At 43.8% G+C, this 144,179-nt stretch overlaps 1 long non-coding RNA gene across 1 annotated transcript; it reads left to right on the top strand.

Annotated features, from left to right (window-relative positions):
* Positions 1–55,672: 55,672 nt before the first annotated feature.
* On the top strand, positions 55,673–134,142 carry LOC128328427 (uncharacterized). Its single transcript, XR_008309204.1, has 3 exons — positions 55,673–55,861; positions 70,391–70,464; positions 133,587–134,142. It is a non-coding gene; the product is annotated as an uncharacterized LOC128328427 (long non-coding RNA).
* Positions 134,143–144,179: the final 10,037 nt, after the last annotated feature.

The raw sequence follows: 144,179 nt of genomic DNA, 5'->3' as shown, positions 1-144,179 counted from the left end.
ATATCATTTGTGACATTTTATATGTGATGTGGTGATGGGAAAGAAACATGGCCAATTTACCTCATAAATTTGCATCCCAAACATGTCACTGGAATTTGAGGGTGGCATTATGGTGAAGAACATAAGGCTAACAGTAAATTTAGTTCAGCATTCTGTTTCCACAGTTACCTCCAATGTGCTTCTAGAAATCTGCAAGCAAGGCATGGTGGGTAGCAGCTCCTTCCCGTTGTTCATCCTCAGCATCTGCTGATCAGGAATATACTGTCTCTGAACAAGAAGGTTCAATTTACACCGCCTAGAGATGCACATATCAGGCGGTATAGAAATATGATAGATAGATAGATAGATAGATAGATAGATAGATAGATAGATAGATAGATAGATAGATTTCTCAAAGCTGCTGATGGGCACATCCAGAAGAGAGTTACTTTGATTTATTAGATCCTCCTCCAAAGAGTCAAGGTGGGATATATGGTGATGTGTCCCCTGCTTTTAGGTTTACAACAAACCCGTGAAATAGCTGGGGCTGAGAGATAGTGACCAGTGCTCTAACTATTACACTACTCAGGTTTCCCACGAATGCATGAGACACATTCTACAATCTGGTCTGGTGAGTAGGCCTGTGCAAGTTGGTAAAGTGGGGAGAGGATGTCAAAAATCCTGACCCCCACCACGAGGAGGAGGCAGAACATGCTAGTGCAGTAGTGATGAGGGCTCTTTAATCATGGGTGCAGCTGGTCAGCTGAAGAGAATCTCATGGGAAGAGGTTCTGAGCAGTACAGTACCCAGCCATCCCTTGCTTCCTCCCAGCTTCCTGGGCTTCCATGCATCACTCCTTGCCTACCCTGGATGCTCCTGAAATTCTCTTCTGCCACCCAGCTGCCCCCGCACCAGTGCTGGGTCAGCAGAGTCCCCACCACCACTGCACTATCAGGGGCAATTGCCCCACATTCTGCTGCCACCTCATGGTGGGGTGGGGTGCTGGTCAGGATTTTCAACGTTCTCTCCCAACTTTACTGACTTGCACAGGCCCTCGGCTGCCCACTGTGGCCAATTTGCAAAACATTTTGCAGATAAAATCTCTGCCATCTGTGCTGTCTTGGACTCCATAGTTGTTACAGGGCCAACGATAGATCTACCTATTGCACCATATGATCATATTCTTTTCATGGATTTGTTTCAGATGTTGGGTCTGAGGATATGGACAGAGAGGTGAGGTCTATCATGGGTCCTTGCTCGGCTCGGCTATTAAAATTCGCCTGTGCTAGATTAAGGTGTGAGTCCTGCAATAGTCGGGGGTTACAGCCAACAAGCTCCCCATTGGGGTTAGTGAGGGACCTGAAAGAGAGTGGGCCCAGGAGACAACCAGGGCTAACAGGGAATCCAGGGGCTCATCTGCCAGGAAGCAGGGGTAGGCTACAATTGGGAGGCAAGGCTTGGTGTTCCTATATAGGCAGGTGCGCAGGGAACTTGCAGTGCTGAAGGGTCCCATGGAGGAACTGCTAAAAGAGATCACCTGCCACCTCCAGGAGTTTTTGAGAAGGGATCATACAACGATGAATACAAATACAAATACGACATATATTTATATACCATTTTCCAACAAAAGGTTCCCAAAGCGGTTTACATAGATATGAATATATATATAAATAAAATGGCTCCCTGTCCCTCAGAGGTGTATCTAGGGAAAATAGCGCCCAGGGCAAACACTGAAATTGCGCCCCCTGTCCAAACATCTGACACCCATCTTTCAGATAACTTCACCATAATATCAGCTCAAAAATACAAGTCAAGCTTGTTAATCTTTTAATATTTAAAAAACTATTTAGCAGTGGACTTAGCCAGACCAAAAAATGCTGGAAAACTACAAATTTCAGTATTCTGGGGCTCATGAAATACCCAAATACTATGTGGAGGTGTACTTGGAAAACTAAACAGAAGTGCCTGTCTAATTCTCTACTATGCATTGTAGCATCACCATTACATAAGTTTTAAAAATCAATGGAGAATTTGACTTTTCCCAGATTCTCTGAAAATAATTAAAGGATATGCAGAGTAAACTGTGTCACTGCTTGGAATATATTCTAGTATTTCAGAAAGACAGTTAAAATGAGAGAAAGAGAGCAAGAAACTCCCAGTGGGCCTTAATAATACGGATTTCACACTGATTCAGAGACAAACTCACCATTAATAACCATATTATTAAGACATTGCATTTAACTCACTTATCACAAGAAGCAAAGTAAGAGCAAATGAACACAATCCTAGCTCATAAACTTCAGCTCATTATTCACAAGCCCTGTACATAGTGCCAATCTGAATATGTGTACAGTGTCTTATATTATATTAATTTTTTTTAAAAAAAAAATTTAACCTGTAGCCCCTTCAAGGGGCTTCCTAAAGGCCATGGGGGGACTGCCTTCCCCTCACTGGCCTCTAGGGTCTTGCAGGGACCAATTGAGCATCTGTGGTAGCCATTTTTTAAAATAATCTTTTTTTAAAAAAAATGGCTGCTGAAAACAAAATGGCCACTGTGCATGCTCAAATGACCTCTGCAAGGCCTGGCATGGCCTAGGGCCTCACAGAGGCCATCTGAGCATGCGCAGTGGCCATTTTGTTTTTGGCAGCCTTTTTTAAAAAAAATTAATTCTACAAAATGGCACCCCCTTCAAGTGGCACCCGGCGCACGTGCCCTGCCTGCCCCACCCTAGATACGCCCCTGCTGTCCCTACAGGGCTCACAATCTTAAAAAGAAAGATAAGATAGACACCAGCAAAAAGCCACTGGAGGGATGCTGTGTTGGGAATGCATAGGGCCAGTTCCTCTTCCCCTGCTAAATAAAGAGAATCACCACTTTTAAAAGATGCCTCTTTGTTCAGTTAACCGGGGATCATGCCTGTAATGTGGGACTGTAGGCATCGTTGTGAGCTTTAAAAGATTCAGAGAGGGAAACTGCAGTAGTGACAGAATGTGCCATGCTCCTAACCTCCTTCATCTGGGGGTTTCTGTTGTAGGGCCAGAGGCAAGGTGGCTTTACAAACTTGCTGCAGCCCCAATAAAGTGCTGGACTGGTTGTTCATGTAGTCCTTGAGTATGCCTATCTACAGTTCCTATGATGCTGAGTTGTCACCCTGAGGGATGGATTTAAATTTTGGTGGATACAGAAGTCTCCTTTAGGGGTGCTGTGTTAGACATAGATGAGAATATTCTCCAACCACTGCCCCCCCCCCCCCCCGCAAATAATCTTCACCTGGAAGGGAGGAGAATGCTTAAGAGAATTTAAATATACATAGAGGTCTCCTTGGGGGCATGTCTAACATAGGAAGCTCAGCTTCAGGAAGCCTTAAAAAGCATACTCAAGGTGTGGGGGTGGGGCGTGATGAACTGGGGTTTCTGCTTTTTTAAAAAAAATAATAAGGTGCACAAGTGGCTGATAAAATTTAGGGATGAGCCCAAAGATTTCTGGTGCCTCTTTGGAGAGGTGCCGAAATGGTTTGGCTCCCTGGCGCCAAAATGTTTCAGCATGGTGTGCAGGGTTCTCTTAAGAGGAGGTGGGCAGGTTCTACTTGCCCATCCACCAAACCCCTGACAGCCTGCCACAGTGCTATTGTTACTGAAAGACTTCCATGCAAGTTGCAGTTTGTGCCACTTGCTGCTCTAAAATGCCACGCTGCTATGATCGGATGCATCCCTGGCATCCCTCATGCAGCGATGGCACATAAATGGCATCGGTGCATGTGTTGAGAACATTTGCAGGGCCAGCAACAGTATGCTGGCCCTGAAAATGCCATTTACATGCTGACTTTTGCTTGAAGGATGCTGAGGATGTATCCCATTGCTGCGGTGCGGCATTTTAGATTGCTCACACGGAAGTCTTTTGGTAACAATAGCGCCGTGGTGAGCCGGCAGGGGCTTGGAGGACAGGCAGGTAGGACCTGCCTGCCTCCTCTTAAGGGGACCCTGCGCTGCCCTTGCGTGCACTGAAGCAATTCGGTGCACATCCCTAGATAAAATCTATTTAGTTTTAAAGCCACGTTTATGAACAAAACCATATTTTTATCAAGATTGGAGAAAGAAAGTCCCTTTTCTTGACAAAACATTCTTCTGTGGGCTTGCAATTCTAAAGGCACCTGAACAGTTGAAAGTTATTTTGCAAATCAAAGGGAAGAGTCATTAACTCCTCTTGTGCCTCTCCCTCATTCAGTGAGACCTGTTACTGAATTATGCATACTGTTCACTCTGAGCCATGTGCTGAGTGTAAGAGCCCAATCAGCTTTGTATGAACCTAGAGGGCAGTTCACACAACCAAGATTAGGGTAGGACAAGTCGCCTACACTAAATCAGAAGCTGAACAAACTTCCATTTGCCAATCATCTGCAACTTAACATCAAAGTCAGGGAGGGGGAAAAAGGTGATTGGCCACATTAACAAGTAACATGAATTTTTATGTAACATGAGGTGATTGGTCGCATTCTCATGCAACGTTCCCCAAGGGAACTGGCTTCCTGGGCTTCCTTCTTGACTGGACAGTCCCAGCAGCTAATCGTAGCTGGAGGGAGGGAGGAGCTTTCTCCCTCAACTCCAGTTGCTGATGAGTGAGACTGTGGTGCCACATTTGGATGTAATGTTGGCACCACAGAACAGGAGTTGAAGGCAGTGAAACCCACTACAAACTGAAGGTACATGTCAGAGTCTGGGGAGAGAAACCACAGGTCCATTTTCATCCGAACTGTGGTTGCATGCATTTGGACATACAAAAATTTCAACTGGAGGCCCCTTTACTTCTGGTTTCTTATGTCAAAATGCAGCCATTGAGTGGGAAGCAGCAGTTTTCATCCTACCTCAATCAGCAGCTGGGTAGGATGAAATTGTTTTGGAATAGATGAATGCAATACAGTAAATCCCTCCCACCTGAAATTAAGCACCTGGATGGAGATGATAGACTGTTTTTTTGGGGTTTTTTTGGATGTTGTTGCACTTCTCCTGAAGGAGCAACTGTATAGTTTGTGAGTTTCCTGGATGTCCAGGTGACTACTGTAGCTAAGAGTGCATTTCACCAGCTTTGGCTGGTATGCCACTAGTGGACTTATTTGAAGAGTGCAGATCTGGCCTCAGTTATCCATGCATTGGTTTTTATGTATGCAACCACGGTGGCTACAATAGTATATGCACAGAAATGGAAAGATAATAAAATGACCTCAAAAGAAGATTGGTTGATAAAAATTTTGGAATACGCTGAGATGGCAAAACTTACAGCACTCATAAGGGATAAAAACTTGGAATGTTTCAAAGAAGATTGGGAGCCATTCCTATTTTACTTAAAGAACTATTTTACCAATATGGACCTTTCAGTAGAGTATGAAATTTAGTAACAACAGCAGGTTGGGTAGGGTAAAATCAAGTTTGCAATGTGGAGTATATGTGTTTTTGAATTATTATAGCAATGGTAGATTTGTATAGCCAATATGAACCATGCAGATTGGTAAGCGGGAAGTCAACATTTACTTAATTAAATGTAATTAGATTGTTAATATATTGTAAAAACCAATAAAATTTTAAAAAGCAGTTATCCATGCATTGGTTATATCCAGACAGTACTTCTGTAGTTTTCTACTTGGGTCTGCTCTTGAAGACAGTTTGGAAGTTTCAGTTGGAACAAAATGGTGGCACCAGAGTGAATGGTGGCACCAGAGTGCTTATAGTGATGACCCCGCACCCCACCAGTAGTTTAGAATCTAACCCTGAAGGGATGGGAACAGTCAGTCAGGATGAACTAGCCCCAGTCCCAAGTTCCCACACCAGGCATAGGCAGGAGCCTGGGCCTGCCAGCCAGGAGACCCAGATCTAGAAACCCCAGAACCGGAGAGTCAATAAGCTGGAGCCCATGCTCCTCAATGAACCAGCCCTTTCCATATTAAACCCTTGTGAAACCCGAAGTCTGCACTCTGGGCTGTTGGCAACCAGTGTTGCCAATGTGCCAGAAGGGATATGATGGGGCAAAGGAGGAGTGAAAGATTCCATGCCAAAAGAGTGCCCCTCATCTCCACTCTTGAGGCAGGGAAGCAGAGCCTGGGATGGGTAGCTGAGCTGAAGGAATTTGCACTCATTCCTCCTCTGGCTCTTGTCAGAGCAAGTTGTTCACTCAGACCCCTCCAGGATTTGGCAGCCTTGCCACACTGTGCTGTACACCAAACCTTGTGGGTTCTTGTATAATGGGCTAATTTGTGGACTGCCTAACCCATTTGAACCAAAATGGGTACAGTTGCAGTGAGTGACACACAGGGACACTTCAATGGCATAGTTTGTGATGATGTAATCCACACTGATTCAAGATGGCAGATAGTGATGTGCCCGGACCAGTCCGGAGGCCATTCTACAGGCCTCCAGACTGGTCTGGACATGGGCGGTCCGGATTCGAGTGGTTCGGGGTGGGGGGGTCCCCTTAAGGGCATGGGAGGGTTTACTTACCCCTCCCGCCGCTTTCCCCCCTCCGGTGCTGTATTTCTTTGAGTAATTTAGCTTACTATTTCTTTGAGCGCCCCTTCTCCAGTGCTGTGCTGCAGCAGTTCTTTTAGTAATGGGGCGGCAGGATACCTCCCTGCCGCCCCTTCCCCCGCTTGGTGTGCAGTCAGTGCAAAAAGGCTTTAAGAAGCCTTTTGTGCGCGCGTGCGCGCATGTACTTTCTTGAGTAAACAAAGCGGCAGGATATCTCCCTGCCACCCCTTCTTCTGCTTTGCTGCACTTTGCACTTTGCAGCAAAGCGGAACGGAAGAAGGGGCCACTGAGTGAAATTCAGTTAATGAATTCAAGGGACAGTGCCTTTTTGGTAGTGGTTCCTTCAAAATTGGCTGGCTTCCTCATTATTAGTATTTAGGAAACTGGTTAAGACCTTTTTCTTCCAAGTGGCCTTTGGCTCTAGCGGGGGTGAACTTTGCTTTTACTGCTGTTGTGTTAATTCTCCATTTTAAATGTATTTATATGTTATTTTTTTTTTATGTTGTGCATGGTTGTAAACTGCTTTATTGGCTGGTGGTTAAAAGCAGGGTATACATAATTTAAAGATATAAGCACTCAAAATCTGAGGAACCTACATCCAGTGTTTTCATGTGTGATGGATATATTGGGCTCACAGGAGCTTTTACAGTAGTAATTCATTCTTAGCCATTCTTTCACAGCACCCCAGTGGGTCGCAGCACACAATCTGGAAAGTGTTGCTCTATGCTGAGGGGATTTTTTTTTAATGCGGCAAATGGCATTTTCTAAACACTGATCTTCGGGAAATTCTGCTATCCATCCAATAGCCTAGGCAGATTTTGGGGAGATAAAGGAATAAGCCACAAAGTAAATTACCCATCAGCTTGTGTATCCACAATCCCAAGCAATAATGCCAGCTTTTTCACAAGCTGTTATTTAAAAAGAGAAGCACATGGACTATAAAAAGAAGGAAATAATATATATGCATTTCCACTGAACACAGATGCATCACTGTCATATCGACATTCTATCCTACAAAAACATTTACGATACTCTTTGGTTTGCTCCCAATTTCAGTTGGTCAAAACGGAACAGGAAGGACTGCAGTGACTGAAGAAAAGGGAGACGTGATTGAGCTAAGATATATATTTTGGTGTATGTTGAACATCATTTTTCATCTCTACATCCTACACCAGGGCTACTTGGCCCTGGGTCTCCTGCAGATGTTAGCCTACAACTCCCATCATCTCTGACTATTGGCCACTGTGACTGGGGATGCTGGGAGCTGTAGTCCAAAAACAGTTGGGTGGCTGGGTGGTTGAGTAGCCCTGTCCTACACTATACATAGATCACACAGAAGAAAAATTAAGAACTAGGCTTAGCAACAATGTGTCAAAAAAAGTGAAAATTGAAGCAAAAATCAGTTTCCTAAGGAGAAACATCTGAGAATTTTCAGAGGAACCTAAAAGCTGTGAGATAAGTGACCTTTCTCATCTTTGTTTCTTTAAGAAATAAAACAAAAGGCCTCATTGGATCACACACAAAGGGCCCATCTAGTCCAGCCTCCTGTTTCTAACAGCAGCCAATCAAAGTTCACAAGCAGGGCAAAAATGTGAGGGCAGGGGCAGCCCAAGGCACTATGGCACCTGAGGTGAGGTGCTACATGTTGCCTTGCCTCATGCCCCTGGGCATGCCTTGACTACCCCTTTTCAAAACTGACCCTTGCAAGTTTTGAAAGTGGTGCAGGGGAGGGAATGTGCTAGCAGCCTTCTCTGCCCTCCTCATGCTTTTTGCAAGGTTTGCAAGGAGTGTTGAGAGAGAGATGCCTTACTAAGCTTGGATGGGTCAAATCAGTCCTCAAGAGCTTCTCTGACAGCAGAGGTTGTGGGGGGTGGGCATCTTGCCGCACTGCTATCTGAGGTGACTGCCTCATCTTGCCTCATGGGCAAGGCTGTGAGTGAGGATCATTCCTTCTTCTTCTTCGACTCCAGCATGTGGCGTTCAGTGCTCTCTCTCTCTCTCTCTCTCTCACTTTCACCAATGTAATGCCACAAGTCAGGCTCAGTTGACAAGATCACTTTCGAAAACGTAATTCCCCTCTATCTTTTCAAGCAAAAGCCAGTTTTGTTTTCTCAGGCATATTTTTTTTCTTCACAAGACAGCAGATTTGTGGAGCCAACTAGAAATCAGTGTGAGCTTTGCCTTGTTTTAAAGGCAGCATTTAAAAACCGTTACCTTGTGTGCACTGGTCCGACATCTGTTTCCATGGAAGCGGAACTAGTAATGGAAGCAGCCCACTAGAAGATGAGTCAATTTCTCCTGCTGGGTTTTTTGTTTGTTTGTTTTGTTTTTGGTTCTCACTTCTGTTTCCATAGAAACGGATGTTGGATGAGTGAAGAAAAAGGTAAGTTTTTTTAAAAAAACCAACACATACACACCCACCCACCATGATAGTACTTTACTAAAACATCTTTCTTTTCCCGTATTTCCACCACCTTGCAACCCATTTTCACAGACAGACAGGTGCCAAGATAGTGACAATAATGACACACTTTTAATAGAGGGCAGCAGCTGTTGACTGAAAAGGGTATAATTCACAACCACTGATATTTCAACAACAGTTTGTTTCATAATGTCTGCAGCATGTAAATTGACTTTCAAATAAGGGAAGTGTTGTTTTTTAAGCCCCTCATTATTTATTTAATAGTCTTTGGTATATTAATTATATTTATATATGTTTTCTCCATCCAAAATTGGAACTTAGAACTCAACAAGTGTGTGTGTGTGTATGTGTGTGTGTGCTGGATCCCAAGGAATATGAGTGGAGGGAACCTCACTGAAGTGAACTTTCTCATTATTTATTTAATAGTCTTTTGTATAGTGATTATAAATATATATGTCTTTCCATCTAAAATTGGAATACAGCGCTGGACAAATGTGTGTGCATATCTCTATATGTTGGATGTTAAGGAATATGAGCAGAAGGCTCCTCTTTAAAATGAAGTTTTTCTACTCTCACGGCACAGAAGCCCCTTGCACAAAACATACTTTTGTGAGGGCTGGGTGACCCTCCAGTATGCGGTGCAGAGGACTACAGGGGAAAGGGGGGATTGGTGGAAATCTCCCCCTTTTGTGTGCACACAAGTTCTTTCAATTCACACAAAAGCCATGTTTATATGTGTATTTATAAGTATATTATGTATACGTACAAAATTTTTTAGATGTTACAGTTATGAGACAGGCTACTCCAGCCACTGGTTACATCCAGTTGAAATTACTCATAAACAGTCATATTGAAATTAATGAGACAATCAGTGGGGTAAGATTACTTGTCCTATTAATTTCAGTAAGAGCACTCATGAGTGACTTCATCTGGATGTAAGCCAGAGACTGGAGTGGCCTGTCTCATAACTGTAACATTTAAGTTTGGGTATGCATTCTCATTCTCTCTCCCTTCCTCCCCCCTCCCCTCACACACACACCTCTATTGAGTACCTGAGCTGAAGGTTTGTGAGAGAAGGGGTACACTTGTTTTTAAAAGTTGGGAACCACAAAATAAACTATTATTTGCTCTTTGTTACATCCATTACCAATTTTAACATTTTATCAAGGATAGTCTTTTTTGTTCATCAAAACACATAAAGTGCTCCTATTTGGAAGAACAATGAAAAGAGGTTACTCATTTGCATGAGCCACAAACATTCTTAAAGGCCTTGGTCTACATGTTGGAAGTCTTTTAAAATTTATTTTCCCCTTAAATCATGATAACACTAGGAGTATATAGTATTAAAAATGGAGTTTACAAAACACAAATAAATCAAAAGAAACAAAAACCCAAAGTAAAGAAGAAGGGATGGTAAGTTTGTCTTTATTGTCCTTAGTTTCAAGAGAAGGATTATACTTCCCTTCTTATATCTACCACCCAATTTTTAAAAGGGATGTACATCCTCCATTTTCTTTCTTCACTGCTATTCCATCACACGATTTTCTAAAGTTTGCAGGGACCTGCATCAGACCCACAATTGTTGTTCTCATTTTAATTTATCTTTTTTAAAATGGGAGAATAATTATAGCAAACTCCTTCTCAGAAGACACATGGCTGAGGGCAATAGTCAGGCTTTATCCCCTTTCCTGGCAAAGGTCAGCCAGCCCCGCTAGTAGCAGCCTCTTTCTATGAAGGAAGGGAGCTTCAGAAGAAGAACAGTAGCCAACCATTTTTAACGGCCGCACAAAACATTTATTCTTTCTATTCAAGCAGTGCTGATCTCCCAGCTTGAATAGAGAAATGAGTCAAGTGTAAATTGGCAGGTTACAAACGGGAACCCTATTTAGACCTTACACTGTACATGCATTCAGGTGTCTGTGTACACAGCTACATGTTTTTGTGTGAATGACTGCACATGCATTCATTTTAAAAGTGAACCTGGTTAAAGGTTTTTCAAATGCATGGTACAAATAGGAAGCGTACTGCTGTATGTGCATTCAACATAATGTATGAATAACTGTACATGTGTGCAGATCTCTGTGTGCACACTGTGCATAGATTGTATGTGCAGCAATTATAACATAGGAGTAGGGCTACAACATGAGCACAAGCTAGGCTTTTGTGATATTCTAGTATGGATAACTTCCAGTTGCTCATTTATGAAATAAACAACAAATTTTTATTTAACTATTTAGAGAGCCTTCCCCCAGTCGTCAGCAAAAGGCTTCAGAAAGTCTTTTGCACATGTACGTGTGATGCAAAGACGTGACGCGCACGATGTGCGCGCATGCAAAAGGCTTTCTGAAGTCTTTTGTTGATTACCAGGGGAAGGGGCGGCAGGGAGGTACCCTGCTGCCCCAAATGCTTACTAAAATACACATGCCGGAAGGGGGAAAGTGGCAGGAGGGGTAAGTACACCCTCCCCCCGCCCTTAAAGGAACCCCCACCCCAGTGCCGGACCGCAGCTCCGCGGTTCTGTGCACATGCCTACTAGGGATGTGCAAATTGATTCGGGTACAAATTGATTTGTACACAACTCTAGCTGATTTGGGTGATTTGGAGACAAAACAAATCACCCCTGTGGTCCATTGGCTAGATTTGGGTCCAAATTGAATTGCACCTGATTCGAATCGAATTGATTCGAGATCCAGATCCTTCCTGTTAATTCCCTCAGATTTCCAGCTTTCATTTAAAAAAAAAAGCTAAGCCCTAGCCCTTGTAGAAGTGGAGTTATGGAGCAAAATGTGTGGTCACTCTTTTTCAAGTATTTGCATTCTTTGGTGTATAATAACTTTCCCTCAATGAATCCCTATGAGGATTCATTACACACCTTTATTTCTTATATTCATTTCGACTGTCTTTTCGACAGTGCCAACTGTCAACTGCCATGTGCCCATTACATCACACTGCCACCCTCAAGCAGTAGGCTACTACTCAGTTTATGTTCTAGGACTCTTTTCAAGTGTTCAGGCTCTTTGGTGTCTAATAACTTTTCCTCATAATGAATCCCTATGCGTATTCATTACACACCAAAAAGTCTAAACACATCAAAAATTACTAAAATATAAACTGTGTACCCAGTGGCTTGTGGGCTGGGGGATAGTTGGAACATGGGATGCCACTAATTCCCCATCCCCACCTGCAAAGCAATGGGGTCAAAATGAGCAAGAGAAATGAAGATGTGTAATGAAGACACCAAAGACTCTAAACACTTCAAAAATACCTAAAGAATAAACTGAGTACTCCAGTGTGTGTGTGTGTGTGTGTGTGTGTGTGTGTGTAGTTGACACATGGCAGTTGACAGTTGGCACTGTCCAATGATATTCAAAATGAACAAAAGAAATGAAGGCGTATAATGAATCCTCATAGGGATTCATTATGAGGAAAATTTATTAGACACCAAAGAATCTAAACATTTCAATATTCCAAAAAATTAAAATGAGTACCCCTCTGCCTTGCAGGTGAGGTGGGTAAGGTATAGTTGGCACATGGCAGTTGACAGTTGGCACTGTCCAGTGACAGTCAAGAACAGAAGAAATGAAGGTGTGCAATGAATCCTCATAGGGATTTATTATGAGGAAAAGTGTTTGGATTCACCAAAGAATCCAAACTCCTCAAAAATGATGACCACACATTTTGCTCCATAACTCCACTTCTACAAGGGTTAAAGCTTAGCTCTTTTTTTTTTTTAATGAAAGCTGGGGATCCATGTTAGGGTTAGGATATGGGAACTTCAAATCCCCATTGTTCCCTATGGTGGAAATATTCAAAATAAGTAAGAAATAAATAAATTCATTAAAAATCAACCAAGTGTCCCACTGTCTTGAAATTTGGGTGGTAAGTGGCACCCATGGGGACCTACCCACCACCCAAATTTGGTGCCCCTAGGACCTTGTTAAGTGGTCCAAATCAGTCCAGATCCAAATTGAATCAAAGCAAATACAAATTGAATCTAGGGTGATGTGGGGTTAGATTTGGACACAAAAGAAATTGGAGTGATTTGTTTTGGGCACAAATTGAATTTTTAAAAAATCGATTTGTGCACATCGCTACCAGTTTCTGCCACATTTGATCTTCCATATATGAACACATGAAATTTCTTTCACATGTACTCTATTGCCGAAGCCTGTTTTTCAATTTGTGCATATGGTTGGTCTGTTTTGGTTAAGGCTCTGGATGCATAAGCAACAGGTTTCCAGTGATCACCATATTTCTGTACAGGGGCGTAGCAAGGTTGGAGTGGGCCCAGAGACAAGATTTTAAAATGGGCCCCTCGCTGATATATACACACAAACACACTTCACAATATATAGTGCACTCACACTCACATCCCCATTATGAATACGGTGAATATCTAGTTCACATTGAATCTAGTTTTTTTACTCTCTGCTCCTGCCGATCTCCAAGAGACTCACACAATTCATAGAGGGTGCAACATGGGCTGGTGGGGGGTCATGTGATGTTCCTCTGGGGGGCCCTTCGAGGCAGTGGGGCCCCAAGACGACTGCCTCCCCTTGCCTAATGGTAGTTATGCCCCTGTTTCTGTAGCAACACTGCTCCAAGGTCATGCTTAGAAGCATCTGCTGACAACTTGGTGTGCCATTTGCTGTCATAAAACTGCAGAACTGGTGATGCCTTTAGTATATGTTAAAGTTTCTCAAACTCAGTGTTGTGATTGGCATCCCAAGTCCACTGAGCATTTTGACACAATAGGTTCCTGAGACAAATTATATGGTCAGATAAATTAGGAACAAATTTTCCAACAAAGTTCACCATGCCCATACATTTTTGTAAACCCTCTTTATATGTGGGTGCTGGCATGTCTGTAATTGCTTGAATCCTGCTGGGATCAATATGGTGATCCCTTGCTCAGTTAACTGCTCTCCAAGATAGGCAATTTCTTTAACTCTAAATCTGCATTTTTGCCTGTTGAATTTTAAACCAGCTTCACAAATCTCTCCAGAACCTTCTGTAATCTCAGATTATGTTATCCTGATATATGTCCCAGATCACAATATCATCTATATAGACTCTAACACCTTCTATCCCTTCAAATATCTGTTGTATTTTTCTGTAAAATACTCCAGGGGCAGAACACAGCCCAAATGGCAATCTAGTAAAGCAATAACTTCCAAACAGTGTATTGAAGTTGCACAATCATTTGCTGCTTTTTTCCCCAGGGACACCTGCCAGAATCCAGCAGATGCATCTAAAGAAAAAAAAATATGTTGCATCTGACAATTGACAAAAATCTCCTCTCTTGTGGGTATTAGAAAATTTTTCCCTTTTAACATACTTATTAAGTTCTTTAGGATCAATCCAGACATAATCTTAAAGACTCATCCTTTTTTTCCTACAATGACTAGAGAATTATCCCATTCTGTGGGTTCCACAGCTTCTTGTATTTTTTCTAGTTCTATCAGTCTATCCAATTCCTGCTTTAATTTGTCTTTCAGAGTCAAAGGAACATTTCTGGGTGCATGAATGACAGGAAAATAAGGTTTATTCAGCTCAGTTTTATATTCTGTTGAGGGCATTCCTATGCTTATAAAGACATCTTGAAAGTGGTCCTCAGTGTTCATGAAGTCTTGGTCTTCCACACTAAATACATTTTTAATTAGACCTAGTGTCTCACAAGTTTTAAGTCCCAAGACAGGAATCCCATGTCATAAACACACTACAGAGCACAGCTTCACTATGTTTCTCTTTACCATGACATCTAGTTCACAGACTCCCAAAGTGGGAACAAGTTCCCCACTGTAAGTCTTGAGTTATATTTGCTTGTATTCCATATGACTTGGCTTTCTCTCTAGGCCTCTCACAGTAACTTCAGATATCACATTCACTTGAGCACCTGTATCCATGTAACAAAAGTCCTATTAGTGTTTAGAGAAATTATCCAAACACGAGAAACTGTTGTGTCTTGCAAACTTTGCACATAAAAGGTCTCCACTGACATCTTCCCTGTGCAAAAGAGCATTGCTGCTTTCTCCACCTTGCAGAACACTGATACGTAGCTTGTGCTTGTCTGCAGACCTTTGCAAAGTGATTATGCTTTTTGAAAATATGACAAGTCTGTCCAAAGGCAAGGCATTGCCTGAACTGGTGTTTGCCTCCACAGCATTAACAGATATTTACATAGTTTTTGCAGATTCATTCTGACAAGTTCTAGTACAGTTTAAACCCAAAGCTTCCATTCTGTTGTGTTCTTTTTGCTGTGGGTTTGTCTGAGAAAATCTACTGTTGCATTGTTTTGGTTTTCCTCCAAAACTTGCAGTCTGATCTGTGTTAGCTCTGCAGCCTGGCAAGTGCTGATTGCTTTTTCCAAGTTTTAAACCAGAGTCTTGAAGCATTTTCCCCCTCAGGCTTGGATCCTGAATACCAATGACAATTTGATCTCAAATTAGTGAATCTGCAAGTTCTCCAAAGTTACATGTGCAGCTTAGAAGTCTAAGGTCTGTATTAAAATATTCAAATGTCTCCCCTTCCTCCTGTACTCTCATATGAAACTGATATCTCTCAAATGTCTCATTTGGTTAGGGGTGTAATACTCCTGACATTTTTGTAACACAGTCTTATAACTAGCTTCCTCTTCTTCACTCAGGTGGACACAACTGTTGAATAAATCTAAGGCTTCAGTCCCAGCAATATTCAAAATGATAGCTACCTTTTGCTCATCTCCCTTCTGAGCAGCTCCATTTGCTTTCAGAAAGAGGTCAGATTCTTGTTTGGATATTTTCCAGTTGTCTGCTGCATTCCTGGAAAGAGTGAGGATGTTGAAGTCCTTGTATCTGATGTGCAGATATTTCAGCTGTCAAGCAACCAGCCACACCTGGTACCATGTGATATTCTAGTATGAATAACTTCCAGGATGCATTCACATGTAATGCAGAACTGTGGGTCCATTGGACCCGCAGTTCTGCACCCCTTCTCCCGCTCTCCCATCTGAATTCAGACATTCAGAAGAGCTGTCTCTCTGCAGTCAGCAAAACTGCAGAGAGACAGGGGATCTGACTGTGCGGGCTTCATTCTTGACAGAAGGACAGCCTGCACAGCCAATCTTGCTGGAGTTGAGGGAGGAGTATCCTCCCTCAACTCTAGTTCCAGGACCAGCAGTCTGTGGCTCCAAATTCAGATGTACTGCAGGCTGCTGGGAACCTTTGGTAGCAGCAACTGAACTTTATTCAACCTGAGAGTCAAGTTAGAGTCCCAATCCTGAACCCTCAGTTTCATCACTGCGCCTGACTACAGTTCCCCACATTCGTACATAATGTCTGCAGAACTGCAGGCCTATTCAACTGCGGTTCTGCATTATGTGCAAATGCAGTCCCAATTTCTCAGTTAAGAAATAGACAAAAAAACTTTGCTTAACTATTTACATAGGCCAGATTCAGACATAACATGAAATCAGAGTTAAATGGGGCAGAGGTTGGAACTCCATTATGTACAAATTCTAAAACTGTGGTTTTGAGCCAAAAGCAACCTACAGTTTGCCTCATAACTCACCAGTCTGAAATGGTGGTTTGCACAAAGGTTCATGGCTGAGACCTCTGGTTTGGCCACCGAAGCATTACGTCCAATCCTGGACACTGCCACAACTATGGTTTTGTGCTGATTTTCAAACCACAGTGATAGAGATGGCAGTGCAGACTAGGGTTGTGCATTTTGTTTTGTTTTTCTGTTTTGTTTTTGGCCAAAATCCAAAACACTCCCATTTTGTTCTTTGTTTGAAACCAGCCAATCGGAAACACCCCAATTTTGTTCGTTGTTTGAAATTGCAAAAATCGAATCCAAAATGTTTTGGATTTTTAAAAAACCAGGCTGGCATGCAGTAGCCATAGCAGGCTGGCAGGCTGGCAACAAGGCAGGCATAGGCAATGGCTGCATGGCATCATGGCAACTTGAGGCATGCAATGCTGCAAACTAGTTCTCATTCTCTCTCTCTTCAATGAGGCAGAAAGGCAGAATGGCATCTACTAACTTGCTGAAGTGAAAACCCCTAATTGAACTCCCCCCCTTGCCCCTTCTTCAACCCTTCCCCTAACCAATGTGGGTTCAGTAAAGGGTGGCAAGAGGCAAAAGAGCCAATGGGGAACAAGGAGGGAATCATCAGCAGGTCAGCCCATGCTATAGGTCACCGATCGGAAGGCTGGAAGGGCGGGAGATTCAACGAGATGTCAAACACAAAATGGAGACTGACTCAGGGATTGCCACGGGCTGTTTTGGGTACAAAATATTTTTTATCTGAAATGTTTCACACATCCCTAGTGCAGACCTGCCCAGGGAATGTGGTAGCTCCATGGCTGTGACTCTTCTCACTGGCTGCCTATCCAAGCAGCAGCCCTGCCCCTCCTGACACCTATTCATCTATGGAGTTGCCCAGCAACAGGAATACCACCACGTCCTATGCCAAGCTTACCAGCCTGTTGAGCAGCGCAGTCACACAGGGGCATTCCCGCTTCCCACTCTGTCCCTTCCTCCCCTCACCTGGCAAGCAGGAAGGAAAGGGGATGGGATGACAGGATGGGCACTAAGTACTTTGCTGCCTAAGAATGAAATGACAATGATTAGCGCAGCTGTTCCTTTGGCAATTTATTGCACTAATTCCAGCCTGCTGGTGGTTCGAGTCCCGCGGGCGCTTTCTGACCTTTAAAAGAGAGCCAGCATGGTGTAGTGGTGAGAGTACTGGACTAGGACCTGGGAGACCTGAGTTCAAATCCCCATCCAACCATGATACTTCCTGGGTGACTCTGGGACAGTCACTTCTCTCTCAGCCACTTCTCTCTCTATTTCACAGAGTTGTTGTGTGGAGAAACTTAAGTATGTAGTACACCGCTCTGAGCTCCTTGGAGGAAGAGCAGGATATAAAAATGTTTTTTTAAAAAGTATGTTCACAAGCATAAACATTCCAGGTGGCAACATAAGCAGGACACCCCATCACAGTGCTGAGAGGGGAACAAATGACTGGGGATGTGCCCAGGGCTGGATTTAAAAGGCACTCCCAACCAGGAATTCTTAAGTAGCTAGGCTTTTTCCCCCCACAGAAAAGTTGGGGAAGGGGGGTATCCCCTCCCCCTTGGGGGGTTGTGGTCCCTAGGCTTACTTATGAGCAGAGATGATCACCAGGGTCAGCATTGTTCCAGTCCAAGGAGCGATTTGACATATGTGATGATTTTGGATGAGGACCCAGGGCAGACCACACTCGATCAAGAGTGCCAGGCCATGGGGATACCCCCTCACAACTCATGAGAAGAATCATCAAAGGAGAGGGGAGGGAATTGCAGAGCAAAATCTCTAATCATATGTGATGACAAACACCCCCTTCTCCCACAGATCACTCTATCACGAGAGTGTCAGATCTGTATACAGTGCAATGCCAGACCAAACCTGGGAATTTTGAATGGGGCTAAAGATCCATCCCCAAACCTGGTGTTCCCTTTACCTGCGCATACAGCCAGTAGGGATGTGTGAACCAGTTCGAATTTGAACTGGTTTGAATTTGAACCAGGGTGGTTCGAAGGTTTGAATTCGAACCGAACCAGCCATCAGGTTCGAGCTGCAGGTTCGAATTCGAACCGAACCAGGGGGTGGTTCGATTCAAACCGGTTAGAACCAGTTCGAACTGGTTCAGACATCCAAAAATTGGTAGGATGGTAGCTGGCACCCAGGGGTATCTGCCACCCAAACCCCAAAGCAATCGGACACTCGTACGATTATATATGAATTTTTGGAAATTATTTTTTTCATAGGGTATAATGGGACTCAAACCATCCCATTATTCCCTATTGTGGAGCACCTATGGGTGCCAACAACCATGCAAACCCCAAAGCAATTGGACACCCCTATGATTTTTTATGAATATTTGAAATATTTTTAATTATTTTTCTAATAGGGTATAATGGGGCCTGAACCAGCCCATATCCCCTATTGTGGAGCACCTGGGGGCATAAAAGTGGGGTGGGTGGTAGACAACCAGGGGTGCCTACTATCCACAAAGTTCCAAGGCAATCAGACACTCCTCTGATTATTGGTGAATTTTAAAATTATTTTGGAATTCCTCATAGAGAATAATGAGGATTGCAGCAAATGTATAGCTTCATGTCAAGGAGAAAGGGGTGTCCTAGAGTGGAGTGTGGTGGGTGGTAGTTCCCAAGGTGGGCAAGGAAACTATCAGAATTATTTGAAAGGAATTGGGCAAAAGGCTGATTTTTAAGTGATTTTTGAAGTTTATGCGTCTTTAGGGTTTTTCTCCATAAAGAAGCATGGAGGTGTCAGCAAATGTATAGCTTCACGTCGGGGGCAAAGGGGTGGCCTAGAGCAGAGTGTGTCTCTTCAATCTGCTGCATTGGTTGAAAAGCCTGGGTAGAATGGCTATGAGATGGATAGGTCAAGAAAACATGATTTTCTTTCTCTCTCTTTTGGTTGTTAAGCATATTCTTATGGTTGGGCATCTTCTTCTCTTCTTCCCCCTGTTTAACTGGCTGCCATAGGTGGTTCTAAACAAAGTGAACTAGATGTCCATGGAGAAAATATCGTCAATTGCTTCCTATTCCTAGAAGTGAGTTTCTTTAGATGTGCGAGCTGGCCTAGTTTCTAGTCTGATTTCCTATCTTGTTAGCAGCCCAGCTCTAACACATCATGGTATTTTAGTTTTTATGCATTTATTCCACACTGTTCTATCCTACCTTCATAGAAAAAGCTTAAGGCAGCTATCATCCATGCAGAAAGATATCATACATATTAAAATGCTAGCATGTATGAAAGCAAATGAGTGACCGGGGGGAGGGAGATTAATGAAGTTTTACAGGTGGGATTCTAAAATCCGAAAAGTCAAACTAGTGAAAGAAATGGTCTCTGTGTTTATAGGGTCTGCTGTGAGTTCCTGGCAACTGGATTGCCAAGGAAATGTGCATTATTGCAATGCTGCAACATGGCTTTTAGAAGTCCTACTCCAATCTTCTACCTTGTCAAAGTAATTGTGATGCTATCATGTTGAAAGGCTTACTTTAATGTTAGTCTTCCACAGAAAGCTTTAAGCCACTTTGCAATAATGAAATGACTACACAGCTAAAAGCTGCCTCACGCAGTTTTCCAAATGGCAATTTACTCTTGCTTCACTATGATTAGGTTTGGGAGGCGTTTAGACGAGGGAGTGATTTACAGTGACTTCACTACAGTAGCAGCAAGGTGCTGTTCATACAGCCAGCGGCAGTATTCGGCTTTTTTCATGACTATTATTCCTCAATGTGCAATATATGTGTTTTTTAAAGTTGTGCTTTGGGGGAAATGGTTTGGGTTGAAAATGAGATACTCTGCAATTTTTGTGAAGTCACATGGAGGGACCCCCCAAGATAAAACATGAAATGGAGGTGTGGCTTCCTATCTGGGAATGACACTGGGGAGTGTCGGCTCTGCCTGCCACCCCTCACAATTTCACTCCTGGGCAGACTTACTTCCTGTACCTTGCAGTCCACTTCCTGCCCAGAGCTCCATCTAATATTGATTCTTCCTCCCCACCCACCGCCTGCCAGCCCATGTTCTAGTGCTCTAACAGCAGGGCAGTAGAACAATGGAAAGGTCCAGCTACTACAAAATCCATAGTAGGTTTCAAGCTCTGTAGTGGGGGGATGTGTGGGATTATATACTTTGTACACAGAAAAAAGCAGAGTTTGGGGGGAGTCATGTGGGGCTCGGGAAGCCTGTGTTACCTTCCACATGGTTATCCACATATATATACCTCCATACTGTTATTGTTCAAGGACACTAATACACCATAGCAGCCCAGAAATGTTTCCTTTCATAGAGAAAGACGTAATAACAGGTCGGTAGTGTCTGGGAAGTGGGGAAGGGTCCTGTGTTTTGCCCTGCTGTCCCATGAGTTAGCCTTTTCAATGAGGTAGTGATGTGGTAGATCCCCCAGTTGCTTTGGTGTTCTGGTATTTTTCCACAAGAATACAATCGTGAAAAATTTTAATTAAATTTTTTTTAGATTGTTTTTTTTAACAAATTATTTTTAAAAACATCTTGAGGCAACAGTAAAATCGAAGTGCTTCAGTTCCAGAGGGAAGCTTCCCACCCCAAGTGAGACCACAAAATGTGGTTTGGAGTTAGTGCTCCATTATAGTAGCTGGAACTTTCCATTGATCCAGTGTGTAGTTATAGCACAAGAACACTCAAGGAATTTTCTGTCTTTTTAAAGACAGAAAATTACATGAGGGAGGATCCACAGGCACCAGACATGCACACACACACATGTATTCCCCACATTTTCTTCACTTTCTGGGCACAGGTGACTGTCCCAATTGGAAACAGGAGGCAAGGCCTCCTCTACAACCCGATTGGCCAGAAATGGGCAGGATGGATCAGGGAGCCAGCTATGTAAAGAAACCAATGTTTGAAAAGCTCTAATGGAATGTATGTATGTATGTATGTATGTATGTATTCATTCGGTTTCTATACGACCCTTCCAAAAATGGCTCAGGGCAGTTTACACAGAGAATAACAAATAACAAATAAATCAGATGGATCCCTGTCTCCAAAGGGCTCACAATCTAAAAAGAAACATAAGATAGGCACCAGCAACAGTCAGTGAAGATACTGTGCTGGGGGTGGATAGGGCCAGTTACTCTCCTCCTGCTAAATAAAGAGAATCACCATGTTAAAAGGTGCCTCTTTGCCAAGTTAGCAGGGATAATGAAAAATGTAAAAGTTACCCCAAGTTAGCAAGGGTTATCAAAAATGTAATCAACCATTTTTCAAAATAGCAATGTGAACAGCCCTGATTTATTTGCATTTATGCTTATCTACCTTAAGTGGTGCAGCTGGGAAATGCTTGACTAACAAGCAGAAGGCTGCCTGTTTGAATCCCCGCTGGTACTATATCGGGCAGCAGCAATATAGGAAGATGCTGAAAGTCATCATCTCATACTGTGCAGGAGATGGCAATGGTAAACCCCTCCTGTATTCTTCCAAAGAAATCCACAGCGCTCTGTGGGCACCAGGAGTCAAAATCAACTTGACGGCACACTTTACCTTTACTTATATGCACTTTATCTACTTTCATCCTAACTTATAGCCCACAATAACTTCCTCCCTAGGTAAAGCCCACAGTCTGGGCAACCTCCATCTATATCCATTTCATTTCTTTGAACAGGAAGTACCTCATGTATCTTTGGAAATCATGAAGGTGATGATTTGTACTCCTAAAGAGAAGATGCTTTACTATTTTTTGACTGCTTGACAAGAAAATGATCCTACTGTTTCAATGCAATTGCAGTACCTTTTCCCACTTGCAACAATGTTAGGAGATTCAGATACAAAGCAGATCAGAAATGTAACAAAACAGAAATCAGATTTGATCCAGCAAATTTAATTACTTGGCACATAGATTTAAGAATATATATTTAATCTAATTTGTATCTCACCTTTCTTCTAATGTGCTCAGTGTAGTACATATGAGGATTATCCAATTTCATCATGTTGTTTCTGTCAGAAGGGAAGCTGCCATTGCAACCAACGGCAATTTCCTTTCTAATACAAACAGCTAGAGAAATGACTTTTGTTGGTGTAAAAGAGTTTTTAAAATACTTAGATTGCTTCACCATCCTAATCCTGATCAGGCCACTCTGTGCTATTTAAAGTAAAAAGGAGGGAAAGGGGGCCAAATTATGTATTTAATTTTAAGTTCATTTTGGTCATTAATTGATAATGGGCTATTTTGTCTGGAAAACAGCCTTTGCTGACCATGAATGACTAATGTAGTAGAGGTTGCTGTATAGGAAATGAAAATCCTCAAAAAATAGCAAGTGGAGGGGAAAAAAATGGTTACCATGTCAGCAGGCACAAATCAGCTAAGGACAATCATTGTCGTACATTGGTGCTTTCAAGTTTGTTATCCATGTGGACAACATGCACAATGTTTTCTTCATCCAAACAGGCCTGTTTGAAAGACACATGCTCAAATCAAACATAGAGCTGTTTCATTAAGAACAGACTGACAGTAGTGAGATATGCAAAATTAGGACATAGTTGGTTAAACAACTACAATCATTGATAACAAATCAAAGGCTGAATTTGGAAGGCACAAATCTCCAAATATTAATTGATGGAGAAAACACGCAGCAAATGCCACATGGAAGATTTTGAATGGTTAGCAATAGGTTACACACACATGTGTAACTAGGTCCTGACACCACTTTTTTGTCATGAAAGGCCACTTTAGGAGAGGAGGTTTAGATTGGAGAGATGGTGGAGGGGGCACATTTTACTTCTCCTCAAGTAGCCTCCCAATCTTCCCATGAGGTTGCAAAAATGTGTTTTCTCTATGCTTGTTTATTTACAAGGAAGCTCATGGCTTACTTGTAAATAAACATGCACAGAATGAAGCCAGATAGCATTAAAATTTATCAGTTTTTGAATTCTGATTCACAATTTGTATTCCAAAATTTAAATTATTATGGGATTTCTGAATATTCCAAATGTTCATTTCAGTCCTACTTTATGATGAGCTATATTTCTTCAATTTATAATAGTTGAAAAGTTGAACTTCCATTCTTGCAAACTTTGTTTGAGGAATAAAAATGTATAAGAAGAGCATATATTTTGATCTAGGGATTATAACAGGAAAATAATGTAATTAAAAATGGATGAAAACATAGGCAGGTTCTTTTTGGTCAATCTAGCTCAGTATTATTTACACTTATTGGCAGCAGCTCTCCAGGGTTTCAGGCAGCTTTCCCACCTACCTAAGAACATAAGAACAGCCCTGCTGGATCAGGCCCCCAAGGCCTAACTAGTCCACCATCCTGTTTCACACAGTGGCCCACCAGATGCCTCTGGGGAGCCCACAGGCAAAAGGTGCATGTTCTCTCTCCTGCTGTTACTCCCCTGCAACTGATATTGAAAGGCATTGTGCCTCAAAGGCTGGATGTGGCCCACAGCCACCAGACTAGTAGCCATTGATAGACCTATCCTCCATGAATCTGTCTAAGCCCCTTTTAAAGCCATCCAAGCTGGTGGCCATCACCACATCCCATGACAATGAATTCCATAGATTAATTATACAGTGTGTAAAAAAGTACTTCCTCTTGTCGGTCCTAAATTTCCCAGCCTTCAGTTTCATGGGGTTATGGTTAGCTCAACTTCTTACCCCAACTTCTAGATAATTTATGAACAAATTAAAGAGTACTGCCCAGTCCCGATCCCTGGGGGACCCCACTTCCTACTTTCCTCCATTGTGAAAACTGTCAATTTATTCCTACCCTCTGTTTCCTGTCCTTCAACCAGTTGACGATCCACACATAAATCTGTCCCCTTATCTCATGACTGCTAAGTTTATTCAAGAGCCTTTGGTGGGGAACTTTGTACCAAAAGTTTTTTGGAAGTCCAAGAATACTATGTCAACTGGATTATCTTTACACTCTCATATAATTCCAAAGAATTAGTAAGGCAAGATTTGCCCTTGCAGAAGCCATGCTGGTTCTCCTTCAACAAGGCCTTTTCTTCTATATTTTTTAACAATTTTGACCTTAAGAATGCTTTCCATCAATTTACCCAGTTAAGCTGACCAGCCTCTAATTTCCTAGATCACTCCTGGATCCCTTTTTGAAAATTGGAGTTACATTGGCTACTTTCCAGTCCTCTGGTACAGAGCCTGATTGTGGGGACAAGTTAAATATTTTTGCTGGGAGATCAGCAATTTCACATTTGAGTTCCTTCAGAACTCTTGGGTGGATGCCATCTGGCCTTGGCGATTTGTTAATTTTTAGTTTTTCAAGACAGTTTAGAACATCTTCCCTTGTCACCTCAAATTGGCCCAGTTCTTCAGCCACTAAACTTGAAAAGCTCAATTTCAGAGAGGTTATATGGTTGGTATCCTCTGCCATGAATACAGATCCAAAGAACTCATTCAGCTTCTTTGCAATCTCCTTATACTCCTTAAGAATCCCTTTCATGCCCTCATCATCTAAGGGACCAACTGCCTCCCTGGCAGTTTTTCTACTTTGGATATATTTAAAGAAGTTTTTGTTATCCCCCTTGACACTTCCAGCTATATGCTCCTCAAACTCCCTTTTTGCATTCCTTATTGTCTCCTTGCATTTCTTTTGCCAGAGTTCCTGCCTGTTCTCTTCATTTGGGCAGGACTTCCATTTTCTGAAGGAAGTCTTCTTCCCTTTTATAGCTTCACTGACTCTACTTGTTAGCCATGCTGGCATTCTCCTGGACTTGGTAGTACCTTTCCTCCTTCTTGGTATACATTCCAACTGAGCTTTGAATATTGTGGTTTTAAATACGTTCCATGTTTTCTGGAGTGATTTGATCCTCCTGACTTTCCCTTTCAACTTCCGTTCCCTCATTTTTTAGAAGCTTCCTCTTCTGAAGTCCGATACATCTGTGTTGGACTTCCTTGACAATTCTCTACTTGCATATATGCTGAATTGCATCACACTATGATCACTGCTACCCAATGGTTCTGCAACTCTGACATCTCGCACCAGGTCCTGGGCACCACTCAGGATTAAGTCCAAGGTTGCCAACTCTTTGGTTGGTTCCGCGACTGTTCTATGGCACAGTTATTTAGTATGAGAATTTGGCCTCTCTTTCATTACCTGAATGTGAATTTACCCAGTCTATGTGTGGGTAAATTCACAAATTCAGTTCCCCTGAGAAGTCTATAATGCTGGGGAAAGTTGAAGGGAAGAGAAAAAGAGGACGACCGGCAGCAGAGTGGATGGACTTGATTATGACAGCAATGAATGTATCACTGAGAGACCTTAAAGGCCAAGTTGAAGACAGGTCGTCCTGGAGAGAATCCACCTATGTGGTCACTAAGCATTGACACCAACTTGACGGCATTTAATCAACCAACCAACCAACCAACCAACCAATCACCGTGCGGGTAGTTGAAGTAATCCACTATTACTGCCCTGACTCTCTTTGATGCTTCTCCTATTTGCTTCTCCATCTCCAGGTCACTCTCAGCATTGTAATCCGGAGGGCGATAGCCTATCCTAGTAACACATTTCTTTTCATTCCTCATAATATTACCCATAATTATTCTGTGGAGGACTCTGGTACACCTAGATTTTCTAGCTTGTTGGAATCTATTCCTTCTTTGATATACAGTGCTACTCCTCCCACGATCCAGCCCTACCTTCAGCCCTGGAGATACCAGGATTGAACCTTGGACCTTCTGTATGAAAGCATATGTTTTAACCTAATATCTTGCAGCAGACTCTGCTCACATGTAGTCACCCAAGCAAATGCAAACCAAGATGAATGCTGCTTAGCAAAGGGGGCAATTCATGCTCTCTACCAGAAGACGAGTTCTCCACCCACTACAATAATGAGGGGGGAAGAAAATATTGTATGGCATTTTGTTTAAAAAAATTGTTGCGGTCAATGGACAAAAAGCTACTTATATCCAACAACAAGAAAATTGATAAAGCATACATGTGTATGTGCACCATACTACAGACTGTATTATCATAATAGTGGTAGGCATCCTGACTAATACTGTGTCTGTGCAAGGCCTTTCTGCTTGCTCAAGGCTGTTGCACTAGCTGGTTGAGACAAAATTGGAGCTTGCATTCCAGACTAATGAAGTACTAGTGCAAACATGTTTGAGCTTGTGCAGCAAGGTGTGCAATCTTTGGCACACCTGATATGTTTTGCAGGGAACTTCTGCACAAGAGTGTAACAGTGCAACTCCAAAAAATCCCCATGATTTAGTGCAGCTACATGATCTGTTAGGATATCAGCCAGTTATTGTTGAATTATGCCCCCTGGTAATGCAATACATATGCACAAATATTTATAATTTTAGCAATTGCTAATACAACTCTGTGATGGGGTGTGCATGAGCCATTCGATGTAGAACTGGTTCTCATTGAACTGGGCTGGTTTGGCAGCTCGATTGTGAACCAAACTGGGGCCAGATCAGTCCGCTATTGAACTGGACCAAGCCCGGTTCAATGTGAACCAGTTCCACATCAAAGGCGAGTGAGCTGGCACCAGGGGAGCAGTGAGAAATGTTGTTGAAGTTTCTTACCTGGCTTGCTGCCACTTGCCACCCTCCAGTACAGCAGAATTACCAGTCAGGTCGCTCTTTAAACAGGCCACCTGCACAGCGGTGGCCTCTTTAAATAGCAATCTAGCCAGCTGTATTCCATGGCAGCAAGTGGTGGCGAGCGGTGGTGAGCCAGGTAAGAACCTTAAACAAGTTTTCTTGCTGCTCCCCCACCATTTTCCTTGTGAAGGGGGCTCCTCACCAGGTTCCTCTGTTCAAGTATTGCCACTCGAACTGCTGAACTGGTTCAATTGAAAAGATCAAACCAACTGGTCAGTTCGACTGAAGCAGTTCAGTGGAATGCAGTTTGGTTCAAATTTGAATCAAACTGTATTTGGGGGTTCGTGAACACCCCTACCTTGTGAGTGACTGAAAATTCCCCATGTTCAATTTTTAATAGTCAAAGGGTGTTTTTAGTAAAATAGGTTCCTGTTTGGGATTCAAAAAATAGGGCAGGGCAGTACTGATTCCCTTCAAATTGTAAACAGTGATATTAATATAAAAACTGAACATGGGACAAGCAGGCATTCTGCTATACTCTTCAAAGTTGCTCATGCGGGTTCATTCTTATTTTGTGAATTATGTCAGAATAAAGGGTCTGGATCAATAGGAACAGACATCTATTAATATTAGTTCAAAAGAGCTTGTATTAAAGCTGGTTTTTTTCTTGATAAGGTCAAAGGATGAAGAGAGATTGACAAAGGCAGTATACAAGAGCAGCATACTGTTGGTGGCATATTTGTCCCAGTGAGACAGAATAAAACAATTATTGACTGCAGATCAACGTCCCCTGAACTCTTGTTCTTCTTCAAGAAAGTTATTTGATAAAGCCTCCAAATTGCTTTACCAAAGTCATGTACACATTTCAGCAGCAGCCTCAATCAAGGGTTATGGTGGTTCCTGTGAACAGGGTTAATCACAATGAGTTACCAAAACCCAGTGCTTCCGTTGGTCCCCATGAATGCTCTGGCAGCACATGATGCTGTTGCACAAACTAAGCATGTGTGGACTTGATCAGTGTTTCACTGGGACTCATTGGAAGCCACACATAAGTACCTCTGAACTTTCTTACAGAAAGTTCACTCTTACAGAATAGTGAACTTACAGAAGAGTGAAATATATATAAGACAAGCCGACCCCGCACAGAGCATCTGTGCTCTCTTTGGGGCCGGCTACCTCTCTCTCTCCACCCCCCGTCTCCGGTGGGGCCGAGTGCGGCCACCGCCGCCAGCGGGCCGAGTGCCCCCGCCGCCGCCGCTGCCACCAGCAGGCCGAGTGCCCCCGCCGCGGGCCCTCTCCACCGGCCTCCCCGGCCGGGCCAGGGCCCCTGCCACTGCCAGCCTCCCCAGCCGGGCCAGGCCCACCACCTCCGGCCTCCCTGGCTAGGCCAGGCCCGGCGCCCCCTGGCCTCCATGGCCCGGCAAGGCCCGGCGCCGCCTCTGTCCTCCACCAGAGACGCGCCTCAGCCAATCAGGTGCGTCTCTCTGCTCCGCTGCCCAGCCAATCAGCTTGGTTGCCGGGACGCATCCCTACAGAGGCTGAGGCACGTCTAGGAGAATTAAATATATAGATAATATTTTCTGTAAATACAACTCTTGTTCCTTCTAATTACTAGTTATTTAACAAAAGTTAAAAGTTCATTTCTTTGGGATACATCAGTCTTAGGTATAGCATCAGCTAAGAAGGATAGAGATAGATTTGGAACAGGTCCCAAAGAGTTGTAAGCAGCATCATGCTCAATAAAAACGTTCATTTATTGCAATCAAAAGTAGCCAGAAGTCTTTCATCCCACATTCCTGGTGTAGCATGGGATACTGTCACACTTGCAACATACAGTGGTCTAGAATGATTGGTAGTTCAGATCAACATGGCTTTACATTTTTATTAAATGCTGTGGACTGGCTAACTACAGTACCCAAGACTTGTAGATCAGGATGAACTAATAAAGGGGATGTGATCTGAGCTTTGCACAATAACTAAGGAATAATGATAACAATGGAAGCAACATGAAGAACCTGGAAGAGAAAGAACATTACAAATACTTGGGAATTCTCCAGGCTGATAACATTGCACACACTGAAGTTAAAAGAAAAATTGGAAGTGAATACATCAGGAGAGTTTTAAAAAATCCTAAAGTCCAAACTCAATGGCAGGAACATCATACAAGCCATAAACACCTGGGCTATACCTATTATCAGATACACTGCAGGAATAATAGACTGGACCCAGGCAGAGCTAGAGACACTAGACTGTAAGACCAGGAAAATAATGACCATCAATCATGCTCTGCACCCCCACAGTGATGTAGATAGGCTATACCTCCCTCGTAGCTCAGGTGGAAGAGGAATCGTGCAAGTCCATCAAACAGTAGAGGAGAAAATAGGCCTTGAAGAATATATAAAGGACAGCAGAGGCGTAACTAGGGAAAACGGCGCCCGGGGCAAGCACTGAAATTGCGCCCCCCCCCAACATACTACATTATACTTAGGTTTTTCCTCACAAGCGTCCGCCGCTGCCAAGCCAGGCCACTGACTGGCCGCCAGGCACCAGCAAAGCAATGGGGGGTGGGTGGGCGCAGGTGGCGCGGAAGGGACTGCTCATGGGGAAGGGGGCACCGACGCTGTCCCTTGACTGCTGCAGCGCTGCTGCACTGAGCAGGAAACATTTGTATTAACAAAAATTTAAAATTTTTTTTAAAAAAATTGGTCATGGCGGCGCCCCCCATGTGACCAGAAAAGATGGCGCCTGGGGCACGTGCCCCCCCTGCCCCCCCTATAGTTACGCCTCTGAAGGACAGTGAAGAAGATGCACTTAAAATGGTCAATAACAAGAAACTATCCAACACCAATGAAACAAAGCAGGCCTACAAGAAAGAACAAGTCAAGAACCGAGCAGAAAAATGGAAAAATAAGCCTCTGCATGGTCAATATTTGCACAATGTAAGTGGAAAATCAAACATCACCAAGACCTGGCAATGGCTTAAGAATGGCAACTTGAAGAAAGAAACAGAGGGTTTAATATTGGCTGCACAAGAACAGGCACTAAGAACAAATGCAATAAGAGCAAAAGTAGAAAAATCAACAACAAACAGCAAGTGCCGCCTTTGTAAAGAAGCAGATGAAACCATGGACCACCTAATCAGCTATTGTAAAAAGATCGCACAGACTGACTACAAACAAAGGCATGACAAGGTAGCAAGGATGATACACTGGAACATCTGCAAAAAATACAAGCTACCTGTAGCCAGAAATTGGTGGGACCATAAAATGGAAAAAAATTGTACAAAATGAAGATGTAAAAATATTATGGGACTTCTGACTACAAACAGATAAACATCTGCCACACAATACACCAGATATAACAGTAGTCGAGAAGAAAGGAAAACAAGTTAAAATAATCGACATAGCAATACCAGGGGATAGCAGAATAGAAGAAAAAGGAATAGAAAAAATCACCAAATACAAAGATCTACAAATTGAAATTGAAAGGCTGTGGCAGAAGAAGACCAAAATAATCCCAGTAGTAATTGGCGCTCTAGGTGCAATTCCAAAACACCTTGAAGAGCACCTCAACACTATAGGGGCCACAGAAATCACCATCAGCCAACTACAGCTTTACTGGGCACAGCCTATATTCTGCAATGATATCTATAATAATAACTGCAACAATATAGATAATAAAATTCAGCCATCCCGTGTCCTTGGGAAGGACTCAATGTCCTTGGGAAGGACTCGATGAAACCAGTCAATAACACCTGCCTGACTGTGTTAATAATAATAATAATAATAATAATAATAATAATAATAATAATACTTTATTCGTTGGCTGCCCATTATTCTCTGGGCAGCTCACAATTCAGCATTAAAATATAAAATAAAAACGCATAACACATTAAATCATAACAGTCCATTTTAGTACACATGAAAAGTATTAGATTGCTGTTAGAGGATTAGTTATTTCGTTCTATCTATCTATCTAGCCAGCCATCTATCATGGTTATATACTGCCTGACATGTGCATCTCTAGGCATGTTAAAATACAACAAATATAAAATAGGATAAAATGATTAAAACAGGTATATCTTAAGGATTTTTTTAAAAAAACAGCAGGAGATGAAGAATTATTTATTTATTTTTTATTTTTTTACAGGGAGCGCATTACAGAGCCCCTGGGCAGCCACAGAGAAGGCCTGGTCATGAGTAACCACCAAACTAGCTGGTGGTAGCCGTAACTGGACCTCCCCAGATTATCTTAATACGTGGGAGGGTTCATGACAAAGAGGGCACTCTCTTAAATACCCTGGACCCAAGCCATTAAGGGCTTTATAGGTAATAATCAACACTTTGTATTTCATTCAGAAACATACTGAGGCTATTCACACGAGTGTGCAAAACAGGGCTAAGGGAGCCCAGCTCAATTTTGCACGCTTGTGAGAACCACTGGGATTGGACTCAATCCAGGTGGCTACACGGCGGAAAACCCACCAATTGAGCCACCTAGTTAAACGAGGTTAAGGGAGGGAGCGAGCTGCCTCATTTTTTAAAATCGTGTGTCAGCCACAGCTGCTTGCAGCCATGGCTGGCACACTCTTGGGGGTAGGGGGGATCCCTGTAATGTAGCGTGAAATTGTGTGGTGCATTATTGGGGCTCCAGGGGGAGTGGGGCAAGGTGCAGTGGCACATCCCAGCATCCCAACCCTGGGAGCTGAAGCAGAAGCTGCTGCACGTCTGGGCAGGCAATCTGCCCACCCAGGGACTATATGCCTACTGTCTGTGTGGAAGGTACATTTAGCTTTCCTTCCCCGCAGACTGCCCGCAAGCTCTTCTCACAGATTGTGAGAAGAGCTCTACTGGCAGACAGTGCATATCTTTTAAGACCTATGTTATATAGTCTCTTCAGGTTATCCAAAGACCAATCTGGTTGTCGTGTTCTGCACCAACTGTAGTTTGCAGACTATGTACAAAGGCAGCCCCACATAGAATGAATTACAGTAGTCAAGCCTGGAGGTTACCAGCATATGTGCCACTGTTTTAAGGTCATTTACTTCCAGAAATGGGGAAAGCTGACATATCAGCCGAAGCTGATAAAAAACACCCTTGGATGCTGCCTCAACCTGAGAAACCAGAGAGAGTTTGGGATCCAGGAGCAATCCCAAGCTACATACTTTTTCTTTCTGGGGGAGTGTAACCCTATCCAGAACAGGTACATATAAACATTACTGTTTTGAAATATAATAAATGTAATGTTGTGACATCAACAATGAAATGTATGTGATTATTTTCATATGCATCAATAATTAATGTTGATATGGTGTGAGCAGAGAACCACTCTGGGCGGTTCAGTTCAAGTCCTAACTGGACTTGAACCTAGCCACCCAGTCCACATACCAGTTCTACCGAACTGGCAAGTGATTCAGTTTATGCCTAAAACTGAGGTCGACCCAGGTTGGCCCTGGTTCTAGTGCTTTTAAATGGGAATCCAGAAAGGATCCCCCTTTACAAGCACCAGGGGAACCCTACAGGGTTTTAAAAGGGAGGGCAGGCAGGAGGTTACCTTAACCATGGTGGTGGGTTGGTGGCAGGCCAGTGGTGGCATCCCCTAGGCCCCACCAGCGCTCCTCTCCCATCATTTTGTGCTAGTGGGGGCCACAGTAGGGGCCCAGTGGGAGCCCATGGTGATGCCAATGGCCTCCGCACATATGCAGAGGTCTCTCTAATGGCCTGAACCAGGGCCCCACCTGCCAAAGTTGATGGGGGGAGTGCTGGCAGGGCCTAGGGGAGCTACTGTCAGTCCGCTGCCACCCTGAGGAGCCGTGCCGCCACTGCTGTGGGCAAGGTAATCTCCCACCCATCCACTCTGCCAGCCCTTTTAGAACCCCATAGGGTTCCCCCGGAGCTAGTAAAGGGGAATCCTTTCCAAATTCTCCTGTACAACCACTAGAACCAGTTGAACTGGGCCTGGTTTGGCTTGTGCTCAGGCTGGCCCTCTTTTTTGAAGGGCCAGTCAAGTTTGAGTCTGAACCAGTTTGCACACTCCTAGTTGCATGTTGCCCAAAATGTGAGCAATTTTTGTTGTAAAAATATGTTTTTCATCAACTGTATAATATATATTTAGTAACAATAATATCCTGAGAGTGCTGAAAATAATGTAGTAATTTCCTCATTTCAGTCATGGTTGCAAACGACACCCATAGTGATAACAATAGTTATGTTAAAGCCCAAATGTCTCATGTCCAATATTTTTCATTTTTATGAGAACACCATTGTGTATGAAGAGTTTTATGTAAGCCCAGGATCTCAAACATCAAGAAATAATTATGTACAGAATAAATACATAAACTACAGGAAATAATGATGGCACTTGACAAAACAATTTCAATATATTGCAAGAATTGTGGGCTGAATGTATATAAATTACAAATAGCTGATTTGCAACAATTCTGTTTTTTACAAATGACTTTTGCTTTTGTTTGAGGAACCAGGGAACATTAGTTTTATCCAAAAGAGAGCAAGAGCGAGAGCGAGAGACAGGAGGTGGGGAGGGCTACTGCAGTTTTCAAAAAGAAGGGGTCAGTTGTGTGTTTGAAATAGTCTGGATAAAAATGGCAACATATTCTGCTGTGTTCAAATATACAGAGGGCCCTTGTTATAAGTGTGGAACATAGAAACATAGGAGGCTGCCATATACTGAGTCAGACCATTGGTCTATCTAGCTCAGTATTGTGTACACAGACTGGCAGTGGCTTCTCCAAGGTTTCAGGCAGGAATCTCTCTCAGCCTTCTCTTGGAGAAGCCAGGGAGGGAACTTGAAACCTTCTGCTCTTCCCAGAGCGGCTCCACCCCTGAGGGGAATATGTGCTCACATGTGGCCTCCCATTCAAATACAACCAGGGCGGACCCTGTTTAGCTAAGGAGACAAATCATTCTTGCTACCACAAGAGCAGTTCTCCTCTCCAAATGGGGTTTGGTTCTGTTCCAGCCTACAGATAACTAAACCATGGATAACGAGACTGTAACCCTATGGGAATTGGGGGTGTGGTTAGGTTCCTGGAGGTTTAAAAAAGCTCTAAAAAGCAGGGAGGAGACATAAATGATAGAAATAAAGCACCATGCCATGCTGTCCAGCTGTCTAGCAGTACCCCCACCAACCCAATTCCACCAATTTCCCATGAAATATTGTGGGGGCAGGGTTGTGACAAAAGAGTCTACATCCAGCAAATGGGTGGTTGGAAATGCTACCATAGGCCACCCAGGAAATGCCATCATAAGCAAAATTTTATTATTTTTTCAACTGCATATAATGAGGTCAGTTCTACATTGGTCAACTGCATATAAAGGAGAGTGTGGGTGCTGGGACCGCAGATAACAAGGGCCATCTAAACTAAATTGGCTAGAAATGCTTGTGATACACATTTGAATATGGCTATTGCTGTCTACAAACATCTTTCAGTGTTGGTTCCATCCCTATGCTGTAAAGCTTGCCCATAGTTCACTTCAATAAAATTAGCCTCTAGATACCCATTTGTGGTGATGGTGGTCTGGAGAAGTAAGAGAGGCCATTACAATGTGGAAATTGTACAATAGTTTAGTCTTCTTTATAAGTTTCCCATTCTATAATTGTTAATAGCCTAAAAGGGGCAACTTATGCCCTCCACACTAATTACACTTTCATGCTGTCTTTTGGTTTGAGTGCAGTGCTAAAAGCTTTGAAGCTATAAAGACGGAACAATGCATTATTTTTATGTTATATTTGTATCAGAGATTCATTTTGTCCTTTAACTGCTGAATGTATAAATGAACTATATATACTTTAATGGATGTCTTGGGTCCCCCCTCTCCCCCCGTGCCTTAAATTTTCAGTCTTGGTTTGTTGGTGCATATGATGGATTGCCAACCAGAAGAGGAGTATGCATCTGGTTTTCTACATCCCTGTACTGAGAATATGTGCATGTGCAAAAGGCTGTGGTAGCCCAAGCTTGTACAAGATGTCTATGCAGTAATAGGATAGAAGATATTGCATATGTGCAGGATAATGTTAGACTGCAGGAAAGGAGACAGACAAGCAGGGATGGGCAACTGAAGTACAATTCAGGCTCTACCTGGTGACAGGTTCCTCAGAATGAGGTGCCAGGCCAGACAGTAGCTTTATAGGATTAGATAAAACCCTATTGTCCTCTTCTGTCACTTGATCCCCACTGAACTGACAGCTTCAGTACTACCCTCTGGACATTTGAAGTATGGCTGCACAGCACAGAAGCATGGTCCATGGTCTTCATATGAAATGGATGCCCCTGCAAGGGCTCCAAGATTCACAGGTATCAGTGTGAGGTGCACTTCATGGAGTGTTTGGTGACCCTGTCCAAGAGCCACCAAACAACAGTCAATAATGATTTGGGACCGCCTGCTCCCAAAGGTTTCTGCCCACCCCACAAGGTCATTGGGTGCTTTGCTCTATGTGCCAACGCTGATGGGGACTTGGTTGTTGTTGCAGGACAGGGCCTTCTCTATTATGGCTTTGGAATGCTCTCCTGGTGGATATCTATTTTCTGATTTCCTTAGCTGCCTTTAAAAAGCAATGAAAGAGCACAGTGTTTATTCAGGCCTTTGTCCCTTAGGGCCTGCTTATCTCTGCATTTTATGATTGCTGCTCCGTATGTATTTTTAATGGGTTTTATTGTTTTTAATTGATTTACTGTCATTTTAATGTGACTTTTATGGATTATAGTTTTGTATTTTAACTTTTGTAAACCACTTTGGGATACGTTGTATGAAAAGCAGTATAGAAACTGAACTATAAACAAACACACAAGAAAGAAAGCAAATACAACCTCCAACAAACTGCTGTGGTGGTGCAGAATGCCTGCTGCTAGAATCTCTGATCTGAGACCATGAGTACCTTACAAATTGGAGGAGACTTCTGCTGTTAGTTTCTTCTGCCACTATTAGTTGCTGTTTCTCTGTATTAATTCAAGCTTTAGATACCTTTGTATATAACTAGTTTTATACTTTTATATCACAAAGTGCAGAAATCTTATTGTGGTTTGGCCACTAAAAGTTGGTTGGTACAAAATCTGGAAGCACATACTTTTTAAAAAAAGGAACTTATAGAATATCAAAACTTTAGTCTTTTTCAAACAGTGGCAGTAGCTGTTGGTACAGTACAGGAGACAGCTTAGGGTTACTTCTTGAAGTACAGATTAGAACTTGTGTATTCCAGAAATTACCTCCATTTGTACGACCCAGCATGAGGGCAAGGTCATTATGTTTCTGAAGGTTCCATTTTTGGTAGTTGTGGAAATCGCTGCTCCTAATTTGCTATTATTTCAGAAAAGCTGTAAGGCTCTTTTTGGCCTGTGAAATTTTTTCTTAAAATCCATTTACTCTTCCCTCTCAAAGTTGCTTTTTTAAAAAAAAATCTCTTGCTGTGATTTCAGGTTACATAAAGTAGGTTGGTTTAGTCAGCTATACATGTTGGTTGGAGTTGTTGGTTTTTTGAAAAAAAAAGATGGATTTTTGGGTAGCACTGTAAAGTCACGTGTGTATGTGCGTATAAGTGAAACTCATTTAAACCTTTTGTACAAACAATTAGCCACAAGTCCATTTAGGGTTTTTTTTCATTTTTAAGTTTGGTTCTACTGTCATGCATATTTTCAAGACATTGGTAGTCTAGTTAGCATTTGAACTTCTATTTTTATGGAAATTATGGCTATCCAGGCTTGCCTTAAATAATTTGTAGGCACCTATTAGGTTAGCATCAGTACTCCCCGCCAACCATAACTTTTCAATACACTTGACAACTTCACTTTCCCCCTTGACTCTGGATTTAAAATCATGGGAGAATATACCTAGATTTTTCAAAAACAATTTCTTCCAATCATCTCCACTCTGCTGGTAGCACATGATTCCCAATAAAGAGGCCTCTGCAGAAAGATTATTACAAGGACAGAAAAAAAAATACTTAAGATGTTATCTAAATGCAGAGGAATATTGGAATCCTTGGAATGTCCTTGGAAAGGATATTTCGATGCCATGATGTATCTATACCTACAAAGATTGGAATTGTTCAGACAATGGTTCTTCCCATGACACTCTATAGATGCGAAAGCTGGGCTTTGAAGAAGCAAGGCAGAAAAAGTATTGATGCTTTTGAACTTTGATGCTGGAGAAGACTTTTGAGGATACCATGGACAGCCATGAAAACAAACAAATGGATCATAGTACAAATCAATCCAGAATTGTCACTTGAGGCACTAATGACCAGGCTTAGACTATCATACTTTGGACACATTATGTGAAAACCCAGCTCCCTTGAGAAGTCCATAATGCTGGGAAAAGTTGAAGGAAAAAGAAGAAGAGGACGACCAGCAGCAAGGTGGATGGACTCGATTATGACAACAATGAATGCACCACTGAGAGACCTTAAAGACCAAGTTGAAGACAGATCATCCTAGAGAATATCTGGATGCTAAGGGTCGACACCAACTTAATGGCACTTAATAAATCAATCAAAAATGCAGAGGTAAACAGTGCTCCTAACCATGCCACATGGACTGACCGCCCCCACCCCCAGGTAAATGTGGGCACAGGACTAAGTGCAAATGGCTCCCCCTCTAACTCCATACAATACATGAAGTCTTCTTCTTCACATGATTGTGGAAGTCACAAGTTCAATAATGGGCCCATATAAGCACAAGATACTCATACTGAGACCCATATTGTTGCTTCTTAGTTTCAGGTCTTCAACAAGGACACTGAGTTTTCTTCATTTTCAGACAACACAAATATATCAATATAAAATAAAATTACCATAAAAGCAGCAACTAGATCAGTGCAGAACAGTAAACATTCGTCTTTCATTATCTGGAGTGGTTGTATTGATGGCAGTGAAGAGTGCTGCTTTTAATCCTTTTCCACCCACCTGTAGATTTTTGTTTCTCATATTGAGACGGAATTGAAAAATCAAAAGACATATGCTGCAAATTGAAATAGTTCAGCTAGATCATTGAAGTGCTTTTAAACAGAAAATAAGATAATAGTGTGACTGTTCCTATAATACTAGCAAATGCTTGGTGTTATGGGCAGAAGATGTGTGTGCGTAGGCAGCTTATACATTTCAAAGATCCTGAGGCGGTGCAGAGACCTGTGCACTTTGCATACACAGACATGCTGCATCCTTCTGTAGCATCTCTGCCAGTGAAGGAGGGGCCACCTGATGTAAGGAGTGGAAAACAAGCTGTGCAATGGTCCCCCCAACCCGCATTTAGCTTTTCCCATAGCAGTGAGTGGCAACCATTCAATTAGACTAGAGAAAGAAAAGAGGAAACCCTTGGAGACACCAATGAGGTGGGGCTGAATCTTTTCTCTATCCCAGTACCCAACCCATTAAGAATCAAACCTGCTCCTCCTATCTGCATAGTCTCCTCTTGGATTTCTATTCATCAGTCAAGATAGAATACAGTAGAATGATGAGCAATGGCTTCCAGGGGAGGTTCCTTGATTATAGGCAATGGCTATTAGAATAGCTGTGGACCCCATCAGCAAAGAAAAAACACAATTAAAATGTCTTCATCTTTCCATTAATAACAGTCACAACATTAATGAGTTTGTGTTGGTTTTTCTATTGCTGGGCCACTGTCTTTCTCTCAAAATCCTGCAGGGATTGGGGAAATCAGAGACGCTCTTACCCCTGGACTTTGGGGCCGAAGTCAAGGTCCTCCACGGCCCTTTAGTCTGTCCCGGGTAGTGTGGTTGCCCGGCTGAGCATGATGATGCTTAATTTGCAGGGGAGTGGGGCCTCCAAAGGCCTTTAGGTTTAGACTCCAAAACTACCTAGGTGCATCTCTGGGGAAATTAAAGAGTACAGCCATGCCACTAATCAGGCATGCTGTTTTTCTTGTTGCCATCCTTCTCTCAGGCCCCATTCAGATATAGTATGAAACTTCAGGTAGACATTGCTATGGTTAATCTCCCTCTTCTTAGTCCAGCCAGGCTGCATCCCAGCAAGCTCCATTCCTCTCACTTTGTGACTGCTGCAGCTGCCAGCGGGAGTAATTACTTCAATTTTACTGACTAATATATCATTTAGGGAAGCCCCCCACACCCCCTTTAACTGGGCCTGAACTGGCCGAAGCAGTTCGGCCCTAACTTAGACCGAACCAGACCCAGTTGGTACTGAGGTTGGGCCTTAGAACCAAACCAGTTTGAGTCTGAGCACAGTATGGCACGTTATTTCAATTATTTCTGGTGTATTTTGCCATTTTCCTGGCCTTTTTGCCTTCAGGAACCTAACCCCCACAATTGCTGTAGACTCAATGCCTCATTATCCATGGTTTCATTACCCACAGAAATTGGCAAGAATGGGTCTCCCACAGATAACAAGGTCCACCTGTAGTTCACCCTCTGCCCCCTAATATATGCCCTAAATCCTTGCCTTGGCAGCTAATTTTTAATGTGATCATATTTTAAATAGAGCAAGAACAGAAGAGCTCCCTAACTGACTACCTCCCTCATGGTCTGGGACACAGGCAAAAGGTTCGCAAACACCAACCTCCCTAGTAAGCCCCTGAGGCTTAGGCAACAGAGTCTTCACCTAGTAATGCACCTCAGCCCTTTGCCTGCAAGTGAGTAGTGAAGGGGACTCTGGAGAGCAGAGAAAAGGAGCCTCTATTCATTCTGAGGAGGAGACAGAGCTAACTGGAAAAGAGGCACTCTCTAGTAGCGGTTTTCTTATATTTAGTGGGGGCAGAGCAATTGTCTCTATTCAGTGTCCCTCCCGGTGATTGTTTTTGGTGTCTCCTTTCTGTTTTCTTTTTATACTGTGATGCCTTTTGGGACAGGGAACCATTTTCTCATCCTTTTTGTTATGTAAACTCCTTTAAGAACTTTTCCTTGAAAAACAGTTGTCACAATGTAGAATAGGCACTAGAGGTATTGTTCCATAGAATGTTTGTTTATTAATTTTGTCCTTTTGGGGCTTCTGTGGTTAATAAGAAGAGGACTACCTTACCCTGAGTCAAGCCTGTTTGTCCTTTGTGTTGTGGGGAATAAAGCAAGTTCTGAGGAAATTCACATGCAGTCTTCTTCGCTAAGATATTACAGAAATAATAATAAACTAGCTTAACCTGTGCAGAGCACCTGCATGCTAGTACTTGATTGCTCCCCTAATCCCCTGCCACAGCCCATTCACCTCAGAGATTTCTTCACCCTCACCTGAGCTGCACTCCTGCTCCTCCTCCTCCATACCTTTACTCCACCCCGCTCACCCCTCTTGATTGCGGCTGCAGTGCTGCTGGCACCTGTTGGCCAAGCTGCAGCCTCCTCCCCACCTGAGTCCTGCTCCTGCTTCTCCACACAGGAGCAGCAGCAGTGGCTGACCAGGCCATTCCTTGCTGCCGCCACCACCATGGCTGCTCATACCCCTCAGGACGCTGACAGGCCCGGGCCCGTCCCTTGCCTGTCTGCCTCCCTCTGACAATGGCCTCGGTAGCCCCAAGCAGCAACAGTGGTTGACTGGGCCCTTCCTTGCTGCCAGTGCTGCCATGGCTGCTCATTCCCCTCATGCTGCTGACAGGCTCAGGCTCAGGCCCGTCCCCTGCCCTTCCTTCTGTCTCTCTTCCCCCTCCCTTCTTTTTCTATTTCTCTCTTCTCCTCTCGCTCTTCCCCACTCTTTCTTTCCCCTCCCTTCATGTTTTTTCTCTCCCTCCCCCCCCCATCTGAGAAAAGCTGAGGTGGGTGGGGGGAATGGCTCTGGGAGGAGAGTGTGAGGGCAGATACACTGGAGCTAATCTCTGAGGAAGGCTAAGGGGGGAGCAGGTCATGTGGCTCCATTCAAGAAGCCTCAAGAAGGCCTGTCAGGCCCAGACCCCTAATCTAGTTCTCAACAACTGAAAACCTGCCACACAATCTTCAGTGCTCAACTGTCAACCACCAAGTGAAAACCAACAGCTGACTGGTAGAAGGGAAAAAAACCAAGGTCACTTTATTCTGAGATTTGAGTTACAGTGGCTTCAGGGAAGAAAGGGAATCTGGTGTGTGGTTTTAACAGGGAATAGGACTAAGACCTGCCACTTAACCAATCCCTTCAACCTCTTCAGTATATTATTTTTCTTTTTTCCCTCCATTCTTTTAAAACCTGCCTGCAAAACTGAATTTACTGAATAAACGTTTTTAAAATATATATTTATAACTAAAGTTCTATATTTCAGCAGTGATTGGAACCACATCCATGCTATATTACCATCTACTATAGGAGATAATTTTCTATTAAGAATAATAATTTTCTATTAAGAATAATAAGATATTGGAGGCAGCGGAGCTGTATTAAGTGAGCAGAGCAGGCTTTAAAGACGAAGAAGGATTGTACACTGTCCATTCCAGATTTTTAAATTTTGTTTTCTATTGTAGATATGAATAGTGGGCACGTGGGCAGAATGTGATCGTATAAGCAATAGGATCTGGGTTCATACAAGATGTTTTGCATGCATTTTGTGGGGTGGGGATGATGTGCAAGCTACAAACGAACCCCTATGTCCCCTTCACTGCCTCTATATGGATGCTACATGCTACATCCCCTTCACTGCCTCTATATGGATGCAGTATGACCCAAGACTTAATCTATAGTGAATGTTTACCAGTAAGTATTGCATGATCACAAATAATTATGCACAAAATATTCTAGCGGAAAAATAACCAACATTTTAAGATGCAACTTATGGTGCATTTCTTTTTTATTTCCCTTTATCACCTCTCTTTTGCCCAAAACCTTTTGTTGTATACTCTTCCCCCACCCCCCGGGAGTATATTCTTAACTGCTTCTTAATAAGCAATGCAATTTATGCCTCAAACTTAGCACCATGTCAAGGAAGAAGGCTTTCCCCCCTCAACAAAGCTTTCCATTTTTAGCTTGTATGTTTTACTTTAAGCTAAGTTCAAGTCCAAAATCAGCTGAAGGTTTTACTACAAGAAAAAATGGCTAGGCTAACAATAATGCAACATGAAGGCATGATGAAAATCAATAAAACTCTGAAGAAACTAAGAGCAAAAATAGCCCATGTGTTCAACCATCTCTGCACAAGTTCCTAACAATCTGACACAGCGTAGTCAGAACACCCATATAGCAGAACACCCATTTTCCATTGATTAGCAGTCTCAGTTGATTATCTGCATGCTCTGTCTGTCCCCCTGTAGGTCTGTGTAATTTTAACCTTTTGTAAACAATGTCTTCATTTTTCTGAGCTTTTGCTTGGAATATTGTTTGTTTTAGGCAGAGCATAGAGACCCAGAGTCTTAGGCAGAGCATAGAGACCCACAGGTCTGCATGATCAATGGAGCTTAAGTGATACCTAATATTTGCAAGACCCTAAAAATGCTTGCCTGAATGTGGCATTGTGGTTTACTGTGCACTTTACCAACTATGGTAGGCTCTGCCACTTCCTTAAAGATGCAGAAGAGCCCTTCTAAATCATACAGAGAGGCTGTTCACATGAGCAGCCAGACATGGGCAGCCCTACCTGGATAGGATGCTCGTGTGAAGCACTGGGATTGAGGCTCATCCTGGTGCTGCCCTCCCGGTTAGGCCGGGAATTTTACCTGACCATTTACTTGGGTGGAAGGGGGCAAGTGCACCCTTTTACCCAGGTACAGGTTTGTGTGAATGCTCAGGCTGCACGTAGCCCAAGCAGACACAGAGCCAGGCACCTAGATCTGGCGACTTATGAAGGGATCCCTCAATGCACCACACACATCACATGATGTGCATTGTGGAATATCTGGAGCCTGGGACATGTCTTCCAGGCATCCAGAATGTTGAGCACCTCACAAAAGTGCCGGTTATGTGAGCTCACAAGCCATGTGGCCTGGGACCACACCGGATTGTCTGGGGGGAAGGTGGGTGCAATCCTGCCTTCCTCACCAGCACTGTCAAAACACATGTGAATGACCTCAGTGTATGTTAATTAATTTAATAATAATAATAATAATAATAATAATAATAATAAGCTGTTGCAAAAAGATCACACAGAATGACTACAAGCAAAGGCATGACAAAGTAGCAGGGATGATACACTGGAACATCTGCAAAAAAATACAAGCTACCTGTGGCCAAAAATTGGTGGGACCATAAAACTGAAAAAGTTGAAGAAAATGAAGATGTAAAAATATTATGGGACTTCCGACTACAAACAGACAAACATCTGCCACACAATACACCAGATATAACTGTAGTCGAGAAGAAAGAAAAACAAGTCAAAATAATCAACATAGCAGTACCAGGGGAGAGCAGAATAGAAGAAAAAGAAATAGAAAAAATCACCAAATACAAAGATCTACAAATTGAAATTGAAAGGCTGTGGCAGAAAAAGACCAAAATAATCCCAGTGGTAATTGGCACCCTGGGTGCAGTTCCAAAAGACCTTGAAGAGCACCTCAACACCACAGGGGCCACAGAAATCACCATCAGCCAATTACAAAAAGCAGCTTTACTGGGAACAGCCTATATTTTGTGACGATATCTATAATAACCAACAGTATTGATGATAAAATTCAGCCATCCCAGGTCCTTGGGAAGGACTCGATGTCTGGATAAAACAAACCAGTCAATAACACCTGTCTGACTGTGTAAACAAGAAATAATAATAATTTGATTTCTATACCACCCTTCCAAAAATGGCCCAGGGCAGTTTAGAGAAAGCCAAAGATAAGGGAAAGCAAGACTGGCAGGGATGATCTGTGGTTACTTAACAGGAAGAGGAGGGGTAAGCAGCAGCAATAAATGACCTGTCCAAATGACAGGCCGGGTTGCAGTGAGGCTCCAAAACAAAAGCACATGGCCCTCCCCACACACTCAAGGGAGGAGAAGTATGAGGGCTTAAGGAGAGCAGTCAGTGGGCTTCTCCGTAGTTTATGGAGAAGGGGAGAAGGTGGAGCTGGGCAAGAAATCAGGAAGAGACTGGCTGGTGGCAACAACAAGGAGTGGAACAAGGAGTGGAAGCACACACAGACACACACAGACACTCAAGCCACACTCAAAGGAGTGAGGGGGCACAGGTGATAAGTGGAGGTATGAATCTGTGCTGACTCTCTCTCAGACTGAACAGTGGCAGCTGTGAGGCCCCCAAACAAAAGTACATAGCCCTTCCCTCACACTCAAGGGAGGGGGGATTACTGAGCCTTGAGGAGAGCAGTGGAGTGCGTGAATGCCACCACGCCAATTGCCTTCTGCATCTCTCTCTCTCTCTCTCTCTCTCTCTGCACTTATACCAACAAGTCCCTGTGCACTCAGAGGGGGCCACACGGCACTCTTCCTAGAGGACTAAGGAGAATAGCCAGCCCCTGTGTGCAGGGGCTTGCTAGACAATCCACAAGGGAGGGGAAGAGGGAGGGGAGCAGGGGAGTAACTGTAATAGGGCAAGGGGAGACAGTTGTCTGGGGGCCCCCTGCCTTGGGGGGCCCCACAGAGGCAAGCCACATGACTGACTCCCCCAGCCACGCACCCGCCTGGGCTTGCTTCAGTTGTATTCATCCTCCGAAATTGATGTGCGGGTTAAGACCTGGAGCTACCAGACAGAATGTCTTTCTCTAGTACCATTAAATGGCATGCATCATCCCCACCCTCATCGTCCAGGTGAGGGCGGGGAAGTCTCTGGGGTGAGGGGGCTGTGGCAGCAGCTGAGGGGAACAATCAAGTACTAGCACGCAGAAGCTGTGCAAGAGTTCAGCTAGTTTATTCTTAATGGCCCAATTTGCATGTAAAAAGAGACTGGAATTGAAGGGGCCTGAGGTTCAATTTTTAGTATGTCTTAACGTGTGCAACCACGGTTTGAACACAAAGGCGACCCAAGGTTTCCCTCCCAAAACTCCAGTCCGAACCTTTGGCTTATAGTGACTTTTGCCACTCCTACCTGAGGTCTGAAGGTTCCTGCATTACATTTGAACACTGAACTGCAGCTCCACTGAACTATAACCAGAGTTGAGGGAGGAAGCTCCACCCCTGATCTGCCTGTGATTGGCTGCTGGGGCTGTCCATTCCAGAAGGAAGCCCACACAGACAACTCCCCCTCCTCTCTGCAGAGTAGGGATGGGCCCGGACCATTCCGGAGGCCATTCTAAAGGCCTCCGGACCGGTCCGGACCTGGCCGGTTTGGTTCGGGTGGGGGGGTTCCTTTAAGGGTGGGGGAGGGTTTTCTTATCCCTCCCGCCAGTTTCCCCCCTCCAGCACACGTATTCTATGTAGTAATTGGGGCGGCAGGATACCTCCCTGCCGCCCTTTCTCCCGCTTGAGTGCAAAAGGCTGCACGGAGCCTTTTGCGCACGTCGCGCGCGCGCTTCACGTCTCTGCGACATGCGTGCGTGCGTGTGGCCATGCGCGTGCACGTCGCAGAGACATGAAGTGCGCGTGCGATGTGCGCGCGCGCAAAAGGCTCCATGCAGCCTTTTGCACTCAAGCAGGAGAAGGGGCGGCAGGGAGGTATCCTGCTGCCCCAATTACTACATAGAATACGCGTGCTGGAGGGGGGAAACTGGCGGGAGGGATAAGTAAACCCTCCCCCGCCCTTAAAGGAACCCCCCCTACAGTGCCAGACTGCAGCTCTGCGGTTCCGTGCAAACCCCTACTGCAGAGGGGAATGGTTCTGTGTTGTGTGCAAATGTGGCCAGTATGAAGTTCAGGGTGAGGAACACAAGCCTTGTTTTCAAAAGTCAGCAAGTGTTCCTCAGGCAGTTTCATTATAACATTTGATTTGCTGCCTTTTGTATTATTAGGCATGGTTCTCTATTAACAACTGGCAGTATTGTTTCTTGATAATTAAATATGGAATTATCTGGGGACACTAGACAGTCAGCTCTCCATTTGGTGTTGTGAAATTCTTCATTGGTTTTTTTTCTTTTCGCGGTCAAGATATGTGATTTTCACAGTATTTGTCTGATTCTCTTTTGTCTTATATTAGACTGAATCAACAATAAAGGTTTAGAAGTTTAGAAAAGTTTAGAAGTAATCAGAAGTTGCACCAAAGTAAACTAATCCAAGCAGAAAATCAGGCCCCTAGAATGACATCCAAGTGCTACTAAAACTAGGGCTGAGCCTAAATCACTGACTTTTTAATTTCCTTTCACATGGAGAAATGTCAGAACTCCTTTCGAACATTTCAACCATGTTTTGAAATCCGGCTGCTCCTTGGAAAGTCCACACAGTGGAAGCTGCCATCATGGATTACCTAAGTCTATATTGAGTATATTAATATTACTTAGGTAATATTATATGTTACCTAAGTCTATATTGGGTAATCTGTTAACAAGATGGTGGCATCCATAGTGTGCTTGCTGGGGGGGGAGGTCACATGCATCCTTTTCTAAGCATTTTTACTCCATGCAAGTTGCAGCTGATGTCTGACACACTGTTTTGTCTGCAAAAAGCTGCTCATATCAACAGCTGCAGAGGGAGTGCCCTTGGAGTGTGGAAGCCCAGGAGAGCATTCAAGTTGTTCCCTAGGGAATCTGCACTATATGTGCTACCATTTAGGGGATTGTGCATTTGATTAGGTGTATAGATCCATGTACTCTCATTTGAAGAACTCACTGCCAAGGACTGCAGCAGAAAGGTATTGGAAAAATGGCACAACAACAACAAACCACCAATATTTTGAGTTACTTGAGTTTAGGGATGTGCGAAACGTTTCAGGTACAGAATGTTCTGTACCCGAAACAGCCTGTTTTGGGTGTTTTGTAGACAAAATGAAACAACCATTTTCCAAATCCGAAAGTTTTTTATACAGAACGAAACGTCCCTGTTTTGACTACAAAATGTTTTGTTGTTTTGGACCTCCATTTTGTGGTGATCTCTGAGTCAGTCTCCATTTTGTGTTTGACGTCTCTGAATTTCCTTCCCTTCCAGCCTTCCTATTGGTGACCTAAAGCATGGGCTGACCTGCTGACAATTTGCTTCTTGTTCCCCATTGGCTCTTTTGCGTCTTGCCACTCTTTACTGACCCCAAATTGGCCAGGGGAAGGGTCGAAGAAGGGGCAAGGGTGGGGGGAGTTCAAGGAGGTGTTTTCAATTCATTCAACAAGTTAGTGAGTCACCATTCTGCCTTTCTACCTCATTGGAGAGAGAGAGAGAGAACTAGTTTGCATTGCATGCCTCAAGTTGCCATGATGCCATGCAGCCATTGCCTATGCCTGCCTTGTTGCCAGCCTGAGCCAAGCCTGCCAGCCTGCTATGGCTACTACTGTGCATGCCAGCCTGGGAATGGATTTATCTGCTGCTTTGCTTTTTTATTCCAGAATAATTTTTTCCACCCCCTTGAGAGAATTGCTGCCTCCTATGCCTGCTGCATCTGTCTGTGCCAGCCACCAGTGCCACCAGCCCTAGACTGAGTGAGTGTACCCCCATTTTCTCTCTCTCTCTCTCTCTCTCTCTCTCTCTCTCTCTCTCTCTCACACACACACACACACACACACACACACACACACACACACACACACCCCTCTGGAATTCTGTATTCTTGGGGTTTTCCCCCATTTGGAGGGAAGTTTGGGGTTGCAATTGAATTTAAAAAGTTGTGTGTTGTTTAATTTAGAAGAAGTTTAAGCAGAGGTTCTGTGTGGGAGGGATCCCCATTAGCTAGTACTAACTAGTTAGCTAGTACACTAGGTAGTAGTGTAGCCTCATGGTTAAAACAACAACACACAATTCTGTCTTTTTTTCCCATTCCAAAGATTTTGTAGGGGGCACTTTTAAAAAACAGAAGCCTGCCCTCTGCCCCATAACCCCTCTGCCCCATATGAGATTTTCAATGACAAACCATGAATCCACTCTCATCTGCTACCAGAGCATCTATACTCAGAACACCTCAGAAACAACAAAATCCAGTACCCCATGGGTTAGCAACCCATTGGGGTGGTTGGGACCCTATGTGCACTACACCACCACTTGCTCTGGGCAATCCTAGTGCCCCCCCAGTGGAGTTATGGGGCTACAGAACCTCCATTATTCCCTATGGGGGAAAAAATCTTAAAGATGTGTAAACTTCATTAATTCTTTAAAAATCAGCCCTTTGCCCATTTCCTTTGAAATAATCGTGGTAGCTTCCTTGCCCCCATTGGGCACTACCACCCACCACACTCTGCTCTGCGCCACCCTTCCCCCCCCCAACGTGAAGCGATACATTTGCTGTAATCTCCATCATTCCCTATGGGAAAAATCTTAAAGATGTGTAAACTTCAAAAATTCACAAAAAAAAAACAGCCCTTTGCCAAATTCCTTTGAAATAATTTGGGTGGTAGATTCCACCCATTGGGCACTACCACCCCCACCCCCTATTTGCCCCAGGACCCTTTTAAAAAATCCGAATCGATTCAGATTTGGTTTCTGAAAAATTCGGGTACAAAACAAAACAGGGGTGTTTCGGGGGTTGGGTCAGATTTGAACCCGAAACAAAACACTGGTGTTTTGATCTGACTACAAATAGAAACACAAAAATCATTTTGTGCACACCCCTACTTGAGTTCAGTTTGGTAAACAATTATGTTCTCCTAAAATATTATAGCAATAGCAATAGCACTTACATTTATATACCGCTTTATAGCCGGAGCTCTCTAAGCGGTTTACAATGATTTAGCATATTGCCCCCAACATTCTGGGTACTCATTTTACCGACCTCGGAAGGATGGCAGGCTGAGTCAACCTTGAGCCCCTGGTCAGGATCGAACTTGTAACTTTCTGGTTACAGGGCGGCAGTTTTACCACTGCGCCACCAGGGGCTTATAGTATGTCTTAACACTTTCAAATCCTTCTTAAAAAGAACTTACTTAAGTACATGTGATTATTCATTATAAAGAAATACCATGTGCATAATGCTATGGAATTTATAGGAATGGTGACCTGTAAATTATTGAAAATAAAAATAAATGATTGTGCTTCTTTATAAAGTAAAGTAAAGTTGTGCTGTCGAGTTGTTGTCAACTCCTGGCGCCCACAGAGCCCTATGGTTATATCTTTGTGTAAACCGCCCTGAGCCATTTTTTGAAGGGCGGTATAGAAATCGAATGAATGAATGAATGAATGGTAGAATACAGGAGGGGTTTACCATTGCCATCTCCCATGCAGTATGAGCTGATGCCATTCAGCATCTTCATATATAACTGCTGCCCAATATAGGTGTAGCAGGGATTCGAACCAGCAAGCTCTGTCATCAAGTCATTTTCCCACTGTGCCATTAGTTAGCTCTATGCTTCTTTATACCTATAATAAACTAAAACGCATATGTTTTATCGATGTGTATTTGTAATTGGTTGATACTCAGCACTAATAATAATATGTAATGATAGTTAAGTAGCTGTTTTCCTTAATGCTGGAAGTACTTCGTATATGTTACCCAAGTGCTGCTTCATAGACTGGTTATGCATGCAACACGAGTATAACCTGGCAGGGTGATGATTGAGTGGGAAGGACCCATGTGATCGACCTCAACCATACAGTTTTGGTATTCAAACTTTTTCCAAAATTGTATGGAGTCTTGCCCTGAGAAGATGCTCCCATACTGATATGGTTTAATGTGAATGGGACATCATACATTACAACAGACTCAGAATGCCTTTGAATTTGAGTCCCATGTCCAGGACAAATTAAAGATTACACACCCAATCTCTAAGAACATAAGAAAAGCCCTGCTGGATCAGGCCAAAGGCCCATCTGGTCTAGCATCCTGCTTCATGCAGTGGCCAACCAGGTGCATCTGGGAAGCCCATAAGCAGGGAAATATGGTGATTGCCCCTTTCATTGGTTTCCCCCAACACGTGGTGTTCAGGGACATGCTGCCTCTGATCCTGATGGAAGGCTACCTGTATATATGGTCACTAATAGCCCTATCATCCATTAATTTGTCTAATCCTTAAAAAAAACTGTCTAGATCCGTGGCCATCACCAAATTTGGCACCAGCTAATTCCACAGCAACTACTCATTGTGTAAAGAAGTACTTCCTTTTATTTGTCCTGTAGCTCCTAGCATCCACCTTCAATGGATGACCCAATGGATGACCTTCAATTGCTCTGTTATGAGAGAGGAGGGGAAATTTAATACGCACAGTTTAATCATGCTTTCTATCAACTTATCTGGAACAGACGTTAAACAAACTGACCTGTAGTTACCTGGAATCCCTCTGGTTCTCATTTTAAGAATTGGAGTTACGTTGGCCTCTTTCCAGTCCTTGGGTGCAGAGGCCGATTTTAGGGACAAGTTACATATTTCATGTTTCCAAACTTTTCATGACCCTTTTTGATTATAAACATTTTTATTTATAGTTTTTTTTCTTGTTAAAGCTAGTTTCATATCAATTTTAAATCATTTTAAGGCTTCCAAATGGATGCATAGTAAAATGCACTGGCTGACATGATGAGAAAAATTACTCAGAGTAGTCCCATTGAAATCAAAAGAAATCCAATGCTCACCTGTTCTTTTCATTTCAATGGGATTACTCTGGATAATTTTCCTCATCTTGTCAGCAACTGAAGATAGTCAGGAGAGCTCTAAATGTATTGGGTTTTGTCCAAAAAGAAAATGGCAAATCTCAAATTTTGGGCTGCCACGTTCTTGAAGTAAAATCATATCAGGATGTTTAATGGCTCTTCTTTGATTTAGTTAACAGCTAAGAATGTGAAGTCTTCCAGCACTGTCAGCAGTCATTGCATATAATCATGAGAATAGAAGGGAAGATCCCAGAGTCCTCTCGCTTTGAATGGACTTACATGTCATCCATTATCTCAAGCTCAAAAGCACTGTTCATTAATAGACTGTCATTGAAATGTGACTCCATAATACAGGCCCTACAAGACGTCATGCTATTTAACGCTGCTCATCAGTGTGCCATGATGGAGAAATGTGCTCTACGTCTAGGCAGTGCTCAGTTTTCTAACGCTGTCAAATTAGATATGGTTTGTTTTGTTTATGTCTCTCTCATTTAATTTTAGCTGGCCATAGATGTGCATAGAAGTCTTCTGATGATGTATATTTGACTTGTAAAATGGGGGGAAATAGCAACAGCCCAAGGGGGTCATATTATATAATCTTGGTCTTCTCTTTCTCTTGATCTTCTTGTGCAACTTGTGTCAAATCTTATTTATGCACAACAGGAAGAGGAAGTTAGAAAAAAGAAAGCGAGAGCACAGTTCAGAAAATAGAAAGGAGATGCTGAATGTATCTGACAAACACTCAAGCGAGCATCTTCATGCACACTTCTAAAGACCTAAACAATCTACATGGCAAGAATGTGATGTCAAAAGGTGTTCAGAGAATCTCACTGGCAGAAGTGATCTTTCTTCTTGCTAAGGCCAGGTCTGTGCTGCTAGCATTACCAGCATGTAATATTTATATAATACTAATAGTGTACAGACTGCTCCTCCCTTCTCTAATGTGAATAGAAATAGGAGGATAAATCACAAGGTAACTGCCATCCACAACTTTTTGCTCTCACGAATTCTGCACCTCAAGTTTAATGTTTTTGAGCATGTACAGATATCCTTCCTCTAAGAGAATCAGTGTGTGTTCTTTTGGTGCACCTCTTGTGTGGCAGCACAGTATTCATAGATTACACTAGGAACGAAGCCATCATGCTCACGTACGTAATGTAAGCATTAGAGTGCAAGTGTATGCCATCAGAGTTCATGCAGTTACATCACAGCAAGAATGGTTTGGCTGGATTTTTCCTTTGGCTTTGCATCCTCCAATTCTGGCAATAGGCTAAGAAGATAAACTTGTGGTCATGCCTGTAAAATTCTGGCCTGTTATCAAAGTGCTATTGGGTGAGTTTGGAACCTACTTTAGATATAAAAGAAGTTGTTTTAAAAAAATACTAGCTGACCCCACACAGAGCATCCGTACAGTTGTGAGCTTGAGCCTGTGGCATCCCCCCACAGCGCTCTCTCTCGCTCCCCCTGCAGCGCTCTCGCTCCCCCCACAGTGCTCTCGCTCGCTCCCCCCACTGCAATCTCGCTCGCTCCCCCCGCAGCACTCTCGCTCGCTCGCTCGCTCCCCCCCCGCAGCGCTCTCCCCTCCCGCAGCGCTCTCGCTCGCTCCCCCCCCTTCTTGGTCATGGCTGCAGCACTGCTGCCACCTATTGGCGAAGCTACAGCCCCCTATCCCCAGAGACCTCCCCACCCTCACCCGAGCCCCACTCCTGCTCCTCCCCCCCAGGAGCAGCAGCAGTGGTTGACCGGGCCATTCCTTGCTGCTGCCACCACCATGGCTGCTCACATTCCAACTGACCTTAACCATCACAGGCTCCTCCTCCCTATGTGCATATGGAATCCCCACTGCCCAATCACCATGGTGCTTCTGCTTTCACAGGCTCCTTCTCCCTATCTGCATATGGAATACACACTGCCCAATCAGGTTCTTCTGCTTGCAAACTCTGTCAGCCAATCACCTCCTTTCTACCACGTCCCCACGCATGGCCCGTCTTGGAGAATTAATAAAATAGATTTTAATCTTCAGGTAAAAGTAATCTTCTCTAGGATTTGCATTGTAGATTATATTCTGAGACATAAGAATGCCTCTGGGATATTGAGAATTAGGGTGAGTGGATATTTTCTCCTTCTTCCTTCGAATAGCAATCATTATTTGAAAAGTCATATGATAATAGGAAATATTTGAAGTCCTGAGTGTTGGAAGAAATCACTCCAAGTTGTGTTACTAGAGTATTGTTAAAGTCTAAATGATGATAAATTGCTTATTGGCCCTCCACATACTCTTATACTCTTCAATAGAGGCTTAAATCCTTACTGATCTAAGACTTGAAGAGTGAAGGAGATTCCATTTTAAGCTGTTTAACTCAATTAGTGAAAGTGAACAACAATAATAGAAATTTAGTCTTGGATCTTTAAGTCCTTCAAACTCTGAAACTGATAATTTTTCTAAACATGAAAATATGTGTGCGGTGGAGGCAGAGGTGCACCTAGGTAATTTTGGAGCCTGGACCTAAAGGCCTTTGGAGGGCCCTCTTCCCCTGCAAATTAAGCATCATCATGCTCAGCCAGGTGGCCGCACCACACAGGACAGACTAAGGAGAATTTGTGGGGCCCCAGGGGCTGTGGAGGCCCTGGACTTTGGCCCCAGAGTCCAGACATAAGAGTGCCTCTGGGTGGAGGGCTTATCCCAGAGATATCAGACAGAGAAGGAAGAGCATAGCCTTGAGCATTTTAAGGTTTAATGTTTTAGGTTCTGTAATATCTGAGGAGGAAGCATTAATTGCTTCATTCCATACATTACCTCCTGGGGAACAATCTATTATCAATAGGCTACAAGTTTTATTTATGAGGTAAATTAGTTAGAAATAGTTTTAATATACAATTTTTATTAACCTCCCCTGACAATTTGATTATAAAACCAGACAAATATTGTTTTAATGAAATGCATGATCCTTCTAATTTTCCCCCTAGTGGTGCTAGTTTAATGAATAAGCAACCAATAACTTTGCTCCCTTCTGTGTTGGTGTCTGCTGAGCAAACTCCCGCTTTACAATGTATATGGGCTACAAAACCTGATATTGTAAAAGATCTTAATTTAGTCAATTTGGTCTCTTTTCAGAATAAAGTACAAAATGTTGCTGTAGTTTATTATTTATTGTAGTTAATTTCCTCGCTCATCCCCTTCTGCTTTGGGCCTGGGGAATAACGCCATGGATTTTTCTAAGGCCAGGACAAAATCTTTTGTAATACAAAACTGTGTAGCAACTGATTAGGACCTATTAGGAATGGGATTAGTTGTTGTATATGAGCAGACGTTGATTCAGCTTGACCAAAGGTTTACTGAAGATAGGCCCTGCAAAATTAAGAGTGAAGGAGGTAAGCTGAACCTGGAGCAATAGACCCTTCTATGTATTCTTATTTGGTAGTGAGTCAGAGTCCAAAGCTCTGAACTCAGGGGTGCAGACCCCCCCTAAGCATTTGGAGAGTTCTCCCTTTATTTTACTGAACTCCCCCTGCCAAAACAAGCTTCTCCCCTGAAAAAATGTATTTTCTCCCCCCTACTCCCAGAATTAAGTGAGGTGTTGCTCTTCAAGCTTTCCCTCTTTCTGCACCCCTGTCTAAACTAATTTGACTAGTTTTGCCTCTGAATTCTCACTCTGTTCCTTCCATTAAGATTATTTCCTGGAATGTTATTGGTCTAGAAACTTGTATGGATGTGCAAAACGATTCTCAGTTGGAACATTCCAATCATGAACTGGGCCGTTCTGAGTGTTCCGAGTTCAGAACAGAACATCCTACAAATGAATGGCCTGTTCCAAGCTTGGAATGGAATGACCCTGCTCTGACCTGGAACACTAGAAATGTTCCAAGTGACATTTTGGACTCCAAAATGGTGCTCTTCTGGCCCCTGCATGCGGCAGCCATATGTGTGATCAGCACCATCACACAAATGACTGCCATGCCTGAGCAGAGGCCAGAGTGCCATTTTGGAGTCCAAGATTGCACTCAACATTCCAAGTCAGAATAGGGTTGTTCCATTGGAAAAACAGGCTCGACTGGTTGTTCTGACTGAATGTCCCAGGGATTTTGCATTCTGTACCAAGTTTGGAACTTATCACAAGATCACAGTCCTAGAAACAGTCCTTGTACACAGTCCTAGAAACTTGAGTTACTTCATCTGATTTCTAGGATATGTGGTATATTTGCTACCAACCATTAAATCAGTTACCATTTTATTCTATTTTATTTTATTTTATTTTATTTTATTTATAGCTATGTAAACTGCTTTGGGAACTTTTGTTGAAAAGCGGTATATAAATGTCATATTTGTATTCATTAGCAGGGGCCCACCAAGGAGACATGTATTAATTATTATTCTATTCTGAGCTGGTCTGAACTCTTCCTTTCCACTTTCCCTGCCTTATTTGCAGATGAAAACTGAGATGGGGTTCAATTGTTTGGAGGGGAGATTCTAAAGTATTTATGGGGGTGACATCCTAAATATTTTCAGTGTGGATGCAATGATCTCAATTTAGTAGTGGAGATTTTCCTTTCATAAAACACACACAAAACTATTTTGCGCTGAGCCTCTGTGGGTGGTGCTGGCAGCTGCAGCAGAACTTCAAACATTGGCAATCTTAACAAGTTATTTACTTGGAATGCACTGGGGAACTATGCTAAATCATGGCACAGGGTCATTCCTGGGGCATTCTGAGTACAAAACAGTGATACTCTGATGAACCCCTTACATCAAATTGGGGAAAACCTCCCCCACTCAAATTTCATTGGAATGATGAATTTATTTAGATTTAAACCATTACTAATTTTATCAGATATGAATGTATCACCATTTGATATAGAAGACATACATTGTTTTGGTGTTCAGACTTTACATTCTTTTGGGAGAATATATATTACTAGCAGACCCTGCACAAAGCATTTGTGTGCTCTTCAACACACACCTTCTGCCCCAGTCCCTGCTTCTGGGCCCAGCCACCTCTCCTCCCCACTGCCACTTCTGCCTTCGCACTTTCTTTTCTCCCTCTTAGGCTTTGCCTCCATGGCCGGGCCGGGCCTGAGCTGCCTCTGGCCTCCGCGACTGGGCCCACCGCTGCCGTGGCGACCAATCCTCCTGGGTGCGCCTCAGCCAATCAGGCGCATCCGCCACCCAGCCAATCAGCTGGGCTCTGGGATGCACATTCCAAGGCACACCCAGGAGAATTAATATAATAGATTTGAGTCAAAGGACCAGGTTTCAGGACAATTCAGTATGGAATGATTTAGATCAGACTCTTACCAACATTTTTACTTCTTTACTGATCCATTCATTTTAATAGCTGTTGATACCAGTGCCAAGATAGGGCAAAGGAACTGCATAAGAGGTGAGACATTAGGATTTTCCTCAAAGAGCTGAGCTCTTTACCTTTCAGGACCTCCAAAGGCTCTGTTATTAACAGAATCCAGTCTCTATTTGTCCTTGTTTGTACTTTTCTTTTTATAACTGTAATGGGAATCACATTGATGTGGAAATGGATCTATTGACATTTATTGGCCCAATGGGTAATTAGTGAAACAAATTATATAATCCTGTAAGAGTCAGAAGCTTCATGTTTTGCTGACTTTAAAGTGCTTACTAGACCAGAGTCATATGCCATTTCAATTATCTCCCCCCCGCCCTGCCCATTGGACCCTTGCCCCACTGGTGGCTCTTTCTAATAATATGATTGTCCAGGTATTGAAAAGATTGCACTGGAATGCAAATGTGCAATAAGAAATTAATCATTTATTAATGACTCCCAAGATGTTATGCTTGAGAGAACAATTGCTATTTTTTCAGTCTGATCACTTCGAAATTTTTGATGCAATAGTACAAGAAATTAGACTCTTTGTTGTTGCCTTCAGTTCATCTTGTTCAGCAAGGATGGTTTGATGGCCAGCATGTGGCACGGAAGCACATTCTGACAGGAGTAATGAGAACGTTGAGGTGGAAAGGCACACCAGAAATGTATTCCTCTTTTTCTCACTTGTGGAGAAGATATAACCATCTGTTGAGATGTTAAAATGTTGACTACCAATTCTGGTTCAGCAAGGTTTAGCAGCCCTTGGAAGAGAGTCACTAAGGTCATTCACATGACCTTCTGCTGTGCCGGAGAGGAAGGGCAGGGGGAAGGCAGGAGAGCACCTACTTCCCCCCAAGATGATCCAGCGGTGATCATAGCCATGCAGCTCTCACACTCACATGACTGATACTTCCATGAACCATTTTGGAGGCTGGGAAAATGTGTCCCAGCCTCCAGATATCCCACAATGCACCTCATGATGAATGCAGTGCATTGGGGTCTTCCCCCATGAGCCAGGCTCTCTAGGTGCCCAGCTCTGTGTATGCTCAGGCTGCACTCAGCCCAAGCATTCACATGACCACATACCTAGGTTAAAGGGTGCTCTTGCGCTACCTGGCAGGTCAGTGCTGGGGTTGGTCTTGATCCTGATGCTTCACACAAGTAGCCCTACCCCAGGTGAACAGCCTCACTAAGTTGTAAACCACCACGAGATGCATGTTTTTAGTGGTACAGAGATATGCCAAATGAATAACTAAATACATTTTGGCCTTGGTTGTAAAAGGTTTGAGAAGTCATAATAATGCAATTGGTAATCAAAATGCCACAGCCCAATGACAGGACTATCCATCTTCATTGTTTAGAAACTCCCTGATGGGGTTGGTTTGAGTCAGCCATGTCCCATCACTCTTTCTGTCTTTCCACCTTGTCTTGAATGGGACCTTTTATCTTCAAGAAAGCACTGAAAGCAGTTTGCAATTACAGAATGAATTTGACAATGACAAGAATCTCATGCTTCCATAAGACCTCTTGCCACTATGGTCCTATTCTATAGACCATCCATGAAGCAAAATGAACTGGGCTGCCTAGGGCAGCACATTTGGCCTCCTCTTTTCAAGGCTCCAGACTGGGAGGTGGCAGAGTTGCTGCTGTGTGCACTGCCCTGAGAAAACCAGTCAACACCAGTTATAAATTCTGCCAATTATAACCTCTGCAGGGAGTGTGTGGCAAGCCATGTTGGTGGAACAAGAAATCTGAGGCATCTTTTCAGTGTCTTTTTCACGAAAATCCATGGCACTGGGAATAAATCCAGTAATGCGACTTGCATGAGTGTGGATTTAAAGAAAAGTCAGGGCTACCTCCCAGCTTCACTGTAGCCCATCAATGGAGCCTTACAACGCTGTTAGGGTGCACATAATGTGAGCCAATATATTTGCCCTCTCCACCCTTCTGGGATAGAGAAAGAAATCCTACAGTCAGGGCTGTCTGTATTCTATACTTCTGTGACAATTATGGAAGTGGGCCCATATTTAATCATGCGGGATCCTCAGCTTTCTTTTTTAAAGAAGCAGGTTTCTAGCCCTTATGGCTTTTTAAATGGTGTTGAAAATGTACGGGCTGTGCCACTGCAATGTGACAAATAAGAGGCTATAGAGCTGCAACCTTTGGGATCAGGGCCAGGGAGAAGGTGTAAATCTTTGCTGAAGCCAATTCAATTTATTGAGAGAAAACATCCCTATTCTTAAATTTACATGTGCGAATTGTAAGATAGATGTGGCTCAGGGAACACAGCTAGGAAGAGGAGTTGCCAAGAATGCCAGTCAAATTTATGTTATATCTAAACTAGAAGCCACAGACATACTGCCCCTGTATTCATGATCTGGCAGTATTCTTTTCAGTTCCCTCACTTACTGCTTGCCAGTAACAAAAGCCCATGACTGTAATCATCCTGGCATGCTTATCAGCTGCTCAACCCATGCCATGAAAGATAAACCTCCTCTTTGCCACCAGCCAGGCTGATTTTGCTTGCATGCTCTGTCTAGAATTTCAGGCAGGCTGAGAGAGATTATCTTCTTTTCAGAAATTTGAAATTGGCTTGAAAAGGGGCTTGTTGCTTAGGGTGTGTACACTCATCTGACCTTGACCTGTGGCAAAAAGGTTTTGTATTTCTTGACCAGAAGTGACAGTTAAAAATTAATGTTGATCTACCTTATAGGGTTGTTGTAAGGATTATTCCCAAATAATATATGTGAAGCACTATGAAATACGATATACTTGATAAGAATTAGGAACAAAAACCAAACTGACCAATTGGGAGACAATGGCAGCAGCAGGAGGGGAGGGGAAGAATAGCACAGAAAAAAAGGAAAAAGCTGGTGGGAGGAGGGGAGAAATTTGTATAAGAGTGCTGGGGAAAACATATTGTGGCTGACATATAGAGCAATGGAGTGCTTGCAAGATGTTGGGCTGGTGCAAAACCGTTGTGCTAGCTAGTTCTGCTAAGTCTGGAGCTTATACTCCAGACTAATGTTGCACTACGGCAAGCAAGCTTTTGGTTGCACAACAGTTGCCTACCTGCAGCACACTTCATTTGCTTTGATGGCAACCTTTGAGCAAGAGTGCTACAGTGCAATAGCACAATTGCACAAATCCCCATTTTTTACTACAACTAAATTAACATTTAGCACAGATGTGCTTGTTCTGCAAGCATTACTCTGGATGTCAGCCAATCTATATATTTATTTCTCCTAGGCATACCTGTTGCTCATCCAGTGCGTGGCAACTCTTGTGAGAGTTCACAAGCAGAAACACCTGACTGGGCAGTGAAGATTCCATATGCAGATAGGGAGAAGGAGCCTGTGAGAGCAGAAGCACCATGGTGATTAGGCAGTGGGGATTCCATATGCAGATACGGAGGAGGAGCCTGTGATGGTTAAGGACAGTTGGATTGCAAATTTTACTGGTCGTAAGATGTTCTTGATTGTAGAGGAGAGAAATCTATCTATATATAAAAGGATAGCAGGCAGGGGTCTACGAAGAGAGGGTCGTGAGGGAGGAAAGAGCCCCTTCAGGAGAAGGAGGCTGCCGTTGTGTGAATTAGATGAGGAAACAAGATGAACAAGATCTGTTAACACAGGGAGGGAGGGAGAAAACATGAAGGGAGCAGAGGCATATCTAGGGAAAATAGCGCCTAGGGCAAACATTGAAATTGCACCCTTGTTCAAACATGACACCCATCTTTCAGATAACTTTACCATAATATCAGCTCAAAAATACAAGTCAAGCCCGTTAATCTTTTAATATTTCAAAAACTGTTTAGCAGTGGACGTAGCCTGGCCAAAAAGTGCTAGAAAACTACAAATATCAGTATGCTGGGGCTCATTAAATACCCAAATATTATGTGGAGGTGTACTTGGGAAACTAAACAGAAGTGCCTGTCTAATTCTCTACTATGCATTGTAGCACCACTATTACATAAATTTTAAAAATCAATGGAGAATTTGACTTTTCCCAGATACTCTGAAAATAATTAAAGGATATGCAGAGTAAACTGTGTCACTGCTTGGAATATATTCTAGTATTTCAGAAAGACAGTTAAAATGAGAGAAAGAGAGCAAGGAACTCCCAGTGGGCCTTAATACTAAGGATTTCACACTGATTCAAGGACAAACTCACCATTAATAGCCATATTATTAAGACATCACATTTAACTCACTTATCACAAGAAGCAAAGTAAGAGCAAATGAATACAATCCTAGCTCATAAGCTTTAGCTCAGTATTCACAAGCCCTGATTCTCTGTACATAGTGCCAATCTGACTATGTGTACAGTGACATATTAATTTTTAATTTTTTTACCTGTAGCACCTTTGGGGGGGGTCTTAAAGGCCATGGGGGGTCTGCAAAGGTTTCCCTCCCCCTGCTGGCCTCTAGGGTCTCACAGGGACCATTTGAGCATGTGCGGTGGCCATTTTTAAAAATATTTTTTTAAAAAAATGGTGGCTGAAAACAAAATGGCCACTGCACATGCGCAAATGGCCTCTGTGAGGCCTGGCATGACCTAGGGCCTCACAGAGGTCATTTGAGCATGCGTGGTGGCCATTTTGTTTTCCGCTGCCATTTAAAAAAAAGTTTAATTTTAAAAAATCGTGCCCCCCTTCAAGTGGCACCTGGGGCACATGCCCTGCCTGCCATTCCCTAGATACACCCCTGGAAGGGAGGGGGAAGAAAGAGTGGGGAAGAGTGAGTGGAGGAGAGAGAAAGACAAAAAGAAGGGAGGGGAAAGAGAGACAGAAGGAAGGACAAGAGACGGGCCCGGGCCTGTCAGTGGCCTGAGGGGACTGAGCAACCATGGTGGTGGTGGCAGCGAGGAACGGCTCAGTCAACCACTGCTGCTGCTCCTGTGGGGAGGAGCAGACATGGGGCTCAGGTGGGGAGGTCTCTGAGGATAGGAGGCTGCAGCTTGACCAACAGGTGCCAGCAACGCTGCAGCCGCAACCAAGAGAGATGAGGTGGAGTAAAGGGATGGAGGAGCAGGAGCAGGAGTGTGGCTCAGGTGAGTGTGGAGGTCTCTCTAAGGTGAGGGGGGCTGTGGCAGGGGGTGAAGAGAGCAATCAAGTACTAGCGTGCAGATGCTCTGCGCAGGTTAAACCAGTTTTCTTTAAAACATGTTGAGTATTCTGAAATGAATGCAGAATAGGTGGGGAAGCAGTTTAAAATGCTGCTTTAACAGAAGTCTGTTCCCAACTCATTTGAAGAATGGGAGGGGGGAAGCAATCTGGAATAAAATGCTGCTTCAGAACAAACCTATCCCCTCCTACTAACGAGTCAAATAGGCATATTGAAAAGAGATTATTGTCTTTATATTAAGCAGGGAAAGAGCAGCTGGCTCTATTAAACCCCAACACAACATCCCTCCAGTGGCTATGGCTGATGCCTGTGTTGTGGTTCTTTTTAGATTGTAAGCCCTTTGGGGACAGGGGACATATTATTATTATTATTTATCTGTGTAAACCGAACAAAGAGACACCTGTTAAAGTGGTGATTCGCTTATATTTAGCATGGGGAGAGCAACTAGCCCTATCCAACCCCAGCACAGCATCCACCCAGTGGCTATTGCTGGTGTTTACCTTGTTTCTTTTTAGGTTGTGAGAACTTTGGGGTCAGGGGACCATCTTATTTATGTGTTTGTTTTTTGTATGTAAACTACTTGGAGAACTTTGGTTGAAGAGCGGTATATAAATATCAGTAGTAATAGTCGTTGTTGTCGTTGTTGTAGTAAACCGCTCTGTGAATCATTATTGAAAAGTGGTATCAAAATTAGTAGTAGTAATAGTGAAAATAAAGGCTGAGTTTTGAGCTGGCGGTGAATGCTCTGGGGGAAAGTTGTTTTAACCCCAATGCGGTGAATGCTCTGGGGGAAAGTTGTTTTAACCCCAATCCTGAGCATGTTCAGGGGTAGTACTACTTTTGCACCAACACCCCAAGGAGACATGAGACACAAGACTGATGGTGAAAAGGGCCAGAATTTAATCAATATATATCAAACTGGAACAGTAACGAAACTGGAATTGGCCTCTCCACACCCACTGTGCAGTTCCTAAAGGCATGCCACTTCCATGGCAACCTTAGCCTAATCAACACAGGTGAGGACACCTTGGCTCCAGGCAGCCCCATAGCTCTAGAGCAGAGGCTGCCTATCTTAGCCAACCTAAGGTCAGGTCTTTGTCCTTGGCGGCATCTGCTGCCCCCGAAGCCACCAAGCCTTTCAAGGGGATGTTGTCTGACTGTAGAGCAAACTAGGTCAGACTTCCCTGATCCGCAAAGCCTCTAGGGATCTGACTGACTGCCCTCTAGCCAAACGCTTATCTAAAGGTGTTCACCAAGGCTTAGCTGTTTCTTCCCACCACACTGCACCTGTCACAGCGGGGTTTAGCCTAACTTAACACCCCGTACTGCCCACTAGGGGTGTGCACGAAACGATTTTTTGTGATTCGATTTGTACCCGAATTGAAACACCCCCGTTTCGATTTGTGTCCGAATCTGACCTATCCGAATCAGCCCAGATTCGATTTGGATCCAAATTTATCCGAATCTGAATCGATTTGGATCGGAAAAATGGGTCATGGGGTCAAAAGAGTGGAGTCGGGTGGTACTGCCTAATGGGTGGAGGCTACCACCCCAATTTTTTTAAAAAAAAAGGGGCAAAGGGTTGATTTAAATTTTTTTTTTGAAGTTTATGTGTCTAAGATTTTTTTTTTTGCTAGTAGCAGTAGCAAATGAGAGTGGATTCATGGTTTCTCATTGAAAATCTCATATGCAACCAGAGAATCTACACTCAGAACACTTCCAAAACAACAGAACTCAGTACACCATGGGTTATCAAGCCATGGGGGTGGTTGGCACCCTATGTTCACTATGCCACCACTCTCTCTGGGCCACCCAAGTGCCCCACATGTGCAATTCTGGGGCTGCTGAAACCTCCATTCTTCACTATGGGGGAAAAGAGTAAACTTCACTTCAAAAATCAAATAATAATGAGCCCTTTGCCCAATCACTCTGAAACCTAGGTGGTAGCAGGCACCCATAGGGGCACTACCACCCAACCCACTCTTCCCCCTCCAAAATAACATCAACATCACACATCTACAACACCTGCAGAGCTTTGCAAAGAACAAGTTTTCGTCACGCACATTCACATCCCCCCCCCAGAAATGCAATTTATCCACACATAAGAGTGTGAAACAACAACAAACACCACACATAAATTTTTAAATTCAATTGCTGCAACCCCAAAGCCCATGCTCCGCTGCTGAAACCCCAAAGCCCATGCTCCCCTGCTGCAACCTCAAAGCCCCGCGCTCCCCTGCTGCCACCCCAGACCCCGCGCTGCGCTCCCCAACCCCAGACCCCGCACTCCCCTGCTGGCCAATCTTCAGGGTGGAAGGGCCGGAAATTCAAACAGATGTCAAAACTCAAAATGGAGACTGAAGGAGAAAGATTTTTTGTGATTGCAAAAATGGAGTTCCAAAACAGCCGAAACAACAAAACGTTTTGTATCCGAAACAGGGACGTTTTGTTTTGGCTACAAAATTTTCTGTTTTAAGCATTGGGTGTTTTGTTTTGGCTACAAAACAGCCGAAATGGCCTGTTTTGTGCACAAAACATTTTGTGTCCGAAACGAAACGCACATCCCTACTGCCCACCAACCATGCAAAATTGCAGCCAATCCCAGCCTTAGTTCCTCTAAGAAAATCTTGGTGCCCCTTGTTGAAAGATGGACTCTGTCACCCCTATACAACTCCAACGCTGAAAATATTATATCAGGATGTGCCAAACCTCCACCCAGGGTCTCTACAAAATTTGCCAATGCAGCATTGATCTTCCTCCTGGCCCTATCAATCCTCCCAGGTCTATCAGCCCCCCTCCAGACCCTGCGCTGCAGCAGGATGGACCACACAATGATCAAGTCTTGGAGCCAGCCCTGCACCATTGCAAGATCAGCATGAACCTTAAGGATAAGGGAGAGTCCTGACTGTCTCATTAGATTGTTTTCCCCCAGATGGACCACGAGGATATCTGGAGGCGGCATACCCTGCAAGAATTCCAGCAATGCTGGTAAAAATTGGGCAAAGAGCATACCCTGTTGGCCAAGAAAGGAAACTGAAGCCCACTCCCCAGTCCTAGCTGTGTTCTGGGTACTGCGTCATGCACCCACTTGTAGGCCCAGAACACAATTGAATGCCTGAGGATGAGGACGGTATCAGCCAGTGATACCGGTCCTGCAAGGAGAACAACAATACCAGTGACTACAGCCAAAAACTCTAACACACATATCTATGGTATACCCCTTGTCATGGACTCTGGAAGAGCAAATACAGGATACAGCTGGCAGATACATTATACTGAGGTTCCAAACTCAGCAACAACTCAAAGTGACAATATCCTCAATTTATGCTCCAAATGATAACAAGATTTAATTTTACGAGCAGTTTTTTTCAGTCACTGCTGGAGATAGTTGAAGGAGAAGTATTTGTGATGGGAGATTGGAATGCAGTTCTCTCATTAACCCTTGACAAGTCAGGACAACATAAGAAGAACTCTGGCAAATTGCCAAGAAGTGCATTGGATTACATGACACTTCTATCTTTAGAAGACACATGGTGATACAAGCATCCTTTGGAAAAGGGCTATACAGTAATCCCTCGACCTACGAACTACTCAACTTACGTTGTTTTCGAGTTACGAGCAACAAAAAAGACCGGAAATAGTTGCTTACCGGAAGTAGTTGCTTACTCGACCTACGAATGTTCAGATGCGGCTTCCTCGAATTACGAGTGCTTTGAGACTTCCGTGGTGCGCTCCTCGACTTACGAAAATTTCAACCTCCGAACGTGCGTTCGGAATGGATTATTTACGTAAGTCGAGGGACCACTGTACCTTTTTCTCCCAACCCCATCAAACTTACTCCAGAATAGATATGTGTATGATCTTGAAATCTACATTACCAAGACTGATTAAGGTGGAAGTGGCTCCGCTTATGTATACTGATCACAACCCGCTAGTAATTAGACTTAACAGAGGACACACAGGGGCAAGAAGGTGGAGATTGAAGAATCTTCTGTTAAGCTGAAGTGCCAAGATGAATTAAGAGTTTCTTCCAGAAATATATGACATCAGAATTCTCATTATTCTCTGTATGGGACTCTAGTAAAGCTTTCATGAGAGGATTGTTTATCTCGGAGACCTCAAGGAGGAAGAGGGATTTGCAAAAGCAGAAGGAGTCCCTATTAAATGAGCTGAACCACTTAGAAATGACTCACAAGATGAATCCATCGAAGGACATATGGCAGAGTATAAAGGGCTTCTCAAACAAATGGATCTCATAGAAGCAAAAGAGACATACAAGAAAATAATTTATGCAAAACAAAAACACTTTGAGCAGGGTAACCCGATAAATTACTGGTATACCAATTGAGAAAAGAACGTGAGAGGAGAGTCATCATCTCCATATGGAATGGGAAAGCGTTTGTTTCAAAGACGGATAGAATGATTGACCAGTTTACAGACTATTAGACTAAATTATACAGAAAAGAAATGACGGATCTGGAGGAGACTATAAAGTACTTAGAAAATCTACAGATATCAGAGTTCACGGATAGACAGAAAGAACTACTGAACAAACCAATTTCTGAAGAGGAAACAAGAGAGTCAATACAATGTTTAAAAAATAATACCCCTGGCCCGGATGGATTTTCTTTGGTTTATTACGAGTATTTTCAGTAAATATTAATTAGCCCATTGACTCAGGTAATGAATGAAATACTACACTGCCATGCGCTGCCCTCCTCCTGGCAAGAAGCATTCATATCTCTTATCCACAAGGAAGGGAAGGATGCAACTCAACCTGAATCATACTGACTAATTTCTTTGTTGAATGTTGGCTACAAACTCTTCGTGGCGATTTTGACAGGAAGGTTGAAGGGCTTTTTGACTGATGTAATCCTGTTTGATGTAGATCAAACAGGATTTATACCTAAGAGATACCTAAAAGACAATTTGAGATTTGCACTGAATGCAATAGATGATATTTCAAAGAGGAAGAGTAAAGCAGTGATGATTTTCCTGGACGCAGAGAAAGCTTTTGATAATCTGGACTAGTCTTTTCTGTTTAAGGTTTTGGAAAGAATGAACTTTGAACTAAATTTCCTTTCTTGGATTCAAAGTATCTATCAGGAGCAATCGGCAAAGATAATAGTGAATGAGATTCTATTTTAAAAATGTGCCATCAACAATGGTACTAGACAAGGGTGCCATCTCTCCCCACTGCTGTTCTTTTTGGCTCTCAAACCTCTGGCAAAGAAGATCTGACAGGAGCAAAGACTTTACGGAATTAAGATGGCAAATCATGAGCATAAAATAAAATTGTATGTGGACGATGTGGTTCTCACAATTACTCGACCAAAGGACTCCCTAGATGCAAAATGGAACATATAAACCAGTACAGTAGGATCTCGGGATACAAGATTAATAAAAGCAAAACACAGATCATCACATGGAACTTGTCAGCTATGGAATTATTGTATATGAAAGACAAGACTGGATTTCAGATGACAGCAAAACCTATTAATTATTTGGGGATTAATCTAACAGGAAACAATAAAGACCTGTTCAAGAACAATTATCTACCAGTGTGGAATCTTATCTTAGCAGACTTTAATAGGTGGAAAAAACTAAATCTTTCTTGGCTGGGAAAGACAACATCTGTTAAAATGAATATTTTACCAAGAATGAATTTTTTATTTCAAATGATTCCAATTAAGATTGAAGATAAGACGTTGAACACATGGCAGAGGCATATAAATTCCTTTATTTGGGCTTAGAAGAAGCCAAGAATCAAGTTCAGGATTATGCAAGAGGCGGAGGATTGGCTGTCCCTAACTTGAAACTATACTACCATGCCAGTTGTTTGACATGGATCTTGGATTGGATCAGAGAACCATACAGTTTGAACACTGACATGGAGGGATCAGATCTGTCGGATGGACTACATAAGTTTTTATGGACTAACATAAAAAGAAATGATCGGGAAAGAAAGTCCCACACAATCAGAAACAGTCTGCTAAGTATCTGGGACAAGTATAAGAAAAGGATCAGCCCAGATTTATCACCCTTGGCATCTATTTTAAACATTATTTTTCCCAAGAAGAAGAAAAATCCAATAAGTTTGGTTTTTGGAGAAAGAAGGCATTTAGTATGCAAAATTTAACTGCTGGGAAAGCAAAACCTAAATCTATTCAAACTCTCACTTTGGAAAGTTCTGAGGAACCTTCGTGCTTTCATTATTTACAAATTAGCTCGATAGTGAAGAAAGAAATACAAAAACAAAGTGGTAAGCTCAGAGACAATGGAATTTGAAGTATTAATAACCAAAAAGGCTGATCACTTATTGGGATTGATATACAAGTTGCTGTTGAAATATGGCTCAGAAACAGAACAGATTAAAGATTGCATGATTAAGTGGATGCAAAACTTAAAAAGGACAATTGATATTCAACAATGGGAACATAAATGGAAGACGAATATTAAATTTCCAGCTCTCCTCCTGGACTGGCCCTTCATCACTGGCCAGCTCTGGTTTACATAACCCTTGGCAGATGGGGCAAGTATCGGAGATCTTGTGTGAGTTGCCCCTGATCCTGCGACAACTCGCCGTCTTCAAGCAACAGCATGCTGCTATTTGGTAGGGGCCAGGCAGATGCTCCCTGGATGGGGCAAGCAGCTGCCTCCAGGGTTGCATGGCCGGGGGGGACCAACACCAGCCACACCAGGAGGCTAGGTTCCCGAGTGCCAGCCTGATCTCTTGTGGCAGCCCATGGCCCGTTGGGGGATCCCCTACAAGACATCTTAAGAAAACTGCCGCAACATGGACTTTCTATTTCTGCAGAGAAATGTCAGTTTTGCACACACTCAGTGATGCACTTGAGATACACAATATCTCAGAGTCATGTACATCCCAAGCAGTGTTCCCTCTATTTTTTCTCTCTCATTTGTGTGTGAAATGAGTTTTGTTCTGGGCAGCATTATCAAGGCAGTGTGTTTGCATGTGCATTCAGAGTTGGGCCCTCCTGATTAAACGTGAGCAGGATCTAAGATTAACTGAGCAGACTTCAAAAAACTTATGAGTGCATGCACAGGCACACGCCTTAGAGCAGGCCTGCTCAACTTTGGACCCCAGCTATTTTTGGACTACAACTCCCATAATCCACAGTCACAGTGGCCAATAGCCAGGGATTATGGGAGTCGTAAGCCAACATCTGCAGGAGGGCTGACGTTGAGTAGCCCTGCCTTATAGAAAACACTGATCCAAAGGCAGACTTGGTAAATCTATTCGGGAAACACCAGAACCACACAACAAGGATGCACTTCAATCATTTTTAGACTCTGTATTACTCTAAATCTCTTAGACAATTTGCCTCAAAAATTGCTCCATTGCATCTTCTTTTCAAAAGAATGTAGAATTTAATTCTGATGAAAACTGCAGAGCTAGTTTTCAGACTATCAAATTGGCCATTGCTGAAAGCCCTGCTCTCACTTCTTTTGGACTACAATTCTTCACCTGGGCCATGCAGAGGCCATGTGCGCAGGCGCGCGGCCTCCATAATGGCCGCTGGGCTGCTGCGTGAAGGCCAAAAATTGGCCGTAGAGCACCCGAACAGGCAAAGAGGGGCATGAGGAAGGCCAGCAGGGGAAGGGGGAACCTCCGTGGACACACACATACCCGCCGCTGCCTTCAGGAACTTCCCTGAGTGGGAATAAGGTTAAACAAAAAATTATTTTTATTTTTAATAAAATGGTCCGCGAACCCCCCGGAACATTTGGGGGTGTTCAACCCAGGGTGGTTCAGTTCAACCCCGAACAGTCAAACTGAACAGGTTTGACGTCAAACCTGTTCTCACATTGCTAATCCCTAATTATTATTACCACTGATACTTCTGAATATGGTTTGGGTGCTGTTTAGACCCAACGAAAAGGAACAGGGAAGTTACAGTTGCCTTTGCATCCAGAGTGCTTACTGCTTCAGAGAAGATGTATTCTGTCACTAAAAAAAAGCACTAGCTTCTTGGCAGTGAGGCACTCAGGACTGACTTGGGCAGAAAATTCACTTTATGGTCAGACCATAAACCTCTCTCTGCTTTATTTACTACTCAAGGATCAAGCTGAGCAACCCCAAGAATAGTCAAATTTATCACCAGACTTGGGGACTTTGATTTACAGATGGCATATCTTCTAGGTCTTCAGAATACAACTGCAGATTGTTTATCTCAACTTCCACTTCCAGGCCAAGAGGAGCTCCCAGAAGATGAGGATGAATGAGTAGTAATTGCACAAATAGCTTCATCCACTCATTCCACTCAACAATATTGTGGAATTGGTTAGGGTCAGGGGCGTATCTATGATAGAGCAGGCAGGGCACATGCCCCGGGCGCCACTTGAAGGGGGGGGCATTTTTTTAAAAAAATAAATAAATAAAAATGGCCACTGTGCATGCTCAAATGGCCTCTGTGAGGCCCTAGGCCATGCCAGGCCTCACAGAGGCCATTTGAACATGCACAGCAGCCATTTTGTTTTCAGCAGCCATTTAAAAAATATATATATATATATTAAAAATAGCCACCGCACATGCTCAAATGGTCCCTTCAAAGCCCTAGAGGCCAGCGAGGGGAGGGGGATACTTTGCAGACCCACCCCACAGCCTTTAGGAAGCGCTCGAAGGGGCTACAGGTATATATATATATAAAAAAATAATATAACATAAGTCACTGTACACATATTCAGTTTGGCACTATGTACAGAGAATCAGGGCTTGTGATTAATGAGCTGAAGCTTATCAGCAAGGATTGTATTCATGTGCTCTTACTTTGCTTCTTGTGATAAGTGAGTTAAATGTGATGCCTTAATAATATGGCTATTTAATGGAGAATTTGTCTTTGAATCCATGTGAAATCCTTAGTATTAAGGCCCACTGGAGTTTCTTGCTCTCTTTCTCTCATTTTAACTGTCTTTCTGAAATACTAGAATATATTCCAAGCAGTGACACAGTTTACTCTGCATATCCTTTAATTATTTTCAGAGTATCTGGGAAAAGTCAAATTCTCCATTTATTTTTAAAACTTATGTAATAGTGATGCTACAATGCATACTAGAGAATTAGACATTAATAGTTTCCCAAGTACACCTCTACATAGTACTTGGGTATTTAATGAGCCCCAGCGTACTGAAATTTGTAGTTTTCTAGCATTTTTTGGTCTGGCTACGTCCACTGCTAAATAGTTTTTGAAATATTAAAAGATTAATGAGCTTGGCTTGTATTTTTCAGCTGATATTATAGTAAAGTTATCTGAAAGATGGGTGTTATGTTTGGACAGGGGGTGCAATTTCAGTGCTTGCCCTAGGCGCTATTTTTCCCTAGATACACCTCTGGTTGGGGTGTCTATTTGGTTAATGAAATTCTAAATATTATTGGGTTTATAGAGGCTTTGAGGGTTAATGAATTACTCTTAACTTTAATTAGATTGCATCACCTGTTTCCCAAGGGTTCTGAGTTTTCAGCTATTGAATCCTACTTCTTTTGATCAGTCGGCAAAAGTAAGTACTTCTTTACATGGTGTGTAATTATCTTATTTACACACTTGTGGCTGCAAGATGGGGCAACAAAGCAGTTTTTATCACCTTGCCATGGCCTCCTGCTGAGGCCTTCCCAATTCCCCTTGGTCACTAATAAGAAAAAATGCCCTAGCATTCTCTCCCTCCTAGCACTGGCACATATGGCTTGAACACACATGGGGAGAATTGTGCCTATGCGGGAAGTTGTTAGACTTACAGCACAATTGGTTCCTGAAAACTAAGTAAAAACATCTTAACTCAGTAAGTAAAAGTAAAAACATCTTAACTCAGAAGTAAGTTAAAAAAAAGTAAAAACATCTTAACTCAGAACTTATTTTCCTATAGGAAACAATGTTACAAATGGGAGTATGGTTCCTGAACCAAGGCCATATACCATATATTTTTGTGCTGCTGTCAAAGCTCATGGTGAGTCACAGCCATGCAGCAGATTAGTTGATGGTGAAGGATGAAAAGTTGGTCATCCTTGCCACCCGCTGCTTACTGGCTCTTCCACTTTTACATTTTCTTCTGGCAAGTGTAAAGTTAAAACGCAGTTGTAAACATGGAACAAGGTGTCAATTTACAAATTTATTTTGCTGTTTGTCTTAACTTGAAACCTCTTAAGTCAGGTACTGAGGGGAATGAACTTTCCACTTCACAATTGGAAAATTTTAGTCATAGTTTGAATATGCCCACCAGTCTTGCACAGGCATGCTCAAAGTATAACTTCACAGAACTGTTGCTATGTGTGCATGTGGCACACATGGTAGCATGTTATGCAACCATCTCAGGCCAGCATTGAGCCCGTTTGATCAAGCTCTTGGTGAACACTGATAAGTCCTTTTGAGCATTCAGGAGCTAATGCGAACAAGCACTTAAAGTCTATGAACATTTGGTCTATGCCTTAGGGTTGCCAAGTCTGACTCAAACTATTCCTGCGATTTCCCCCAGCCTCATATATTTGCCAATCTTTTTCACAGTATCAAGCCATTAAAATCTCCTGGATTGCTTTCAATAGTGATCTAAAAATTACCAATTCCTGGAGGCCCTAGGCCAATCCTGGACGGATGGCAACCCTACTGTGCCTGTGGGGTCTCTCTTGTCTTTCTATCACACTGGCATTCCATTTAGGCTGAGTGTGTTCATTTTCACAAAGCAATAAAAAGAAATTAACAAGAGAGACAAGCAATGCAATGCCAATTAACTTGCAGTTCTGGGGTGTATTGAAATAGCAAATTGCATGGCTGGCATTGTGATTTGCACTTGATTAGCATCTGGATTTGAACTGAGACAACAATTTTGCAATCAAAAGAATGAACTGTCAATTTTTCTAAAAATAATAGGCATCACTAATAATGTTTACATGCTTTCTAAGGCAAACAGCAGACTCATCCATAGAAGTATCTCAGGGGACAATAAAGGTACCTGGGAAACTAGAAGTTCAGATAGAAGGATGTGTTCTTTGTATTGAATGTCACTGATAAACATAAAGTCTTTTAAAAAGACTTCCTCAGTTTGACCTTTCAAATACCAATACCTGTTGTCAGTTTAATACAGGAGGTACTGGATTAGTATGGGCTGCAGATTTGTTTATGGGGCTGCAAGTCTGTTACCATCTTCTGGAAGGAGGTCTTTGAAAGGATATCCTTAGTGTTGTGTTCTAATTTTGAATGTACAGCTTCTATTGCAATACTTGGACTTATTGCAAGGAATTGGAATTCATCTAGGGGTTACTATGGTTAGTTAGTTCTCTAACCATAGAGGTGTATGGTTATTGCTGGCACAAACTGTGCCTGAATGCCTTATACTTCAGAAATAGAAAGCAGAGGACACTCCTGAGACAGAACAGTGGATTTATGATTTACTGGTTTTGGGTGCTTGGAGGGAAATGGCTTATTTTAAAAGAGAAGCTCCTAACAAATTCCAGGAAATTTGGAAATTGTTCTTGGAACTGTATGCATTGTGAAATATACTTTTTGTAGAAATTCGTGGTCAGAGTGATTCTGCGAGTCTTTTTCTTTGTTTTCTGTTCTGTTCTTTATCTAAAAGGGGAAGGGTTTTGAGAAATGGGATGGGTATTTATTTATATACTAGTATTTTTCAGCCCGTTAAAATAACGGGCGCTAGTGCCACTGGGTGGGGGGTACCTTTAAGAGTGGTGGGAGGGTTTACTTACCCCTCCCGCCGCTCTCTCACTTGCCGCGTAATTATTGGATTAATTGGGGCGGCAGGACACCAGCCGCCCCTGCCGCCCCCCCCACCTGATTAAGGGCCAAATCTGGCCAAACTACTGCCGCCGCCACCCGCCCGCCCACCCTCCCAGCTAGCCGAGTCCTCCTCACCACTGTCTTCGGCCCGCGTCAGTCGGGCGATCAGGGACCATAATCGGAGAAGGAGAGAGGAGCTCGCAAACAGAGCTCCTCTCTCTGCAAAGTCTCTGCTCGAACTGGCGCTTTGGGTGCAAAGGATGCAACTCCCAGGCGTTCTTTGCGCCCGAAGCGTCAGTTCGGGCTGAGGCTTTGCAGAGAGAGGAGCTCTGTTTGCGAGCTCTTCTCTCCTTCTCTGATTATGGTCCCTGATCGCCCGACTGACGCGGGCTGAAGACGGTGGTGAGGAGGACTCGGGCAGCTGGGAGGGTGGGCGGCCGGCCGGCCGTGGCGGCTGCGGCGGCAGTAGTTTGGGCCGATTTGGCCCTTAATCAGGTGGGGGGGGCGGCGGGGGCGGTTGGTGTCCTGCCGGGCCGGGTGTGCCATTGCTGCCTCTGGGCTCCTGGTCGGGCGGTGAGTGCCGGCCCCGCCGCCAACAGTGCCACCCGCAACCGCCATCTTTCCCTTCGCCGCGGCTTCTCTGTGCCGTCACCATTGCCTTGCTGTGGCCACCCCCGGCGCCCAGAGTGCTGCCCGCCCCCGCCGTCTTTCCCTACCCGGCGTCCACACCCGATGTCCGTCTTTCCCTTCCCCGGCGTCCGTTCCCTTCCCTCCTCCCAGAGTGCCACCCAGAGTGCCGTCCCCGCTGGCCAGAGTGCTGCCCGCCCCTGCTCCCTTCCCGGCATCCTTACTCCGGCCGGGCGGGCAGAGGCGGCAGCAAGAGACCCAGCCAGAGTGCCGCCCCCGCCGCCCAGAGTGCTGGCCGTCCCCACCGTCTTTCCCTTCCCGGCGTCCTTTCTCCGGCCAGGCGGGCAGAGGCGGCGACAGGAGAACCGGCCAGCATGGCCACCTGGTGTCGGCGGTCGTGTCTCCCTCGGACTGTTCTGGGCATGCACTTCGCGCATGCCCAGAACAGCCCAGGGAGACACGGATGCAGACCCCAGCGTTCTAAGGCACGGACGCACACTTACCATCTTATTATAGAGAATTATGTAACACTGAGAGAGAGAAATATTGTACTGTATTGAAAGCTGTAAATTGTTTAATCAGTTATGTTTCTTTATTTTAATGTACATTCATTATAATTGTTCATCTGTCTGAAAAATTATTTAGAAAAACGTATAAACATTTTTTGCTGTGTAAACAGCTTTGAGAACTCTTTGGTGAAAAGTAATGTATACACATTTTAATAATGACTGACATCCAGACTAATAATAATGGCTGAAGTCCAGACTAATGTTGTACTAGAGCAATGAGAAGAGTTGCACACTGTGCAAAGCTGTGGGGCAGTTGTTCAGCTCTGCAGTGTTGAACAACTGCTAGGTCTCTGGGATACATGCAAGGTTGTGTAACACATTATCTGCATCTTCCACTAGCTAAGAACAAGTCTGGAATAGATGTTTCTCTCTTTGTGGAACACCATTGCACTATGTCCTTGCATTAGAGCAACAGCCTTACAGCACATTAGTTTGTATGTAGGCTGATAACAGTAATAAATGGTCTGTTTGGGGAATCCATAGTAATTTGGAGATTTAGATAATGAAGTCTTGAGTAGCAGAATTCTACTGCACTATTTTTATATACGTTACTCTATTAATTGATTTTATTTATCATTTAATTTCTTCATTACAATAATATATATTGTACCAGCCTATCACATTAGATGTTCAAGGTAGCTAGCTAACAAAGTTTTCAATACAATCATAACAAAACCTTTTTAAAATGAATGGTGCAGCCCCAAATAAATATAGTATCCCAGAGCTCTTCAGCACCACTCCCTACCACCAATCAGTCCACAGAATTCACAGAAGCGCTCCGGAAAGGCCAGGTGTTGACCACACACACTAAGAAAACTTTGTCAATCAGGGGAACTGCAGGATCTCGTGACCAAAATTGAGGTAATTGACAAGGCTATACAAGTGAGAGACCTCCGCTCAGAATTTCTTTGCCAATATTTGTATTTCACTTACAACGGAAGTACATTCCTAAGGCAGGCAGGGAAGGAGCCAGGCAGGTTTCCCTAGGAATAGCAATCTACAACTGGGATTCAGTGATTTTTTTTAACGTCATCTCACATGCCTACCTTCTGAACTTCAGATGACAGAGAGCAGGGCATCTGATATTGATTTAAAGTAGTTGCAATGGGAAGACAAGAGCCTTAAGGTATCATAGTCCCAAGCCATATCTGAGGTAAGAACCAGCATTTTGCATTGGGCTTGGAGATATCTGTGGGCTGCTATTGGCCATTCTTGGTGCTGTTGGCCTATGCCATGGGCATTGCCATGTAGCCACTGCTGCCTCCATCTTTGTCAAAAAGGAACTCGCATCCCTTCAAGTTTGCACTGTGTGCATTTTTTTCAGGGGGGGGGACACACAATATTTCAGTCTACATTAATTCAAGTGTATTCATATTCAGAGAGCAAAAAAAGAGAGAGTATATGATGTGCTTTTGAACTCAGAACATACATAATCCCATACCTGCTTAGAGTTAATCATCAGAGTTTAAAATCAGGGTTTAAATCTCCTTCCTTTCCATATGGAATGAGAGGGAAAAATCCCAATAAAGTTCCAGAGCTGCTCTGCTTCATTTTCTTTGAAGGATTGCTTCAATGTGGCTTTCATGTTGTTACTCTCTTTGCAGTGCAGATAAAACAGATATATACTTTAATATGCTTTTCTTTCCGCTAAGAAATAATCAAATACCCAATTCACTGCCAGTTTGAGATGCTTTAGAGTATGGCACAAGAGACGGGAAAAACTAGGTTTGAGTTTCCTAAAATAGCAATGAAACTGAAAGATGTGCTGGGTCCCTTATTTACCCTTAAACCCTGATATTATATAATCCTGAATTCAAGCAAGAAAAACCTGCCCTCAGAAAGCAATGACACCGAGGGTTGCACAGTTCAGAACATTTAAATAACCTTAACAATAGTGTATATAAATCATCTAATTTTTATAAATACACAGATTAAAATTTGGATACAGAAAACTACATTACATGGTTCTAACCATGCTGTTCTCTCATTCAGACTGGAGAGATTGCTGCTTCATGTAGGAATGGCTGCATTTGGTAAGGGTTGGCTGTCATAAAAAGCCAGTTAATGGGCAATTATAAGTAGCAAGATCATCTTGATCTTTCTAGATGGTCAACCACCTGGTCGGTGGTTGGAACATATGACATCTCTCTAGTAATGATACCCATTTGCAAGAGGGTAAAAGCACAGGAGTTTGGGTTTTGCTGTATTGGGATTTAATTGGATTGTTGAGAGATATCAGGACCAGCAAGAAAGTTCCTGGTGTGTAGACTGATGTATCTTGTTGTGAACCGCTTTAGGCTGCAGAGTAGAGGGGAAAGGGAAACAGTATAACCCAGACCCTCAGAGTTTTATTCATTTATTATTTACTACATTTATTTCCCATTCTTCCTCCAAAGAGCCAGAGTTGTGTAGATGGCTATGTTTTATCCACACAATAACCCTGTGATATAGATTAGGCTCAGAGATAAGTGACTGGCCCAGAGTCACCTAGTGAGTTTCATGGCTGAATGGGAATTTGAACTCAAGTCTCTTTGGTCCTAATCCAATGCTCTAACCACTACACCATACTGGCCCTTTTGCCTTGGCCTGTCTTTAAATGCTTGCAAGTCAGGACTGGATTTTTGCCTGGGCAGCCTAGTTGGCTGCCTTCATGGACTCCCATCTCTCACCTGCTTGTCCTGGGTCCTGTCTCCCTGATCCCTTTGGATGGATACCTTTATTTATACTTATTTTATGGATTTATATTCCACCTTTCAATATCAATATTTCTAGAGTGAATTACAGCCTTGGAAGTATAAAGAAATCCATCAAATGACACAAGAACAAAACAACAGATAAAATACCAGCATTAAAATAGTCTTATCAGAGTTTCAAAAACCTGGGAAAATAAAAGGTATTTGTCAGGCACAGAAAAGACAGCAAGGTAGGCTGCAAGCCTCCCTGGGGAGAGCATTCCACAACCTTGGTGCCTTCCTGGGATGTCACAACCAAGAAAGTCATTCACCACCAGGGCCGGATTAAGCTAGTGTGGGGCCTGTAGCATATGTTATGAAGGGGCCCCAAATTTTAAAAATGCACGTAAATATTGAAACATAAATTATTTACTTGCATAATAAAGTAATTCAATTTTTTCATTTGCCTAGTGCCCCCCCACCAACCACCCCATGCCTCCACTCAGCTGAGCCAGCCAGTCAACAAACTTTGAAAAACATACACACACACACACCCCACACACACACTTTTGTGACTCCTGACTTTGGAGTTATTTTCACAAAGAGAAAGGGGGTGGGGAACAAAACTCTGAATGTTTAAATTAAAAGGTTCTCAGGAATTCTGTACTTTGAGAAATCTGAACCTATTAGCAATTTTGGCACACAACAGTGGATGTTTGATTCCTATGTGTGCAGAACATATTGGATCCCAGCAGCCATCACATTAAAAGGGCCATTTGACAATATTAAGAATATATGTTTAACCTCTTGTGCAAGCCTGACAGGAAAGCAGATGTATATTTAAAATAGTTGATGCATTGCAAATGAATGTGATTATGATGAGGTGCATTAGCAACTTCCATGAAAACAGAAGTATCCAAAAGACAATCTTTTGGCAGGAGGCACAGCCTCTTTCAATCTAAATTACACTAACATGCTTAATATTAAAAGGAGGAAATGCACAAATCATTCAGTGCAACCCTAAGCATGTTTACTCAGAAGTAAGTCCCACTGAACTCAATGAGCCTTACTCTCTAGTAAGCGTGTTTAGGTTTGCAGCCTCCATTTATCTTTGGACAATTTCAATGGGCATCCCAATGTAAAGCTAATGAAGTTGGCAACGCAGCAGTAGTTATTTCAGTTCTAGAGGAGAGGAAAGGAGCTCACCTTAAATTTGGCAGTTCCTTGAAAAGCAATGACCACAAATTCCCTCCCAACAGCACTAGATACTAAAGGAGAATATAAGTGACCTTACCCAACAAGACCATAATATAATCTCCCTCCAAGCTCCCCTCAATTGATCCACTAAACTTTGAGACTCCTCTTGCCGTGCATCTGAGTTACTTCCGGCTTTCTTTTTCCTCTTAAAGGTACACATTCTCATTGTTTATCTTTACCCTCTCCCAGTCAGTCGGCAACATTCAACTAGCATGTCCTTTAGCTTCTTTTCTTCTGCCCTGGCATTAATAGTTGGTTGTTTTTTAAATCTAAACTGCTTTTATTTCTTTTACTCTCTCTGTGTATGTTTTTAAAAACTTTTACAGTTTAAACAAATAAGGTCCAATTCCCTGGTGATTAAGTTATCTTTGAGACCCCTTTGCAAGCTATCTGTTCTTATTGTTGTTCTTACTACTCCCTCCCGTGCTGCTTAACATAATAGATAACCCAATCAACACCATGGTGCCAGGAAGACCTTGCTTAAACGCCCTCGAGCGAGAGAATGGGCAGCAGCAGGCAATGAGGAGAGTCAGCAGAGAGCACCAAATAGAGAGCAAAAGAAGGGGCAGACTTCAAGCCAGGCGTGCGGGGCCCGTAGAAAATGCTACATTTGCTACTATGTTAATCTGACCTTGCTCACCACGCCTATCAGATAGTGGTGAGGAGAGCTGGAAGGCCTCCAAAGATCATTTCAGGGCCTAGGCAGCGAACTAAATCAGGGATTCTCAATCTTGGGTCTGCAGATTTTGTTGGACTTCAACTCCCATAATCCCCAACCAAAGGCCATTGGGGCTGGGGATTATGGGAGTTGGTCCAATAACATCTGGAGACCCAAGGTTGAGAATCCCTGAACTAAGTGATTCTTCAGGTGCTACATTGGGTTCCATTCTGACCAGTATGGTCTGGTATAATCCCTTTCTGAGTGATGACTTGATCCAACAGCAATTGAGCCCTACCTGGCCACACTGGACTATCATCCTACAGTTATTCAGGATTGGCTCTGCTATGGTTGTCTATAACCCAGTGCTGGCATAGGCCTAGCACAGCACTTTTATCCATCCATCAGAAAGCTGGGTGCTTTTCTGAAGCCATGAACATAGTCCTTTGGAGGAGAGAGGCTCACTTTTGAATAGAGGCTTTTGCCTGAAGAATCTCACACATGTGTTCCAAGTAGAAGAAACACGTGGAGAAAGCAAGGAATCAATCAATCAATCAATCAATCAATCAAAATGTTTTATTATAACTATTTGGCTTTTGGATAGGTGGCAATGGCGAGATTTACGCAGAAAGATTCTAACTGACGGAATTTCACTTTATAGAAACTTGATGACCTTTTTTCCTCAGGCATAGAAGTTAAGTGCCGGCTTTGTTTAGTCTCCCTCTTAACGAGAGAATGTCCTTGGACACTGTTTTTAAGATTTCACATTAACTCTATGTTATGTGAATTGCTGCTGAGATGTTCACCATTTTTTTTGTTTTTGTGCTGGGATGAATGACATGCCCAACATTTTTAGTGGTGTATCTATCAGCATTTTATTTCTCCTTGCTATACTTTTAGTATAATGGAATTACTTTCTCTCTCTTACCTCTCTTTCCCTCTGAGCTTATGATATTAATGCTGATTTTTTCTCTCTCCTTTTGAGGTCTCCTTCCTTTTTGTGTGTGTGTGTGTGTTGTTGTTTTTTTAGATATGTGATTTACTTACGGTTTCATATACAGGTTTTAACTTTGAGTATAATTAAATTATATACCCTATTAATTGGCTTTTCAATGTATTCCCAGTGTTAATTGTCCCCCCACCCTGCTGTTTTTTAACCATTGAGATTTAGGGAGCTCTATATAGGGTTTAACACTGAAATAACCTATTCAAAAACTAAGATTCTTTATGATATACCCGAATGTTCTCATGACTTAAGTAATTGTCACAAGGAATTGCCACATATTTTTGTCTTTTGTTTCTTTTTGTTTTTTCTTTCATTTTTATGGAAGAAATGAGAACATATTAAGAATGGGGGAATTAGCGGAGAGTGGACCTCTAGAATTAACCTTTAGAAATAAGTGGCTGCAATATTGATAATATTTTTAAATTTAAGGAATAAGATTATTGGCTATATTCCATTATATGACATTATAGTTTTTAAAGGATTACATATCAAGATATTCTATTTGGAAAGTTCAGTGTTTGATTTTTTTTTTTTTTTGTATTCTTAATTTGAGCATTTTTGAACAATTAATTGAAGTTAGCTCTAGTTTCTAATTGAAATCTAGTTTCAATTTTTCCGAAACATATATTTTCGGTAATGGGCTGGATGAGGGATAACAAACTGAGACTGAATCCAGATAAGACGGAGGTACTCATTGTGCAGGGTCAGAACTCAAGAGACAAGTTTGATCTGCCTGTTCTGGATGGGGTCACACTTCCCCAGAAGGAACAAGTACGCAGTCTAGGGGTGCTTCTGGATCCAAGAGTCTCCTGGGTGTCCCCGGTTGAGACAGTGGCCAGAAGTGCCTTCTATCAGCTTTGGCTGATATGCCAGCTGCGTCCGTTTCTTGAGTTAGACGACCTCAAAACAGTAGTACATCTGCTGGTAACTTCCAGACTGGATTACTGCAATGCGCTCTATGTGGGGCTGCCCTTGTACGTAGTCCAGATACTACAGTTGGTCCAGAATGCAGCAGCCAGGCTGGTCCTGGGTCATCTAGGAGAGACCAAATTACTCCCGTATTGAAGGAGTTACACTGGCTGCCAATATGTTTCCGGGCAAAATACAAGGTGTTGGTCATAACCTATAAAGCCCTAAACAGCTTGGGCCCTGGGTTTTTAAGAGAACGGCTTCTTCATAATGAACTCTGCCGCCCATTGAGATCATCAGGAGAGGTCCGTCTGCATTTGCCACCAGCTCGTCTGGTGGCTACTCAGGGACGGGCCTTCTCCGTTGCTGCCCCGAGTCTTTGGAATGCAATAAGAGCCTCCTCATCTCTGACATCCTTTAAAAAGTCCTTAAAGATGCATTTCTTCACCCAGGCTTTTAACTGATCTTGTTTTAATTGTTTTGAATGTTATTTTTAGAATATTGTTTTTAAAATTTTAAATTGTGTTTTACATTTTTTGCTTTTAAATTTTTGTTTTGTTTTGTTTTTGTTTTTAATTAATGTTTTACCTTTTAATCTTCTTGTAAACTGCCCAGAGACGTAAGTTTTGGGCGGTGTAAAAATATGATGAATAAATAAATAAATAAATAAATAAAATATATCTTTATCATTCCCATTTCTTTCTTTATTATTTTTCTTTTATTTTACTTTTCCCCTATGGACTTTTATAGTTTGTTATGAAAACTTTATAATAGTAACTGTTGAATGAACTACTTGTTGTGATGCAAACAACCAGAAGGAAATTGAGAAGGACTATGTGTATGTACGGGGAAAGATCCCGTACATCTTTCGGCATTGATAGCTTGATAGCTTATTCTCCCAGTTGTGCATTACCGAGATCAGAGTCGGCTGAAGTTAGTCTACCTCTTCATGAAAGAATATCTTTCCACTCATCTCTCTGGTTTTGTTTGTTTGTTTGTTAAATGAAGAGGAGGACTATTGAAGGTTTAACTGATTTCTGTCATTTACTTTATTATGGCGTTTTGTACACCTGTATGGGACAAGATGGAATTTTGATTATAGAATATTGGTGGATATGTGGCTTTGTGTTTTTCTGTAATGGCAGAACTAGGGTTCCCCCCCTCCATTTTCATTGTCTTCTCCATTGATTAATCTTGTTCTGAATCATTTGATTAAGTCCAGGGGGAGTGTTCTGTGAGAGGTTTAAATTTTATTTTCCCCTCTGACGATTAGATATAGGGGTTTTTTTTAGATCTACTCTCTTTTTCTTACAGATTACCTTTACTCATTTAAGTATACTTAAATATTATTACTGTGTCTTTTTTTCTTCTTGTTTTCTAAGCTGTGGATAAGTCATTGCTCTTATTCATGTATGACTATGTCAATCTCAGAGATTTAACCTGTTCTATTTCTATCACTAATAAAAGCAAAAATTCTTATTAAAAAATAAATACATTTTCTTGGTCCTATTGAAGGAGATTTTAAATTGATTAACGATTCTTGGATTAGATGGTTCACTCTGGGCTTGGTCTTAACTCAGGAGAAGCATCAACAGCAGAGATCCAATTTGAGTCAGGAAAGTCTCCCAATAGACCCAATAAATGATGACAATCTTACTTGTTTAGCAAAACATTTTTTCAGAACTCATGTTACTAGCTGAGCTTATTCTGCCCGGCTCCCAGAAGCCTCTCTGTTTACAACTGCATCTCCAGGCTTGGATATTGCACTTTTGCTATGCTTGCTCAGGAGTTGCACCGCAATGTGAGCTCCCAATTTAGGTTATGCATGGAGACAAGTCACTTAGTTGGCAGTGGACTGTTTGCCCCTAGATTTGGGCTGCAAGTAACACAAATTGCAAAGGGGATTAATTTCATATACCCTCTCCCTATGTGGTGGCCCAGTTAAGCGGACTCCAGAATTAGCTATTGTGAGTTATCTGGCATCTGAGGACATTTTGGACTTAGAATGAAATCTAAAACTCCCCTCATCCTCTCACAAGAGAGATAATACCTGTTGCTAGCGAAGCAATCAGGCTAGGAAGAGAAAGCAGAGAAGAGAAGTGCAGAAGCAGCCTCCATCACAAAAGGGGTGAGTCAGTGATGTAACTTTGAAAGTGTGCCTATCGAAACTTTTGATAGAATTATTGGGAAGCCCTTCCCAGCACAGGATATTCTTTAACACATCTGCAGACTCTGATTTTCATCTCAATCAGCCTTGCATACAATAGGCTATTCACACACACCATCCTACCCAGGAAGGACGATCAGACACAATGCATTCCATACTGCCCTGTCTGGGCTCTTCTATTCAGCAAAGTATGACAACAGAAATGTGCTCCCAAGGCACAATATAAGTTGTGCCTTGGGATATAAGTATCCCTAGCTCCATGTCCTAGTGTGCTCTCCTGTGTCTACCACTGAAGACTCCAACTGCAGAAAATAGCAACAAATGTGTTCCCTCGTGCCTCTCACTTGGGATTCCACTGCAACAAGGACTTCAGCAAGACCATCTCCATGCTCCCTTGTATGCTATACTTGGGATCCTGTTGAGCATGCCCTATGCTCTCTTGCAACCTCAGAAGAGCCTGAAATCACTACCTGAATTAGTCTGTGTGTCCATCCAGCCAGCATCCCTAGCAGGTGTAGGGAGCTGGGTCCACCAAGACACCTATTTTGTGAGCATCCATCCTTTCACTAACCTCTTCAACCCTCCTGCCTTCCACCTCGCTGTCCCTGAAGGACATGAATCTCCCACTGCTTGAAGCCCCATTGCCTAGAGACAGGTACAGTATAGTGGTTGTCCAGCTCTCAGGACCCAGATCTATCTCTTTGATTCAAACTTCCCCCTTCCCCCTCTCTTAGCATCTCTCTCTTGCTTGCTTGGGAATTTACACATAATCTGGAACTTTAAGCTAAGTGTGCCTTACAATAGACTATTTTTAAACATATTTGTATTGCCTTTACATTAGGGCCACCTACTAACTTATTCTTATTGCTTTTATTTGTTTTTCTTACATTCTTCTATTTTGATTTATCTCTCAAGCTGGTTTTCTTGAGTTCAGATGAATTGAGTTCAGACCAATCTAGTCCAGCATCCTTCGCCTCCACCCAGTGGCTCATCAGATGCCGCTGAGAAGCCCACAGGCAAGAGATGAAGGCATGCCCCCTCTCCTGCTGTTGCTCCCCTGAAACTGGTATTTAGAGGTATCCTGCATGTGGCTTGGGGAGGTGGAGCCAGTCACAAAATGGCAGCAGATACAAAAATTCACATCAACAGAACATGGGAGTTTAACATTAAAACCTCTGAATTCCTGAAGAAGTTATCTGTAGGACAGGAGGGGAGAAAGGGAGAGTGCTTTGTGAGATAAGAAACTGGAGATGAATTCATGATAAAGTAAAAGCAACCCTGGACACTCAAAGAGGGGTTAAAAATGGCATAGCCACTCTCCCACTGAGCCATCCAATCAGATTTGCAGTATTAGTTGGAAGGGAAGGGAAGGGAGAAGAAGGTCCATATGCCCAGAGAGCTACTTATTGTTATTATTTATTTATTTATTTATTTATTTAATTTCTATACTGCCCTTCCAAAAATGGCTCAGGGCGGTTTAAACAGAGAAATAATAAATAAATAAGATGGATCCCTATCCCCAAAGGGCTCACAATCTAAAAAGAAATGTAGACACCAGCAACAGTCACTGGAGGTACTGTGCTGGGGGTGAATAGGGTCAGTTGCTCTCCCCCTGCTAAATAAAGAGAATCACCACGTTAAAAGGTGCCTCTTTGCCCAGTTAGCAGGAGTTACTTCAGATAATCCCAGGAACTACCTAATGCCTGCCCAGATGTAGGGCAATCTCTGTGAGGAAACATGCTTTTCAAGAGAGTTGTGCTTCAATGCATGAAGGTAGGAACTGGGGTCTCAGTCAGAGGTATCTGGCAGGAGGAGCAATCACAAGATTTCTCTTCAATAATTACTACATAATGGTATAAATAGTTAGAATCGAGCTCCAGGGCAGAACATGTTATGTGTATTTCTGTGATTCTTTTCTCACCCCACCCCCTGCCTTTTTCAGTGTTATACAATGCAGCTGCATGTTGACCAGTATGTAGGGGAGAGAGGGACCTCAACTCTTTCCCTGTTGCTATTTCCCACAGAAAATTGTGATAACTGCCCAACCACTTTTCCTCCCACTGGGGGAAAAAAACACACACGCACAAGTCCTAAGTAAGTTCCCACTGGGATATGTACTCTCAAGGGGACCCATTCTGAAGGGAAGGGGAAGGCAGACGTCAACTCTTCTGAGGCAGGATTGGTAAAAAACTAAAAACTACTCTCTTCCCCAAATAGGGGGCCGTTCCTCAACTGAATAACTGCAGAAGGTAGTTCTGTCAAATGGAAGCTGCCATCCTTCCTCAGAAACTGATGGTGGAAGGGAGAGAGAAGTTGTCCATCTCTTCCTTCTCCCAGTCTGGCTAAACCACACAAAGGGAGCTTTGTGCATGGAGTAGCATTCACAACTGCAATCTTCCCATATGCAGTCTAAAGTGTTACAGCTCAGGATTTAATTACCTCAGCCTGCAGAATGTGCATAAAACAAGAGGAAGGAAATCAGGTTTCTAAAGCGACTGGGAAAGCTCTGCTGTTCTAGCATTATCAAAGCAGTTGAAGCCCATTTTGCAATGAAAAAATCCAGTTGAAAAAGTCACTAAAATGCAAACACTCACAAGATAGAGCATTTTTATAGCACATTATTAGCAAATCAGGTCTATTGCTAACCTTTTGTATTAAATTAACCATGCAGGAAATAAATTAAAGAGCAAATCAATTATGCAGGAAATGTGCAGATTTAATCTATAGGTAGGAAATCAATAATTTAACAAATCAATTATCCAGGGGCATAGAGAGCAAAGTTACCTCTACTACAGCAGGATAGGCATCCTTTGGAACTCTAGCCTTTGCTGAACTACCAACTTCCATCTCCTGCTACAATAAATTGTAGCAAGGGGCTGATGGGCATTGTAGTTCAATATCTGGCATACCAGAGGTTGCCTATCCCTGCTTTAGCTACTACAGCTCTGCCATGATGCAACAGATTTAGAAATCTAACAAAGTCTATAAAGTACATCTGCCACATAAACTCCTACTCTAGGCCTGGGATTTGGGCTGGTAAATTAGGAGAGACATACCCCACACAGACCAGAGCACTTGAGATCTCTCTTTCCATGCATGCCCTTTCCCATGTCTGTCTGTCTCCCTTCCCCATTTCTTTCCAGTTTAGTCATTGTCATTGTAGAGGAGGAGGTGGGTTCCCCTGCCTTACACTGCACACATCAGTGAGCATGTGAGCTTGGCACACTCCATTGATGCCTGATCAGGTGGAAATATAACTTGTGCATCCCCTTCCTCCCCACTCAATGCAAGTAGACATCATTGTGGATAAGAGCAATGGAGACAGTGGCATCTGGTGGGCCACTGTGGGAAACAGGATGCTGGATCAGATAGGCCTTGCACCTAATTCAGCAGGGCTGTTCTTATGAGTCTGATCCACACATTTATTGAGGTGAACAGGAGAGGGTAGGAGAGTCCCCCTGTTTCTCCACTCTGCCAGTGTTCTTCACATACTTTGTAACACCTTTGTTAAAAGTGAAATTAGGGATGTGCACAAAACCGGTCCAGCCGGTTCAGTTCGAATTCGAACCAGCTTCGAACCAGGAGGGGGAGGTTCTGTTTTGGTTTTGCTCGAAACCCCCCCCTCAATTTGGTTTGAATTTGAACTGTTTCAAACTGGTTTGAACCTCCAAAAGTGGGTGGGGTGGTAGCTGGCACCCATAGGTACCTACCACCCAAACCCCAAAGCAATTGGACACTTGTACGATTTTTTATGAATTTTTGAAAATTATTATTTATTTATTTTCTCATAGGGTATAATGGGACTCAAACCAGCCCATTATTCCCTATTGTGGAGCACCCATGGGGACCAACAACCACCCAAACCCCAAAGCAATCAGACACTCCTATGATTTTTTTATGAATAAATCACTTAAAAATCAGCCCTTTGCCCAATTTCTTTCAAATAATTCTGGCCCACCACACTCTGCTCTAGGCCACCCCTTTGCCCCCGACGTGAAGGTATACATTTGCTGACACTTCCATGCTTCTCTATGGAGGAAAAACCTTAAAGACACGTAAACTTCAAAAATCACTTAAAAACCAGCCTTTTGCCCAATTTTTTTCCAAATAATTCTGATACCTTCCTTGCACCCCTTGGGCACTACCACCCACCACACTCTGCTCTAGGCCACCCCTTTGCCCCTGACGTGAAGCTATACATTTGCTGCAATCCTCATTATTCCCTATGAGGAATTCAAAAATACTTTAAAAATTCACCAATAATCAGAGGAGTGTCTGATTGCCTTGGGGTTTTGTGGTTCGAATTGAATCACCCCCCAGTTTGGTTTGAATTCGAACCTGCAGCTCGAACCTGGTGGCTGGTTTGGTTCTAATTTGAACCATCGAACCGACCCAGTTCAAATTCGAACCAGTTGGTCCAAATTGGTTCAGCTCAGCTGGTCCATATCTTCTTTGTAGTAGATGGTAATGATAGTATGAGATCGATGCTGTGTGGAAGAGGGTTCCCAAAAGTGCCATCCTTTGGGGCAGTGCCATCAAAAGTACCATCCTTTGGGATATATTGATTTGGCATCATTTTCTGCTGATATGTCCCAGATCTGATGTGAAGTACTGATAACTGGTCCGGTAGTGGGCTACTTGATTAACCACTTGATAATAAAGGGCCATCCCAAAAAAATGTGATGCCTGAGGCAGTAATCCAAACACTTCAATTTCTCTGTATGTGAAATACAGTTACTTCCTCTCAGCAGTAAAATTTAATTACAGTCTTTATTATATCCTGCCCTTTAATGGTGGTAGATAATAGCAGTATCCAAAATCTGCTACCTAGGAGAGCTGCTTCACTGACTAATAGTGGGGCAAGCCCTGCCTGTTGAATTAAGCTGAACTGAGCTGCAATCTCAGTTTCACACTTACTTAGGAGTAAGTATCATTAAACTTCGTGGGACTGACTTTCAAATCAACATGCACAGGGTTCAGCTTCTGTTCTTGTAGTAAATGGTGATCTTTCCTGGAATACAATGTGACCTTTCATGCCTTCCAAGCAGTTTCTGATTCAATTGCTTGTTAACTAAAGGTTTCTTAAACTGGTTATTCTTTGAAGCTGCTTCTTCAACATTTTATCTAATTAAAGGTTTGTGTACCCTAAGGATGCTGTAGTAATCTCTAGCTAATTGAGATATTTTTCTGCTGGTGCAAACAATGATCCTGATCGCTTATGTCTGAGTTTACCTTCTATTGAGGAAAGATTAATCAATGAGTAGATTCACAAATCATTGTGGAAGCTAGGCAGACATGGAGAAAAACCTGAGCCTGGATGCATATTGGAATGTGCATCTGAGTGAATATCTGTCAGCAATGCATTACTCTCAGTGGGATGCATATCCCAACTTGTTTCAGGACCATCTCATGTTGCTGGTCACGCACTCGATTTGGTCTTTTGTTCAGATCAGGAGGGTGCTCTGTGGGTGGGGGATCCTGTGGTTCCCCCATTGTCATGGACGGACCTCTACCTGGTTATGGTTAGTTTCACAGCCACAACCCAGCCCTGCAGGGGTGGAGGGCCTTTTAAGATGGTCCAGTCGAGATGGCTGCTGGTTTCAGTATGATTCCAAAAAGCCCTGGAGGGTTTTAATGTTGGTCCTGCCAGTGATTTTGTCAATGCCCTGGTGGGAACCTGGAACAGGGAACTCGCCAGGGCAGTAGACACGATTCTCCTGAGCGTCCCTTCCAACCTGCTTTAAAAGTGGCCCCTTGGTGTACAGAGGAGTAGCAGGTCTGAAGCCGCAAGGAAGGCGACTGGAGCACAAGTGGAGGAGAGCTCGGCTTGAAATTGACAGGACGCAGCATAGAGTCCATTTGAAGGTTTATGCAGAAGTGGTGTGTGTGGCAAATCCCCTCACAATTCTGGTCTGCACGCATTGCATCTGCGGATTCATGTTCAGCAGAGCTGTCCCAGGTTGTAAGGAGTTTGATTCAGGCGCCTACCATTTCAAATCAGTCCCTGGAGACCTCGTTCTGCTGTGATGATGCTCTTAAAGCATCTTATGTTTCTTTTTAGATTGTGAGCCCTTTGGGGACAGGGATCCATCTGATTGATTTATTATTTCTCTGTGTAAACCGCCCTGAGCCATTTTTGGAAGGACGGTATAGAGATCGAATAACTAAATAAATAAAATAAATAAAGGGCTCTTTGTCAACAAAATCTCCTGTATTTGGGCCGACTTGGACTCCACTGTTTCTGCACAGTCTATTAAGGTGGTTTCCAGCAATCCCTCTTGCAGTATTAGGTTGGGTCAGTTTCAGTCTGTGATGCCTGATAACGTGGACACGCTGCTTGGGGCGGTACAGCCTACCACTTGTTCTCTGGATACTTGCCGGACTTGGCTGCTTCTGTCTAGCAGGGAAATGGTTGGAGATGGCCTAGATATCATTAACTCATCACTGAGGGAGGGTAGGATGCCTCCTTCCATGATTAGACCACTTCTTAAGAAGCCTTCCCTAGATCCCTCAGTGATGGGTAGTTATAGGCCAGTCTCCAATCTTCCATGGTTGGGCAAGTTGATTGAGAGAGCGGTGGCTAACCAGCTCCAGGCAGTTTTGGAGGAAATTGAGTATTATCTAGATCCATTTTAAACTGGCTTTAGAGTGAACTATGGGGTTGAGTCTGCCTTGGTCAGCCTGCTGGGTGACCTTTACCAGGGAATTGACAGAGGGAGTGTGACTCTGTTGGTTCTTTTGGATCTCTCAGCGGTGTTCGATATACCATTGAGCATGGTATCCTTCTGGATCACCTGAGGAAATTGGAGATAGGAGGCACTGGTTTGCAATGGTTCCGCTCCTGTCTCTCAGGCAGATTCCAGATGGTGGAGCTTGGTGATGGTTCCTCTTAAGAACGGGAGCTATTATATGGAGTCCCTCGGGGCTCCATTCTGTCACCAATGCTTTTTAACATTTACATGAAACCACTGGGTGAGGTCATTAGGAGATTTTGTGCAGGGTGTTATCAGTATGCTGATGACACCCAGATCTATTCATCATCATCATCATCATCATCATCATGAAATGGCATTCACTCCCTAAATGCCTGCCGGTGGGCAGTAATAGGCTGGATGAGGAATTGAAGTTGAATCCAAGCAAAGCGGAGGTGCTCATTGTGGGGGATTGGAATTTGAGGGATGAGTTAGATCTTCCTGTGCTGGATGGAGTTACACTCCCCCAGAAGGAGCCGGTGTGTGGGTTAAGAGTACTCCTGGACCCAGGCCTCACCCTGGTATCTCAAGTGGTGGCTATGGCAAGGAGCACTTTCTATCAACTTTGGCTGATTCGAGAGCTGTGTCTATTCCTTGAAGAGAATGACCTCAAAAGAGTGGTGCATGAGCTGGTAACTTCCAGGCTCAACTATTGCAATGTGTTCTACGTGGAGCTGTCTTTGTATGTAGTTCGGAAACTTCAAAATGCTGCAGCCAGAATGGTCTTTGAGGTAACCCAGAGATACCATATTATGCCTGTTTTAAAACAGTTGCACTGGCTGCCGATATGTTTCTGGGCAAAATACAAAGTGCTGGTTATTACCATTAAAGCCCTGAATTAGGGGTGTGCAATTTGGATTTTTGGTGTTTCGATTCAGATCCGAACCGAAACACCCCTGTTCTGTTTTGTATCCGAATATGGCCCATCCGAATCACCCCTGATTCGATTTGAATCCGAATTAATCCAAATCCGAATTGATTCGGATTAAAAAATGGGTCCTGGGGCAAAATAGTGGGGTGGGGTGGTAGTGCCCAATGGGTGGAGGCTACCACCCAAATTTCAGGGGGATTGGGCAAAGGGCTAATTTTTGGCGAATTTTTGAAGTTTTAGTGTCTTTGGGGCAGATCAGGCACATAAAGTGGGATCTGGGCCAAAAGAGTGGGGTGGGGTGGTTGTGCCTAATGGGTGGAGGCTACTGGTAATAACCATGGGTGGAGGCTACCACCCCAATTGCAGAGTGATTGAGCAGAGGGGTGATTTTTGGTGAAGTTTACGCGTTTTTAAGGTTTCCCCCCATTAGGTAGAATGGAGGGTGTATTGCTTCACGTCAGAGGGAAAGGGGTGGCCTAGAGCGGTGTGAGGTTGGTGGTAGTGCCGGGTAGGGGCAAGGAAGCTACCTGAATTTTTTCAAAGGATTTGGGCAGAGGGCTGATTTTTGGTGAATTGTTGAAGTTTACATGTCTTTAAGGTTTTTCCTCATAAGGTATAATTGAGCTTTCAGCAGCCCCATAAGTGCACTTGGGGGGTGCTGGGGTGGCCCAGAGCGAGTGGTGGTGTAGTGCACATGTCAGAATGGGACTTGGGAGACCCAGGTTCAAATCCCCACACAGCCATTATGATTCCTGGATGACTGTGGGCCCCTGTGAGCCTAATTTTTCTTCGAGGGTCATTATGAGGATAAAATGGGACCCATTTTATCCTCATAGCCAATGGGTATGCCACCCTGAGTTGCTTGGAAAATGGCGGGAGCTGAATGAATACCATATTTACCCGAAGAGAAGGTGACTCTGAATGTAAGATGATGCCTTAAAAGATAGAGGTTAAATACAGGTTATACCTGAATTTACTCAAAAGAAAGAGTACTAAGATTCAGGTAAATATGGTAAATATGGTAAAAGAACTAGATTCAGGTAAATATGGTAAATCAGTTTGCACAACTGCTTTTTCAGGGAAACAAACAGGAATACATGTACAGTAGTGGTTTGGAAAAGCAAGGATATTCAAGACAATCCATGGATATCAGAATGTGAGATATCAGAATGTGACTTGTGACAGCAAGGGATCTGGCCTTGGGGGCCCCTCAGACCCTGTGGGGCAGGGGACATTTGTCCCCCCTTGTCCAATGGATGCTATGTCTATGGGATGAGGGATAACAAACTGAGGCCGAATACAGATAAGATGGAGATACTTATTGTGCAGAGTCGGAACTCAGGGGACAATTTTGATCTGCCTGTTCTGGATGGGGTCACACTTCCCTGGAAGGGTGTGCAGTCTAGGGCTGCGTCTAGATTCAAACCTTTCTCTGGTGTCCCACGTTGAGTTGGTGGCCAGAGGGGCTTTTTATCAGCTTTGGTTGATATATCACTGGCTGCCAATAAGTTTCCGGGCAAAATACAAGGAGCTGGTTATAACCTATAATGTCCTAAACAGGCTAGGCTCAGGGTATTTAAGGGAATGTCTTCGCCATGATCCCCACCTCCCATTAAGATCATCTGGGGAGGTTCGTCTACAGTTGCCACCAGTCTGTCTGGTGGCTACTCAGAGATGGGCTTTCTCTGTGCTCCCTGTTGAAATAAGAGCCTCCCCATCTCTGACTACTTTTAAAAGGTTAGTCAAGACCAGGCCTGCTCAACTTAGGCCCCCCAGCTGTTTTTGGACTACAACTCCCATAATTCTCAGCCACAGAAGACAATAGCCAGGGATTATGGGAATTGTAGGCCAACATCTGCAGGAGGGCTGAAGTTGAGCAGGCCTGGTCAAGACACATCTGTTCACCAAGGCTTTTAATTAGATTTACAACTTTAATAGTTAACACTTTTAACATGTTTTACATTTTAGATTGTTTTAATGCTTTAATTTTGTTTTAATTGTATTTTTTATTGTAAACCTCCTAGAGATGTGAGTGTTGGGTGGTATAGAAATTTGTTAGATAGATAGACAGAATAGCCAGGGTATCAGAAGAGAAAGCAGAACATTTGCAAAATGTGCAAAATGCTGCTCCAGAGGGCAGCAGCCAATGAGAAAGAGAAGAAGGAGGGTGGCATTTATGACACCATCAGTCACTCTGAGGCAAAGAAGGGAGATAAAAGTGGGGAAGAGAGGGGAGGGAGAGGAAAGGAGAAGGAAGGAAAAATAAAGAGGGAGAGAAAGCAGTGGGTTTTCCCTGCTGACTCTGACAGAGAGCATCTTAATCAAGCCAAACCAGCTGTGATCCATTTAGACGTGGCTCTATTAGATAACAACTATGAGACAAAATTAAGTTTAATTTTCTTGAAAACCACTTGGGAATTTACCAATTTGATCCTGTCAGGAAAGACAGAAGGATCTGAACATTATCCTTTCTACCATGGTATTATTTACACAAGGAACAAGGGCCCCAACAGCATATGCAACATTTTGAAGAAAAAATCTATAAAGCAGTCATCATTATTTTAGTGATTATAACTGACTATATCACAACACAGGGGCCATTCACATGACCTACCGGGGGGCGGGAGGAGGGAGGCTTTACAAACCTTGTCTTCCCCCCCAGACACTCGACCTGTCATTGGCGGGAGTGTGGAGCGCGCTCCCACATGATCAGCCCTGCTCTGTGCAGGGCAGACTAGGAAAGATCACTCTGAGGCTGGGTCTCACTGTGCTGGCCTCTGAGCATCCCACAGTGCACTGCACACTGATCACGGTGGACTGGGGGATTTCCCCATGGGGTGGGCACCAGGTTAAGGGCTACAAGTGGGGCTTCAGTGCTGAGTTTGGCACCGCAGCACCTCCAGGATCCGTGTGGACCCGGGCGGCAAAGCACAAGCTTGGCTACCTAATCCTGGGCATGGCTGCTTATGAGAACAGCCTCACAGAATGTAAGCGTCTGTAAATGTAATTCTTATGTCATTACTGTTTCCCATTTATTACTGTTACCCCATTTTATTTATTGTTCTGTATTTCTTCCCTTTCTCATATAATAATTAAACTGGTAAATTTGTTTATATATTTTTGTTTGTGTTCAAACAAGTGCCAGGGGGCAACATATGCAGGTCACCCCATTAGAGGGCTGGGGCAGAAACATATGGCAGGGCAGGAATACCCAGGATCAGGTTTAATGGGCAACCCCAAGCAGGGGTACTTGAATGGGTAAGGTCTACTTTTTGTACAATGATGTTGGGGAAGTGGGGGCCCAGCCCCTTCCCTTGGAGGGTACCTGTGTGGTCCCTAGGCTTACTCATGAGAAGGAATGGCAGCAAGAACAGCATTGTTGCCAACACTTAGAGGGGAGATTCCTCATATGTGATAATGATGGATGCTGTTCCTGAGTGGGCTGCTCACTCATGAGAGTGTAAGGCCATGGGGACCCCCCCTCGAAATTCATGAGAAGAACCATGTGTGGGGACGGAGGTGTCAAGCTGAATCACTAATAATGTGCAATGACATTCCCCTTCTTCCATGGACCACTCTTTCACAAGAGTATCAGGCCGTGGGGGCTGGACAGCAGACATCACCTGGCCAGGTTGCTCTATATAGGAAAGCCAAAGGGACAGGTACCCTGCCAACTGCTCTCTGTCTTGGCGACTGCCACCCAAAAGCTGTCAAAATGTGTCCCTTGCCAGCCCATTGGCTCATTTGGACATGTGCACTCTTGCTTGTGCTCCGAATCAGCGACCCCACTCTCCTGGGGTCACTGGAAACTGAGGCACCCCTCTCCCATGATTCCCTACAGTGGAAGATCTGTTTTTAAGAGAACGTCTTCTTCATTATGAACCCCACCGCCCATTGAGATCATCAGGAGAGGTCCGTCTGCATTTGCCACCAGCTCGTCTGGTGGCTACTCAGGGAAAGGCCTTCTCTGTTGCTGCTCCGAGGCTTTGGAATGCGTTCCCTAGTGAAATAAGAGCCTCCCCATCTCTGACATCTTTTTAAAAGTCTCTAAAGACGCATTTCTTCACCCAGACTTTTAACTGATATTGTTTTGATTGTTTTAATGTTGTTTTTAGAATATTGTTTTAAAATTTTAATTGTGTTTTAAATTTCTTGCTTTTAAATTTTTTGTTTTTAATTAATGTTTTACTTTTAATCTTGTTGTAAATTGCCCAGAGATGTACGTTTTGGGCAGTGTAAAAATATGATAGATAGATAGATAGATAGATAGATAGATAGATAGATAGAGAAAGAAAGAAAGAAAGAAAGAAAGAAAGAAAGAAAGAAAGAAAGAAAGAAAGAAAGCAATGCTGGTCTGAACCTGGGACTTTTGAATTGGAGTAAAGATCCAGCCCTGCACCTGGTGTTTACCCTGTCTGCACACACATTGAGGCTCTTACACATTGGGTATCAAAATCTCCTTTTGGTATGTGCAAGTCTTCCCTGGGAAGGAGGTGGTTGCAGTGCAAAAGCGGGGGGCCCATGCAAGCAGAGCCCCCTTTGTTGAGTTAGCTCAACTCATGAGTGTGCAGTCCCAAAGAAGACTATGGGTGTTTAACCCTAAGGTCATCCCCAGTAGACTGACCCTCTCACAAGAGTGCAAGTCTGCTGACAGAAAGCCACCAGGGGAGCAGGAGTGTGGTTTGGCCTGCATGGACTGCTTTGTCTGGGTGAGCTCTCACATGAGCATCCCACGTCACAGCAAGCCAGACCCCAGGACCTTCATATACATATGTTCATATATTTCCCTCCTTCCCCTCCTAGGAAGTCACCAAGATCACTTCCCTTTCCTGCATAACAGAAAAATAGTGCCCCCCCCCCAGATATCCCCCCTCCAAGATCATGCTTGTGCCAGACAGTTTTATTCTGGAGCTCTTAGGAGTGTGGCAGTGCTATCGCTGTCAGAAGAAGCACTGGCATGGCATGGCATTTAAAGGGATTTAAATGCCCTTTCCATGCCATGTGACATGCCCCCTTTAAGATCATGGCCACTCCTGTGACATGCTGATTGCCCACAGTTTTGCAATTCCAGCGCTATGGAGATTGCTGGAATGTGGCCCAAGGAAGAGGGAGGGGCTCCCCTGTCCTGAAACTGGAGGTTGCCCGACTGCAGTTGGACAAACATCTGCAATGCAATTTAGGAATTCAAATTGAAACTGCATGTCCGGCGACCTCCAATTTTGTGTTATGTGAGAATGTGGCCAGTATGTGACCTACCAAGCCAAATAAAACTCACCAGCCATGTACTGTGGTCCATCAGATGCTTTGAAGCCCATCCTGTTCATCCAGCCCCAAACTGATCCCCAACCACAAGGTAGTATACCTCTTGTGAATCTCTAATGAGCTATTATTCCTAACAGAGTCTCTGAGGTGCTACCATTCATGGTTGGTGGGATGTCTTCAGCTTAGAGAGTAACAGCTTCTGCAGACCTAATATACAGACAAGCGGGTGGTGGAAATTGAGGTGTTTCCTTTAACTCTGACATAGAGAACAAGTTGTTATGATTTGGTAATGTACAGAGTCCTAAGTTAAGAAAGGTCAAGTTGTACTCTAAAACACTAAGTGGTGCCCATCTATTTTTGGCTGGAAAATTGTCATAACCTGATTCATAGACTGCGCCAGCTATTCTGGCAGAAATAATGAGGTTTTCTGGCACTTGCTAAATGTTAAGTATAGGTCAATGTCTTCCTTGCAGAGAGGTAACACTGACCTCAACAGAACTGCTAGTATCATATTGGATATAGATAAACAGACTAGAAATCATTACTTTCCTTTTATCCATCCCTCTAGCCTAACAGAACCAGATATTCTTTGTGTCAGATTGATTTATACGAGCATTTGGAGCACAATACTCATATTTATTTTGGCTGGGCGATCCCTCCTGAAGAATGTGACCATTAAATCTTGCAGGCTGCCCATGCTGAGAACAAACCTGAACTCAGAAGTGCTTGCCTTGTAAAACGGTGTGACAGTGGCCAAGATCTAAACATCTGAAAGATGGATTTTATTAGTCACACAGCAATTATCCTGGCTGTTAAGAGGCGGTGCATTTTAAAGCACAGAAAAGCATTCCACCCCCCTCAAAATATTCAGTTGAAAGGTATGACGTTAATCCAGGAATTCTAGACTTTTGTCGTAGCAGGCTTCCACAAATCCAGAAAATGACTATAAGTGTAGGACATATAGGCAGAAGGTTGAGCTCTTCTCCTTTATTGACAGGCACACATTTCTAAAGAAAAAGGCAAGAGAATAGGACCCCAAGACCGTGCAGAATGGCAAAGAAAACTAGTTGTGAAAACAACATGGCTATACCATTGATACAAAGCACTGACTGTGATTCTGTGTGGCTGTGATTCTTGGTGCATCAAGACTAGGTCTGTACAAATCATGACCCACCAAGCCAAATGCAGTCAATGCATGTACTGCATGCTGCTTTCCTCCCCCTTATTAACAGAACACCTTCTATTACCATGTTTGATCTGCTGCATGATTATTACCACACTTGGTGACTATGCTCATGCTCAAGAGGGGAAATTAACTTGAATTGGGTGCAAACACGTACACAGCCATGTTGTTTTATAAGGTAGCCAGAACGATGGCCACAGGTAAAGACAGCATCGATGTTAGAATACTCAGAAAACTTGAAAATCAAAGGTTAAGTTCATTAACTTACTTATTTACTTACTTACTTATTTATTTGAAATCCAGACTACATGATGCTGGTCCTTAAGAACAGTACTGAATTGCAGTAGATACAAGCTTGAGAAGATACTTGCACAGAGGGGCAGGGGAGAGAGAAAGGGACAGAGTCACAACCATATATCTATCTTATGCTGGTCTGTGGAGCTGGAGAGCAAGCATAACACAGTTGCTGACTTCCTTCTTTGGGATGAAAGGAAGCCGTTTGTTGCAAGGAAGGGGCCAGTCAGTGAGGCTTTTGGTGCAAAGAGAAGGCAGCGTGCCTTAGACTACCAGTTGCCAGAGCCAGCTAACTACAGTATGCTGAGATATCCCGGGGGATTAATTAATTAATTGTTGGTTGGTTGTTATATTTTTATACCAGCCCATCCAAAGGCTCAGGGTGGTGCACAACAAGGGGGATCACCCTGGGAATTGGGGAACTAGGGAACTGGGGAAGCAGTTGCAGATTAACTCGTGAAAATTATTTTTCTATAGTGCACTTTGGCTAAGAAAAGGAATGTGTCTGTACAGAACTAGGGGGTTTATCTGGAGCAGTGCACACTGGGTGCAAAGAGCAGGATTCCTTCATGGTAAAAATTAGGCTTTTGGGGGTGACTGGGTGTAAGTCCATCCCAGTAATAATTCTTATTCATTCTAAGCAAAATTTAATGAGTCTGAGGAGGTTGAGATCTTTAATTCTTTTCCAGGTATCCCAAAAGACAAAGATGCAGGTGCAGGTATCTTTCTGCAAGGCGTTTAGTGGTAATGGGGCAGTATTTCTTAGAGGTCTGGGTAAGTCAGATAAAGAATTCCCGGGCCGCACCACCAGGAGGAATGAGAGCGTGGACAAGTGCCCTGGGTCACCCACTGGTGGCCGGGGCCCTCTAACTGCCCAACAGGGGTGGCTGGGCAGCGCAGGTGTTTGGGAGTATGGGGGTGTGGGCATGGAGTGATAAACCTCCCCATTGGAAGCCCATGCGGCTGCATGTGCGGACTTCTGGGGAGTATAGTCCCGCAGAGAACTTATCAGATAGGAGAAGTTCTGTTTGGGACTATTATTTATTATTATTTTATTTTAAAAAATTATACCCCACCCTCCAGTACACTACTGCTTGAGGTGGTTCACAACATTAGTAAAGTTAAACAAGTTAAAAGACCAGGCTAAAACATTTAAAATTACATTTTTTTAAAAAAAGATTCAAATTAAAAGTTTTTAATACAAATCGAAAAACTGAGAACTATAAAAAGTAAAGAACCTACCAGATATAAGCAGCAGATGAAACACTTAAAAGTCTCTTTTAAAGATGTGTTTTAATTGGTTTTTTAAAGCACTGAGGGAGGGAATATGGTGAAACCTTTCGGGGACAGTGTTTCAAAAGCAAGGGACCACAACCGAAAAGGCCCTGTCTCTAGTCCTTGCCAACTGGATTTCTGTTAGTGGTGGGACCATGAGCAGGCCCTGAGATGCCGAGTGGAGGTCCCTGGCAGATTTATATGGGCGAATGCAGTCTGACAGCTACCCCGCCCCCAAGCTGTGTAGAGCTTTCAAGGCTGAGACCAGCATCTTGAATCTAGTGCGGAAGCGGACTGGTAACCAATGAAGCTGCCACAGGATGGGTGTGGCGTGTAGGGGAAGAATGGCAGTTCAGTCCCCAAATACCAAAGCAAAGCCAGTTTGGTGAGAAAGCTGCAAAGCAAGAGGTCTTGAGACAGTTCTATCGTATTGAAAAACGACAAGGATTTATTTAAAGAAAAGGTTACAAACAAATGTGAAACAATCTGCAGCTTAATTTCAGTTGTCGCTCATGACTGAAGAGAGAAACCAAAACAAACTGCCATCTCTGCAGAGACAAAATGGAGACTAACACTTGAAGAACAAAGAAGGGAGGAGTCCAACACTTTTATCCATGACCCTAAACGTCCCCCCCCCCTCAGTGGTCACTATGAGACATTGCAGCTGAGAGCTGATGCTGCCAGGGTCCTAGTTCTAACATGACACTCAACTAGCAATCTGCGCTCACAAGCATCCTTTCAGCAGCATTCTGGACCCGCTGAAGCTTCCAAACTGTCTTCAAGGGGAGCCCCACGTAGACTGCATTGCAGTATTCCAAACTGTATGTTACCAAAGCATGAGTGACTGAGGTCAGTTCTGCCTTCTCAAAGTAGGGTCGCAGCTGGCATACCAGTCATAGCTAGTAAAAAGCACCTCTCCACACCCCTGCCACCTGTGCCTACAAGGTGCCACCTGTTTCTCCTACAATCCACAGAAGCTCACATTTCTCCCAGTAGCTACATGGGCTTCCAAGGGAGAAGTTAGTCACACCCTGCCCACTTACCCCAAACTCCCGGACATCTCTGTGCCACCCAGCTGCTCCCACATGACTGCCAAATGGCCAGTTAAAGGGCCAGCAGCAGCAGCGGTTATCTGGGGCACAGCAGGAACTCTAAAGCCTCCTGGTGGTGCGGCCAGGAATTCTGACATCGGAGTTCCTGTTTTTCCATCTTTCACAGGCCTAATTTCTTAGGCATAACTCATTGGAGCTGTTTCTGGGGCTCTTATCAAGAAAAACCCCAGGACCCCGAACGGCTCTTGGGGTTTCTTTAGGTCGTTGCTCATTAGAAGTCTCTGGTGCTAATGGGGCAAACTAGTCTATTCAGATATATTTTATCTAGTCAGATGCAATTGTTTTGTTCAGTTAGCTCTAAATAAAACCTGCACCTTTGTCCTGCCCTGGAGGACAGCTATAATACCGAGATGGTTCCTTCCTGGTCCATTGTGAACCTATTGCCATCTAAGGCATCAGGAACGTACCCAAATCAGAATGACTAATTGCATTCCCCGCCAACTAGGAGTCAGGTTCTAGGCTACATGGAGAATACCAAGTGCAAGAGAAATATGGGGGTACAGAATGCTGTCAAGCATAGTAGCACTTCCTTGAATACATAGGTGGGTTGCCTATGCAATTGGAATTAGAATCAGAATTCTAACTTAACACTTTTCAAAAGTTTTGCCTCTAAATCTGTTTGCTCCCGTAGGGTACTCTAATGTGTCTTGCCACTGTCTGGATGGGGATCCATATGTTAGTCACACTTCCTAATTTGGTTCTGAGTAATTTCCTCATTTTGGTCTCAAAGCATAGGGGCACATACATGTCTGTAGGTCACAGAGGTTTGAGCAAGCATAGCAACAAGTTCTAAGGTCCTGGGTTGGCCCTGCTCAGCCAGGCTATTCATTGAATTTACCTGAAACAGGGAGAAAGATAGAAGCTTATTGTTTGGAGCAAAGCTCTGCCTAAGTATCAAGGTCTTATTGGTAGGAAAATAGGGAGCTGCCTTATACTGAGTCAGACCATTGGTCCATCTAGCTCAGTATTGTCTACACAGACTGGCAGCAGCTTCTCCAAGACTGCAGGCAGAAGTCTCTCTCAGCCCTATGTCGGTGGTACCAGGGAGGGAATTTGGAACCTTCTATATGCAAGCATGCAGATGCTCTTCTCAAAGTGGCCCCATCCCCTAAGGGGAATATCTTACAGTGCGCACATAACATGTAGTCTCTCATTCAAATGCAAACCAGGGAGGATCCTGCTTAGAAAGGGGACAATTCATGCTTGCTACCACAAGACCTGCCCTTCTCCCATAAACCAGCTCCCTGGTCATGGTGCATTAATCAGGGCAGAGTTCACCGCCACCATGAGTTCACTTGGTGGCCTTAGAGTGGATTGTCTATCTCGGTCATAGCGCCACAGTTGCAATATGGGGAAAATACTACTTAATTACCTTTCAGGGTTGTCCTAGGGATCACATGATGATAATACACATGAAGTAGAATAATAGAATTTTAGAGTTGGGAGGGTTTTGGAGATCTTCTCGTCCACCTCCTGCTCAGTGCAGTAAACTGCTACAGAATATCTGACAGATGCTGTCAGAGTGATCCCTACTTTGTGATCCCTACTTTATCTGCTTGGCTTTGACTCTTGCCATTGGCTGCATCCTGATCCTGGTTGCTGGCTGGTGAGCTCAGCTTTGACCCTTTGCTTCAGCTTTGACTTCTGGCTTGCTTCCTGACTCTAGTTCCTGACCTGTCCCCTCACTCCTAGTTTCCTACTTGGCTCTCCCAGTCCCAACTTCTTACTCTGAACTGCCCTTTGGTGTCTCCCCACACCACATCCTTGATAACCTCAGACTAGATGATGATGATGATGATGATGATGATGATGATGATGAATCACAACTACTTTGTCCCTTTGTATAACTGCATTTGTGCATTTTCATCTCCTATTACATTTGTCTCATCCTTACCACCATTAATTGTCTTCCCTGAATGTCCAGATCACGGTTTTTTGGGAGGAAGGGGGACTTGTGTTTTGTGTGTGTTGCTCTGTATAATTGTACCTACATTTATGGCACTATAACAATAGGAAAGAAGCAGCAAGAAAACTTGAAGTAAGAAGTTATGACAATGTCAGTCCTGAAAGGTAGGAGATTCCCTTGGGATAATCATGCAGAATGTTTGTTTCTGCTTCTTTTTGTGAGGCGTAAGAAGTTGCTTTTTACTGGATCAGTAATTCTGGCCCATTGCATAAGCAGACACTTATTTAAAGGTAATTCTCAAGGAGACTGTTGTATCCCTTGCTGATCACTCATAAAACAACCAGAAGAAAATGTACAGGGAACAGATTTTAATCTCTCCATGATTTGGTTTGATGGGAAAGTAAATTTTATTGTACTGCTGGTGTTGTAGCATCCATTAGTTAGACAGCAAATGCAAATTAAGCACTTGAAGGCAGAACAATAAACTATAGCTGTTCATATTTCAGATGAGTAATTCTGCACAGTTGCCATGTAGTTTATATCATAACAGCTGCTTTAGTCTGATTTAATAAATCTATGGAGTGACTTCATTCAGCTATTTACATCCCCATTCTTCCATGCATGCTGTGATGGGAAAGAGCCAATATCAGACAGAAATTCTAGTTTCCTATACTATTACCCACCTACATCAATTTGTGATTAAAGTGTGCCAGCAGCATTCCTGAGTGGAAGCGCAGGGTAGATTGCTTTTTAACTTGTTCATAAATGATCCAGAGTTAAGAGTAAGTAGCAAATGTGGACAGATTTGCTGATGACATCTAACAGCTCAGACCTCATCAGTATATGTGTGGAGTTGCTATTTTTTGTCCCATTGTGCATCTCTGTACACCTATTAACACTGAACCACATTTGCCTTTGCGGGGGGGGGAGCAATTCACCTAGATTGGAGTGTTCCTTTTAGAGCTCTTTGTGATCTATTTTGGTGTTGGTGACTACCTAGGAAAGAGATCTTGGAGTTGTAGTGGACAACTCAGTGAAAATATCTATCTAGTGTGTGGCAATTATGAAATAGGAAAATTCCTTGTTTGGGATTATTAGGAAAGGGACCAAAAATAAAAGTTGCTGATATTATAGTGCTCTTATAAAATATATGGTGCAGTCACATTTGGAATATTGCCTATCATTCTGGTCACTGCATCTCAAAAAAGATATATTATGGAAAATGTGAACCAAAGATCTGCGGGCTAGAACATCTTCCTTACAAGGAAAGGCTACAATATTTGAAACTTTTTAATTTAGGGAAAAAGGCTACTGAATAGGAGACAAGGTTGTGGCTTACAAAATTATGCATGGTGTGCAGAAAGTGGATGGGGAGCAGTTTTGCTCACAAATCAAAGTGTGTATGTCAATTATGACTGATAAAAGGAAGGACTTCTTTACAAAGTACATAATTAATCTATGGGGTGAGTCACACAAACAAAACAGCTAAAAAGCTGGGTTTTATAAGACGGTTAGACAGGCGAACAGCAGAGGGATCCATGAGCGCCCCACTACTTCCCACGACCAGCCTGACCCTGCTTGGGGCAGCCCAGGTAGGGTTAGGCTAATGAGTGGTTAGACAAATTCATGTAGGAGATATCTATCAATGGCTACTAGTCATGATGGCTTTAGGTTCCAAGGCAGGATGCTCTGAACACCAGCTGCAGGAGAGAAAATGGAGGGAAATTATTAACTGAAGAGGATTGGAGGGAACTTGGTGAGAAATCAACTTGGGGGCTAACTTGTTAAGTTAAGGTGGAGCTATCTGAGGTCTGTGTCCCTCCCGGATCCCTGCACAGCCTAGATAGAATAGAATCTGATTGTTCACTGCAGAGTACTGGACTATGTGGACTCATAGGCAGTTCTTATGCCTTTCCATTTATAATCTCACCACATTAACAAGCACAAACTGCCTCCTACCATGATCCTATGGCACAGTGTAAGAGACGCAGGTTTACCACCTCGTCAGCAATCCCATGAATGCTAAATCTCTGCAACAATCTCATGAATACCAAATCTCCAGAATCAGAGTTACATACTTCAACACCCTCAGGAAAAGCAACAGGGAAAGCAACACATGTGAAGAACCAGTTCCTGCAAATGTCAAGCCATCGGTGTGACATGCTACTAACAGAATAAATATTGATTTTCATTTGCTATCATTTCACGTGCAAGGGATCACAACTTCAGCTGCTGTTAATCAGTTCTACTGACTGCACTGGAGCACATGATGTTAACACTAGTGATGGATATCAGTGGAATATGGAGATGAAGAAATGAAAATGAACCTTGATTACACTTTTATGCCAAGTTTCATGATGGGCATGAAAAACATCATATTAATTTTTCCAAAAGCTTCAGTGAGGAGTATATGGTGCTTTACAAAACAGAATATTCTTGTTGTAAATACTAGATCAATAGGGAGAAATAATGAGGAAATGCAAGAGTGAAATTAAGAATGATCCAGGCAACATTTCAGGAGAGTAGCAGAGGCAAGCCCATCCCCATTGTGCTTCAGATATATGATTACATATTCCTCTAGAGCAGGGATTCTCAACGTTGGGTCTCCAGACGTTAGTGGACTTCAAATCCCATAATCCCCAGCCCCAGTGGCAGTAGCGCTACACCTACCCACTGCAGAGGCGATTCCCTCTCCCTTCCTGGGATGCTCTTCAGATTCAGCTCTCCTTATCCACCACCCTTCGAGCTGAAGGACGACCTGCCTCTTTTCCTGTCCCTTCTGCACAATGAAGGGGGCACCCAAAGAGCGAGCTGAAGCGGGAATGGGGAGGGCATAAGAAAGACAAAGGCAGTGCTGGTTCCCTGCCTAACTCCAAGGCAGGAGCCTTTCATTTTAGGGCCAGACCCCAGGTTTCATACCTGGAACTCGGCTCAGCCATACTGTGGTTGCCCGTGCCTTAAGCCCCAGGCATCTAAACACCGGAGGGTGTCAAGACCTTGCCAAGGGCAATGGAGCCCTTGTCTTCTACACCTGTCCTGGCTAAGGGAACAGCCACAAGCAACCACCTTCTCTGAGCCCTGGGAATTAGGCAGTTCTTCTGGAGTTCAGGCTTTTAGTGTAAAGGTAAAGTGTACTGTCAAGTCGATTTTGACTCCTGGTGCCCACAGAGCCCTGTGGTTTTCTTTGCTAGAATACAGGAGGGGTTTACCATTGCCTCCTCCCACGCAATATGAGATGATGCCTTTCAGAATCTCCCTATATCACTGACTGCTGTCCGATATAGGTGCTTCCCATTGTCTGGGAAACATACCAGCGGGGGGTTCGAATCGGTAACCTTCTGCTTGTTAGTCAAGCATTTCCCCGCTGTGCCACTTAAGGTGGTATTCAGGCTGTTAGGTGGGCATTTAAAACAAAAAGCCAATGCCCTCAATAGGAGAAATGTGGATTCGGCTTGAAGCATGCACCATTGCAGAAGAAAGTTTTCCTCTGCATGTGTAGATTTCACACATGCATGGAGGCTATCTGAGCCCTCAGGGCAGGGCAGCTGGCAGAAAATGCTAGCTTACCAGGGTGGCACTGGCCGAGGAGCATGCTGGATCAGTTGAGGCACATACCATGCTGGGCAGCAGAAGCAGTAGTGGGCAGCGGCTGGTGGGGAAGCTGTTCACATTTTCTTAACAAAATTGTGTTAGAGCACAGTGGGTCTAACCACCATGCAGAAATTAGAGCATGGGTGGTGGCAGTGATGGGGGAGGGTGGTGGGGGTGACCCTTTAGTGTCTCAACAGTGTCCCAACAGTGGGAAAAATGCTTGGTCAGGGACCTGCCCTTTCCCGGCTCGACTACACCAGGTCTGCTAATTTGAGGGTGGTTTTTGGTTCTGGGGAAGAAGTCTGGGCTTCCTCCCAAACTAATATTTTGGGGCATGTCTTGTGGTCCCTCCCAACACTCCCAAATACCCCCTCCCACACTTAATGAAAGCTTGTAGGGGCTCTGTGCCTAGTATCCACACACTGTCTCAATAGTCAGCATAGATGGCTTTAAAAGTGGATTAGATAAATTTAGGGAGAATAATGCTATTGCTGGCAAGTAGTTATGATGGCTATATAGAAACTTCAGTTCAGAGGCATTATGCCTCTGAATACCAGTTGTTGGGAAGCAACCAGTCTCTTTGCCTACATGTCCCAGTTGTGGCCTTCCCAGAGGGATCTCATTGGCTCTCTGAAAAAACAGAATGCTAGTTTAGATGGGCCTTTAGTCTAATCCAGTAGGACTCTTATGAGGCTTCTGTGCCTTATCGGTGGCATTGGAGTTGATGTATCTGGGATCTAATCTGCAATGGAACTGTGAGATTCAGGTTGTGCATAGGACTGGGAGAATTTCTCCATCCCTAGTCCCTATTTCTGCTAGGAATTTTCTTAAGCAGCAAAGGGAGGTATACATGCACCACCCATGGTGGGTGCTCATTTGGGGAATTTGGGATGGGGATCATTTTGACCCCAAATATTTCCCCGAAAGTGTCAAAGGCCTGTACCATCAATGGAGGCTCTCTCCTACCCTCTCCTCCCTCTCTCCATTTAGGCTCCTAGAATGGCTATCATGGAATCAACAGACCATATAAGCTGAGGGCACATGATACAACCACCTTGCTGAAGCTAAGCAGGTATAAGTCTGATGAGTGCCTAGTTGCGTGTCTGCTTGGCAACGCATGTAAACTGCCTTGAGTTCCATGATGGGAGAAAGAAGGGATATAATGAAATCAATAAATAAAGATCTTAGACAGAATTTTCTGTATTAAAGAAGATGAGATTTGTCAAATTAATGACTGCTGTAAGTTTCTGGGCAAAATACAAGGTGCTGGTTATACCCTATAAAGCGATAAACACCTTAGGCCTTTGATATTTAAGAGAATGTCTTATTTGCCATGAACCCCACTGTCCATTGAGATCATCAGGAGAGGTTAGTCTGCAGACGAGCCACTGGCTCGTCTGGTGGCTTCTCAGGGACAGGCCTTCTCTGTTGCCAGCCTGAGCCTTCGGAATGTGCTCCCTTTTGAAAGAAGAGCTTCCCAATCTCTGACAACATTTTAAAAGGCAGTTAAGACACATCTGTTCGCCCAGACTCTTAATTAGATACTGTTTTAATAGTTTTTAATGTTTTTAAATTTTAAATTATTGTAATGTTTTCAACCTTTTTATTTTGTTTTGCTTGTATTGTTTGATTAAATAAATGCTACTCAGTCAATGGCTCAGAACTAGAGAAGTTGACTCATTTCTTGTTTTGACAAAATATGAGGCTGGCTTAAGACAATGATGTGATAGATCCTAGCTAGCCTATCCTTCACCTCCACATAATCCTCTTATTTATGGTGCTGCTAGCACTGAAGCAAATGAGAATGCAAATACTGGAACAATCATAAAACCCATTTGTAGATATGAAGCTTTTGGTTATACCCAAAACTAAACATGACTAAAAGACAGAAATTCTATATTGAGTTTTAATGTATGATATTTAAGAGCCAGTGGGTATTTTGAAATGTTGCTAACCATCTAGCATTTCTGAGACAGCATGGGATACACATCAAAGTAGTATACAGTCTGTTTTTCCAGTTCTGAGACCTTGTACTGGAGTTTACAAAGGAAACATCTCTTCAATTACAAAGCCGGAGATAAAAATCTCAGCAATAGTTCACACCAACTTCAGTGCAGCTTTCTGTCTATGTTAGGATATGGAAACCTTAGGGGACATCTAGATCCACAACACTATCCCCATTGGCTGAGTTTATGAACACCCATTATATAAGGAAGCCCCAAAGGGACCACTGGATGTGGAATGCTCCATTTTAAAATTATACCAACATCTACAGATCTAGAAAGTGTGAGTCCAAGACCTACCACCCGACAGGTCCTGACAATCTAGCTACCATTAAAATTTGTCCTCCCTCCATTTATCAATCCCCCAACAATTCAGCAGCTTGTTAATTTATGACAGGCTACTATGAAATTAGTCAAAGATATCATCACAAAGTTTCTTCTCATGAACAATTTATAAACAATGTATCAGCACTATGTGACCTCCAAAAATTGCACTCTAGAAGTACATAACATAGATTATCTGTTCAGTTTTTGTACCGCCTTTCACAACACATCCCAAGGTGGTTTGCAAAAGTTAAAATACAATAAAACTCCATAAAAACCATGTTTAAAACCTTAAAATCAGAAAACCACAAAACACCAAAAAACAACCATAAAAATTGTGTCAATAGTTTCCACTCACATTTAAAAAGCACATTATGAGTTTTGATTATTATAGCTGCTTCTATGATTTGGAATTTTCTTTTAAGAATTATGGTGGAATTGGTTTCAACATGTTCATTTTGTAAATTTAGAGGAAGATGAAGAACAGTGAGAGCTGGTCTTGTGGGAGCAAGCATGACTTGACCCCTTAGCTAAGAAGGGTCTACCCTGGTTGCATATGAAAGGGAGACTAGAAGTGTGAGCACTGTAAGATATTCCCCTCAGGGGATGGAGCCACTCTGGGAAGAGCAGAAGGTTCCAAGTTCCCTCCCTGGCTCTTCCAAGATAGAGCTGAGAGAGATTCCTGCCTGCAACCTTGGAGAAGCCGCTGCCAGTCTGTGAAGACAATACTGAGCTAGATAGACCAATGGTCTGACCCAGTATATGGCAGCTTCCGGTGTTCCTAAAAGAAAGCTATGAGCACGTTAAAACGAAAAGAGAATTTGCTCTTACAATTCTAAAAATTTCTTTTTGAAATTCACAGGTAACAAGTACAGCTGGGATGGAGCTATAATTGAGCAGACATGTCCCAAGAGAACATGCTGCCCTGCCTCAGGGGCGCCTTGCTCTCCCCTCCCCTGCCTCTCCTCCCCTCCCCAGCCAGCTACTCCTGCTGCAGCCGCTTGCTGCTGTGCTCCTGCCAGATACCTCCTCCTCTGTAGCATGCCGTGCTGCCCATTCCCAGAGGTGCACCATGCTGCTGCAGCCTGCCGCCATTTCCCAGCCACTTGGGGTTCTAACTCCAAAGCAGCTAGAAATAAGGGCACACATGTGTCCTGTGTCATCAGAGTGCACGCACAGTCTTCATTGCCAGCTGCCTTGGGGTCAGACTGTCTGGAGCATGCCACATGGGCAGTAGAAGCATGCCATCACCCGTGGAGTGGGGGAGGAGTAGGCCCCTGCCAGGGTAGGGAGCAAACTGCCCCCACTGTGGAGATTCTCCCATGAGAACACAGGTTGTCTGTGCCCTCACTTCTTTCTTTCTCTTTCCAATAATTAGCAACATTATCAACTCTTTCTTTTATCAAGCAAAGGGACTGTATTCCTTAAATCAATTTAATTATGTATCATAGTAACTCAGGGTATATAATTAGTGGCTTTTAATATGGGTGCTGTAGAGCAGGGATTCTCAACATTGTGTCCCCAGGTGTTGGTGGACTTCAACTCCCATAATCCCCAGCCCCAGTGGCCTTTGGTTGGGGATTATGGGAGCTGAAGTCCAATAACACCTGGGGACCCAATGTTGAGAATCCCTGCTCTACAGCACCCATATCTTAAGTCACTAGTGGAGTGGGGGTGGCAGTTTACCCCTCAGTCTGTTTATTTTAGTCTGTTTATTTTAGGGTTCAATGTAATAATAAGGACCTATCTGATCAGGTTATTGTGAGGCCACTGTATCAAAAGCTGTAACTTAAAGATTGCAAATTAAATGTGTTCTGTTAATAAATACTACTACTATTTACTAGTTGTAAAAAAAAAGTAATAGTAATCATCCTAAGACTAGAGGCATTTAGCTGTTCAGGGAGAACTAAAACAGCAAAATGTGTTTACAAACAGAGCATCAAGGAGTGGGAAGCATTAATACTTCACACTCATTTTGTTTTAAAGCATTTTCATTCTAAGGTCTACTACACAGTTTCCAGCAGAATTTCTTTTGGCCATGGCTATTGTTCAAAGTGAATGTCTTGTGGCTGTAATGACCTCCTGTCTATAGAGTCAGAAATTTAGTAAACAAACACACTTCACTGTAGATCTTACCATTTTCTGCTACCAACTGTTATGTTTGTGCATTTAAAAAAAATAAGAATGTGGATTGAAAAAGGGGCCAATTTGGGGCAGGTTTATTTTTAGAAGGGCTTTTTTACAGCCAGCATGTTTGCACACAAAACAACAAAACTGCATTAAAAATGCAAATAAAAATGCAAATGTAGTGGAATTGTGTAGTGGGCCATTGTGGGGTGTGTGTGTGTGTGGCAATATAACACATGAGGTTTCAGATCTGATGCAACATTTTTGTCACAGGTTCCATTTGTCTTTATATTTTGAACAAATCACTGGTTATTGAGTGCTCACTTTGACTGCACATAAGCCTACTAAGGCATAAAAAGAAACAGATTTTTATTGGGGTTTAGGTTTATAGGCCTCTGGAAAAGTCATGTCCTTCTGGACCTTTTCAGATAGACTTTTTTGTTTCCTTTAGATGCCCAAATCCTCACCTTCTCAAATCTAGCACAAAACCAAAAACCTGCTTTTTGGCGACATGACATTGTTTTTCATTTGTGCCATCTTCAGACAAGGACAGATAAATAAATCTCCAGCAAAGGCCAAATTTGCATGTAATGTGAAACTGAAGGTTGACAAACCCACGTTTTCAATTTTAAACCGTAAATCGCATCTCAGACATTCATCCCACTGTGGTTTGGCAGCTTCCAGTTTCAGGCCAGGATGGTCCTGGTGTGCTGAGCTCAGTTTATTTATTTATTTAACATTTTTTTATACCACCCAAAACTTACATCTCTGGGTGTTTTACAACAAAACAAAATAAATGATCACAGAAAAGTTAAAATATTAACTAAAATAAATGACAGCAGAAAAAATTAAAGCATTAACTAAAATGAATGACAGCAGAAAAAGTCAAAACATTACAACAATTTTAAATTTTAAAACAATGTTTTAAAACAATGTTAAAACTATTAAAACACTGTTTAATTAAAAGCCTGGGTGAACAGATGCATCTTTAAATATTTTTTAAAAAAACTGTCAGAGATGGAGAAGCTCTTATGTCAGCAGGGAGCACATTACAAAAACTTGGGGCAGCTGCGAAGAAGCCCCATCCCCGAATAGCCACCAGACGAGCTGGTGTCAACTGCAGACGGACCTCTCCAGATGATCGCAATGGGGTTCATGACAAAGAAGATGTTCTCTTAAATACCCAGGGCCCAAGCCATTTAAGGCTTCATAGGTTATAACCAGCACCTTGTATTTTGATCAGCCAGTGTAGCTCTTTCAATACAGGAGAAATATGGTCTCTCCAAGATGACCCAGACCAACCTGGCTGCCACATTCTGGACCAGCTGTAGTTTCCAGATTACATATAAAGGCAGCCTCACATAGAGCGCATTGCACTAATCCAGTCTGGCGTCTACCAGCAGATGTACCACTGTTCTGAGGTCGTTTATCTGACAAAACAGATGCAGCTGGCATATCAGCCGAAACTGATAGAAGGCACCTTTGGCCACTGCCTTGACCTGGGACACCAGGGAGAGGCTTGGCTCCAGAAGCACCCCCCAAATTGTGTACCTGTTCCTTCTGGGAAAGTGTGACTCCAGCTGGAACAGGCCATCTCCTGAGTTTCGACCCCGCACAATGAGTACCACCTTCTTATCTGGATTCAGTCTCAGTTTATTATCCGTCATTCAGCCCATCACCGCACAAGCATGATTTCGGGATGGGGAGGGTCTTGGGAGGCACTCCTGCTACTCAGGGAAGGGAAAGAAATATGATTACTTCCTAGGAGGGGATAGGTATATGAGGGAGGCCAGAGGATCCTGGGGGTCGGTTGTGATGTGACCAAGGCTGCTCTTGCAAGGGCTCACTCCAGCAAAGCAGCCCATGCAGACCAAATTGCACTCCTGCTCCATTGGCAGCTTGCTGCCAGCAGATCAGCACTCTCATGAGAGGACCAGCCTATTGGGAGGACCATTGGGATGAGCAACCTAGGTCTTCCATTGGACTGCGTGCACATGAGTTGACCTAACCCAACAAAGGGGGCCCTGCTTGTGTGGGGCCCCTACTCTCTCTGGTAAAAGATAGAACTTTTGCACTGCAACCCTCCTCCTATGGGAGGCCTTGCACGAACCCAAAGGAGATTGTGACACTGCATGTGTCACAGCCTAGCCACATGTATGGACAGGGGGAACACCAGATGTGGGGATGTATCTTTACCCCCTTTCAAAATTCCCAGGTGCGGGCCATCATGCTGTATAGTGGTGTGCCCGGACCGGTCCGGCGGCCATTCCAAAGAATGGCCGAACTGCCGGACCGGTCCGGCCCTGCCTGGTTCGGGTCCGGGTGGGGGGTATGCCCTTAAGGGCGGGAGGGCTTGCTTAGCCCTCCCGCCTCCTTGCCCCCGCCAGCGCCCGTATTTTCTAGTATAGGGGCGCTGGAAACCAGCCGCCCCCCCCGCCGCGGCGGTGGCGGCGAAAGAACTCCCCATGCCAGCCCTCCCTCCCTCCCAGCTAGCTGCCCGCCCGCCCTCCCGCCCGCTGCTCACCCGCTCACCGGATAGTAAACGAGAGGAGCTCCGGCACAGAGCTCCTCTCGTTTGGAAGGCCTCCGGCAGAATGGTGTTTTGCGCGCGCGCGCATGCGCGCGCCATAAAGCACACCGTTCGCCGGAGGCCTGGTCTACCCACCGGGAAAGGGCCGGGTAGACCGGGCCTCCGGCGAACGGCGTGCTTTGTGGCGCGCGCATGCGCGCGCGCGCAAAACACCATTCTGCCGGAGGCCTTCCAAACAAGAGGAGCTCTGTGCCGGAGCTCCTCTCGTTTACTATCCAGTGAGCGGGTGAGCAGCGGGCGGGAGGGCGGGCGGGCAGCTAGCTGGGAGGGAGGGAGGGCTGGCATGGGGAGTTCTTTCGCCGCGGCGGGGGGCGGCGGCTGGTTTCCAGCGCCCCTATACTAGAAAATACGGGCGCTGGCGGGGGCAAGGAGGCGGGAGGGCTAAGCAAGCCCTCCCCGCCCTAAAAACAAGGCCCCCCTTCGGTGCCGGTCCGGACTTCTCCGGACCGTGCACATCACTAATGCTGTATGCAGATCTGCCACTGCAGGGAATTGTGGGAGAGGGGAGCCCCGATTTCCAGTGATCCCAGGAAAGCGGGACTGCCATTTCAGGGCACAAGCCAGGGTACACATGTCCACATGTGCAGATGGGCTGGCAGGGTGAATGCTGTGACAGTTACCTGACAGCAGTCACCACGACAGGGATTGCAGTTGCCTGGCGTTCCCCACGGCGTTCCTGGCTCAATATAGAATCCCTATGGCATGACACTCTAGCGAGAGAGCTGTACATGGGGGGAGGGGTTGTTTGATCATTGTTTGAGGAGGAGTCTCCCTTCTCAGTGTTGGCAATGCTGTTCCTGCTACCTGGCCCTTCTCAAGAGTAAGGGAGCACAAATATTCCCAAAGGGGAGGGGGCTGGGGCCCCCTACCAATTTCCTTATTTATTTATTTATTTATTTATTTATTTATTTATTTATTAAATTTATGCCCCGCCCAAACTTACATCTCTGGGCGGCCAACAACAATTAAAACACTTATAAAAGTTAAAACAATTCAACATAAAACACATATAAATTTAAAACAATACAATAATTTAAAAACCATAAAATTATACAATATTTTTTATTAATAACTTGAGAAAGCTTGGGTGAAAAAAAGGGTTTTCAAATGTTTTTTTAAAATAGCCAGAGATGGGGAGGATCGTAACTCAGCAGTTACGATCCTTTTTGTGTGCATAAAATAGAAATTGGCTGTCCAAGAATCCCTGGTTGAGGCTACCTTTTAAACCTGACCCCGGAAATTCAACCCCAACCAAATGTCCTCCTCCTGGCACTGTAATGGGGTTCCCTGCTTATGTTGCCACCTGGAGTGTTTGTGCTTGTGAACATACATAATTGTTGCTTTATTCATGGGGAGCAAGGTGCTTACTGCCCGTCCTTTCATTCCGTCCCTTTCCCCCCTGCTTGTCAGAAGGGGAGTGCAAGGCACCGAGTGGGGAGAGGGAATGCCCCTGTGCTACTTTGCCACTTGACAGGCTGGCAAGTTTGGGTTGGGACTTGGTGGTCTCCCTGTTGCCACGCAACTGCATAGCTACATCAGAGACAGGAAGAGAGAAGCTGTTGCTTAGAGAGGCGGCCAGCAAGAAGCGCTGCAGGCATAGAACAGGCGCAATCTCTGGTGAGTTTGCATCGCCATCTCTATTATTGCAGTTCCAAAATTGGCACGAAACTGCCAATTTTATGGTGATGTTCATGGTTATGGTGATGTCCGCATTCAGACAGAATGCTTTGGCAGCCAAACCTCTGGTCTTGGCAGTGAACCTTACTGCAAACCGAAGGTTCAAATTGGAGTTTGGTGAGACAAACCGTAGGTTGATTTTGGCTCGAAAATAAGGTTGGACAAATTCAGACATAACTGAGTTCCAATCTCTGCCCTGTGTAACTCTGGTTTCATGTTATGTCCAAATTCAGCCAGAATTACTTAAACTAAATTTTCCAAAAGAACTGCATTTGTGGTGGAGATTTGTGTTTGCTTTCTTAATCTTAAATTGTTTCTCTATACAACCAGTTGCTGCAGACTAAGCAATGCTGAAATCTCCTCTTCTTGTTGGGATGTTTTGATGCATAATTAATGTGACCTTATTGTAATAAGGAAACCATGATAATTATATTATGTGCATTCTGAACAGAATCTATAATTCCCATTAGACGAAGATGCGCTGTCCCACAGCATTCCAGGGAAAAGAATAACCTGAGCAATGCAGCTTACGGCAGTTCATTTTTCAATGAAGCAATAGGCCATGCAGCATGTATATTAGTGGCTTTTGAAACTGTAAGCAGTAGACACATAGTAGTAATGACAGCCATCCATCTCATAAATGACAGTGACTGCTGTTGCCCTGGAGTTCTAAGTAACATGAACATCAAAAAGCATTCAGTCTCACAGCATCCTCACAGGAATCAGGCAAACATGGCCACATATCTACCCCTGAAAATAATCAATCATTTATATGTGTTGCACTCCCCCCCCCAGCTCTTTCAGTTGAAGGAATCCACTGAAGGCGTATAAATAATAGTTGCTATAAAGCTGAAATTTGATGCAGCTGAACCAAATGCATACAGCCATATTTTGAATGCTGTATGATCAAGAAGTCTCAACGACGTGTAGCTATATTTAGAGTACAATTTGAATAGTCTGCTTGGTCAGTCAAGATAAGCATGGACAATTGCATCTGAACTCTTGAAGGAATAATGTCATATACTGAATGCTGGTCTATCAAGATAAGCATGGGAGTTTGTTGCTGAATGCTGGCATGTGCCCCTATTTACAGCACCATTCCTAACCATGTTTATTCTGAAGTAATCCCTATTGAATTCAATAGGAGTTACACCCTAGAAAGTGTGTTCAAGAGGACTGCATTTAGAGTACAATTTGGATAGCTTGCTTAAATTTTAAGGACATCAGTGACTGTAGAGAGCAAAATGGAACAAATCTTATCTGCATTACAAGAAGGGCAATACATTGCACTTTTGTTCAGTACCTTTCTGCACAGTGAGTGGACAATTCTAGGCAATTCTGTGCATGCCCCACTGAAATGAATGGAAGCCTTGTGAGACAACAGCCTGGCCACATCTCTGATTCCCCACCATTTCAAGTGGCTGCAGAGGAGGAGAAGTGCCGAGGTAACAAAGGTGGTTGGAGTCTGAGATTATTGCACTGTGGATACAGAACACACTGTAAGCTTCTGAGTGGTTATTTCTTCGCTCATGGTCATACAAACATATCTTTTTTTGCATGAAATCAAAAAGACTGAAGAGGAAAAGAGGGCAATTTCCATACAATGGAAGCATTAATTTCCATTGCTTCACACACACAAAAATTGTGAATTTGTTTGCTTGATGAGATTACTCCAATTTTTAATCACTTTATTTCTTAATTTTTCCATGCCTTTCTCTCACCCCAGTGAGCTCTCAGCATGACTCAGAAGAAAATATAAAGAGACCAAACAACAACACTAACAATGGCTGATAGGATGCACAGTGTACCTTGAGTAACTGTGCCCTGTCCATGCTGATGTGGGCATTTGAAACATGCTGATGCTGTTGTACAAGAGCACTCTTGCGCTAATACATAGAATTGCTGCTTCTGGAACACTATGGCCATTGGAAATAATGGCCATATTAACACTGAGCATACTTCAGTTCAGCATAACGGGTGAGCATACTTCAGTTGTTTCCTAGAAAATTAACACATTTCCCTTGTTCAAGGATCATGCAGGGTCCAGTATTTCATAAGAGACCAATGATTTAAGGTTAAATAATATACTTTCACTATTGTCATTGCAATGGTTTTAGCATTAGGCCTTCAATGAGAAATATCTGTGGTTGTCCCCCTGCCCCCACCTCCCCGGCTGCCTTGTTTGTTTGTTTACCTAAATAAATAAAAAATGAAAAATAAAAATTCAGCCCAGGGAAGGGTTCTCTATTGCATCCCGTATTTTGATCAGGGTTTTCTGTTGTATCCCATATTTGATGGTCCTAATAAAAGGGTATTATCTCCACTGCCATTTTAATACAGTGACTACATTGGTTGAAAATATGCCATTATTGCGAATGACAATGTGGTTGTTGTTACAAACTTTAATTGTGCCATCTAAGTCCATGGAGGTTTGGTGGATTTCCAGATAAAATGCGTCCAAGATGCCCTGATTAGCAAACTGTCCCCTATTAATAGCTTTTGTATCAGCAAAAGCCCATAACAGATCTGCCAAAAGACCATTTTTTCCTCCTGTGGTGCACCATATTTTAGTATAGCATCACTATTCACTCAGCACAGCAGTTGGAAGGGAGCCCACGCCTCTTTAGAGAGAGCACTGAGGCATGCTGTGGCAAGATCTCTCCAGACAGCCTGGCAATGCTGACAGCTGCTGCCGATAGCTTTTGCTTGATGGGTTTGGAAACTCTATGCACTGCCAATCCTCATATTTAGGTCGTTGCTTTCTGGATAACACTCATAGCAGCCTTCCATTTTATTTACTTCTGTCTAGCAGCAGATGGATGACTTTGGCCACAGTCTGCAACCTACTTTCTCTAGAGAAGCTGAATGGACGATAATAAGGCTAATCTGGAGAACACGGGTTGCAGAAGACCAGCTGTTGTCAGAGATATCCACAGAGGAATTTTTGGTGACAATTTGACTTTATATGTTTGATACTATTCAGTGAAGTGTGACATTTGTAAGGCTGAAATAAATGTGTGTGTGTGTGTGTGTGTGTGTGTGTATACATATACATATACATATACATATACACATACACATACACATACATACACCCTAGGTTTTGTTTAGGGTGATTTATGTTAAAGCAACAGAAGGGCTTCATGCACAGAGAGCAATGGGATGAGCGAATGAACCCAGTGGCAGCCAGTGCAACTGGGGGTAGGGGTGGAGGGAATGGCTGGTGGCACAGAGGGCAGAGTGGATGGGTGCAGAATGGACTGCAGCTGTACTGCTCTCTCTCTCTCTTTTCCTGTCCTGCCCTCCTTTCCCCACTCTACACTCCCTTTAACTAGAACATAGGAATATAGGAAGCTGCCATATACTGAGTCATGCCATTGGTCCATCTAACTCAGCATGGTCTTCACAGACTAGCAGCAGCTTCTCCAAGGTTGCAGGCAGGAATCTCTCAGCCCTATCTTGGAGATACTGCCAGGGAGGGAACTTGGAACCTTCTGTTCTTCCCAGAGTGGCTCCATCCCCTGAGGGGAATCTCTTACAGTGCTCACACTTCTAGTCTCCCATTCATATGCAACCAGGGTGGACCCTGCTTAGCTAAGGGGACAAGTCATGCTTGCTACCACAAGACCAGCTCTCCTCTCCGAGGCGACATTCTGTCTGGTACTGTTGAATGATCAGCCCAAGAGGTTCCAGTTGTAGCAGGGGCAGGGGCAGGTATGGGGGAAAGAGAAAGAGGGACACCACCAGGGCAGGGTGGGGAGAGAGAGAGAGAGAGAGAGCAAGCTGTGGCATATTCTGCACCAATCTGCCCTGTCCTCTACCCCCAACTCCCAACTCCAGCAGTACCAGCTGCCACTGCCACTGCCACCAAAGACTATGGTCCAGTACTGGTGCCTATACCTGATCAGTAGATCAAGAAGTGACTACTTTTGTCTCCTGGCAAATCTAAGCACCCCATAAATAAGAACATAAGAAGAGCCTTGCTGGATCAGGCCCAAGGCCCATCTAGTCCTACATCCTGTTTCGCACAGTGGCCCACCAGATGCTGCTGGAAGCCCACAGGCAGGAGTTGAAGGCATGCACTCTCTTCTGCTGTTACTCCCCTGCAACTGGTACTCAGAGGCATCTGGCCTTTGAGGCTGGAAGTGGTCTATAGCCCTGCAACTAGTAGCCATTGATAGACCTCTCCTCCATGAAGTTATCCAAACCCTTCTTAAAGCCATCCAGGTTGTTGGTTGTCACCACATCTCGTGGCAGAGAATTCCACAAGTTGATTATTTGTTGTGTGAAAAAGTACTTCTGTTTATTGGTCCTAGATTTCATGGCAATCAATTTCATTGGATGACCCCTGGTTCTAGTGTTATGTGTGAGAGAGAAGAATTTCTCTCTATCCACTTTCTCCACACCATGCATGATTTTGTAGACCTCTATCATGTCTCCCCGCAGTCATCTTTTTTCTAAATTAAATATCCCCAGGTATTGTAGCCTTGCCTCATAAGAAAGGTGCTCTAGGTCCCTGATCATCTTGGTTGCCCTCTTCTACACCTTTTCCAGTTCTACAATGTCCTTTTTTTAGATGTGGTGACCAGAATTGTACGCAGTACTCCAGGTGTGGCCCCACCATTGTTTTGTATAAGGGCATTATAATATTAGCTGTTTTATTTTCAGTCTCCTTCCTAATGATCCCTAGCATGGAATTGGCCTTTTTCACAGCTGCCACACATTGAGTCAACATTTTCAATGAGCTGTCCACAATGACCCCAAGATCCCTCTCCTGGTCAGTCACCGACAGCTCAGATCCCAGCAGCGTATACTTGAAGTTGGGGTTTTTCATCCCAATGTGCATCACTTTACACTTGCCAACACTGAAGTGCATTTGCCATTTTGTTGCCCATTCACCCAGTTTGGAGAGATCCTTTTGGAACTCCTCACAATCTGTTTGGGATCTAACTACCCGAAAGAGTATGGTATCATCTGCAAATTGGGCCACCTCATTACTTAACCCAACTTCTAGATCATTTATGAATAAATTAAAAATCACCAGTCCCAGTACAGATCCCTGGGGGATCCTACTTCTTACTTCCCTCTATTGTGAAAACTCTCCATTTATACCTACCCTCCTGTCTTTCAACCAGTTAGCAATCCACAGATGTGCTTGTCCCCTTATCCCATGACCATTAAGTTTCCTCAGGAGTCTTTGATGAGGCTTTGTCAAAACCTTTTTGGAAGTCCAGGTATACTATGTCAACTGGATCACCTTGATCCACACACTTGTTGACACTTTCAGAGAAGGTTGGCGAGGCAAGATTTACCTTTGCGGAAGCCATGCTGGTTCACTCCCAGCAGGGCCTGTTTTTCTATGTGCTTTACAATGTTATCCTTGAGGATGCTTTCCATCAATTTGCCTGGAATGGATGTTAAGCTATTGAATAGGCTATTGGAAATCTATCAAAACCTCATGCTTCCCATTAGGTGAACACAGAACCTCCTTTTAGAACTATGAGGCTACATAAGACAAAATGATGGCACTTGTTTCCATGTTGCCAAGCCTTTTTGATCTGTTCAACTGTGGTGATTCAAATAAAGTGGGTAGACCTGGATTCAAGTTGCCACTCACCCAAAAGACAGGAGGGCAGGTATGATAATAACTTGTTATTAAGAAACATTGGAGCTTCCTGGGTAGTATCTTCATGGGTACTATCCACAGGAGCACAATAGTGGCACAGTTCTGGGCATGCCAATTCAACTACTGGCTAGAAGTTGCTCTGATTGAATTAGGGTTAGGCTGTATTTGCTTCATCCATTGGAACCACTCCATTGTCCCAAAACCCTTACCGGCTGGGCTAACAATTTAGCCTCCTCAAAAATGCAAGTCCCTGCCTTTCTCAGTCTGAAAGCACAAACCCCCTGCCTATGTGACTGTCTCACTTGATGAAATGGAGGTCAGTCCTCAAAGCATAAGCTCCAAGCAGTAGTTTGCTAGGCCAAGATGGAAGCTCAGTTCCAAGGTCGAGGGAATGCTCTGGCAACAATAACCTTTAGAGGTGTGCACAAAACCAGCTGGCCTGGTTCAGTTTGAGTCTGAATGACCCGGCCATGCAGGAGTCTATTGTGCATGCATGGTGGCCTCTGAAGTGGCCACCGCGATGGGGGAAAGGTCCAGGAAGGGCCGAAGAATGCCTGAACCAGGTGATTTTTGCCACAAGGAACACTGGTGGGGAGAGGGGGAGCCTCTGCAGACACCCCCGGCCTCAGAGAAGCCCCCTGGAGGTGGTAAGTACAAATAAAACTTTTTTAAAAATTGACCCGTGAACCCCCCAAATAGTGAGGGGGCATTCAGTCCTGGGTCAGACTGAACAGGGGGTGGTTCAGTTCAACTCCGAACTGTCAAACTGAACCAGTTCAGCGTTGAACATGTTCTATGTCGAACCTGTTAGCCCATCCCTACTAACCGTTCCATGAAGGGGATGTGAAGCACTACTGCATCTGGAAGCTGGTTCCAGAGGGGGCAATGGTTGGTCTGCCTCTACCTTTCAACTCTGTGTGCCATTGGAGGTGGCAGGAGCAAGCTTCTCTCTGCCCTGGTATCTGGTTTCATTCTGACTATTTGCTGCAGGTGCAAAAAAAATTAATGTCAGCACTCTCTGTGTGCCTGATGGGTGGACAAATGTGACCCTACTGCCTTCTTTTATTAGCCCCAACTATTCTGGATGGTTCTAGGTAGAAGGGATTAAGAACAACAACAGAAAACCTGAAAATGGTGGGGGAGGGATTCCTCCCTATTAGGGAATGTAAATGTTGGGGGGGGGGATCAGCCTCATTTTCTTTAGAAGGGAGAGTCAGCAAATTTACAGCCAAATTTTATTTTCCAAATTCCCCATTTCTAAAAAGAAATCCTTAATTGAAAGGGTACGTGCATTGCCTATTGTGCAAAAACTGCAGCACCTTTGATAGATGTTTCTACTTTGTGTAAGTTTTGGACCAGATCCAAGCTTCATTAAAATAAGTGGGAACTTTTCCAACATCCACAGCACTTGGGGAATACAAACATTTTATCCAGCAGATTTCTCTTACATGCAGTACAGATATCCAGTATTTGTATTTCTCAAAAAGGAAAAAGCAGTCAGGATCAAAGAAGCGGTGGTAGATCTTATTAGCCACTATAGACAGCAATGATTTTCCTAGCCTCATTCAATTATAAATGGCTTTGTATTGTTCATCTATTAGTTAGCTTGTGCATGTCATTTATGCAGTAGCTCTTGTTTAATGTTCATAAATGCCTTTGGCAGAATATTGATCTGGTTTTGTGAACTTCAAAATCTAAGGCTGTTGTTTTTTGTCTTCTCCATGTAAAACAGAAGTATTTTTATTTTCTTGAGAAAGTGGATCATTAGCAGTACCAAACATTTTTAATGATGCAGCTTGAGTCCCCTAAGTAGCAAAAGAAACTTCTTTAGTGCTGTGTACTCGCTGAGGTGAATTGGATGAGATCAAAGAAGAGACAGAAACGACATCAATTGCACAGTTTTTACAAAAGCTATAGACACAGGATAGAGAAAATAAGGCAGCTCTGCCTCTTTAGAGAGCATGTTTGCCAGGCAGACTGTAGTGTTCTGTTTGCTGCAGTTTCTTAATAGAGATTTTGATCTAAGTGAATTCCAAAATGTCTCCCTCTGTGTGAGCAGCCTTTCAAAACTGTCACCATTAGGACTGCCCCACTGGATCAGACCAAAGCTCCATCTGCTCCAAGATTCTCTTTCCAGCAGTAAGTAGCTAGATACCTTTGGGAACTCACATGTAGGATCTGGAGGTGATGACCCTTCCCTGTTGTTTCTCCCCAACATTAGGTATCCAGTGGCATACTGTCTCTGAATGTGGAGGACTGATTTAGCAATAATGAGGGAAGGACCACAGCTCAGTGCAAAAACATCTGCTTTGCATGCAGAAGGTTTCAGATTAAATCTCTGGCATCTCCAGGTAGAGCAGGGAAATACCCACCTGAAACCCTAGAGAGCAGGGGCCAATCAGTGTAGATGATACTGAGCCAGATGGACCAATGATCCGACTTTGTATAAGGCAGATTTCTGTGTAATGGCTAATACTCATTGGGGGTCTAGTCAACAGATGGGATGGCTAAAGGAAGTGGTTGCTAGACATGGTTTTATTATCCCATTTTTCTGCAATTTAAAGCAGTCTACAAAAACCATCAATACAAACAAAAATAAAATTAAAACAAAAAATAAAATACCGAACATAGCAGCAGTAAAAATATTTAAAAGCAACAATCATAGAAGCGGCATCTGGGAAATCTGCCAGTTGTGGGTTTTTCTATCATGGCAGTATTGTGACAGGCAACCCTAGGGAGGCAATGAGGGTTTACAAAGCAGTGGGGAGTGGCTGTATGCTACAAACTAGCCAGCCAGGTCTATGGCAGAATAGAATAGAATAGAATAGAATAGAATAGAATAGAATAGAATAGAATAGAATAGAATAGAATAGCAAAGCAGTTAATGTAAAATCTTGGATTGTTTCATTTCATCTCTGGTGATATTTCTTGGAAGAGTTTCCCAGTGAATCACTCCACTTGGCTAGACATAATCCTAATGCAAGAAAGCAGTGAAATAACCATATCAACCTTGTCATTTCAATTCTTCACGCAATGTCTATTGTCTTCTGGATTAGCAAGTGAATTCTCATTTCCCTAACACATTGCCATAGGCTAAACGTTTTTGAAAGAGTGCACTCACAGAAGTGTCAGATGAAATAACAATATGTCATGAAGAACACTGGCCTTAGATACTCCTAGAGGTCTAACTTTGAAGGTGTTGTAGGATGGACCTCCTGATTCTTCTTCAGTCATTCAGACAGCATTTGAAAAGCCTGGCTGCCTACCTCTTCTTGCAGCATTACTAGTGGCCATGATGATAGATACCTCAAAATTGAATTCGGAACAAATCAGCCAATATTCCATTCAACAGCACTGCACTCCGAATGGGCAAGTATGTCAGTTTTATTTTATTTATTTATTTATTTATGCATTTTTATACCGCCTTTCGTTAAAAGATAGCCCCAAGGCGGTTTACAAAAGATAAAACATACAATAAAAACACAATAAAAACATCATGCTAAAAGTATAAAAACATATAAAAACAGGCATAAAACAATACAACAAATAAAAACACCCAGAAGCAGCAGTAAAAACGATTATGTAAAAGCCTGGGTAAAAAGCCAAGTCTTTACAAGCTTTCTAAAAGCCGTGATGGAGTCCAAGGAACGAATGGCCACTGGGAGAGCATTCCAGAGTCTGGGGGCAGCAACTGAGAAGGCCCTGTCCCGAGTGCACGACAGCCGGGCCTCTCTCATTGTCAGCACCCGGAGCAGGGCCCCCTCAGATGTCCTCATCAAGCGGGCAGCAACCCTTGGGAGCAGGCGGTCCCTCAAATACCCCGGGCCCAAACCGTTTAGGGCTTTAAAGGTCAAAACCAGCACCTTGAATTGGACCTGGAAACGAACCGGTAGCCAGTGCATCTCTTTCAAAATGGGGGTGATATGTTCCCAACGGGCAGCTCCGGATAAAACCCTCGCTGCCGCGTTTTGCACTAGCTGCAGTTTCCGGATATTCTTCAAGGGCAGCCCCACGTAGAGCGCGTTACAGTAATCCAGCCACGATGTGACTAAGGCGTGGGTAACCGTGGCCAGATCTGCCTTCTCGAGAAAGGGATGCAGCTGGCGCACCAGCCGAAGCCGTACAAAGGCACCCCTGGCCACCGCCTCCACCTGAGCTTCCAAAAGCAGAGCCGGGTCCAGTAGTACCCCCAAGCTGCGTACTTGCTCCTTCAAGGGGAGTGCAACCCCATCCAGAACCGGTAAAATCTCCTCATCCCGATTGGCTCTCCTACTGACCAACAGTACCTCCGTCTTATCCGGATTCAATTTCAGTTTGTTAGCCCACATCCACCCCATCACGGCCTCCAGCCCCCGGTTCAGGACATCCACCGCCTCCCTAGGATCAGATGACAAGGAGAGATAGAGCTGAGTGTCATCCGCATATTGCTGACAACTCAGTCCAAATCCCCGGATGACCTCTCCCAGCGGCTTCATGTAGATGTTAAACAGCATGGGGGACAAGACCGAACCCTGCGGGACCCCACAGGCCAACGGCCATGGGGCCGAGCAGTAGTCCCCCAGCACCACCTTCTGGACCCTCCCCTCAAGAAAGGACCGGAACCACTGCAACGCAGTGCCTCCGATTCCCATACTCGAGAGGTGGCCCAGAAGGATACCATGGTCGATGGTATCGAACGCCGCCGAGAGGTCCAGCAGAACCAACAGGGACGCACTCCCCCTGTCTAGTTCCCGGTGTAGGTCATCCACTAGAGCGACCAAGGCAGTCTCAGTCCCATACCCGGGGCGGAAGCCATATTGAAAAGGGTCCAGATAATCCGTATCATCCAAGACCCTCTGCAGCTGGGACGCCACCACATGCTCTATCACCTTGCCCAAAAAGGGAAGGTTAGACACAGGTCTATAGTTGTCCAGGTTGGAGGGATCAAGGGAGGGCTTTTTTAATAGAGGTCTTACCACCGCCTCCTTGAGGCACGATGGCATCCTGCCCTCCCTTAATGAAGCATTAACGATCACCTCCAGCCATCTGCTTGTCCCCTCCCTGGCAGCTTTTATTAGCCATGAAGGGCAAGGGTCAAGAGCGCACGAAGTCGCCCACACACTGCCCAGGATCTTGTCCACATCCTCAGGCTGCACCAACTGAAAAGAATCCAACACAACGGGACCAGATGGTACCAGAGGCACGTCTGCCGGAACTGCCAAAACTCTGGAGTCCAGGTCAGCACGGATGCAAGCGACTTTATCTGCAAAGCGACAGGCAAACCGATCACAAAGAGCCGTAGATGACTCCTCCCCCATTGTCCGGGGGGATGTGTGGAGCAAGGTTTTCACCACACGAAACAGCTCTGTTTGTCTGCACTGAGCAGACGCAATGGAGGCGGAGAAAAAGCATTTCTTCGCCGCCCCCACTGCCACGGCATAGTCCCTAAAATGGGCTCTAGCCTGTGTTCGGTCGGATTCGTGACGACTCTTCCTCCAGCGTCGTTCCAGCCGTCGTCCGAGTTGCTTCATCGCCCTAAGCTCTGAGGAAAACCAAGGAGCAGAACGGGCTCCACCAAGCCGGAGAGGGCGTTTGGGGGCAACCGTGTCAACAGCCCGGGCCATCTCTCCATTCCAGAGATCCACCAAGGCCTCGACAGGGTCACCAGCTCTGGACACTGGAAACTCCCCGAGGGCCGTCTGAAATCCAAGCGGATCCATAAGCCTCCGGGGGCAGACCATCTTAATCGGCCCACCACCCCTGCAGAGGGCAGACGGAGCAGTCAAACTAAACCCCACCAGGTGATGATCTGTCCATGACAAGGGAGTGGTCTCAAATTCCCCCACCTCCAGATCATTTATTTCCCGGTTGGCAAAAACCAGATCCAGAGTGTGTCCCGCCATGTGGGTAGGGCCCAATACCAATTGAGACAGGCCCATGGTTGCCATGGAGGCCATGAAATCCCGAGCCGCACCCACTAGGGGGGCCTCAGCGTGGACATTGAAATCCCCCAATACAATAAGCCTGGGGGAACCCAAGGCCACCTCCGAGACCACCCCCGCCAGCTCAGGTAGGGAGACTGAAGTGCAGCGGGGTGGTCGGTACACCAACAGAATCCCCAGCCTATCTCGGAGGCCCACCCTCAAGGACAAACACTCAAAATTCTGAGATTGCCTGACCGGGCACCTGGAAACAGGGAGGGTCTCTGAAAAGATGACTGCAACGCCTCCTCCCTGACCCTCGAGGCGGGGCTGCTGCACGATCTGGAAACCTGGAGGACAAAGCTGAGAGAGACCAACCCCGCCCAGCGCATCCAACCAGGTCTCCGTCACGCATACCAGGTCAGCACGCTCATCCACAATCAGATCGTGGATGAGAGATGTTTTTGCATTAACTGACCTGGCATTCAGCAGCAGCACCCTAATCCTCGAAGGAGTGTTCTCAGAGTTCCCTAGGGTCAGAGGGTTGGGAGAAGGGCCGGAAAAAGGAACAGGCCTCAATTGCCTGCACCGTTTCCCCCGGTAACGGCCTGCCCAACTCCCACCGCCATACCTCCCTCTGCCCGCTACCTGTGATATTGCTGCCCCCACTCCAGACCCACTTTTTTGCTCTCCCAGACACATCTCCCCCGACTAACCCACCATGGCTTCTTGGCTTAATTTAAAAACAAAACAAAACCAGGCTTGCGTAGTCTCCTGCTGACTTCTTAATTGTGGGAAGACAGATCTTCAGGGCAGAAGGAGAGAGATCTTCTGGGCCTCAGGCAGCTCGCCCCACGGCAGAGAGCCACAAGGATGAGAGCCCTTGTGCTAGCCTGCCCTATATAGCAGCAGCAGCAGCAGCAGCCAAAGCCCCAGCAGCAGCCCAAGGAGATGTTACACACACCTGAGGAAAGGTGGGACAGAGGCAAAGACAGCAGTCAGTCAGTGCCCCACCCAAGCTGTTCCTTCTGTCTTCTTCCCCCAGGCCCTTGGGCTAGTCTGCCCTATATAGCAGCAGAAGCAGCAGCCAAAGCCCCAGCAGCAGCCCAAGGAGATGTTACACACACCTGAGGAAAGGTGGGGCAGAGGCAAAGACAGCAGTCAGTCAGTGCCCCACCCAAGCTGTTCCCCTTCTGTCTTCTTCCCCCACTGCCACTGGATGGCGACCAAGAATGGGCACATATAACACTGGGTGCAAAAGGCAGAGGAAAGGAGAGAGGATGAGCTGGGAATGGCAGACTCTCTTGCAAAGCATCTATGCAGGAATCATTGATACTCACTGGCCATTGGAGGCTGCTGGGCAGAATGGTGTACTGGAGAGCACCTAGGAAAATGATGTGACTGTAGAATGGCTTGAGGACATTGCAGGCCATACCTATGCTCCCATGCTATTTGAAAAAAAGAGACACCCAAAGCCTCCTTGGGCATGTGGAAGTAGTTGTGCAGCTCTTTCGATCCTTGCAATTGAGTTCACTTTCTGCCACATCTGTAGCTCATTCTGCATTTAAAAAATGCTAATTTGAAAAGTTTGGATGTGGGTAATCTTGTAAGCCTTTCAACGCTGTTATTTAGTACAAGCTCATCAAACATACAGTAAAATTTTGCCATGCAAAATCATCAATGGCCTCTTAAAAGCTAATGAAGCCCAATAGATGCTAACAATTCAAGTAACATCTGCTTTTTTCACAACATCAGTTGAATTAGGAGATGCTAGTTCATTGGAACTTGATGTTCTTCATGCTCCAAGAACTCTCTAAGATGTAAAAGATGTGTATTGAAAAGACAGATGTTTTCTTCATTGACAGCCATGGATTTTAGATGCTAGCATTCATAGCAAGTATTAGCCAACCAAAGTGCGACAATTGCCACAACATTATATTCCCATTCACTATGGAATCTACATTACTTTGCTAAAAACAAAATAAAAACAGTTGGTGAAAGGATGAACAAAGCACAGCATAATTATAGTGATAAACAACTGATTTAAATAAATAATGCAGACTTTATCATTTTCCACTCCCTAGGGGATTGAAGGCAAATCTATAGATGTATATCTGCAGGAATTCCCTTAAGGATTCTGTAGACCCAAGCCTGGACCAGTCAAGGCCCAGTACAAGAGAGAGCACTCTGCAGGCCAACTATAGGAAGAAGAGTTGATGTGTGACTCTGCCCCTAAGGCTGGGGATTCAGTTTTCTCAAGTGAAAAACAAGAATCAAGTGAACAACAAGAACACATTTCTGTCCTGTCACCAATTGCCCAAGGGCTCTCATGGCCCTGTATACCGCCAGCACAAAGGATAGAAGATGCTTCTTCTGTAGTTCATTCAGTGACACCAGAGTGCAATGCTGCAAACCAGCCTGCTAAATTCCTAATAGTTTTCAGCTAAGGAGTGAAAATCAGATGCTCAGCAGATCTGGTTCAATATTTAGATGCTCAAATAAATTCAGACCATTTTGAAGCAACTTTCATTTGTTCAGTGGGAGCTCTCCAAGGTCTAGCAGAACTCGATCTTTCTCTGCTGTCTTGATCCTACTTGAAATCTGATATATTTGCTGGTCAGAATGAATGACTCCCCCCCACCGCCCCTTACTGCAGCTGCATCTTCAGACTGACAGTTTGCAATATCTCAACTTTAGGCAGCATCGGAAAGTATTTTAGTACAGGTGAAACTTTGAAAACTCCTAAAATTGCTGTTTCTCTTAACAAACACTGCAGACAGGCAGCCAAGGGAGATAAAACAACAATCCCATCAGTACTCAACATCTTTTTATAAAAAAGACAGATCCCATTAAAATCTCATTAAAATCACATTTTAAACTTTTGATTAATAAATGTATCAATTAATTACACCAATTAATCAATTAATGCTTCCCGCACTAGACTACTATTGTATACTAGTGCAGTAATTTATAGTAATTTATCTCAGCAATTTATAATTCAACACATTCATGGAATAATAAATCTATATGGCTGTAAGTTACTTGTTTTTCAGTTATGCTGTGAACTGTGAATCCTATCCAATGGGATGTTTTGTACAGCCCAAACTGCACAGATATAAGTGTCCCAGGGCCCTTGTGCCAGTGCAGTAACTCAGGATGTTTTGTGTTGTAAATCACAATATGTCAGAAGGGGAATGGTGGGAGCAGAACAATTGGGTGACAACACTTAACTGCAGTCTTAACCATAGGAACATAGGAAGCCGCCATATTCTGAGTCAGACCATTGGTCTATCTAGGTCAGTATTGTCTTCACTGACTGGCAGCAGCTTCTCCAAGGTTGCAGACATCAGTCTCTCTCAGCCCTATCTTGGAGATGCCAGGGAGGGAACTTGAAACTTTCTGCTCTTCCCAGAGTGGCTACACCCCCTGAGGGGAATATCTTACAATGCTCACACATCAAGTCTACCATTCATATGCAACCAGGGTGGACCCTGTTTAGCTAAGGGGACAAATCATGCTTGCTTCCACAAGACCAGCTCTCCTCTCCATGTTCGCAGGATTCGCCTTGTATCTCACCTTGTAAACTACAAGCATCTCGCCTTGTAACTACAACCAGTACAAAACAGGAGGATTACTATAAACATATAAGCACCAAGTTTGTCTTTGATTTGGGTGAACTGCCTCCACATGATTAGGACAAGTGGAACAGCATGTTGGGAGGGGGAGAAGGATGTTCTCATGCATGTCTCTAATTGGTGGAGTCAGCTAAGATATATTGTAGGAAGTGGCCCAGTCTCAAGGCTCATAGAGAAACAGATGACATGCTGCTTAGATATAACCTTTGTAGTACACTAGATAATATAATAAAACTGTGAGTGAGGAAGGTCCTGGTTCAAATCTCATATCAACCATGTATTCACTAGACTGCATCTAAGCACCCCATAGATCACATTGGGGTAAAAAAAACCTGTCCTCCTTACAGTGCTACTGGAACAATTACTGAGTTAAGGAATTAAGTCAGTCTTGTGAAGCAAGCATTAATTGTCCTGTTTGCTAAGCATGGTTCACCTTGGTTTGCATTTGTATGGGTGACTACATGTGAGCACTGTAGGCTGTAGGATATTCTCCTTAGCTCCGTGGTAGAACATCTGCTTTGCATACAGAAGGTCTCAAGTTCAGTTCTTATCCTCTGCAGGTAGGGCTGGGAAAGATTCCTGCCTGAAACCTTGAAGAACCACTGCCAGTCAGTGTAGATCTGGCCTGCACAACGTAAGGTCTGGGGGCCAAATGTGGCCTACAGGGACTTCTTTGCTGGCCCCCAGGTAGGAATATTCTGCAGTATCATAGGAGCTGCAAATTGCCTTACTGTGCCATCCTATGCATGTTTATTCAGAAATATGGTACCCAGTGAAACTTACTCCCAAGTAAACATGACTAGGATTGCAACCTGAAAGTGACGGTGATTTAGGAAGAGGAGAGAGCAGTTATTTGGGGCTGGCATGCACTTCAGATGCCCCACTGACTTGGCAGGGATAAGGCCTATTTTCTGGCCAATAGCCTTGGTTGAAAATAGCAGGTCCCTTAACAGGAGAGATCAACACATAACTCAAAGTTCTTTAATATTTCTAATAATAATTTTAATGTAATAATTAATTTGCTGAAAATTGACTGGTCCCCATGGACTAAGTCATGGTTTGTTCTGGCCCACTGGGGCATTTGAGTTGTGCATTCCTGGTGTAGATTATAGTGAACTAGAAAGACTAATGGTCTGACTCAGTATAAGGCAGTTCCCTATGTTCCTACACTGTTTCCCCATGCGGCATGTAAATATTAAAGGGTTAACTGAAGATTAAATATTATTATTACTTGGCACTGATTCAAAAGCTAGTGTCACAGTGGTCCTCTGAAGAGACCAAATCCTATCAACTTGGAAAGCAGAATTTCCCCATCATTCTTAAAAGGTATTATAATTCTTCCAATGGAATATAAATTAGTGGCAGCACCAGGAAAAAAACTGAAAAGGGTCAAAATGCATTTCATGTGCACTTTCAGCTGTTTCAAATGGCAGAGTCCTGAAAAGGGAAATAAAGGCATTTTTTAACATTAACACTCAACCTTAAGCATATTTTCTCAGAAGTAATTCTATTGATTTTGACCAAGTTAACCTTTTAGTACCTATGCTGAGGACTATAATCTTATTTTAATTTCCATGGCAGAAGCCTCCTGTTTGCCTGGAAAGACTCCTCCCCACATAAGGGAGAGGGATGAGAGCAAAGACAGGCAGTAGGGAGAGAGTGCTACTGATCCTCCTCCACAAAAGAAAAGGGAGGATGTGAAGGGGAAGAGCTGAATATCAGTTGCTTGGATGAAAACCTATTGGCTACCTTCCAGCTCCAAAGTTCAAAGCTTCATTCCATTTCTATCACAGATGAAAATAAACCCGTGGAGGAACTGCTTTTTATATATATACTGATTGATGATGATGATGATGATTGTTTTATTTAATTTATTTATTTATTATCAAATATATACCCTGCCCAAACTTACGTCTCTGGACGGCTATTATTAATAAAGAAGGAAGCACAGCGGTCTACTTGTAGAGGGCATTATTCCTCTCTCAGCCTTCCTGGTGCAGCCTTTGCTGGTAATGGAAAAAATAATCCTTCATGCACAGTCACCAAATCATCTCTCCCCCCCCCCGCCCACTATCCTCTCTAATAAAATGCTTGGTGTCCATCCGTGCACGAACACCAAGCTTGTGTCCGTGCCTCCCTGGCCTGTTCTGCGCATGCGTGGAGCGCATGCGCAGAACAGGGCAAGGGAGACACGATGGCCGGCACCCGGTGGCCATCTTGGGCAGCCAGAAGCGGCCGCCCCGAAGAAGCTGGGTGAGCGGCGCCGGGGGACACTGGCCGCCGCCGCCTTGGCCAGAGAACACGCCACGGCGGCAAGGGAGAGGCCCCAGGGAGCAGAGGGCCTGGCCGGAGCCGCGGGCGGCGGCGGTGGGTGGCGGGCCTGCTTGAGCCGCGGGCCGCGGCGGCGGTGGGTGGCGGGCCCGCCGGAGCCCTGGGTGGCCAGCCCGGCTGGAGACACGGGCCGCGGTGGGTGGCGGGAGGGGGAATGGCAGCGGAGGTCCAGACCGGCCCAGGGAGACGGAGGCCGGGACCGGGGACCGAGCGAAGGCCGAAGAAAACTAAAAGCAAAAATGCTGCCGCCGCCGCTGCCGCCGAAATCCCACCCTCCCTCCCTCCCAACTTCCAAAACCACCTTACCCTGGCCGGTGACAAAGGCGTCCTTTCCACCCCAAGCGCCAGTTCGGGCAGAGCCTTTGCAGAGGGAGGAGCACTGCTTGCGAGCTCCTCTCTCCCTCCTCAATTTAGGATTTTCTTTGCTCAACTGTCACGGGCCAGGGTAAGGTTGTTTCGGAAGTTGGGAGGGAGGGAGGGTGGGACTTCAGCGGCAGTGGCGGAGGCAGCATTTAAAAAAAAAACAGTAAAGGGGAGAGGAAAAGGCTAGCGCCCGTTATTATAACGGGCTTCAAAATACTAGTTTTCTATAGTTAGGTTGGGCAAAAAGGCAAAATCCATCCATTCTTTTCCAAACAGTGCTCCCCCAGAAGCGTATCTAAGGAAAATAGTGCCTAGGGCAAGCACTGAAATTGCACCCCTGTCCAAACATCTGACACCCATCTTTCAGATAACTTTACCATAATATCAGCTCAAAAATACAAGTCCAGACACTTTCAGGAGAACAGGTTGTAAGCAACACACACATGCATACACACATACAACCACACACGTGGCACATATGTGCTAGTTGCCTTCCCAAGGAAACGCAGCACATCCATGTGCTGGGCATGCTTCCATAGAGCTAAGCAGTGAAAGCTCTCTTTAGCAAATATTCTGCCACCTCAACACACCTCACTACAGGTTGCTGCCTCCAAGAAATCCAGGGATGGTTTTTTTCTGTCCAAACAGCTTTTGCCTTAAAGGGAAATGGTTGCAATGGGAAATCCTAGGGGCCCCAAACAATCCGAAATTATCCAGCAGCTTACAATAGGCTTGGATCCAGCAGCCTGATCAGGAAGAAGGTGGACATTGCAACTAGCCACAGAACAGGAAAACAGTGTATTATTCAGTTTGTTTTTTAAAAACACCATACAATTTAAAGGCAGACACTTTCCAAATTTGAAATGCCACAAACCTTATAATCAGATTGGTTGACAATATGCAGATAAAGATAGAGCTCTGTATAGAGAATTAAATAGCATGTGAGTGAATATTTCTGTTTTATTCCTTGCCTCTCCCCGCAACCACCCTCCAGTTTTGCCAGCTTACAAGGTATTAAACCAACATTGTCTTTTTAAGGGATGTTTTGTCCACTTACTTTTGTGCCATTTATATCTGTTTTTTTAAATGCTCAAGTCCCTTGTCAACAACTTTGCATTCTTCTGACTCCCTAGATCAGGGAAAAATCTAGATTTGGGTCTTGCAGAGGCCATTTGAGCATGTGCAGTGGCCATTTTTGTTTTCAGCAGCCTTTTTTAATAATTTTTTTAAAATGGCCATCACACATGGTCAAATGGTCCCTGCGAGGTCCTATGCCTTGCCAGGCCTCACAGAGGCCTTCAGAGCATGTGTGGCAACCTCCAAACTGGCCACTGCACTGATCTTCGTAGGCCCAAACAGGGCTGAAAATTAGCCCAAGATAGGTTGTGGCAGTGATCTAAGAGGTCGGTGGGGAGAGGGGGAACCTTTGCAGGTGAAGGAGCTACAGGTTAAAAAAAAAATTATAATTTTTTTTTTAAATCTGTGAATTGGGGAGGTGGTTGGGGACAGTATGGCACTGGCGCCCCCCACAGTGGTGCCTAGGGCACATGCCCTGGTTGCCATCTTTAGTTTCACCTATGCCAAAGACTGCATAGCCATTGTCATCTCACTTTCTAACGTTTAATGATGTTGGAAGCCAACATGGCTTTTTGTTGCCTCCTCTAAGGACTCTAAGGTATGCTAGGGATTCACATGGTGACCAGTAGACCAGATGCACCAATGGTCTGTGTAAGGAGATGTACACAAGCAGAGTGTTTTGGAGAGTGAGAGAGCAGAGGTCATCCTAGAAACCATGTATGGAATGTTCCGGGCAGTGATTGAAATAATGACAGGTGGTGATAGTTTGGGCAGTTAAGAGTTCAATAGGGATTGGTTGGGACAGAAGAAGGAGCTGAGAGCAAGAGCTTCTGTGAGAGACTGGAGTTTGTTCAGGGTGGTTTTTGTGAGAAATCTTGGTAGTTTATTGTTCAGAGTCTGTAAGAGGCCAGTAGTTAACTGGAGCCCTACTCTGAGTGTGGAGTTTTAAGCCTGAGTGGAATTCAAATGAGATAATGGTGTCTGGGGGCAAAACTCCACGTTAAATGTGCCCTGTCTTCTGCCATTTTGGATGGCAGATTTAAGAGAACACCGCTCAGGAACCGGCTATGTCCATGTGGTTTGGGCAATATCAAGTCCATCTCACATGTGCTTTTTTACTGTTTATATTATAGGGACATTCACATTGCCTGGATTGAACCACTTATTAAAAAAAGAACATGCCAGGTCAATCAGAAGAGTATTATACTTCCTTTCTTCTGGCAGACCAGTATACAGCAATTACAGCTGGAGTAGCAAGATTCTGTGCTGCAGCATGCAAACTGAAGATGGGAGCTGTTGATTAATTGTAATTGCGACCTCTCTATGTAAATGTTTTGATACTCTATTACCCAGTCCTGCTTTTGATTTGATTTTACTTTAATTTTATTTTCCATTTTATTTTTTGATTGACAGTCACTGATTGTAATAATGAATTCATTTATCCTCGTTAAACAGACATGAAGTCTGGGGCTACACCAAGTTTCACAAACAAAGTAAAATATACTTGTCCTAAATTATTTGGCATACCTAAGAGCTACATATAAAAGGAAGGACAAAACTTCCAGTGTTGTATTTAACAACTGACTGAAACAAAAACATTGTAATGAAGATTATGTGCCATGCCTAGCAGATTCTCCATTTCCATCTTATGTAAATAATAAAATTGTTCTTACTTGTTTTACACTCTAAGCTTTGTTTCTTTTTATGCACTGAACATTTACCTCTATTCTGTGCTCTCAAGGAGAGATATTCACTGAGAGAAGGGTAACAAACATCATATGGTGGCAGCATACAGAAGTAAAAACAAAATTACCGTGAATGTGGTGATTTAACTGGTATAAAGAAATAAATTAAAATAAAACACATCCCGGAAATGGGGTGGCCCTCGGGTGGAGTCCTGATAGTCGACTCAGTATAAGGCAGATTCTTGTGGGAGGAGTCATCACTAGTGTTAGAGTACATGGTGTTGCATGACAAAACATTTCCAGTTTAAGGATTTCAGACTACAGGGATAGATAGAGAAAACCACTCCCCAAAGATCCTGTAGAGCTAATTTCAGTTGAGGTAGTAGTAGACAGTACTGAACTAGATGGACTAACCAACCAACCAACCAAACAAACAAACATACAAACAAGTAACTCAGTGTAAGGCAGCTTTATAAATTCATTTACTATATCCTTTCCCTTTGATTTGCTTGCCCCTGTGTAGGGGCATCTACCTTTGGAACCATGCACTCAATCTCTGCATTCAAAGGCTTCTAAAAGATCCCCTCATATTATGCATATCACAGTACAGTATAAGCAGAGTTCAGAAGGCACCAAAAAACCTTCATAGAGAGTTGTTGCTGACGCACTGAAGATAATGTTTCCTAAAACTAGAATTAATTGCCACAGACTTTTATCCAAAAAGGAATTCTAAGGCAAATTTGGGGTTTCCTGTTCAGGTGTATCACCCAAGGACGTTAGGAAAATGAAAACTATTTCAATTGAACTAGTTAATTTCTCAGAAGAGTTCCATACATGCTTAATGGAAACATATCCATCCAGTAATATAGACAGCCTAAAAGGAAAATGCAGATCAAGGACTTTATAACAACATCAGCAGTCACACTAGGCTAACCCCTCCGCTTTGCTCCCAGAGTTCCAGAAGGGTCTTCTGCCTTCCTCTTGTCTCAGAGAACCCATTTGTCCCATTTGATTTAAGTTTTGGCTTGTGGAGAGGAGATTTTGTTTGTTTTTGTTTTTCATAGAAGGGTTTAAAAAACAACAACCTGTCATAAAAGTATTAATAAAAGGGAACATACACACCCCATTTTTTCCTATACCTGCAAGGACCCATGGAAATATTTCAGGATATCTGGCCAATATAGCCATATATATCCAATATATCCATATATATCCAATTATATATAATAGGAGGTTCCTTTAAATATGAACTGGAGTGAATCTAGTACAAACTGAGTGAGACTTTTCCTAGCTCTGCTTTCAGTATATCCTTCTGTATAATAATGGCAGTATCCTCCCTCCCTCATTGTTCTTCATTTCTTCTTTGTCATATACTGTTTGGGTTCACAAAACTAATATTGTTTTTGGCATTAAAATTACTGTCTTCAGCTTCCTTACTTCAATGTAATAGTATTGTTTTTTTCAATAAGACCTGACATCTTTCTGACTTCTACATTCTAAATCCTTGAGGAGCAGCTTTCAGAATAATGTTCCTCTCCTCCACCCCAGTTATATTTTAACCCCTGATTACTTTTTAAAACTTTGACTTACTTGTTTATCATCTTCCTTTAGTCTAATACACAGGTGACATTTTACATGCACTGAGCACAATATTTGTCACCTAGAAGCAGACAGCAAGATTATATACATACTATATACCCTGGAGTTTACATATGTCATAATTGAAGTAAGTTCTTCAGCCTGGGAAACAACATGACAGATACATGTGTTAGGAGAATTCACCACCTGGCCAGGTTCAGTCTTACTAAAGTTTTAAAAAGTGGGAAACTAGGACCCAGGAAAGCCTGATCTGTCTCCTTTTAGCTTCCTGCTGGGAGCCAAGGATATAGCAATGTATGAAAGCAGATTATGAATAGAGATGAGAACATAAGAACACCCCTGCTGTGTCAGGCCAAAGGCCCATCTAGTCTAGCATCCTGTTTCACACAGTGGCCCACCAGATGCTGCTGGAAGCCACAGGCAGGAGTTGAGGGCATGCCCTCTCTCCTGCTGTTACTCCCCTGCAACTGGCACTCAGAGGCATCCTGCCTTTGAGGATGGAAGTGGCCTATAGCCATCCTACTATATCCGTTGATATAGACCACTCCTCCGTGAAGTTATCCAAACGCCTCTTAAAGCTTTCCTGGTTATTGGCTGTCACCACATCTTGTGGCAGAGAATTCCACAAGTTGATTATGAGTTGTTTGAAAAAAATATTTCCATTTGCTGGTCCTAAATTTCCTGGCAATCAAATTCATGGGATGATCCCTGGTTCTAATGTTAAGTGAGAGGAGAATTTCTCCCTATCCACTTTCTCCACACCATGCATGATTTTATAGACCTCTATCATATATATATTTTTAGATTTTATTTTAAAGAATAAACATTACTGTCCAAGACACTCCCAAGAATGAAACACTTTCATATAAAGTTTTAAAATAAAGAAGAGAGAAGAAGAAAAAGAAAAAGAAAAAAAGAGAAAAGAAAAGAAAGGAAAAGAAAAAACCCAACAAAGAATGCATATATATGTAATCACCTTCTAAAGCACATACAATTCATTAAATTTTGACCATATAGTTTGAAACTCTTCTTCTTTGCCTAAATGGCGGGGGCGGGGGAACCAATTCAAATGCAGATTTCAGTAGTCCAAAGATGAACTGCTGGAGTAAATCTGCTTTTCCAGTACTGAATTATAATATTTTTGGCCACTTCCCAAGCATGAAGAATCCATAGTTGTTGATAAAGTGTTAAGTTCCATATCCTGGAAATATATCCCAGAAAAACATAGCTATCTTTAAAACATAATGATAATTGCAGTGTCTTATTTACAATGTTATGGACTTCATCCCAAAAAGATGCTATAATTGGGCATGACCAAACAATATGTGACAATGTCCCCTCATAAATATTACATCTCCAGCAAACTGCGTTCTGAACCCAGCCCTTTCTGAACATCCTCTGGGGAGTCCAGTAAGAGCGAAACAAACGTTTTTGCTGAACAAGTCTCAATTTAAGATCTATATATGCGCGTTTCATTATCCTCAGTGCTATTAACCATTGCTCTACCGTAATGGTATATTCATGATCCCTTCTGTTTTATCTGAATCCTTTACACCCTTGCACTTTAAAGGACAGCATTTGCCAAACCGGATACTGTCCAGCTCCTGTCGGCTATTCCCCAGGCATCATTTTAAAAGCTGCTCTGCAACCTTTTTGATTTTAAGCACCAGCAGTCTGGTTCCATCTTGGTTCAAGTGCAGCCCATCCCTTTTGTACAGGCCTTGCTTGCCCCTAGATGATTGCGAGTTATCAGGGGAAATGGAGAAGTAAAGATTGTTCCCTCTCATTGAGTGCCTTTTGGTGCCTTTATGGGTAATAAACAGGATGTGCCTCAGTGAGAGAAGTCCCACCCCCGCTTGCAAATTTCCATTGTATGTATGTGTTCCTTCTCTCCCAGCTTGAAAACTTGTATGTGCCTGTGTGCATTTGATAGCCAGTTTGCTTGTGCTTCTTGCCTACCTCCTTCCCAGTTTGTATCTCTATGAGGCTATTCACACGATTGTAGAAAATCGGGCTAGGTTACCAAAAATCAGTAACCCGCTCAAGTAGCCTGCCCCTAAAACCGGGTTTGAGAAGTGAGCGCTCTGCAAACCCATTTTTAAAAATCGTGAATAGCCATGGCACGGCTCTGCACCACGGCTACTCACAAGGAGACCCCCAAAGGGGAGGCAAAAAGCCTCCTCCCGGCTCCAGGGGTCTTGCCAGCATGCCCTGTGCGCTCACGCAGGGCATGCTCGAGCTTCTGGGGACTGATTGGCCCCCGCTCCCTCCCACTGGCTCTGTCATGGAGCCGGCAATCTTTTGGGCAGCTGATCCGGCTGCCCAGGGCTCCTGCCCTGCTCGTGTGTGGGGAGAGTGGGTTTAGCCAGCTCTCCCCACTCAGCTCCGCAAACTGAGTCTCACTGATCGTGAGACCCAGCTCTATGTGTGTGTGAGGGGGGGAGGTGTAGTTTTAACCCTTTAAAAAAAATCATTTCAGAGTAGTATAGCAAGGTGCCAAGTATAAGCCAAAACTGTTCTAGTACAAACTTGTAAGAAAACCCCTCCCCATCCCAACAATATACCTTCTTGTGAGGAAATCAGTAAGTACAAAAGTATTGAAAGCTTTAAAAGGATTAAGAGAGAAGAAAAATGTTCTAACAGAATGGTTCTTTTTTGTTTTTTCCTTTTGGTTTACCATGTGTTGGCTGTTGGGTCCGAAGACACTAAACTGCTTATAGCTCTAATCTGTCTGTGTGTTTTTGTTTGTTTCCTTATTAAAAATATTTATATGCTGCTTTTTTTAGCAGCAAAGTTTTCAAAATGGCTTAAATAGCAAAATATATGAGAAAATGGTTCATTCTCATAATATAAATGGTTTCTCCTCATAATAATTACTATATTGTTTTCCTTTGTACTTGTAACAGTAGTTCATATATCACTTACATATTGAGGCGATTCTCATGATCACCAAAAAGTGGGCTAAAGGGGCCCAGCCTGCTTTCTGGTGAGCATGAGAACCACCGGGCTCGCAGGTGAGCTCATTGTCCTTAAAGCAGGTAACCTGCTTATGGAGTGCTCCCCTTAGACGTGGTTAGTGGAGCGCTCCGCTTACCCCATCTATTTGATCATGTATTGCTCCGGCGTGGCGCGGCTCCACACCATGGCAGCACATGAGGAGACCCCCTCCAGGAGGCTAAAACAAACCTCCCAGCCCTGGGGGTCTCTCCAGGATGCCCCGCTCGCTCGGGGCATCCTGGAATTTCCAGGAGCCGCAAGGCCCCTGATCCCTGCAGCCCCTGCTGGATCTGTGACAGAGCCAGCAGTCATGTGGGCGGCAAATCCGGCCGCCCAGGGCTTTCTGCCTGATTGTCTGCTCTCCCCGCTAACCCACACTCAGAGAGTCTCACTGATCATGAGACTTGCCTCATTGTCTTTTTAATAATATATAACGATAATACTTTCAACTTCTTGAAAGTAGCTTCACAAATTGTAGTGCATGTAAATAAAAGTCAACATAAATATGTATATATTTGTGTGTGTTAAACACATATACATATATTTTATTATGACACATATCCTGTTCTTCCTCCAAAAAGTTCAGGGTAGCATACATGTTCTTCTTCCCCACTCTTATCCTCACAATCCTGTGAAGCAGATTTGGAGGAGAGAGAGTGTGTCTCACCTAAATTCCCACAGCAAGTTTCATGACTGAATGGAGAATGCAAGTCCCCCAATCCTAGGCTTAAAACACTAATCACTACACCACACTGGTTCTTAACTGTCCGGGTATTGATTGGAGGAGAAAGCTGATGCAGGAGAAAAGGGAGATTCATTTTTAGCGGTGAAGCAAACTAGTGGGGAGGAGGGTGTTGGGTACCTTTAGAGAGCATGGAATGGTTTGATTATCAAAATGTGGGGAGGCTGTGGGCTTCAGCCAGGCTCTGTGGGCCCAAGCCCTGATCTTTTAAGTACCTAGCAACACCTCTGCAGTGTGTCTTCCTTCCGCAAGGAAGAGGGGAGAGTGCAGGATCATCCTGGAAATATCTGTTATCAGCAGGTATGATGTTCATAATGTCTTCTAAAACTAAAATAAATTAAAAAATTCAATCTTTCCCTGAGTGTATTTTATCGTAAAAAGTAACACATTCAGTTAATTTAAGTGTCAGGCCAAGGGGCAGGGAAGAAAGGGAATGAGAGAAGGGGGGGAGGAGTACGAAGACAGAAGGTGGTGCAAGATGGCCGTGAGGCAACAGAAGGTGACATAAGACTATGTTTGGCCCCCACAAAGTTGCATCAGATTCCAATTCAGACCGCCACCAGATTTGAGTTTGGTACCCTTGACATAGTGCATTTGGAAGAGAGATAAAACCCAAGGCCCAATATTTTTATATATTGGGGGGGGGGGATGGGGGAAATCCTGTAGTATGCTCTGTAATTTGTTACTGGATCTGCCCCTAGAGTGAAATTAAGATAATATTTTAATATGGATATACATAAGCAAAGAGTTTTGTGAGGAAGGCTGTATCAAAGAGGAGGCATTTGAACATGTGCAGAGTGCCTTTCCATCATCACGGAGTAAACCAAACCATTTGACAAGATAAGATGGTATAAGTTACAGGTGCCCCACTTTTAAAAAATTGTTGTCACAGTTGTCAATGGACAATAACCATTTTCAGATATAAGAATAACTGTGCACAGATTGTATGAAGTGGCTCAGAGAAAGGTCAAATTAAAAGTGAAAGCCAGTGCAAAATATCTCTTAACTAGATTTTGAGCATTGCAGACTCTCGCCTAATTATAGGCACATCCACACCCTCCAAGTTTCTTAACTACTGAATCTCCTAAATTAGTCAACATAGAAATCAGTTCACTCCTGCAATACAAAGTGTTGATTTGCATGTGTGGATGAATCATCACAGATCTAGCAGCCTCAAAGCCACTTTACACATTCCACTTGGGACACTTCTAAAACTGTTTATCTGAATTTCATCCCAGCTTTTGGAATTCCAAATTACCTTGCCTTTTTTCTGAAGTGAAATGGAAGCATGAACAGCATTATTCTAAGAAATTTTTACTCAGAAAATTTGTTGTGGTGAATTCAGTGGGGTTTACTCCCAAACAATAGGTCCATAGGTCTGCAGTCTAAGAATCTTGCTCTTTCTATGTTTAGCCTACTTTCCAGTAGGCTTATGAAATCATCCAGCATGAAATCATCCAGCATCCACATGTGTGTGTCCATGTGTCCGTCCATGTGTGTATGCCCCCTTCTCAACTTCTCAACACCTGGACCAATATGAACCAAATCAGGTACAGTTGTAGGAACACCTCAACGGCATAGTTTGTGATGATGTCATCTACCCCTATTCAAGATGGCAGATGTAAACTTTTGAGGCACAGGTAGGCTAACTTGTGAACCACCTAACACATTTGAACCAAATTTGCTACAGCTGTAGGGACACATAGGGATGCCCCAACGGTGTAGTGTGTGATGATTTCATCCATTCCATTTCAAGATGGCAGACGCATGAATGATTGAGGTGTAAGTGGCCTAACTTGTGGACTGTCTAACTGATTTGAACCAAATTAGGTACAGGAACAACTCAGTGGTGTAGTTTGCGATGATATCATCCACCCTGATTCAAGATCATGGATATATAAACATTTAAGGAGCATGTGGGCTAATTTGTGGACTGACTAACCAATTTTAACCAAATTTTCTACAGCTGTAGGGACACATAGGGATGCCTATTGAAATATTGCTCAATATTCCTAGGGATGATGTGAGAAAGTAGGCCAAGCTCACAATGCCTCTCCCAGAGCATCTGTGTAACCTTTTCGCTGCAGTGGAAATAGGTTGTAATCTTGTGGCACTTGTCTACAAGGGCAGCTGTGGCAATAGCAGCTCTGAAGGGGGGAGCCCCCAACAGTCCCTCCCCCTCACCTCATTGCTGCCAAGTGCATCTATCACAACAAATGCAGAGTGTGTGCCATACAGTGTATGGACACAAACTGTAGCTGGAGTTCTGCCCTCAGCACATTGGCACCATTGTCATTGACCCTGAATCCCCTGTAGAGAATTGGCTAGGTGTGGACAACCATTCTTCCACCTGGTGCCCGATGACCATCAATAGTTCATCTGCTGTGTGGTCAGTGTCCATTGGCTCCATATGCAGCAGAGCCCACCTGAGCTTTGCTGCCTGGGAGGATGTGTTGGCCATGCCAGCAACAGCAGATGACATCCTCTCTCTCTCCTTCCCCCACCAGTGTGCAGTGAGGGACAGGAAAGCAACCTACACTCCACTACAGCTGATCCACACATCTGTAGTGAATTGTACACTGGTGTTGGGCCCTGCTGAATCCAGCAGCCCCAACCCAACCTCCCTGCATGCCTGGCACTACAAGGGCACCACCCTCCTACTGAAGGTGGTGCATGCGGGGATACAATACTCGGGGGTAAGCAGCTAGATCAGCCGGCAGAAGCCTGTGTTTTCCACCACCTGAAATGGCTGGTCATCCAGAGCCGTCATCTCTCCAATGGCCCGGGTAATGAGATGTTCCTCTGGACAACCTGCATGGAAGGCAATGTTCCCTGCTTGACACCAGGAGCAGGAGTAAGTCCCTTGCCACCGCTAGTCGAGAGCACAGGTGGTGGCCTAGCACCACCAGCAGGAGCAAGGATCCCTGGATGATGCCATTTGATGTGACTCCACATCAATGACATCCCCAGATGCTTGGTGTCCTTTCCCCTGCTGATCTGTGCCCTGCAGTAGACACAGACAGTGTGTATAGGCTCACTTTGGCAGTGCTCAAAGTGGTGCCACACAATGCTGCCAGCAGACTTGGACCACTTGGGTGCTGGCAGCACTAATAGGCCTGCTGGTTGAACACCACCAGCATTCTCACCACCCTCTGTTGTCCATGGCTACAAAGGTTCTGGGGTAACAGGAATGACATCCTCCTGCTCCAGCTCCTACTCAGGCTGGGTGGGAGTCACATTGATAGTGGAGAGGAGGGGCAATCTAGCTGGGGTATCGGATGTTCTTCTTCCCTGACTGGGCTTACCCCCACTACCACTACCTCAGCCACCATAGGCAGCTGCACTGTGGGAGCAGGCATCACCAGAAACGAGAGCCTGCACTCAACAAGCTCTAGGGAGACTTGGGGAGTAGGCCCCTCTCGCCACCCTTGCCTCCCCAATCAGCATTATCCCTCCCTCTGCCCCCAACCCTGCTCCTAGACCTATTCTGCACCCTCCTACACATCCCATCCCCCAAACTAGGCACAAGTAGACAAGAAAAACCAAGTAACTACACACCAAAGCACTTAAACACAAAACTGATCCAGAATCACCTAACCACAACAAAAACCATACTACAATCTAACCAATCCAGCAATATAAGAACAGCACTACAACACCAGAAACACAGGGGAAAAGACACAAGCACCCTGCCAAACTTAAAAGAGACAAATAACAAAAATAAACTAGCCAAGAAGTAGAAATAGATTTAAAGTGGGAGAGGGTCCTCACATTTCTGACAATGATGGAGCAGTCAATTCACACAGTCAGGATGGGAATTTGGGGGATTAAAAAAAAGGCAAGTGGGTAATCTAATACATCCAAATAAAGGAGTGATCCAAAGGTGGAGGTCGGACAGCGGCGGCAAGGTGAGCAGGTGGGGCTTGGATGGTGGCAGCAAGGTGGGCAGGTAAGGGTTGGGTGGTGGTAACAAGGCAGGAGGGTCAGACGGCAAGGTGGCAAGGTCAGGTGATGGAGACTGCCAAGGGCCCCGAGAGAGTGATGGAGGCTGGCAGGGGCCCCAAGGCGGCAGCAGGGGCGGAGGCAGGGGCAGGGGTTAGCAGGTGGCAGTGGGGGCAGAGGTGGGAGCAAGGGTCACCAGAGCAGGGAGGGACAGAAGCAGGGGGTCCACAACAGCAGACTAAGGTGGAGACCAAGCCAAGCAAGCAAGCAATAAACAAAAGCAGCTGGTGCACAACCAGCGCTCTTCCTGCAAAGCTGAATGAATGAATGACTAGCTTTATTATGATCATTGATCGGTTATACATACAAACAGATGATACTGTATTCAGATAAAACAAGTCATACAGAATGCACCAACATAGGAGGCTCTTGTAATGTAAAGTGTGTCATCAAGTCAGTGTCAACTCCTGGTGCCCACAGAGCCCTATGGTTGTCTTTGGTAGAATACAGGAGGGGTTTACCATTGTCTACTCCTGTCCAGTATGAAATGATGCCTTTCAGCATCTTCCTATACCGCTGCTGCCTGATATAGGTGTTTCCCATAGTCTGGGAAACATACCAGTGGGGATCTGAACTGGCAACCTCTTGCTTGCAAGTCAAGTCATTTCCTGCTGTGCCATTAGGTGGCTGTTAGCTACAAGAGGGAAGCCTATTGTAGCAGCATCTAAAAGGAAGGGCTGGAAATTCGGTGTTGGCGGATC

This window comes from Hemicordylus capensis, chromosome 5 (genome assembly GCF_027244095.1).
Source record: "Hemicordylus capensis ecotype Gifberg chromosome 5, rHemCap1.1.pri, whole genome shotgun sequence".
NCBI lineage: Eukaryota > Metazoa > Chordata > Lepidosauria > Squamata > Cordylidae > Hemicordylus > Hemicordylus capensis.
This window is presented reverse-complemented; position numbering and strand designations above follow the sequence as displayed.